Genomic DNA, 121,896 nt, shown 5'->3' with positions numbered 1-121,896 from the left:
CCTTCTAAACAGTACTGTGGCAAAGCACTTTGTGTAAACATGGCTTTCCCAAGAACGACTATGACCTCAGTTGCCGTCTGAAATTTGACATGAAACAGTCATGTTGGTTCCGCTTGTTTTTGATGATTTTCTAAAAAAAAGCGGGCCTCTTTTGTGTTTATTTTTATACTTGCTGCCATATAAAATACACCAAAAGGCTCAAATAACCTTTTATAGAGCGATTAGGAGCACAACTGTTTAACAGGCATTTTAATAACATGGCTAAGAAGGAAATACTCAACGTGCCTTTAAGGTTTTTTTTTTTTAGTATCTCAAAACTTCTGAGCACTCCAGACTTAGTAGTCCTAAAAACCAAAGACCCAGACAGGCAGGCACTAGGACCGCCCAAGAAACCTTGAAAAGGAGCATGGTCTGTGCTGTACTAGCTCACTATCAGAAGAAGTTTCCAACAAGTACAGAGCTCAGAGAGGATAAGGTTTGGGACAAATGGCAAAGAATGTCATCTTCTCTTAGACAACCTGTGGACACACTGTGGAATATATTTTAATAATTCTCCTGTGGAGCAACAAGGGACCCCTGTGCAGAGGTAGGGCACTTTTGGGCTACTCCAGAAAATCTAAGAAATCAAAAAAATATGAAAAAACTATAATTTAGCAAACTATAATAATGAAGATTTATTCGGTTTAATGCTTTTTCAGGTGCTTATAGGAGACTTTCTCATATTTTATTAGCACAATTTTACATTTCCTGCCCTTATGTTTGTTGTTAAATACAACCTGCTGGGCATTTTAATGACTTAACTGTACTACTGAGACTATCCTTGAGGCTTGAGTGCTGTAGATCAGCTCCACTATGGAAGCCTCCATCCCCTGCGAGACTGCTGAAGCGCATCGGCGGGCTCATCAGGTTACACTGTGACCACTACTAGCAGACCTGCAACTACTCTGCTGTGGAGGTAAAAAAAAAAAAATCCTGCAGAGTTCCCGGGGTTTGTGTGGTATGTTGGCGTGGAAACAAGAAGGTAGCTGCAGGGCAATTTCCTCAAATTATGCCACAGAGCTCAAATGAATTGCATTCTTGTCATAATAGCAGATGATTATACCGGAGAAGACTTGCTACTATTTGGGTGTCTTCTTCATGAGAGGAACTCATTTTGGATTTGGATTGCATTGAAAAGATCGTTTTTTAACTATGCAGATTAAATATGCCCCTAAAATCTGTATTTGTGTGACCCTAAAGCAGGGGTGCTCACACTTTTTTTTTAGCCTAAGCTACATTTAACAATGATCAAGTCCCAAAGCTCCACCTCCTACTATATACATAGAGAATATATATTTATAATATTCATTAATTTGCAAATTATTAGTATTTCACATTCACAGTTTAAGTTTGCAGGTCATCAAAATAGTTTATATCATTCATTAATTCATTTTCTACCGCTTTTCCTCACGAGGGTCGCGGGGGGTGCTGGAGCCTATCCCAGCTGTCTTCGGGCGAGAGGCGGGGTACACCCTGGACTGGTCGCCAGCCAATCACAGGGCACATATAGACAAACAACCATTCACACTCACATTCATACCTATGGACAATTTGGAGTCGCCAATTAACCTAGCATGTTTTTGGAATGTGGGAGGAAACCGGAGTACCCGGAGAAAACCCACGCATGCACGGGGAGAACATGCAAACTCCACACAGAGATGGCCGAGGTGGGGATTGAACCCTGGTCTCCTAGCTGTGAGGTCTGCGCGCTAACCACGAGACCGCCGTGCCGCCTTTATATCATTCAGTAATACACAATTCAATTTAATATGACAATTAAATTATCGGCATCAAACAATTTTTTCTACAACATAAACTTTTGTTATATTTATCCATAATGACAATAGTGTAATAGGTAATAAGTAATAATAAAGTATTTCTGTGTGTTGCTTGAGACATCTTTCTTATGGAGGTGCAACGTTTCTGACATGGGTGACATGTAGTGGTGTCATTTTAGGGGGCCTTCAGTCCTCCTAAAATGTTCTTAAGCCCCGTAAATAATTTGATACTTTTTACAGATTTAAAAAAATATATTGAATATATTGATTTATTGACAAATTATTTAATATAATAGGGCAAAAGCAGACTAATAAGCAAGGCTATAATGGTCCACATTCAAACATTCACAGAACATCATACAGTTCAGAACAGTGCTGAAATCGCATTCATTCACGCTATAAATCATTTCTATATCTTCAGCAGATCACAGTACATTAATCATCATTTGAGCTATTTTGCAAACCAGCTGTCGCTCCTTTTTCCAGAATGTTGAACCAAATGTGAACCAGCATCCCAAACTTCTTCAAGATACAGCAGCTTCTCTAGAGACTTCTGTTGCATATTAAGCAGGCCAAAAAGAGCATCAGATTAAAAAGCTGTCCAATGATTTTTGTGCTTGGCAGTATTGATGGCGCCATTTTGGTAATGGTAATGGTAATGGTTTGATTTCATTTGAACATGCATCAGATTACAATTGAATGCATCACATAATCAGTTCACAGTTCCACATGTCCAAAAGGAGTAGGAAGAAGCAAAGCTTATTAAATCCTACCCCTCCATCTGTACTTTTACAGTAACTCAGTAACTGTTACATTTGTTCACTTCCTGCTTTCCTAATATAGTTTACGTTTTTTCAATTTCAATTTTTTCATTTTTATTTTTATCCTTTGGCCATCTTCTTAATGGCATAGAATCCGGTCGTCTCCTTAATAATTAGAACATGTTGTGGACAGCTAAGAAGGCTGAATGATGCATTCTTACCATGACCAACAGACTAACAGTATTCAGATGAACAGCCATATTAATCATCTTTGATCAATACTTGTCACACTCATTTTTTGTATTATGCATCTTCTCGGCCACATATGGTGGAAAATGCCTTCAGAAAAATATGGAGAGGAAAATGATGCTAGGACGCTTATGATGTCTCTCCAAACATTTAGCAGGGAAGGGCATTAGTGATACAGACCTTTAGTCATCGACCATGCGAGGGGACCACTGTTTAGATGCTGGGATTATTGGTAATTTTTCAAGCACGCAGGGATGGTAGCTGGAGGCGGAAAGTCGCTAAAGATGTTTGGGGAAAAAAAAAAAAAAACTCTGGAACTTGATCCGGACCGTCTGCTCCTCGTGATTGTTCTTGTGTTGGCACTTGGACTTGGTCGTTATGGGTTTGGTGTCGTTTGAGGGCAACATTTCCACTGTGTGGTCAGGACAAATACTCTGTAGCTTATATAGGATTGAAAAACCTTGTCCTGGAACACTGACTGGTGACCTGTTCAGGGTGTACCAGTCAGCTGGGATAGGCTCCAGCTCACCTTTGACCCCAATGAGGGTAGTAATATACATTTTTGTTGGGTATATTTTAGGTTATCTTGGACTTCATTAGCATAATGTTTGTGTAGACCACTCAAAAAAACATGATGGAACATTAGAGTCTGGGCTGAGATGATGGTCCCCATTTTCCCTGGAAGGGTGTGTGCCAACTATCATGGAATTACACTCCTCAGCCTTCCTGGTTAAGGTGCATTCAAGGTTTCTGGAGATGAGATTCCTCTGGATTCAGGAGGAGATGTTTGGTTTTTGTCCAGATTGTGGAACTGCATGCACGGGGAGAACATACAAACTCTACACAGAGATGGCTGAGGGTGGGATTGAACTCGGGTCTCCTTGCTGCGAGGTCTGCACGCTAACCACTCAACCACTGTGCAGCCCAACTCTTAATTAATCATAATTTAAAACAGTTCAAGACATATTAGAACACAACAACAACAACACAAACTAGAATTTCGATCAAGGTTTCTCCAACTATTTTGGACCGGGAGGGGGTTGACACACCAGATGGGGGGTAAGTTACAGTATGTGGATTCAACGCAGTTTCAGAAACCTGCAACAAAATCCTCAACCAATCGTAATGGCCGTGTTTGTGGTGACGGAAGACATATTCACAGATGATATTCCAATTGCGACACCTTACATCCAAATTCCCAGGCAAGGCCAAATTCCCACGCCCCTGAGCCCACCACCTGGCCCTACAGCACGGCAGACAAGTGGTTAGCAGACCACACAGGAAAGCCGGGTTCAATTCCATGTTCTCCCCGTGCATGCGTGGGTTTTCTCCGGGTACTCCGGTTTCCTCCCACATTCCAAAAACATGCTAGGTTAATTGGCGACTCCAAATTGTCCATAGGTATGAATGTGAGTGTGAATGGTTGTTTGTCTATATGTGCCCTGTGATTGGCTGGCGAACAGTCCAGGGTGTACCTCGCCTCTTGCCCAAAGACAGCTGGGATAGGCTCCAGCACCCCTGTGACCCTGGTGAGGATAAGCGGTAGAAAATGAATGAATGAATGAATGTCCTGTGTCGTGTACTCGTTTAAATGAATTTAAACTGTAGGTTGGGATTTTTGATTAACTGGGAAACTTTAAGAACAGCTTGTAGATTAATCTAAGTTCCAATTTGGAGATTGGAACGCTGACGATGTTTTGATAATAGAATATATAGTTTGGATAATGATTGAGGGCCAGATATATATATATATATAAAACGTAAAAACTAATGACTTTGTTACACAGAATAAACCGGAATAAACCATAACACATTTCTTGAATACTTACGTACAAATTAAAGCTATAATTAGAGCAAGTTTCCGTTACGTGTGTGTATATATATATATATATATATATATATATATATATATATATATATATATATATATATATATATATATATATATATATATATATATATATATATATATATATATATATATATATATATATATATATATATATATATATATATATATATATATATATATATATATATATATATATATATTATGATATTTTTAATGCAATGTACTTATTGGCATGCTTGAACTTCTGCAAAAGTAGTCTCTGCAGTTGCAACTGAATGTTCTTATCAGTAATTTATTTGACGTCACATTTCATTTTTCTCAGTTTATTCATTGTATTCTCCTCTTGTGAGTCAAAAGAAGCAGTTTCAAGGAGTTTTATTTTTTTCTCCAATTCTAATTCCAATAATATTTCTTTCTTTTTCTGATATCATGAAAAGGAAATAATTTTACCACCACATAACTACTTTTGCTGTCTCCCAGAGAACATAAGCCAAGGTTTCTGGTTGGGCATTAAAGTCCAAGAACATTGTCTACTCTATCTGAGAGTATTTTAGAATCTGGATCTTTAAGTAATGATGTATTAAGTAAGTATTTAGTAGGTGTACTTATAGTTTGGTTAGTAAAAAAGAAAGAGACTGGGGTGTGGTCACTAATGGTGATAGAATGTATGTGAAGATTTGATATGTCTGTTAAGACTGAAGTACTTGTTAAGCAGTATTCAATATAAGAGTAATTGTGGTGAACTGGTGGGAAACACGTACGTATATTCCCTTGTGAGTAGGAGGATAAGAACGCCAAAGCATCAGAAAATCCTTCATCTATTTCTTCAGTATTGCTGTTGATTGACACTTACGGTGTCTCCCAGCCGGACTAGATCAGTCTATATCAGGATTAAATACTAAGTTGAGGTCTCCTCCCAAGATGAAGCTTGACTCCAAGAGAAGGACAAAAAATTTGAAAAAAGGAGGGGTAATCAACATGAGGGTTGTATATGATGGCAATGCAGATATTAACAGATATTCAGATATGTTTGTTATTATTTATCTACCTCATGTGTCTGCAATATTGTTGTGGAGTGTATACTTTTCCCTCCTGGTAATTAAAATGGCTACCAATCTCCGTTTGGAATTGTAACTTTCTAAATATGTATTTGGGAACTGTGGTGAGTGAAATGTATAGACAGCCAATTTGAAGATGCGAGTCTCTTGTAGTAAGACATTAGCCACGTATACATGGACCCAAATATTCCAATTGCATTCGGTTTATTTGCTCAAATGGAAAGAATGTAATCTTTGTATACACCTCATTCCGAAAGAAAAGTGCCAATCCGAATTTTCTTCTTCTGTTGTTTATTGGCGGTTGGCAAGCAGCTTTCGTGTGCATTACCGCCATCTGTGGAACAGAATGTGCGTGTGTGTATTGGGCGATATGGCCCTTAACATGCATCACAATATTTTTAGCAAGTATGATATGATATGACGATATAAAACGAAAGCTTCAAACCTTAAGCCATGTAATGAAATACACATTATATTTATTGGTAACAAAACTGGCTAACTTTTCTAATGGGATGTCAGCCTATGCACACATTGCTACTAAATCTTCAACAAACTGTAATGCTTGTGATGAAGGAAGATGTAGTCACCCATGCAATTCCATCTGCATATGGAAGATATTTTATGACACTCTTAAAAAAGAGGAGTGAAAGAACGGGAGAAAAAAACAATGTGACATGTCAGGCAGAAAATGGGGCTTAATTTGGGAATGGTGCAGACAGTATATACAGGTTGAATACACATATCTCAGGCATATTAATATGAAAAAGAAAAATGTTACCCGATTAACATAATAGATGATCAGTTACCATATTAGCATGATTATTACAGCCATTGTGTGGTTTTCCGATTGCGGTATTGCAGTCCTTTAACGTAAAACTAATAGCCCTAAGTTTGGGAAAAGCTGAAATGTATACTATTAAGAAGAAAGAAATCTACCGCCATATCTATCCAACATTTAATAGGTCCTGCCAGGTTTGGTTAAGTAAACAGCTTTTCTAAAATATGACTTCCTTAGCATCAGCATAAAACAAATGCTTGGATGTCAGACGTGTTCTATTGCCAAAACCGCTGCTATTGTTTAGCGACTATCAGAACCACTAAAAGCCAATATGCAACTTTAAGCTATTTTGACCTGGCAATCGTCAGAATCCTGCTGGGAGACATAGAAGGCAATAAAACTAAGATCTGTTCTACACTTGTTCTCTCGCACATTGACGCTTCTTAAACACATTCAGTGATTTATTTTTGTAGTTATGAACGCAACACTGGAGGATGTTTTTTCCATAAAGATAGAAACTGCATGATTTTTATGGCACATGTGATGCACCTAAAAATGGCCAATGTTGGAAAGAACGATGTAAAAGACCAAATAGCTTAGTCTGAAATTAAAACAGCCTTCTTGGTCTAAGCGTTGATATTTAATCCGGCGTCGAAGGTCACTGTGCCTTTAAATCAAGGAAGCCATCAACAATGGATTGGACCGAGTTTGATTCCCAAGAAGACAGGATGTAACAAACTTTAGCTCAAGTGATGGCCTTCTTTGTTGAGCATAAACGGTCATTTTGTCACGAAAAAAGATGATGTGTTTAGTGACCTCTACAATGAGTCGGTCGTTTTCAGTACACTCGTTATATTTCATGTATCCTGGTATAAAAACAATCTGTTTTTGGCTTATGAAACATTCTTTCTCGAGCTGGTTTTACTTATCCCTGACAGCATGAATTTTCATAGATTTTCATGTGTGTGTTGAGCAGGAAGTACAGAGCACAGACTGTAAATCACAGAGTTAAGACACCCGCAGTTGTGTGTATTGTATTACATGAAAAAAAATGGCTACCATGGTCGTCCAGATGTTGCCTTCAGATCTTCTGGATATCATGGCGTTGTTTGAATGGAAATGCTTGAATCCAGTTGTCAGTACTTTAGGTCAAGGTTAGGAAAGTTTTCGTCCATGTTTGTATGCATTAAAGGCCAAATGTGTTAACGCACCAATATTCCACCTGAGCCAAGTCACCCTGAAGAGGATTTGGAATCTTATCCTGGAGCCTATCCCACCCTATACACCCTGGACTGGTCGCCAGCCAATCACAGGGCACATACGTATAGACAAACAACCATTCACACTCAGATTCATACCTATGGACAATTTGGAGTCGCCAATTAACCTAGCATGTTTTTGGAATGTGGGAGGAAACCGGAGTACCCGGAGAAAACCCACGCATGCACGGGGAGAACATGCAAACTCCACACAGAGAAGGCCGAGGGTGGGATTGAACTCGGGTTTTCTAGCTGTAAGGTCTTCGCGCTAACCACCAGACCGCTGTGCAACTCAGCATTGTGATATTTGTGCAGCAAAAATGTCCTTAAAAGCTTTTCAGTCTTCAGTTGTGTACAGACTGAGAGTCTGAGATGACCGAGGGTGGAATCAAACTCGGGGTTCCTAGCTGTGAGGCCTGCATGCTAACCACTCGGTGGCATGCAGCCGTAATGGAAAATTGGAGTACCAATAAATTACCCATTAATTTTCAAATGGGAAAATTGTCACAGTAATAGTAGTTTTCATGTTGTTTTCACCTCTAAAACCAGTCTAAACAGGCATCCTAACCATTCTGCAACTTTGCATTCATATCAATTTATTGATGAAATAAGCAAAGCCCGAGAACACACGTGGGCAAGAAAACCCGACTGTCAGTCATACAGTATGTTCCAATTCTTTTGCTCACATGAAAAATGGGTGGGTTCAAACAAAAGGTGCTATCGACTCGCTTGTCAATTTGATCCAGATGTAAAAACCTGGGAATAAAAGCTGAAATGTTGCTCTCAAACCTCACATTCATCTTTTGATGTCCAATTTTTTTCAATTCCAACCCAAAAATAAGGAATTGGCTTTGTTGGAATACTTTTAGACAACACTGGAGCTTCCTTTTCAAATACAAGTATTTCAAAATAAAAGAAAGAAAGAATGAAAAACACAATGAAGAAATTAGAGTGCCTTATTCAAAGTGCTGTATGCTATTGAGATGTGGTGTCATGACCTTAAAAAGGTGCTTCTTGTTGGAAAACCCTCCAACAATTCTGCAAAGATGAGTGGGACAAAATTAGTTATCACAAACACTTGATTGCAGTTGTTGCTGCTAAGGGTGACCCAACCGGTTATTAGGTTTAAAGGGCAATCACTTTTTCCATACAGGTCTATGCGGGTTTGTTTGTTTTTCTCCATTAATAAATAAAAATATGGATGTATGATCTGAAACATTAACGTTTCATGAAAAAAATCCGACATCAGGAAAGGGGCAAAGGCTTTTTCACACCACTGTATTCATTTTTGACACACTGTCTGTTACCCACAGGACCCAAAAGCAAATAATCATAAGTTGAGTCGATTATGCAGTCTAAGTTAAAAATTATGCCGCCCTGACGTCAGCTTTTCATTATCGTGACAAAAACAAAAAACACAAGACCGCATATCACTCAAACTTTGCTGTGTCGGTTTAACAACTGTGATTTCCCACATAATCACTAATCTTAATGTTCCAAAACAAAGCTTCGCAAACATTTACAAATCTTAGCCTTGACCCGAGCTGCAGTTCAAGCAGCTTTGCTCAAGTTTCGATCTATTCTCTAAATATTCATGCATTGCGGCTTTGGCAGACATTTTTTTTCTGTTCTTTTTCTCTCTGTAATGATGGCAGCCTAATCCTGTTTTAACTGGACTGGAATAATATTTTGGCATTTAGCATGTAAAATCAGTGAGGCAAGGGCTTGAATCTTGGATGTTACGAACCTAAATGATAGGCATTTTATCCCAAATTTCCTCTGGTTTAAACAAAGTATAACAAAACCTGACATAAAAAAAAACAAACTGATCTCATGAGGTCTGACGGGATGAGGATAATATATATAAATAAGGATATTAACATTGTGATGGGAAATATCTACATATGTGCGGTATCACATACAGATCAAAATTAATTATTTTTTTTGTTCACACTGAAAAAAAAATGGAAAAAAATGCACAAAAATCACTGGTAGCTTGAAAAAATCGAATGGGGAAATCCAAGCGCCAATCATAAATAGCATTATAATGAAAACAACGCACAGGAAGTTGCACAAAAACAAAGAAACCCATGTTGATAAAAACATTATCTCTCTGGTGAAGGCAAAACATGTAAAGTTCCTGCGTGGCTCATAAAAAAACAGCCTCAGGAAGCAGTATACAATAATTACCATAGCAACAAAGTATTTCCCTGACTGCCTATAAATGTTATTCAAGTTGAGACCGTCTTTCATTACTAACATCCCACAGCACAGTTGATGTTAATTAAAGGATTCACCTCCATTATAAATGGCAGGAGAGGGTTGTGGCTATTGAGTATAACAACTATACAGTTCCTACCGGCGATATGATGACATGTTTTCAGAAAACATTTTTCAATGCATGGATTTGAAAGGGTCACCCGCAATGCGTCTGCGTGACTGAATACAAGCGGCGTTATTATTTTTCTGCAATCAAATCAGCATGCTGGCTGCTTGATTAGGTTCGGTAAAGCTACCTTCATTAGTGGAGGGTCAGCGGTTGTGTGTTAGATCTTCGTCCGTCACTAATGGAGCGTGACCATGGCCGCCATGCAAAGTCCACTCCGACAAGGAGGACCGACTGAGCACAAGTCCGCATTCATGCACGGCATATACAAGCCTGCTATTATACCTGCACAATCCATGATGATTCATCTTAGAAATTGTACCTTGAAAAGATAGTGTTTACTTTTTTGGTGCATGTTTAATTCCCTCATCCTAATCCTAATCGATATCTAATCGACTGCATAACAACCAAACAATCAAAGCATCAACACACAAAAGTTAACTTTTGTAACTTGACAAATTTTGGGATTAAAACACATAAAAAATATCTATGTACGCGGGCTTGTGTTATGTAAGTCACTTATGCATGAGCACTATTTTGTAATTTTTTTATTATTTCATGAAGTCATCTACTTACAATATAAGAATTTTGTTAATTTTCAGTCAACAGTACACAATGGTAACAATAACCGACTGAGAAAATTCATTCATTCATTTTCTACTGCTTATCCTCACGAGGGTCGCGGGGTGTGCTGGAGCCTATCCCAGCTGTCTTGGGGCGAGAGGCGGGGTACACCCTGAGGTCTGCGCGCTAAGCACTTGACTGCCATGCAGCCCACTGAGAAAATTAAATGTTAATGGTTTTATTTCATTTGAACATGCATCAGATTACAATTAAATGCATCATATAATCAGTTCACAGTTCCACATGTCCAAAAGGAGTAGGAAGAAGCAAAGCTTATTAAATCCTACCCCTCCATCTGGTACTTTTACAATCAGTAACTGTTACATTTGTTCACTTCCTGCTTTCCATAATACAGTTTACTTTTACAATCAGTAACTGTTTCATTTGTTCACTTCCTGCTTTCCATAATACAGTTTACTTTTACAATCAGTAACTGTTTCATTTGTTCACTTCCTGCTTTCCATAATACAGTTTAAGTTTTTTTATATAATAAAGGTGAAAAAGCCTTTAATATTAAGTGAAAGTGTGCCTTATAGTGCAGAAAACAAGCTAGTTGACCTTCTGCTATGGTCAGTATTTTTGCATTAGTAGCAGTAGTGGGAGCCATTGTTTGGAATAGTTTAGATAGCATCATGGTTACTTCTACGCAAATGTGGGGAAATAAATGAAACAGCATACTTAGTATCATATATACCATAGCACTTCAGGTAAGGCTAATAATGCAAGTAAGGCTGAGGCCTAATCCAAGGCTCCATTGGCCCAGAGCACCACTCTGGTGCACGGCCCAGTCTCGTGAATTTTTGTAGCCCACCGATTAGGCGCAAAATGCTGACTGGACTGTTTTATTTAACCACTAAAAAAAAAAAAAAGTTTTGCATCAGACGTTCGAAAATAACTCGAGACGTCTGTTTTCTATGAACGACCTTTTTCTGCCGTCATAAAACGCGCCAAATGTGAGAAGCGTCGCCGCAAGACGTTTCACTAAGATTTACATATTGAAAAACTATAAACTAACTCCAAACTATAATTCATTCAGGAAATAGTTTGAATAACACACAATGAAATATTTCTTTAAATTTGCTCAGTGACCTCTATCAGTTGAAAAGTCATATTTCACATCAATGCAAGTAATGCACATTGAACACAACACCAACATTTGAAGCAAAAACTGACACACAACCAAGGTTAGCTTCTTTAGCTTATCAAAGCCACAATAAAACCAACTTCATCCATGAAACAAGTTCAGAAATAAAAGTGTAATAGAAAGAAATAAACACTTGAACTTACAAAGCTGATATGAAGTCCATGAGGTCTTTACTATCCCTTCCTGGTTTAGCAAACAGGAAGTGATGCGTTTCAAGGTATTTTACAGGAATGATCCCACAATGCTGCATTCAGGACTACTGGTAAATCACAAATATCAAACTGGTAGCTTTTAAGATAAAGGGCCCCAGGAAACAAAACATGGCATACAACCACAATATACAATCTACAATCTTTAGGCCACACAGTTAGAAGACTCGGGTTTGATTCCCCCCCCCCCCCCCCCATCTCTGTGTATGCTCTCCCCGTTTCCTCCACAGTTTCCTCCAACATTCCAAAAACATGCTAGGTTAATTGGCGACTCCAAATTGTCCATAGGTATGAATGTGAGTGTGAATGGTTGTTTGTCTATATGTGCCCTGTGATTGGCTGGCTGTTGACCAGTCCAGGGTGTACCCCGCCTCTCGCCCGAAGACAGCTGGAATAGGCTCCAGCATACCCGTGACCCTCGTGAGGATAAGCAGTAGAAAATGAATGAATGAATTCTAAAAACGAGCGGCACGGCGGTCGAGTGGTTAGCGCGCAGACCTCACAGCTAGGAGACCAGGGTTCAATTCCACTCTCAGCCATCTCTGCGTGGAGTTTGCATGTCCTCCCTGGGTTTTATTCCGGGTACTCCGGTTTCCTCCCACATTCCAAAAACATGCTAGGTTAATTGGCGACTCCAAATTGTCCATAGGTATGAATGTGAGTGTGAATGGTTGTTTGTCTATATGTGCCCTGTGATTGGCTGGCTGGCGACCAGTCCAGGGTGTACCCCGCCTCTCGCCCGAAGATCTGTACAAAGTAACACCTTAAAAAGGCATAAGGTAGTCAAAAGTGATCATTTAATTTTACTAAACCTTAGCCAATCCTCATTGCTTATGTGGTTATCTCACCCCCTCCCTTGTCATTTTGCAACACTCTCACTGCACTGCAGATTAGTTATGAAGTCGGTATTATATTTTTAGGTGGCGTCAGTAACGAGGTGTCGAAAATGGTAACGCCGTTATGCTGACAGTAAGAGTAATTATTTAAATTACCCGTTACTGAAAAAAGTAATGGCGTTAGTAACATTATTCCCACCACTGCTGACAATGTACATTTACGATGTACAATGTACTAACAAAGCAAAAAAACTATTAAAAGTAGAATGCATCGTGAAGCCTACAGTTGGGAAGAAGGTGGCAAGAAAAGCTGGGTCCCACTTCCTGTGCCAGTGCACATACTCCACTGTCATTTAGAGTTGCGGCTTGTTTACTTTAAATGGAGGTATGGCTTACATTCCCGTCAGTGTTCCGTTTCTTGAGCCCCGCTTTTACATTCATAGAAGGAAAGCCACCATATGAACGTGACAAATGATTTCAGGCAACATGTTGTGGTCTGTCAGCAGCTATCATGTGAACCCACACAAAGTGTGACTCATATGAAAGCATTCCGCCTGAACCCATTCAAGCACAGCGTGCGTGATGACAGATGACACAACAAAATGAAAGACGGCGTCTATGTTGTGATGAATCATCATCAAATGACTTTGGCAAATTCGTCATGGCACTATAGCAGGCGAGGCGGTCATGGTGGCCATCTTTTTTTTTTAAGTTTTGGTATGTTCACAATGTGTGAGTCTGGTGAGAGTCAATAATAATGATAGCATTGGAGCGTGTTTACACTGAGGTTACGAGGCCACAAAAAAAGGCTGCTCATCTCTCAGCAGGGAGGAGGCGAGGCACGTGTGTGCTCGACGGAGGCCACATGGCAGGAGCCCCGAACGCAGCACGCTCCGGTCGCATCTTCTAGGTGCCACAAAAGAGGTGCTCCAGTTCCCGAGCAGAATCTGAAAAGGTAAAAAGACATCAAACAGGAAGTTATGGCTCTATTTTCTACCATCTATGATTTTTAAAGGTATACAGTAATCAATCCATCGCCCTTTTGCACTTTGAAATTCACAACTTTTCATTCATCTGGGGGTGCTGGAGCCTATCCCAGCTGTCTTCGGGTGAGAGGCGGGGTACACGCTCGACTGGTCGCCAGCCAATCACAGGGCACATATAGACAAACAACCATTCACACTCACATTCATACCTATGGACAATTTGGAGTCACCAATTAACCTAGCATGTTTTTGGAATGTGGGAGGAAACCGGAATACGTGGAGAAAACCCACGCATGCAAACTCCACACAGAGATGGCGGAGAGTGGGATTGAACCCTGGTCTCCGAGCTGTGAGGATCTGCGCGCTAACCACTAGTCCGCCGTGCAGCCCGAAATTAGACAATTTGGAGGATATTTGGGAGGAAACGGGAGTACACGGAGAAAACCCACGCATGCACGGGGAGAACATGCAAACTCCACACAGAGATGGAGGGTGGAATTGTATCGGCTCTCCTAGCTGTGAGGCCTGTGTGCAAATCACTCGTCCACCGTGCGAATTTAAAAAATTGTATTCATTCCGTTTCCTGAAAACTACACACGCTTTATAGTTTTATTTTAAAAACCATCTCTCACATGGATTAGTTCCAGTTCCAATAACATTGTTTCTCCTTTGTTAACAAAGCTAAACAGCAATCAAGTGTCATGGCTGCTTACTGAGTTAAGTTGCAGGAAAACACTGCCCTAAGTGTCATGGCAGAGAATTGCATAGTATGCGTTTAATCGCTCACTTTTGCATAACAGGGGACGAAAAAAAAAAATTAAAAATCCGCTATTGAATCACAACCTTTAAAATAAGCATCTAAAAAGAGTCCATTTTTGAAGACTTCACAGAGACACGTCATGTGCAAGTCACATGATGACAGGCTTTTGACTCCTTAATTGGAAGTGCCAACCATTCGAATACATGAGCTGTTCAGAAGAGACCGACCCCCCCCCCGGGGCATACGCCGCATAATAAACCTACCTGACAGTCACGGGTGTCGACACGCCTGCTGGGTTCGACGCTGCCTGTCAGGCCCAGCAAGGCGATGTGTGCTGAGAAGGGATGACAAGAAGAGATTATTATCACTATTATTACAAATGACACTTCACCGAGGGTCAATAGTGTCTGTCAACACAAGCCATGGTGTTATGGTGAATTAATGGGAAATTTATGCGCCGTGTTGAATATTCCAAGTTATAAAACATACCATAGTCACATTCAATTATGTTCAGATTCTAGTGTAGTGAAGTGGTGGGGAAATTTTTCCTATTATTCCTATTTTTCCTACTTGTGGAGAATTGTTGTTTTGCCTGCTCGTTAGTGGTAGATCACTGTTTTTCTTTTGTGCCTCTAAACAGTGTGAACATGCAGATATTTAATGGAGTCACCCAGACTTGTGTAAACATTGACTTGTTAAGACAACACATGACCTTTAAGCGTCATCTACAACAGCTCATGGGGGGAAATATTGGAACACTATCTGTGTACAGCCATGACTTTGATAGGATCTGAAATGTAACTGTGACCATCTCTGTGTTTAGTCTATTTTTTGTCCGAAACATTAAACAAAAATTTTTAAGATATAGATATAGATAGATAAAAGTTTTAAGATATTTTGATGTGACGATGTGTCATTGTTTCCACGTAAACAGAAAATGAGCTCAATATTGTTTAGTGTAAGTATGTCACAAACAAAACAACAATAGTGGGACATACTGCCACACAGTCAGGAGACCTGGGTTTGGTTCTCCACTGGGTTGAGCAAATTAAAAATTAAAAATTAAAAATTAAAAATTAAAAATTAAAAATTAAAAATTAAAAATTAAAAATTAAAAATTAAAAATTAAAAATTAAAAATTTATTCTTTTTCTACTGCTTTTCCTCATGAGGGTCACGGCGGTACTGGAGAAAATGAAAAATTAAAAACTTTAACTATATTAGGAAAGCAGGAAGTGAACAAATGTAACAGTTACTGATTGTAAAAGTATCAAATGGAGGGATAGGATTGAATAAGCTTTGCTTCTTCCTACTCCTTTTGGACATGTGGAACTGTGAACTGATTATGTGATGCATTCAATTGTAATCTGATGCATGTTCAAATGAAATTAAACCATTACCATTACATTCCAAAAACATGCTAGGTTAATTGGTGACTCCAAATTGTCCATAGGTATGAATGTGAGTGTGAATGGTTGTTTGTCTATATGTGCGCTGTGATTGGCTGGCGATCAGTCCAGAGTGTACCCTGCCTCTCGGGCGAAGTCAGCTGTGATAGGTTCCAACTTTCATGTGACGGTTTAGGCAGTAAAGCGCATGGATGGGTTAGGCTAAAGGTGTGTCGGTGTCACCCACAGGCGGTGTGCCCATGAGGTCGTCTATGCTGGTCCTGTTGCTTTTCTTCAGTGCCCAGGCTGCGGCTGCCGTCGGGGAGGACTTGGGCGCCGCCGCCACCGCACACCGGCAGGCTCCAGGTGACTCCATCCCAAAAGTGGACCCTAAACTCTTCAACAAGCGGCGCAGACTCTCTCCAAGGGTGCTCTTCAGCGTTCAGCCGCCTGACGCCGAGCCGACGGGGTCTCATGGCGAGAGAAGGAGCCGGCGGCGAGCCGGCCAGCCTCAGAACCGAGGTGTGTACTCTGTGTGCGAGAGCGTCAGTGTGTGGGTGGGCAACAAGACCAAGGCCACAGACATTTCCGGGAATGAGGTGACGGTGCTGCCGGACGTCAACATCAACAATGTCAACAAGAAGCAGTACTTCTTCGAGACCACGTGTCACAGTTCCCACGCGGGGAACTCGGGCTGCCTGGGCATTGACGCCCGACACTGGAACTCTCACTGCACCAACTCACACACTTTTGTCCGAGCATTGACTTCTTTTAAGAACCTGGTGGCTTGGAGGCTCATACGCATCAACGTGGCCTGCGTGTGCGTGCTCAGTCGCAAATCATGGCGACAGTGACGAGGCAAAACACACCACAAAGACGCTACATGCTAAAAACGTGTGGAACAACTTCAAGTTTTTTTTTTTACTTTCTGCACAAAGTAAATTATTAGTATTATGTCAAAGTATTGGGACTGCATGTACTGTGTATACGGCAGGCCTGGGTCAAACAGTCATTACGTGTTTTAAGACGCACAAAGTAACATTTGAAAAAGATGCACATGTGACTAAAATTTAATCCAAAGCCAAAAAAGATATTTTTTTTACATAAATTAAGGTAATATTAATGATGATGAACAAACAAAATGCAATTAATGTGATTAATATTAATGCTTGGTTCATTTTTTTTATCCCCTCTGGCATTTACTATTAATAATTGTACAAATGAGTATTAGGGCTACCGTGGGAAGAAAACCAGGGGTGGGCAAACTACATCCCGGGGGCCAAATACGGCCCACCAAGTGTTTGAATCCGGCCCGCCAGTTGCTTTTTAAGTATTTCAACTTTTGACATACAAACTGGCAACATGACTTGAAATTCGGATGTCTTATTTTGTAAAAAAATAAAATAAAATAAAAAAAACACAACAAAACTGTAAAATTAAATGACATACTTTGATGTGATCGGATGTTCAAAGTACTCCTGAAAAAAGGAACATGAGAACATACAGTTGATAGTATAAACCATAGAATTAGACAAACAATTCAAGGAAAATTATAAGCATAAAATAGTGTGTGTGTGTTATAAAAAATATTTGCCCACCCCTGGAAGAAAATAATAATACTACAAGAATCAGATCAACAATATTGCAAAAAATCAAGTCATTTTTTCCTTAGAATTTTAGCATTTTTTTAAATATTATTTTATCATTAAATAAAATTAAATTAATTAAAATTAATACATTAATTAATTAATTAAAATATATCATTAAATATCATAATATATCATTAAATATCATATCGATATCATTAAATATATCATAATTTATATTGCGTGGCTATTTTCTTCAGTGTGGCCCTAATACTCTTTTGTATTAGCAAAATAATGTCCTAAAATAAACCACAAAGTCAACAGAGTTATACTTGGACTTTTCCATTTTACAAAATACAAGGGACTTACTTACTCACACTCTATTGAATGTTTATGACTATTTCAAATGTTGCTGGATTCAAGCTGCTAGTGTAAAAAACCCTGTAAGAAGTTTCAGGATATTTTAATGATACAGACAAGTAAAGAATCGTTGAACAGAACATAGCTTTCCTCCAAAACGGCAGGTTTCAACTTGACAAGCTTTTGAGGCAGCTAAGTGGCGACAACAGCAATCCTCAACACAACAACACACTCATACTGTAAGTGTTTCTATAGTACTCTTTGGCCCAGGCCTGATATGAGGAAAACATTTCATTAAATGTTGATTATTTATTAAATACTTACATACATATTGTGTGTTTCTTGAATGTATGGAGTCTAGTTTAGTTCAATCATAAAATATATTTTGGACTAGATTTGGCGGGGAATGAATACAAAAAAAAATACATATGGGTTCAATTTACTGTAATTTTAACTTTCCACTCTTCATAGTATAAGTAACACTAGAATAACATTTCCCATAAATCAGCTTTGGCTGTAGTAGGTAAATAATAACTTTTTATATGTTGGCAGTGATTTACACTGGTTGCACAACATCTAGTAAAGAGGAGTGCTGAAGCAATTATCATCTTTATTAGTTTGTCAAATTCTCATATGTAACTAAATAGGATAATAAAGGAGAGTGAGTGAAATAAAAAAAGATATTATTGGCTTATATACGTTATGGCGCGCTATTAGTAATGTGAAGCCAAATGCTCACTGCTCAAGTTTTGTTTACCTGCCACCCTGCATCAAATTTAAAACACAACACTGACCTCTTGTGGAGAAATTACGTCATAACTCTCACTCTACAAGTGCTGATATAAGGCTGAAAAACTATAACTCACTAAATAAAAAGAAAGAATCGATTCAGCATGGTTTTTAAACATGTGGAAATCTATTATATGTCCCAAAGTTGGAAAAGCTATTAGTCAGTCTACAGTGAAGGGTTACTGTAATTGGCTAGGAAAAAAGAATACTTTTACTTTTACTTTTCATGTCATTTTTCATTTTTTTCAAAATAAAATGTTAGACAGGGATTGATCAATTACAATGCATGGAATGCAATTTTATATTTTACCAACCCCTAAAAAACAGCATATGATGCTAATAAATAAAGGCAAATAATAACAGGAAGCGGTATATTTACACAATGTGACCCTCTGCTCTTGCACAATATCGATGTCCTTCAGCATACACAACATATTGAGAAGTTTGGGATCACTTGCAAATGTCTTTGTTTTCCAAAGAAAAACCCATTTTCATGCATTTCACAAACATTTTTATCCATCTCACAATCAATTAAAATGAATCAAATGAAAAGAACGATCTACATTTTTGCATAGAGGCCTACTATCAACAACTGTCAGTCCTCTGCATCAATCTCCGGGTATGACTGCTAATCCAAATTCATCCTTTTATAAGGCTAATAGATTATTAGAAAAGCCACCTAAAAATCTTAGAGAGCAGCACAAACTGGGTCTAACAAGGACATAAAAAGAGACAAAAGACAAATATCTGAGAGTGTGTAGTTTAAGACAAAGACGCCTCACAGGTTGTACTAAATAGTAGCCGTCAAACACCAGTGTCAGTATCAACAGTGAAACGGCAACTTCAGGATGCTGGACTTCATAGCAGGACTCCCAAGAAAAAGCCATATCTCAGACTGGACAAAAAAATTCCAAGTGATCCCAAATTTTTGAACGGTAGTGTACATTGACGACATTCCGGCAGGTTACTGTTTGCTACCTACATGAGTTTATCATTGAACAAATGATGGCTAGTGGAATATCAGAACGAATGAACCGGAGATTACCCCCTACTGGGCCCACAGTGGCACCCCAGATGCCCCATATGCCATCTTGTATATGTATGAACTGGCATAGCATCATGCAGACATGCTGAAAATAGACATGTGGACATAAAACAAATTTCTCAGGAACGAATCGGCTCTAAAAGCACCACAGCGTGTGTTTAACCCTGTGGACACACACGCCGCCACACATCTTGACTAATGACATTGGCCTTTAACAGAAAAAAGAAAGACTAAGAAAAAACTAATCAGCTTCCAATTGGCTCCTAACGACACAAGTCGGCTCTCCCGGCGTTCTTTTCAAATACGGCTCTTAAAGCCGATTTATTGGTCACCGACACATCACTAGTGTTTGGCTTGAAGCTACGTGCTAATGTAGCTTATTTACCAAAAATGCCAACATCATGTAGGGTTGCACTTTTCAAGCCCAGTTAAGCCTCAAATTACAAAAAAAAAGTCCCTCAGCTGGTTTAACTTGTTGTTGCTGTGTTTTAAGTATACGCTAGAGCCCATATTTTCACAATAAACAATGTGGGAAAGAATTGAATGCAGACTAAAAGTTGCCTCATAAGGTTTTCTTCCCTTGATTGACACTGTCATTTACATTGTGCACCATTCTGACAAAGATGACTAATATTTTGACGCAAGACAACCACTTTTGGTTTCAGATGAATCCTTGACTATTGGTACAGTTGATTGGAAAGCTTATGGTGGTCTTGCCAATCCATTGGAAATCGCAGGAGTCAACATAATTAGTCAACATAACAGTCTGTCATCTTACAAAGAATGCTAAACTCATTACACAGCAACTTAATACTCAAAGGGTAAATATACAATACAAGTACCAATATGAGTTTAAAATGAAGTATTTTCAACATTTTATCATAATTAATTTCATCTGGGGCGGCACGGCGGTCTAGTGGTTAGTGCGCAGACCTCACAGCTAGGAGACCAGGGTTCAATTCCACCCTGGGCCATCACTGTGTGGAGTTTGCATGTTCTCCCCGTGCATGCGTGGGTTTTCTCCGGGTACTCCGGTTTCCTCCCACATTCCAAAAACATGCTAGGTTAATTGGTGACTCCAAATTGTCCATAGGTATGAATGTGAGTGTGAATGGTTGTTTGTCTATATGTGCCCTGTGATTGGCTGGACACCCCGCCTCTCGCCTGAAGACAGCTGGGATAGGCTCCAGCATCCCCCGCGACCCTTGTGAGGAAAAGCGGTAGAAAATGAATGAATGAATCTGAAACATTTAACTATGACAAACGTGCAAAAAATCCACATCTGTTTAACACCATTGTATGACAATATATATATGGTATACTTAAACAGAGAATAACTGAAATTATATATATCTCATTACACTAGGATCTAGCCAAAACTGAATAGTATTGATACTATTAATATTTAGACCCATCCACTCACCTCTACTGATAACCACAATAATAAAGATATTGCTGAATGTATACCTTTCTCACAGGACTGTCAGTGATTAAAGTCCATTAATAAATATAAATGAATATATGTTCATCTGTTGTTAGTGATGCTGTTTACGCCACCCTGGGACACACAAACACGCACTCACACACAAACACGCACACGCAAACAATGATGGGTGGGGCTTAGCTGCTGGGCTCTCACGCTCCGAGTCGTCGTCGTCGTCGTCGGGAGACAACGAGCGTGAACGCGCACATCTCATCTCACGGAGCTGACTGACTACACTGGCGATCAATCACGACTCGACTCGGCTGGGCTCGGTTGGGATCAGATCAGGTGGCATCATGAGTAAAGTGCACGGAGGGATGAAATGCGTGAAATATCTGCTGTTCGTCTTCAACTTCATCTTCTGGGTGAGTCCATTTCAACAGCTTGGGGGTGTGTGGTCAGTGACAGAAATGGCATCCTTTTTTATATTAAAAGTTGTCCATTGGGATTATATGATAATGATTTATTGTGTCAATGGAGCTAGTGTGGTGCACAAGAACACACTGTTATATTATTTTGTCAATTAAATCATAATTTAAGTGATCTATGTAGGCGTTATACGCCCTAAACGCATCTTTTATGCCATGCTATGGAATGATAGTGTAGTGCATGTTGCACTGCAAAATATAGACTTAATCTGTTTTTGGTTCATATGTTTTGGTCTGTTTTGGGTGTGCTAAGATAAGAAAAAAATGTTTGCTTCCTGTCTGGTATGTAAGTTACATGAAGGAACATCACATGGTTACATTTGCACAATTCCAACATGTAAAGGAGTAGGAAGAAGCAGAACTTATTTAATCAAACGCCTTCTCCATGTCTATTAATGCTAATTCATACACAGCAAGCCTTTGACACTTTATATTTTATATTTATTATTTATAAACTTAGAATAATGTTTTGTCATTTACACTTTGTCACTTCCTGTGCGAAAAGAAGGGATGGTGTTAAAATAAGTAGGAGTTAAAATAATGACACTATAAAGCGTGTATAGTTTTCAGGAAAGGGAATAAATAGCAGGGATGCATGGTGGTTGAGTGGTTAGCGCAAAGGCCTCACAGCTAGGAGGCCCGTGTTCAATTCCCTCCATCTCTGTGTGGAGTTTGCATGTTCTTCCCGTGCATGCGTGGGTTTTCTGCGGGTACTCCGGTTTCCTCCCACGTTCCACATTCCACATTCATGCCCTGTGATTGGCTGGCGACCCGTCCAGGGTTTACCCCGCCTCTCGCCCGAGTTCAGCTAGTATAGGCTCCATCACCCTCCATTAGCCAAGTGAGGACAAGCGGCATAGAAAACTGATGAATAGATGAATGTTAATAATTAGGGCTTACAAATCGATCAAAAATATTTAATCACGATTAACCACATGTTGTCCATAGTTAACTCGTAATTAATCACAGATAGAACGAAGTTTTTATTTACAATAAGTGTACCGTTGAAAGATAATTTTAAAGCTTTTAAATGGATCTCAATGTATGAAAAATGAACACAATGTACAAGTACACATTAGTAATGTAAACTGTGCATCATTCAAATAGAATTAGTTAATATAAATAAATAACCAAGTAATAATCTCAAATGTAATTGTGGGTATTTCAACTTTTATTACTTTTATAACACAGCAGTTCAAACACAGATGCTAATAGATCGCTAATAGATGAAAATAAAAACACTACCCAATTCCATTGTGAGCCGTTACTGGCTGTGAGCATGCTCACTCACTTCCACCTTTGCCACATTGACACAAGCCCCCTAAATAGCCGTCCTGGACTATGCCTGCCGGTAACTATCTAGTAACCCAAATTTTAGCTTGCTGTTCAAAGCAAAAAATCTGTGACAAGTCAACTCACAGCGATAGTAGATGCAAATAACTTTGGTTTTGTCAAGAGAGCTTTTCTCAAACTACGGTGTGCGCCAAGGGTCAAACAAGACGTGCACACAATCATTTCCCCTGCTTCCTTGGCAATGTTGGCATTGTGCTTTGTCAGATGCTCGTTGATATAAACGTGTGTACCTTTCTGCTTTCACGATGACGGCGGTGTGGTGTCGTTATTCCCATCATACCCTGGAAAGCACGTATTGGTGTTGTTGGCATCCACATCTAGGGCCCTATTAAATCAGTTTTATTTTTCTCAATATTTTTTTTTCCCACGTATTCAGATTTTTCCATTTACATTTTTTTTTTAAATTCCGTTTTACTCTTAATTTATCACCATAGATTGTGTGTTTTTTCTGTTAGAATGCAAAAATCCATACATTTATTGATGCAATACATCAGTGGGCAATTTTGCTTCAGCAACAGACGCAGCATCGCTAACTTTTCTAACTTTTTATTGCTACAAAAGACCAACAGCTGAGTAACAACACTTTAAAGCCCATGCAGAGGTAGACAGAACTGCTGGATGCTGACCACTGATGCTTCAAATGCATCTACTTGTGCAGCACATAACATTAAGAGGTTGCCTACAGCCATAACTTTTAATACCAGTGTTGACCACACAGTCGTCCACTATAGAAGTTTGTGCATTTTACCCTATCTTATATACTATTATATACTAATATTGACGTTGTTGTTATGCTGTCTGAGAGGGAATAAATATTAGAAAAAAAATCTCCAGTAAATAATGCACAAGCACAATAATACAAGGATATGGGATAAAGTCATCATTATAATCTTTGTGTCGGATGTCATTAAATTCAATAAATGGACTTTGCACACTGACAGTGATAGACTAGAGAGCATTCGAGTCCCATTTAAACACTTACATTCACGCCTGGCTGCTGTGTAAAATGGCTATTTGTGTGCAATAAAAAGGGACAGCGGCTCTTTGTTGCAAGGCGCCGTGGGACTGATAGCGCAGCTCTTGTGCTGGCTGTCCAAAAGGGGCGTGCATGTACTATGGACGCTGTTATTTTGGCAAGTGGGGAGCCAACGGGGGCAGGCAGCCAATGCCAGCCTGAGTTACGTCAGCCCCCCTCACACACACACACACCACTGCCACCATGCTGTGAGGCTGGCACAGCCTGTGGACCCAAGTGCATTATGGGAGCTGGAGCAGTGATGCTAAGGGATGACGGTTACATTGTGGTCACACTGAGAGGCCATCATTGATTACATTTTTCGGCCATTTTGGGGCAAAGCTCTTATAATCAATAGGATGTTACCCGCTTTGGCATAGCGATAAATAGAATTTTGAAAATAATCATCATAAACAGGATTCTTCTTCTGGCATATTACAGATTATTTGTTGAAAATTGGGACTGGTAGGAAGGTGAAAACAAAACATATCTTAATTTGTGCACTTCATAATAACAAAAAAATGAAATCAACAATTTGAGACAATATACTTAAAAATGAACTGGGTTCTTGCCCTTGTAAAGTACTATTATGTCTAAGGTTTGGAAGAGGGTAGGTGGAAAACTGATTAAACCTTTGGCCTTTTAAAATCAAACATACACCAAAATCAATGGGGTTCTGGCTAGTGCGGACTAATACAGTACAACAGTTCATAAAAGTTTCAAAATTGAGAATTGAAAATATACTTGGACTACATTGACATTTGACATCTGCTACCCACTAATACTTACAAAATACAAAATAAACAGCGTTCATGTTTGGTATAGAGCAATAATAATTAAGTTGAGCATGGATTGAGAATTATGATTAGCAGAGACGAGAGCAGTCCAGATTTGTCCTTCAATCTTCTTCCTGACATAATGCAACAATCCTTGACAGGCTGAGGAACATCAAGTACGAGTTGCAACCACTGCATCCATTATGGGGTGTAAAGTCCAATGAATAAGCTTATAGCAAACCTGGAGACCGAGCATTAACATTCATGGCATCGGTAGAAAGAAGAATGCACGCAGCGAGCATCACAAACAAACACAAGGTCACCGCCTACAGAATCTTAATAAGTACGACATGGTATGTTTTGAAATAAAGTATTTTCTTTGAAATTATATAACAACAAAATGCACAGTACTCACCATAATGCATGTGTTTGCTCCTCAGCTATCTGGCTTATTGGTACTGGCTGTTGGACTTTGGCTTCGCTTTGATTCCGAAACAGGGAAGCTGCTGACAGGCGATGATGCTCCTGATACCTTCTTCGTCGGTAGGTGACCTGTCCGTCTCCTCAGATGCCCTAAAACAACCCAAAATGTCATTCCAATATCCTAGCGCAGTGGTTCCCAAACTTATTTTGCAGCGACACCATTTTGGAGATGAAATTATTTTCAACAAAAATAGCTTATATAGCAGCAGTGGTGTTCAAGCTATAAATGATGACATTTTTTGACTAGTAATAGGCTGTATTCAACCATGAAACAGCATGATTCATTTTTTTTTTTTTAATATGTTTGAGAAAGCGTCAACCGCAATGTGGTAAATGACTATTAGGCTTGTAGAGTGAATATTTATGTCTTAAAAACATTGATTTGATTTTTCCTTCCTGTTAATAGAACACCACAAATGAGGCTGACAATAAACAGCTTTGTTTCTCCAAACGGAACACATGAAGCACCTCGTGCTGTTATTGTGTAAAAAGAGTAGGAATGAAACATAAAGCAAACAGGAAACAACATGAAAGACCTTCTCCGGCTCTGGTTTTTCATGTGGGTGCAGAAGATGATGAGAATCAAGGCTTTTTTCTAGTGTGCCACATGACCTAACATGGTGACTTCACGTCATTAGATCTCTGCTGGAACTGTCTGCTTCTTCCCTCCCCGCCCACCCATCCATCCACTGGAGGCACTTTAGCTGGAGAAAGTGTCAGGAGGCTTGTGATGAGCTGTTGAGAAAGTGATAGATGAAAGGACAGCTTTTTAGCGCGACAAACTCCTCATTTGCAATGAAAGTCAGACAAACTGCAGATTAAATAAAAATCTATTTAAATAGATTCAATTCAATTAAATTAAAACAAAATTCATTCATTTTCTACAAATCATATTTGGTCCTTTGTATTGAGTTGTGGACTCCTAAAGAGCAGCTACACATGGTAACCCACATAGAAAGCCTTCTAGAGCTTCTAGAATCTGCACCTATTCCAGATGTATTTCCTTGGATTTGTATTTCCTTGGATTTCCAAAATGGTCTATTTAAATTTATTCCACCCACACCACGGCATTGTGATTGGTAACACTCCCAAGCGTTCCCGAGGACTTCCGAACTACTACCGAACCCTAATTTGTATTTTTGTCAGTATAGGAGTTGATAATAAATGAATACACTTGGAGAGCTACCAAAAAAGTGGTTTGAAGCTATTAGTAGCTTATGAGCTACTAGCTGGAGACCCCTGACTTAAAGTGGATGAATGTCTGCGTTTACAAAGTGCTGACAATCTTGACACAACATCGGTTGTGAAAATTTGGTCATTATACGTTTTTTGCAGGACGTCATTGCAACAATTGTGATGAAAAAGGCTATTAGACATCGATGAGCTTCTAATTTGCATACACAAAGATAATACTCTCCCTGTATGCACATTTTTAATGCTATCCATACAACCACTTTCTTACACAAAATAGTGAGGACACTGATATATTCTTACTTACTGCTTGCTGTTCTGATTCTTCAAGGTGACCAAGTAACGTTGGAAAGGCATCGGGCTTCAGCAACAGTTTGGCGGTAGTTCAGCTTCAAATTGTCTTCGTTCAGTCCAGCTTCAACCATGTTCACAGAACAGTCCAGAACTGTTTTCTTTATTATATTAGATTTTTAGGAAAGTTAGCTGTCCTTGAACAATAATTTCCTGGAAGCCATTACTCCGTGCTAACATGGTGAAATCAGAACAGTGAAACAATGTAACAACCCCGGCACACCCATGTAAGGAAGTCCGGCTGAAACAGAGCATTTAGAGCCATTCCAAACTTTTTCAGGTCTCACTTCCAAATGTGCAAACCGAGGGCGTCACTAGGTTCTGAGGGCATCTGAGGTTCTGAATTAGCCCCCCGGAGATGCACAGGGTATGAATGAATGTAGTAGACATTCAAAAAAATAACGAACAAGAACCGGGATATAACTTTCCCATTTTTGGAATGATTTAGTAGAGATACTCAATTGTTTTAGGCCACCATTAAATTTACACAAGTACACACAATCTACACTGCAAAACCGCTGCTCAAGATCTGCAACCATTCTGTCCAGTGGACAGTAATCAATTATATAATGATCATTATTATATTAATAATTAGGCTATTATAATTACTATCATCATTATTATTCTTCTGATTACTACTACTAAGTAGTAGCAGTAGGCTAGTATTAGCCTTCTTATATATTATATTATATTATATTATATTATATTATATTATATTATATTATATTATATTATATTATATTATATTATATTATATTATATTATTCATTTTCTACCGCTTATCCTCACGAGGGTTGCAGGGGGTGCTGGAGCCTATCCCAGATGTCTTCGGGTGAGAGGCGGGGTACACCCTGGACTGGTCGCCAGCCAATCACAGGGCACACATAGACAAACAACCATTCACACTCACATTCATTATATTGACAAAATATGAAATTTGTCAGAGTTTTTTTTTTTAAATCAAAAAATATCTAATTATTTAGGGGGACTTAAGAACATTTTTGGGGGGGGGGCGGAAGACCCCCTAAAATAGGCCCTAATGATGCCACTGGTGCAAAACTCATTATCTGAAACTTTGGCATAATTTAACACGAGGATACAACATTCTAACAACATTTATAGGTCAGAAAAGTGAAGTAAATAGATCTATTCTACAAATACAAATTTGAGTAATAATATGAGGGTTTAATTCCAGGGCTGACTTTCATTTTTTGTGTCACATACAGTCAAAATACACACATATACATATACACACATATATATAAGTAACCAAACGGATAACAAAATATATTATGTTGTTAATATTATGTTTACCTCCAATACAATAGTTCCGGAGCTCACCCAACAGTAGGAAAACAACAGCTTGCTGCTCTCCCACATGGATTCATTAAAATATATGCAGCGTTTGCTCTTGAGGGCCGCAGATGAAGCCCTCGGCTCGGCCCTGAGGCCTCAGGGAGGCACAGCCACGCCTGGTGGTGTTGGCTTACACTGAAACAAGGTGACGACATCCCAACACACTAATCACCACCGCCTCTTTGTGGTTTAATCCTTTAAAATAGTGCACTGTGGGAGCTTTAGTACGCACACACGCTAGCTAAACATGCTAACATGCTAGCCACTGCTCGGAACAAAAGAGCAGCAACAGAAAGGGTTACGCTACTGCTCTCTTGTGGTGAAAAGCTGAACTGCAGTCATGTCAGTCAGTGAAGATATGCACACACTGATGAGTTATGACATGATAAAAATATTTTATTTAAAGTCTGTTTTTTTGTCTATTGCTGTGCAACATAGTAACATGCTTCCAAGGATGTTCTCATACAATTTTGGCGAGAATCAATGATAATAATAATGATTTTTAAAATATATATATATTATAATATACAAATTACATGTAATAATGTTTTTGTTGTTTTTTTCATCCACAGCTGTGTACATTCTATTGGGTACCGGAGGGTTAATGATGCTGGTCGGCTTCTTTGGTTGTTTCGGGGCCATTCGTGAATCTCAGTGTCTTCTTGCCTCGGTGAGTTAAATCCACACACTTAAATATCATTTTAATAAGTAACCATATTATTTTATGCAGAAACATATTATATTTTAATATAAGTACAATTAACTACTTTCTCATCCTGTGTTGCAGTTCTTTGCCTGCCTGCTGATCATTTTTGCTGCAGAGATTGCAGCTGGTGTGTTTGGATTCATAAACAAGGAACAGGTAAAAAATAAATAAAACACAAAAAACAGCATGTGCTGTTTAAATGTAGAAATGAGCGTGCATGTTCTTTGTGTTTACAGATAGTGGAGGAGGTACAAAAGTTCTACAGCAGTTCCATTGGAGACGTATCCAACCCCAACGCAACCGCCATTGCGCTCATGTATCACAAAACTGTGAGTCAACGCTGTAATCACATTTGAACGCATTGCATGGGTTTAATACATATTTAATTTTCATGCAGCTTAACTGTTGCGGCGGCTCAGTGTCAGCGGCTTCATCCGCCCTTTGTGAAGATGCTCCAGAGGAAACCAAGGTGAAGATGCATGCTTATGATGTCTTTCGTCCACATGAGTACACTCGACTAGAAGACGAGCACTTCATGTTTACATGCTTTTATCATTTGAAGGACTGTCTGAGCGCTATCACAGACTTCTTTAACGAGAAGCTGCATATCATCGGATACGTTGGGATTGGCATCGGTGGAGTAATGGTGAGAATATATTGAATGTTTAGCTGTCAAGTGATGTTTTAACATGTTCTCAATGTGCCAGATCCTAGGGATGATCTTCAGCATGGTGCTGTGTTGTGCCATCAGGAACAGCAGGGAAGTCATATAAGATGACCTCTGGTCCCCCTGTAAAGCCCCTCCTCTCAACTTTTCCACGTAACACATCTCATCTCTGCTTGTGGCACAGTTCTGTGACATTCCTTTGTCAAAATATGCAGCATTCAAGATTTGGGACTTCTATTCCTGCTGTAGATATGGACACTGCCTATTATGTCCTTTATAAGCCTGCGTGCCTCAATGTTTTGAGGACAAGCCTGCCTCTATAGAATGTACTGTATGTGCCTACATCTTGGTGCAGCTAACTGTCTTATTTAAATTCAATGTGTACATATTACTGCTACCACACCAGCTATAAAAGCACAATAGAGAGGATATTTGAAAGGTGTTACATCAATCAAGTATATAACAAAATCTGTCATCAATGCATATTATTTTGGCTGTCAACAAATGTGGATTGTAAAAAAAGTGTAAAATTAAGAGCAAACCTCTTGACATTTCAGCTCAGTCATTACCCCAAGGACCCATTTTGACATTTGACTGTAAAAATAGAACAAAAAACAGCAAGAGTTTCAAGTTTCAATAAATGCACTAATACCAAAACAGTACAGTACATTGCATTTTTATGTATATATTCATACACAATACAAAAAAAAAACCAGTGTAACAAGTCATATTTCACTCAAAAGGCATCACGCCGGGATGACTGAAATGTGTTAAGATGCATATGCAAATAGACTTGATTGACTATGTGGACATTACACATATTAATAAACATGTGCATGGATGCGTCTCTGAAGGGACGTAGGATTCACAGTGATGCGACGACAGCGTGGTCCCGTGTCGGCATTGATGGAAAGTAACAAAAAAGGCCCTTGCTATTTTTGCTTCAATGAAGCCTCTGTAACAGAAACACACAAAGATAGCTGCACACTACTGCATTCAGTCACTCAAAATATAGCAAGTCATATATTGAAACTGGAAAGCACTGGAAAAGAAACTGGACAGTCTCTTTTGATTGAGCGGCTTCCCAGCTCCTCCTACCCTCATGGAGGGAGGGCAAAAGAACATTTAGGACCAACCACAGAGGAGTAACACTACCACTCTGCGCCCGTGAACCCAGTAAGGCTACGACAAGCATCAAGTGCAAACGTGGGCCATGGCTGAGTGAGTTAAGTCAAAGTGTTTAAGTGCAACACAGTTATCGGCATACACCTGGAACCTTTCCGTCCTCGCTTTTTTGGGGGGATGTAAACTGATAGATCGTAGCTGCCAGTTGGCCCATCCTTGTTCTCAAAAGGTCCCTGCATGGCGGGCGTGCTCTCATGGCGACAGCATACTGAGAGGAGAGTTGTCCAGTATGTATTCGCCAACGCCAACAAAGTACATGACCTGTGCGATTCCAAACAGCGGTGCGATGACCAGGGCCCGGCAGCCGGCACCCTTCAGGAGGGCTGACGGTCCCTCCTTGCGTATTATTTGACTGTGGACACAAAGCACAATGACGTCATTTTGATGAAGGTTGAAAATCTGTATTTTAGGTTGTAGGTAAGTGCCTCACCTCACGCAGTCCACTACTCCGCTGTACGTCTCCTCAGTCGAGCCTTTGCTGAGAGACTGCAGTCTGGTCTTCACCACTGGAAACAACAAAAGACAGCATGTTGGAGGGAATAGTATAGGAGTGATTCAGCAGTTTATGGCAGACATAAGGACCTTGAGGACTCACCGTCACAGGGGTTGACCGCCACTGCAGCGGTAGAACCTGCAATGCAGCCTGAGAGGAAGGCCCAGTAGAAGGGAGAGGACTTGTCAGCACTCGGTTTGCCCAGCTTGTTCAGGTTAGCAAACAAGGGGAAGTAGACGACGGAAAAAGGAACATCCCTGAGAACAGAAGAGAATATGCTTTCAATTTGAAGACACAGTAGTTTGTTTGGGGGGGGGGGATAAGTAGGTACCTCATCAGTGTTGCCCCCAGGCCTTTGTAGAGGCCCTGGATGCCTTGCGTCTGGAGGAGTTCCTTGGCAATCTGCGTAGCAGATACGGCCCGGGTAGGCGCCACCAGAGTGCAGGAGTTGTAGGAACGGCTGAGCAGAGTGTTGGTGGCTACCAGCTTTGTGGGAGATGCAATGATGGGTTTTTGTTGCTGGGCAGCTATGGCAAGAAGAGAACATACACATATGTGAGTGACAACAGTTCATATTCAACATTGATGTTGTGCAATGGAAACATTGTCTTATGATTTAAACCGGGGGTTCCCAACCATGAACCTGAATAAACACACGCCTTTTGTTTGTTTTTGTTAATAACTTGAATTGTACGGTATCACACCAGTAAATGTATATCAATTTTGGAAGTTTTTTTTTGTTGCTTCCATGCTAATGCACCAAACTACTGTCCACTGTGCGGAGTGGCAAGTTTGTTGTTCCATCATTTTGTATTACAAACGGCTAGTTGTCTTGAACAATGCTGAGGCCAGCAACTCGAACAGTGGTTTGTACAGATACATATCACAGGTTCAATAAGAAAATAATTGAGAAGCCCTGCTAGGCACTAATCGATAGAGGTGTAATCATACATCAAATTAATAAAAAAAATTAAACCATTTTCATATTTAGCCTTCCAATGCTATGTGTCCCTACCAAGTCGGCCAGCATCTTGCAACTGTATCTTGAGCATCTCCATGGGTGTGGTGACAATGACTTGACACATGCCTGCACCACAACCAGCCAGCATCTCTTTGAACACAGTCAACCCCTGACTGGAAAGAAAAAAAACACACAAGTCAGCCTTTATAATACATATAACAACAACAGATCTTATGTACAACAGCTGATGCATGAAAAACACACCCGGTTTTTGCAAAATGTTGGCGGAAGAAGTCGTTAGCAGCCAACTTAATGGCCTTCTCGGGGGTCACCAAAGTCAAATTCACAGCTGCGCCTGAGGGAGGAAAAACAAAAATTAGAACCCAACTTGCCACCGTGACTTTCACACATGCACAAAACAAACATTCCCCACCATTATCATTACAACACTAGAATGTCAAGAGTCCTATATGAGGCTAATAAAACAAAATAGGTTGACATTGAGTTTCAGTCAAAGAAAGAGGAGGAGTTCAAGAAAGGAGGTTTCAGAGACAGACATGATGACAGAATAAAAAAAGACTAAGATGCAAACAGAACAGGAAGTAGCTTTAAGAGCACAGCCCCACATTGTGTGGCGACACAAAAAAAGATGCACAGACGCAGCAGACAACGTAAAAGATGTTAGTGACAGTAGCGGACAAACAGTTGACTGGTCAGTGTGCTCAGACTTTGGGCAAAATGGATCTCGTGAGTTTTCACCACTCGATTCATTTGCATGCTCAAACAAAGCCTACAAAGACACACTTCATAGTCTGGAAGGAACAGAGCAGAGAGAGAGAGAGGGGACACTTAGATGGCAAAAACAACATATGTTGCCTGTAGTTTTGAATAGAGCAATATAGTAAGAACCATTAATGATTTGCCTCCAGCGTGGCTGCGCCTTATCGGCTAGCCTTCAATATCATCCCAGGGGGACCCACGTCTGTAATATGAAAAACACAGATGCAAACAAACAGCATTCCTCACACAAGTAGAGACCCAACAACATAAAGGGCCTCAACGTTCCTCATTAAATCCAATAAAATAAACTCAAGACTGATAATTACTAAAACATATGTTAATGTCACAAAACTTTTAACTTTGGCCACATCTAAAACAGCCACAATAAAATTTTAATGCAGTACCCACCCTTAAAATACTCTGGATCCTCCAAAATCAAACAAAAATATGCCCCAAAAATGTGTGTTCGAACCATCCTGCTTTTATTTTCCATAGAAATGAAACTCGCTGCAAGAAGTCTGGCTGCATGACTTTTTAAAAAATAAAAATAAATTAATTTTGCCAAGCGCAAGCTAATGTAAATACACATTTTATGTAGAATTAATTCCAATATAAAACACTGTTTTATCGCTGTGTAAACACTTTACCGTTTCCGCTTCTTTGCACATCTATCATCTTCACATCACAAAGTAATTTTCCTTTATTTCAGTTCATGTATGTACAACAAGGTTTAATGATAACACCATTTTGTTTTGTAACGTTTGACTTTGGAGTTTCCACTGTATTTTCAATGTCACCCTTTAGCCACTCATTTAAAATATCCCTAAAAATAGTCCCTCTCTTACCATTTCTAGTCATGATTAAAGTCTAGTGATTGTTTGTGCAGAAATCTTACCTCTGTACATTCCAAAGTAGCCCTCTGATCGAACTGTTTTGACAAGGCAGTCCATCCTAAAAAAAATAAAAATAAATGAATAAATAAAATGCACAATAAATGTTGTAGAATGTTTAGTTACTTTAGGGGAAAACAGCTTGTCTTCCACTAATGTGTTTAAGCCAGACAACAGCATGTAAAATAAGTGCCATGGAATTTCAGGAATTCCCACCATTCACATCCAATCAATTGTGCCGGGATTAGATTAGACAATGCTGCATTTCAAAAAAGCGGTACAGTGAGGGTGCGACACCTCAGGAATGCGCATTGGGTAAGGCTTTCATCCTGTGTTCTGCATACTCACATGCTCTTGTAGACCTGCTGACCTTGCCTCTGGTTCTGTAACCTGGTCTTTGCCAAGTCAATGGGGAAGACGCATGTGACCCCAACGATGCCGGCAATGCCGCCATTTATGAGCTTGGCTGGGAGGCTGTGAGGAACAAAACATTACATTAAATCAACAGTTCTACACAGTGCAAATGATGAGATGAGAGACTTTACATACCTGATGTGCTGCTGAGACATGATGACTGTGAGCTTATTTGTTGAATGGAAGCTAGGAGTAGAGGCCTGAATAGATAAAAAGTCACGTTACTTGAGAATAGGTTACGCCTAACTGCCAGTACTGGTAAAGGTAAAGCTACCGACAGCTGAAGGCTTATATGCGTTTCTCTCCAGTGACGTCACTGTGTTACAACCGTGGGCGTGTCCTGTTTCGCATTCCGGAACACCATAAATGGCAGCGAGGCAACAAACGCTACTCGGTGTAGACGAGCGGCAACATAAAGAATATCTAGTTTACAAACCAGTTGAATACTAACATTAAAACCTTTTTTTGCGCTTTAAAACGCGCAACTTCAAGACACTTAATTACGAGTGCAGTAGCAATTGCTTTTAACACAATTCATGGTAAGGAAAATACACGAGTAAACTAGCTTTACCTAAAAAGATAAGATATGGATAAAAATAACAAACGCATGTCATGGAAAAGGAGTTTTTTAAGTAACAGTTAGCTAATGTTGCATCAGTGGGTGAGAGGCGTCGAGTCATCACAAACAGGACAAATGACGAAAATAACGGCAAAGTGCTACGTTTAAAAACAACAAAAGACACACGCTAAATAATACGAAACAAATCCCCTCACCTTATAGACTTGGCGAGTCGTTCTTCTTAAAATTCGTTGTCGTTAAGAAACGTCCTTCACTAAGCGTCGTCCGCTTGAGAAATTCTAGAAAGGAGTGGAAAATTCCATTGATTCTTAAGCGAGTAAGACTCGCCACAACGTCTGCCCCTTTCACCACCAACAGACCAATCAGCGTTTCGTTGGTTTGCATACTTGACATTGATTGGCTGCTTTAAACGCCCACTGTCATTGGACGATGGCCTGGCCTGAGAGAGAAGGGCGTAAATGAAAAAATCATTCAAAAAGAATCTCTATTGTAAACCCTATGCGTAAAGGTGGCAATTGCACTGATGGTATTTTAATAATGTGCTTGTTGGTATTATGTCAGACAAGTAAAGGTATTGTGAACTTACCTAAAATGGAGTGGTCTAACAGGAAAAAAAGCTAGGTGGTTTTGGTCTCAGGAGTTTCAACCTACTCAAATTACCTATTGTGTAAAGGCCATCTTGTGTAGTTAGGACACGACCCAACCTGCAGGTGCTATGGCTACATTTTAAACTGGTTCCATTTACAATTAAACCGGTTTATTAAAAAAAAACACAAAAAAAAAACACAAGGGGCCAAAAGCCAACTTTAGGTCACGGCCTGAAAATATCCACTTGAAATGTCCGCTTGTAATCCACTTTTTGTACTTTTTCTCAATGTATTCTGACTGTTGACTGGATTAGCACATCACAAATCAGGCCAAGAGAAATAAGCTGATGCCGGCAGATTCCATGACAGCCCAGCATATGTTGCTTTTTGAAAGCATTTCAGGCAGTGGTCAGGTGGTTTAGTCTGGTCAGCTGATCAAAAAATACAAGATGTACAGCACTGCTAACCCTCGGGTTACTTACAAAGTAGTTACATATGAAAGCTTCTGCAGTCCCTAGTGTATGGATGGTTCTGCATGCACTGCCTAAAAAAAGGCCACAGTTGGAGTCCAAGCAGAGAATCAATTTCTAATCTCTGCCAATGTAGTCCATGAGGTTGATTATTGTAATGACCACAAAAAACTAAAACAATAAATCTTAAAAGTTTTGCACAATCCTGTAAAAAAGCTTTTAAAAACACAGAGGCTATGTCCTATAAAAAGCCATTTTCATCATCAGTATTTCCTATCTACTCTTCCTAGCAGTTAGCTTTGATCCAAAACATAAGCCCCATCAGAAGTGAGCCGGGAACAACAACAAAAAAAGGACAACAAAGGGAATGCGGCTGACATCACATGATGGGAGCAATGTCACAGATTCACATGACAATATGCATCATGCATTCTCCCATTCTGAGCAACCCTGCTATTAATACACCCCAGCTGCCTTCTGACAAGCCCCGCAAGAATGATGGGTCCAACATAACACATTGCTATTAAATGACAGTAGTGGGAAGCAGTTGTAAATGAAAATGAGTTGCGGCCTTGAGATCACACCCATAATATGGCTCTTGTGTTCATGTGGTCAAGGTAAATCTAGTCTCTGAAGGTGACACTGTAGACTGTGTTTAAGTAGTAAAGAGAAAGGAAAACCGGATGTGATTAAGTCAAGCCGGGCTTAGTCTGAAAGATATTTACAGACTTTAATGGAGTGGCCAGTCTGAGTGAGCACAACCAGCCTCAGAGTCACATTCACAAACAGTACATAAAGGATGAAGAAGGTAAGTGAGTCACATGAGGGTCACACCCTTATAACAAACTAACACATGCACAGCAAAGCTGGCTGCTGGTGATTATAAACAAGACAAAGTCGACACAATCAATATTCAAAAAGGCAGCATGTAGCTGCCAGGGTAGGGGTACATGGGTCTGACCGGTTTGGAGCATTTAGCCATGCCCACACCAGCCCTGTGGGCACACTCGTCGTTGTCGGTGCGGCAAGCTCCGCAGTGGCAGCTGAGGGCCACCGGGTAGGTGAATGCACCGCTGGCAGAGATGGGACATCCGGGCAGCTGGATTGTGCGGTACTCCACTTTTTCGTAGGTGCAGCCTCTCTGGATGAGGAAGCGTGACCCAAATATATCCCGCATGTTGCTGTCCTGTTGACCATACACAAATAGCACTGAGTGATTATACTTCACAGTCACGCATTTGTTCCCGTATTGTATGTTTACACGTAAATATGGGAATATTTCCATTTGTTGAGTGTGTTCAATGACAATTACAATGTACTTCAGCATTGTGTGATATAATTCTATTCAAACACAGAATACACAGCATGGGTTTCACTTCAAAACTTGGGAGCAAGTATTTTTGCAGTAAATCGCTAAAAAAAAACCAAACAGTGCTGCCATAGAGAGAATCTTTTTGTCGATTTTTTATCTGTACAGGTTAAAATAGCTGAGTGGTCACGTCAGTTAGAGCAGTGGTTCTTATCTGGTTTGGCTGCGGTCCCACCATCACCACTCAATGACAAGCGGTGACCCAAACTGTGGGAATTTTTCTAGTAAATTGTCTTATATAATATTTAAAGGACATCTTAGCAACAATGAAGGCATTTAATTTATAATGTGTTGCAAGAATTATATTCTACCCTCTTCCTGCTCAGGAACAAAAACATTTTATCAACAATTTAAGAAATTATTTTAACAAAAAGTGGGTGTAAATGTTTTCAGTATGTGGTGTATCTGATGAGTTGAATGTCAGCATCCGGATTTGGACCTAGATGAGAGGTAAAACATCTTTTTAAAAAAATCAAGTTTGTGCTGTTGCTCCTCAGATGAACAAAAAGTACTACAAAAATGCAAATAACTTTCTGATTAATACTTCCATATTTTCAGCTGCCATCAGGTTGAGTTCCTATTATGCGTGAAGGGAGAAATCCGACCCGTTGGTCCTTAACCGTCTAAAAAGAGGTTGACCCCAGAATTTGTCCCTGCCATATATTATACTGGAAGTGCAACTAGAACGTGACCGAGTAGAGCAGGCCTCCACCAAGTCCACCAACTGTACAGTACCTACCCTGGAGTAGCAGAATCCCATGCAGATGGTGGTGTTGATGGCCACGCAGTAGTCACACTCTGGCTTCTCCACGTACAAAGTGAAATCGGTGGGCGTGCACATGGGCACTGCTGGGTTAAAGAGAAGGAGTAGAAGGAGTCCACAGGTAATCGTTGTAGTGTTCATTTTCAGCACTGGTTCCAAGTCAAGTCGAGACCTAGCGAAGAAAACAAAGTATAATTTTTAGATCAAATAATTATTTTTTTATGTTGCCATGTGCTCTCTTTGCCATCACCGTATTGAGAGAAGCGGGGTCTTGCAGTCGTAGTAAAGCTGTGACTGAGCATCCGTGCTGTACATAAATACTCCACAGACCATACATAATATATACACATGTCTATAATACACCTTGATGAGCTTTTATCTCCGATCTGTATGAAAATGAGACCACAAGAAATCAGACCATTAGACTGATGACATGAATTACTTATTCTTTACCCTCATGAGTTCATTCATGTTTGAATGTCCAGTCCACTGTGTCAAACAGCCATAAGCCCTGTTTCTGCTTGAAGGACTGCATATTTCGTAAAGAGCCTCTTAAAGATCAACCCAGGTTTCACTGTGTTTTCCAAAACTATCCTAATCTGTCTCTCATTTGTGTAACAATTAACTTGGAAGAAGTGTTTTCATGCACACTATGTAATAAGTAAGAGTAAATGTGACCGAAATCTAGCATTAGGACAACTGATTTGAACAAATACAGTATTTCTGTAAATGTAGTAATTAAAATCAGACTGATCCCGTAGTAGAAGAACCTATGCCGTGTTGTGACATCTCCTTGTAGCTTCAGCCCCTCTGTCTCCAAAACAATCATATGTTCTTCCCCAGGGAAGCGCAGCCCTGCAGGTACGGGCAGTTATGGGCTTTTCCAGAGAAAGGAGGAGTCTTCCTCGCGTGAGCTTCGATCCCATGGTCTACGTCGATGTCATAGGGTTGCCCTGGGGCGTGCCAGGCAAGCTCCAAGCTTGTAATCAGTTGGGGATGGGCTTTGAATTGTTTTATTATGGTGGATCACTGTCAATAAAATGTAGATTGGATCCACTACTATTACTACAATAAGCAAAGGTTGTACAACGAATGCTGTTAGGGGAAAAGAAGAGAAATTGGACGCTCCTCTTCTAGTCTAATGGCGTGACCAAAATAGAATAGTACTGGATGTCAAAGCACACTTACTGCAGTTTTTCAATAGTTCAAGTACTCAAGGAGTCTGTTATCATTATCTCTGCTAAAAAAAAAAAATGAACTGAAAGAACTGATTAAAGTTTAGAAGTGGTCTGGATTACTATATGGATCCAATCGTTTTTTTTAATGCATTTTTTTTTACATTGTAAAAGATAACCATTTGCCATTTGTGCATATAAGTCAATGGTCAGACCACAAGGAAAATACAGGACACGTTTCCAACAGGCTTTACAAAATATCAAAGACTGATCCAAAATATGAAGGAATATTGTTGTCAACTTGTAAAGCCCTTTGAGACTCTTGTGATTAAGGGTGATATAAATACACCTGACTTACATGATTATTTTGGTGTAAATCATAATATGATTCGCTGAAAGTATCTGCATATACAGCAGATCCACTGCAACCTTCTTCAGCGTCATTGCCCCGTCCTCTTCCCCTTCCATTCTGATCATCACCATCATCGGCTGAGGAGGAAGCAAAACAGAAGCTCGGAACGCTACAGCCTCACAATGTCCCTTTCACTTTCCCCCAATTTTCTCCGCACATCACAAACTTGACCCAGTGAAAACTGACCTCTCATGCATGGCCTTAGAAATAACTTAGAAATAGAGGCACCATTCTGTACATATTCCATATACATATATAGTAGTTGTAGTGGTGACAGTATCTCCTACAGCAGAGAGAACCGCTGAACTGAACCGTCTTTTTTTTGGTAATATTTTCTCCTGCTTCTTTTCTTACTGCTTGCTCTGTTGAGATATACAAAAAATCTTTAATGACATGCGTTTTCTAAGGCGTTTTTGTGAAGATGTATCTTAAACTATTACAAGGATAGGGTGCTGATGATAATTACACCTGTCTGTCATATCATCGTGTTTATTTTATCTTAACATCATTAACACGATCAAAGGGGGAATAGCGATGGAAATCTTATATTTTAGCATGAGGTCAATTGATATGAACAAATACAGTATTTCTACTAATGTGCTAATTCAAGCAGATTGATCCCCTAGCAGAAGAACCTATGCTGTGGTTTGAGCTCCTCTGTCTCCAAAACAAGTTTCTCCAAAGGCGTTTCCATGTGAACAGGTTCTGATAAACCTGGGATGTGTCCTCGCACCTGATAAAAGATAAAAGTCCTGATAGTGTATGTATAGTCCTGTCCTTCGAAGGGACATTTGTGGCAGACGCTTCAACTGTCCTCCACCCATCTGCAGTTTATTTCTTCTCTCTACCAGCGCTACCAGACATTTTCCACAACAGTAAACAAAACAGAATGCTAAACAGTCCACAAGGTGGTCTTAAAATATACCAGGGAACATTTACACTCACAAATCATAAACACAAAATCTTTCTTATAATCTCTTAAATCTCCCTTATCTGCCAGTTTGTTTAATGATTGGCGAGGATAGTCAAAGTCTCCTTGACAAAGATAATGTGTGATTGTTCGTACCCACAAGCGCATGTGCTTGTTTTAAAACTGTTACTTTACTGTCCAGTTAAGCCCAATCATAAACATAGGAGGGCATGTTTTTGTATAGTTCTGTGATGATAAACATGGACAAACATATGATTGTCAATATTAGTATACGCTGCACATGGCAACCCAGCCCGTCAGTCAACAAACATTAACAGGTGGTGGTTAAAGTTAAAAAAAAAACATGACCTGATCAGCTCATTAAAAGTCAATTGAATTAAATCACCCATAAAAACACCACCGTCAACAAATACTGCACACATGGCGCATGCAATTCATGTTGTAATGACACAAAGCTCATTTCCCCCTGTTACACTTGCAATTTTTACCACATTTTCTCCTGTTCGGGGAAAAATACAAAAAAATGCTCCACTAAACATAATTTGAGAGATGATTCAAGGTCTAACATGACTAAAGGAGTGATATTTAATCATGTGTGACATGTGATGGCCAGCAGTAGAAGCTAGCCCTGCCTTCTTAGATAACCACCCTGTTGTAAGCAAGCTAAAGCTGTTCATTGACCACTCCAGGAAATGTCTCAATGAGGCATTCTGTAAAGAGGCTGTATCAGGACAGTGCAGAGCAATAACGTATTTTTACAATGCGTTGAGATGACAGCTGACCACAGCACTCGGGTGTCCTTGATAGATTATTAACAAAGGGAAATGATCTTTATAGTCTTAGGAAGACTTCAGGTGGAGTAGGTTGGCTGCTGATTAGGCAGAGCGGAGTCTGTGTGAGGCACTGCTGGCCACCTTACCGTGACTGGAAACCAAATGGGAATACAAAATTTTGTTTTGATTTTGTTCTTAATGCAAGTGTGGTTGTCTTATAACACTTTTTCATGCACAGCTGGACTATTGTGAGATATTCCCCAAGTACAACCGCCTGCAGCTCCAAGTGTAACGCACACAGTACCTTCTCTGCTTGAACTCACCATGGTTGGTACAGGTGGTCCAGTGGCCACCTTCGCCGTGTGGGACTATGTGGTGTTTGCCGGGACAATCCTTGGAGCGGCAGCCATTGGCCTTTTCCAGGCCATCCGAGGTCGCAAGGAGACGAGCAGTGAAGAGTTCTTATTGGGCGGGCGGCAGATGACAGCGGTACCGGTGGCGATGTCGCTAACAGCCAGCTTCATGTCCGGCATCACCGTCATTGGCACACCTGCCGAGGCATACTTATATGGGGCGTCCTTCTGGTTGTTTGCCTTCTCCCACGCCATCATGTCCACTCTCACTGCTGAGATTTTTGTGCCCCTTTTTTACAGACTGCAGATCACCAGTGCCTATGAGGTAAAAGATGTCGGAACATTGTCACCTCAATTAAAAAAAACACTAAACTCATGTTACTGCTTGGTCACAATAATACAACAAAGCCGTTGCTGTCTGTAAATGTAGTATTAAGTAATGATAAATCATGTGGGTGGATGAACTGACCTAAATGCTTTTAAGATGCCAGACTATGATTTCCTTTCATTTCTAGTACCTGGAGTTACGTTTCAGCCGGCCCATTCGAATAATTGGGACTTCAGTGTACATCTCACAAACGGTCAGTAACTTAAAAATGACCTCTTCTGGGATTTTAGGATTTAGATTGGAAAAAAACATGACAAACAACATCTCTTTTTGTCCCTGCTGCTTTAATGGCAGATGGCATCCTCCATGAATGTGAATGGCGAGTTGGCTTTGTTTACATCCAATCAACTAATGGCACACTCTTTTATCAGACCCTGTATACCGGCTTGGTCATCTACGCTCCAGCTCTTGCACTAAATCAAAGTAAGTCAGTCAAGCAAAACATTTTATTTCAGAAAGTCTATTTCCAACAAAGGTAGAATATATTCAGATCATGACTAGGGATGGCATAAATTGGCATAAAAATGAGATATTGTATTTTTTTCTGCTGATAAGATTGATGCACGAGTGATGATGATTTCAGGATGTCCGTTGTGTGGCGTTTACACCAAGTTTTACTTGGTATTTTTATATATATAGTATAGTATAGTATAGTATATAGTATATATGTTATATATACTTTCTACTTTGTGTGGATAATGCAGCTCCACCTAAATCAGGGGTGTTCAAACATCTTCCACCCTGGGCAAAAAGTACTTTACCTTACTTTACTTACCTAAACACAAATATAAGGCATTCAGAAGACGCATTCAAAGATGCTGTGAATGATTTGTATTTTACACTTCTACTGATCACTACTGTAATTTCCGGTGAGACACATGAATTATCCCACAACAGGCACAATAATCCCCAATAAAAACATGAACTACTGTGATGACAATCATCTAATCTCAGCTCTGAACTGCATACCACTCAGCTCAGTCTTATATATCTCTTAAATGGCGTATTTGTTCTGATTATGTCTACTATATTGGGTGATGCAAGTGTAAGGGGTGACTGACTAGTAGAAGGGTGTTAGGTCATGTCTAATGGGATCTAATAATGTTAAAAAAAACACATTTAGAAGGTCATAAACAGGTTTGGAACTCATTAACTGCAATAAAAGAGAGATTACTTTACACCATTACTTTTTTATAGCTTGGGTTATGTCTTTAATGCAAGTGTAAAATCTTTATTATTGCTCATCAATAAAAACATTGAAATGTAGAAATGTCTACTCTGAGGCACTGCAGTACTCTCGTCAACGTGAAGGGGACCTTCTTTGTTTTGTTATTTTCTTAATGAGCAAGTATTAACATATGTATTAACATCAAAAAAACAACAAAGGAGTTAGTGCCTCACCAGCCATGAACGTCACTGCACGTCACTGGCTGCTGCCTTTATCTGTATTGGTTGATATCGGTATTGGTAATAACATCGTCTTGACATGACAAAGAAATGTTTACCGCAGGAAAAATCTGGAATGTAGAAAAGTGGTAGGCGACGCTTACAGGAGGTGTATGCACAAAAGCAAGGAGGGAGGGACAGGTGAAGCAACAAGGTGAATTTTACAGTAAAATGGGGAATGGAGGTGAGATAGGAAGGTGAGGAATGCTGGAAGGCTTGAAATAAGGCGAGGCAGCCACAGTAATGAGGATGGGAACTATTTCCCTGAGCCAAGCGACGAGAGATAAGTGGAGAAGTAGATACAATGAATATAGTACTTCGCAAAACTGTGGGAGGGTACTACCTGCACAATGTAGACACACAAGGAAGTAACAGGAAATCGCACAGAGAGTGATGACTAAATAGTTTCTTACTGACTTAATGACATAATCCCAAACTAAGGAAGCGTCCTGTGCCTTTCTTATGATTCAGTCACTGGACTTGACCTGTGGGGAGTGCTGGTGGCTACGGGGGCAGTGTGTATCATCTACTGCACTTTGGTTGGTAAAACACGATCACATATTTAATACCCTAGCAAAACAATGTACTGTATGTTTTATATGTAGGAACCTTATTTTATAATACTGTATGTGTTCAAATGGGTTTGGACTCAAACTACCTTTTTGCTCGTGTTGTCTGTAGGGCGGCCTGAAAGCAGTCATTTGGACCGACGTGCTCCAAATGGTGATCATGCTGACGGGTTTCGTGGCTGTAATAGCGAGAGGGGCTGTGCTGCAGGGGGGCCTGGCCAACATTTGGGAAGATGCCAGGCAGGGAGGCAGGCTACAGGCGTTCGAGTAAGCCCACAGCTTGTTGGGTTTTTGATGAAAGGAGGGAGGGGCATCATATAGTACAGTATATACACAGTTACGGTTATACACACTTGTGATATTTTAATTGGTATACAAATGGTGAGTTGATGGAAATATTTTGTTTATATTTATACTTAAATCTTAGCTCAATCACAACTAAATGCTTTTATTTATTTATTGTTTGATATCGGACTTACCGTAGCTTTGACCCCGATCCACTGAAGCGACATACTTTCTGGACCATCACAATTGGTGGAAGCATGATGTGGGCGTCAATCTACGCCATCAACCAGTCCCAGGTGCAGCGCTACATCTCCTGCAAAACACTGAGCCATGCTAAGATGTGAGGATTCCTGCAAGCACATCAAATGCAGCACGTTATCATCATTATGCAATAGCTTTATGATAGCTGACTTTCCACCCCTAAGGTCTTTATATGTAAACATGGTGGGCTTGTGGGTGACTGTGACTCTGGCTATGTTGTCCGGATTCGCCATGTACTCCATTTACAAGAACTGCGACCCGTTTACAAATGGTGATGTGAACACCACAGACCAGGTAACCCCAGTTGCAAATGTAACAACTCAATCAGTGACTCTGCAGTCACTTTTCACCAGTGAATTTAAAAATGATGAATGAACATGTTATTTACTGAATTGCCTTTGTGAAAACCAGTTACTTCCGTACCTTGTCATGGACATTTTGGCAGCCTATCCAGGAATCCCTGGTTTGTTTGTGGCTGCTGCATACAGCGGGACCCTGAGGTGAGTTATTAATGCATTTCCTTAGACAATGAATGCTCCCAACATGAGGTATACCTGCACAAACTAATACTGCACCACCACTAGTTAAAGTCTGATTGGCACAGTCAGAAAGGTAGTAATTTAACAATAACAATAATTATCGTTGTGGTGGTGCACAGCCTCTCACTAGATAATGTAACCAAACATTTTAAATACATATATATTTTTATGGGGGATGCACGGTGGACGAGTGGTTAGTGTGCAGACCTCACAGCTAGGAGACCAGGGTTCAAGTCCACACTCGGCCATCTCTCTGTGTGAAGTTTGCATGTTCTCCCCGTGCATGCATGGGTTTTCTCCCACATTCCAAAAACATGCTAGGTTAATTGGCGACTCCAAATTGTCCATAGGTATCAATGTGAGTGTGAATGGTTGTTTGTCTATATGTGCCCTGTGATTGGCTGGCGACCAGTCCAGGGTGTACCCCGCCTCTCGCTTGAAGAGGAAAAGCAGTAGAAAATGAATGAATGAACATATTTTTATGTTTTGCAGCACAGTGTCTTCTAGCATTAACGCCCTTGTTGCCGTCACTGTGGAAGACTTCATTCTTCCCGTTTGCAAAAACCTGACACAGAAGCAGAAGACATGGATGAACATGGGCCTAAGTAAGTCTGGATACCATAACGGTTGTTGATACCGAAAATACTGTATGTAACCTAATATTGTTTTTAAACACATATACAAAAGACTACACTATAAACCACACGTCCATACGTCATTCGTTGCATTACATAAATGCTTACTTACTATGCAACAGTGAGCTCTGAGATGCGTTATGTTCAAAGTTCCATTCGTAACCTATAGCAACAAAAGTATGTTACCTGTTACCTGTCATTAACTGACATGTTGTACAATGACACAATGTTATGTCATCTTTGGAGGCTATTCTGAGTAAACTAGCACAGGCTGGGACATGCAATTGTGCGAGGTATGTGTTGGACGACTGACAGGAAACATTCAGTTCTTTATGTTGATGTATACGTTATGTAAGATGGGTGTATCAACCGCATCATTCCTCATTAGGTTTAACCTATTTGAGTCAATATGTTTAATCCCTTTGACTGTCAAAATACTGCAGTACAAATACAACAATGCTTCACTGAAATCCACTGTTTTCTTGACAAGGTGTATTCTTTGGCGCTCTGTGTATCGGGATGGCTGGCGTTGCTTCATTGATGGGAAGTGTTCTGCAGGTAAACCCGACTAGCACGCCCCACACACTGACTCTAAGAGTGGAATAGTTAGAAACACACGTCCTGAATAGTTTTCTGTGCACAGGCCGCTTTCTCCATATTTGGCATGATCAGCGGACCTCTTCTTGGGCTGTATCTATTAGGCATGCTTTTCCGCACAGCTAACTCCATAGTGAGTATGAAGTGGAACGTGCGCTGACCTGCTATAACAACAAAGAGGCCACAAGCACAAACTATTTCACCGCTAACCTGTTGGCTCTGCAGGGAGGCATTTCAGGAGTGATCCTCAGCCTGGTCTTGACTCTGTGGGTGGGGATCGGAGGCCAGATTTACCCTCCAACAACTGCCAAGACAAACCCCCTGCCACTTAGCACTTTGGGCTGCAACAGCACAAACCAGTATAACACGACAACAGCAGTTCCCTGGACCAGTCCGGTTACCCTGCAACCTGAGTGAGTCATAAAAGATAATGCAAGGTTTTCTCAAGCTGAAAACTGGGTTGCAATATTTTATTATAAATATTATAAACAATATTTTACTTCATACTACTGAGCGTCTTGGTTTTGGATCATCACAATATGCTCACCTCACCATTTATACTCAATACAGTACAAATTATAAATTCCTGTGTGTGTTTACCAGAGTTAGGCCTCCTTTAGCAGACTCGTTCTACTCTCTGTCCTACCTCTACATCTCTCTGGTGGGCGTACTGACCACAGTCGTGAGCGGACTCTTGGTGAGCGCGATCACAGGTAAGGACTATCCATTTACCGCCACCATAAAACCCTATACAACATGAGAGAAAACAACAATAAGTCAAATTTGTTTTTAGGTGGCTGCAAGCAAAAGAAGCTGAATTCTAATCTCTTTGTGAGGAAAAGTGACTTGATTTGTTTCAGATGGAACAGAAAATCACAGGTAGGTTTTTTTTTTTTAAATAAAATGATTCAAAATAAAAAAGCAGGGGTATCTTACCTATCCACGGCTCTTTCAACCCACTACAGGCATCTGAGAAAACAGAGAAGGATTCAGTACAGTGGAAGCACACGGAAGCCAACAAGTCAGGATTTTCACACCATGACTGGGTGATGGAAGATGTTGTGAAAGCGACCAAACTTTAAGACAAGGGTGTCCAAAGTGTGGCCTACAGGAATAAAATGGGAATAAGAGCACAAACGTCACATGTAAAGAGAAACAGCTGAAATGTTGACACAGTTTTTGCCGATTGCTTACACATATTTAGCAAAATTTGGCTCGCTGTATCAAAACTCACACATAAGCAACATAAGACACAAAACTTCACAGCTCTGTCAAAATGAAACGCAACAAAACCCATTCTAGCAACAAAAGCATACACACATGTACCATTTTGAAACACAATGTAGAATTAGCAGCAACGGACTGATGGGTTATATACAAAACACTCAAAATATTTGTATTTATTTGTCCCAAACAGCTGAAAGTTACAGTATTTAGCAAAACCTCATTACAGTACAGTACTTTACAGAAGTATTTAGAGTGAGAGGATTTCAAAATTATGGCATGCCACCTTCTGTACAGAGGATGTGGCCCGCATTGCGGTTTACCAATCGCAATTGTCATCACAAGTACTGGATGTGTGAGTGTTTTTCCAATGATACAAAGGTATTTTGTCCTTCATTGTGTAATGGAGGAAACTGTGTGTAATGTTCTGCAACAACTGTGTTAAGAATTGCAAGCAAAGTGCAGAAGGTGTGTTAAGGTATTGTCACATTGCGTTTTAGCTATTGTTACAAGGCGTTTTGGTTTTGAAGCTTTGGTCTAAGCATCCACTTTTTGGGTGTAAGCAGCTGGCAAAAATTGTCATAAAACAAAGCATTTTCTTTAAATGTATATATTTTTTAGTCTTTTCCGCTAAATTTAAAACTAATAAAAATGACATAGTTGCCCCCACATATCCTTTTATTTTCACTTTGTGGCTCTTGGTGGAAAAAGTTTGGACGGACCTGCTCCAAGATAAAATCAGCACATGGCACCTATGAGATGTATTTAGCATAAATAGGAAAGGGGGCCCTACTGTGGGAGATTTGTTTAGCTTTGTTATGTTCATGCACATAAGACAGTTTGTAATCTATTAAAATCAAATGTAATGTTATTGACAAATATGGATTTCACTGGGGTCAAATTTTTGTGATGAATCTACTAACTCACTGCTAGACGTCCTCAAATCGTACCCACTGTTGGTATGACAACAAACGCACAATATTAACGACACTGGCACCATGTTTGTTTGATTACTGCTGCTGCTGACCATGTTTTATAGTCATGTTTAAAATTGTATTTTATGACTATATTGTTAAATGTTATTGCACAGTAAGTTGTATTTGTCACCTATTTTGTGTATTCTTTATTAGCAAATTGTTCAAATTCAAAATGTTCCTCTGAATAAATGTTTTGTATTCAAGATGTGTTGCACTGTAAACAGGTTCATATTTCATCCGAGTCACACCTGAGTTGCTCATCTCCTTGGCAACACACAATAGGCCAAGTGTGTAAAGCTTTGACTCGCCCACTGCCAATAAGACAGTAGAGCATGACAATAGAGGCCAGGTGCCCATTCCAGGAGGAAGTGGATATCTCCACTTCCTCCTTCCTTCTAACAGGAAGACTAAAGCCTGTCTGAGAACTTCATTTGTAATGACACGTTTATATCAAAATAAATCCAGATTACAGCAGTTTCTTGAGTCAAATACTTATGATAAATCCACTATCAAATATAAAATCAGTGATGAGTAGAGCACCTATTCAACTTTTATTGGCACGGTAGGAGGCCAGACGACAGTTGGCTACAGAACCACCTGTTACATAATCACAGCTGCAAACCTGTCTGTCAGAAGCAATACAACCACTCAAAGTAAAGCTCTGGCGCAGATGTTTAACTTGAATGATATATTGCCTCTAATTGCCTCTCTTTGCTGCCAACAGATTTGGAACTCCTCAAAAAGGAAAATGCCGATAGTAGATTCCAGTACTTAATTAACTTCTATGACACTGCTACAGAATTCACATTGAAAGCCAATACAGATGTTCAACTTTGTTGATAGATGTTGAATAGATGACTTACTCTGCCAGCAGATGCATTCTGAGCAGACAGCGACACACTGGTTATTATTTCTTATGATGGTTATCCAGTTTATCCAATCTGTGACAACAGAACTCCAACCACACTGCAAACGAAAGAATCCCATTATGACCAATTTCCATCCATCCATTCTCTATGCTGATTATTCTCATTAGGGTCGCGGGGGTATGCTGGAGCTTATCCCAGCTGTCCTTGGGCGATAGGCAGGGGTACACCTTGGAATGGTCGCCAGCCAATCACAGGGCACATATAGACAAACAACCATTCACACTCACATTCATACCTATGGACAATTTGGAGTTGCCGATTAACCTAGCATGTTTTTGGAATGTGGGAGGAAACCGGAGTACCCGGAGAAAACCCACGCATGCACAGGGAGAACATGCAAACTCCTCACAGAGATGGCCGAGCGGAAAACTGAACTCAGATCTTCCTGATCTCGCGACTGGTGACATGCTAACCACTCGGCTACTGACCAATTTCAGTTCTGACGTTTTTTTTAACAAACAATTCTGAAAATTGCAGGAATTCACCCAATACATTTCGTATTAAAGATTACAGACTCTAAAATAATATGAACATTGCTTTTACATTTTATTGTCAAAAATATGAAAGTGCATGTAAACATTAAACCATAACTATACCAACAAGCCCTGTAGTTAAAAATACTCTACACAACTACTGACACTAATATCACCTTGTGCAAAATTGATGACTACTATTGGAGTCATACACTGGCACTACTACAATCAGCACCAATACTACTAAACTATATATATTAATGCTACACTTCTACGACTACCCATACACTACATCTACTTTTCTTACTACTGTGACACTATCACATTAACGCATTAAAGTTGCAATATGAAATTGTGACATATTGCCGCTTTTTCTAATTAGGATGAGCAAAAGTGTTACTTATGCAAATATTTTTTCATTAGTCATTTTCTTCTTTTTGTTGCAGCCAACAACGGCGGTCCAACCAGCGTCTCGCATCCTCTTCATGGCTGCTAACTTCAGAGTGCTTCCTGGTGACTTCTGAGCAGTGGGGCTCTCAAGATGAAACAAAAAAATGTAGCAAAAATGTTTAAAAAAATTAAGACATTAACATTATTTTTTCAGTGTTTTCATAGTTTAACTAATTCTTAAAACTGCATTATGCTTACTTTTTTCTTTTTTTTACCTTTTTGAACAAGTTACATTTAGAGAGGCGACCAGGAAAACAGGCTTCTGAAGTGCTTGTCAAAGTCTGTCAAGATCACAAAGCCAAATTAATGCTTCTCCTGACCTACTGCTGTCATTGGCAAAGACACTGTGGAAATAATAATAAAAATACATAACCAAAGGCTGTTTGGATCAGAGCTGTCAGACTTCTGCTCCAGCTCGATGGCTTTCTTCTCCAAGTTTCTTAGCTTGCTGGCACTAGGGGGCGTCCTTATTCTGTAGGTCTGTGGAAATATACATCAGCATATTGTCATCAAGCATTTCAGAAATATACAAAATCTACCATCACTTACTTTGATCTTTGACATTCTGCTACCTCTGCTTGCTGCATGTCCTGGGGCAGTCAAGTCCTTGCAGCACATTTCCTAAAGCATACATTTAAAAGAAAAGAAATGCAATGTCAAGTCTTCAATACTGCTAAAAGGATCAACGTGACGACTATCAACAGGGTAAGTACTGGAAAAGCAATCAGTGTATGATCATTGCATATTACAGATCGACAAGGATTTCCACTTTGTTTTGTGGTGCTGTGCCATGATATGTTCCAATAAATCCAATGCTGCATTACCTAAACATCAAATATATCAAATGTTGCAAGAAAAGCTGAATCAAAAATTCATACACTTTCATCACTCAATGTCGTCATTTAAATCACTGCCTACCCAAACCGTATTCTTCAGTATTTCAGAGTTTCAATCATTTACTGGCCATCATCTTTGCAGAGAGCGAGTTGTACAGACCTTGGAGTAGTCAAACACATTTATGTTTGAAGAGCCGCTTCTTGGTGTGTCCGCACATCTCCCTTCATTTGTGTTGAAGGCACTGGACTGAAAAGATCCCAATGAAAGTTTCACAGATCTCAGAAAATATATAGACCGCACCATGGTGGTTGTTCATGGATTTGCTACATGATGTACCTTCCTGCTCTTTTCTTCTGACAGCCGAGAGAACTTGAGTGATGACAATTCTTTTCTCAGATCACTTAAATCCTTTTGAAAGTTACCCTGCCATCAAAAATGTAAGGGTATAAGAAGTATAACTTTAAATTGTAAAACAAAAGCAAAAATAATCCTTACCTTTTCTGTCATCAGCTGCTTCTTTAATTGAGCATTTTCAATCTTAAACTTGGAGACATCCATCTCCTATTTACAAGAATGTAACATAGCTTCAAATAGTAGACCTGTATGAAGTGTGTGTTAGGACTAGTGTGATCTTTGTGAAGTAACTATTTGCAGTCTTCATACCAGTGACTTCCTGCAAGCAACTGCCTCCATCTCTCTCTTTTTTGTCATGTCGAGCTCTGCATCCTTTTCTTCTACCATGCGATCATACTGGCTCTATGGAGGACAAAGTCAAGCATGTGTTCAAATGGGCAGTCATAGTATAGTTTAAAGGGTACACCTCTGGAAAACAAAATGTACTTTGTGTTTTTCCATCAGTGCGACCATATCTGCTGTCTTGTGTTGACACTTGAGTTCTGCGTCCTCTTTGCTCTTGATGGCCTCAGCTGTTGCTGATCTGAGATGTAGTATCTGTGTGTGTGTTAGGTGGGGCAGGGGGTATAGAAACCTATAAGACTGAAGGAATGATGGATTAGCTTATATCATATTACATTAATTAAAATAAAAACCTTGTTGTCAAGGTCTGCTGCAACTGATGATGTTGATTTTAAATCTTGAAGGAGCTTCTGATGCTTTTCCTGATGCTGTCTTTTGAGGTTCTGTGACTCCTTATGCAGATTGCTTACCTAGTAGGCAAAACGCGCATATGAATTAAACTAGACTTTACTTTCACTGCATGCCATAACAACAAGAGGAAAACAGCATACCTTATTTTCAAGTTGACTAGATTTCTCAATCTCTTTTGCCATTTGCTTCTTTAGCATTTTTATCTGAAATACACAAGTGTGCAGCAAGAAAAAATAATACTCTCCAGTGTTTTCCCATGGCTTATGGCTTTGGAGGAGCGGTGGGACCTTGAGGGTGTGTTATGGCACATGCACACACACACACCCAATGTAACGGACTACATACAGTAATGGGTTCTAATTTGTGGCACAGCACATAGTGGCACAGGGTGGCTGAATGTGGCACACCGCACACAGTGGTAACTTGGTCCAGTGCACCAATGTGCGGAGCCAATTTGGTAGACTGGACTGTGCTGAGATGGGCGTGACGGCGCACCAGGGGAGACGTCCACATTTTCAGCTTGACAAAACAGTGCACCTTTGGTGGTTATTTTGTTTGTTTATTCAAAGAACAAGTTGAGACATGTTCTATATGTAAGATATCCTTAAATTACTTCTGTTGTATGTACAGAATAAAATTAATGAGGGGTGGAGGGCGTCCCGCCAGTATGTGTTATGGTGGGGGTAATATTGACTTGCATGTATGATCAACTTATTTCTTACACCACCAACCTCTTTCTGGTATTCGCCTTGGGCTCTGCGGTTGGTTCCAATTTTCTTCTTTAGATTAGAGAGCTACAAACCAAACAATGTTATTAGTTCCATATAGTGAGAAAATTAACATTAAACTAACACTCTTGTATTTCTTTTCACCTTTGTTTCTGCAGCTTTAACTCGGCTTTCTGTTTTGGTAACTTTCTTCTGTATATGCTCATACTACACAAAGAAAATAGGATGGACACATTAGGATCAGCAATCATGGGGGGGACGTTTCTGATAACAAGTGGTTGGGCTTTAGCTGGAACGCTTACGTTGTCGTCCATGTTCTTCTGCAACATTATACATTTTTCTTCACATTGCCCTTTGATTAGGGCTGGAATAGCGAGTACTTCCTCTCTATTTAAAAAAATAAATCATACAGAGTGCCATCAGTACAGCTAGTATCAATGGATTAACTTTTTCGATTTCTGGCTTTTTATTGCCATGTCACATACTGTTAAGTCTGAATAATCCAACCTGACCTTAATTGTTGGTTTTCCCCTTCCAGTCTCTGAACATGCTTTGTGAGCTTCACGGCTTTCTCCTCGCTAACCTGCCAGTCAAAATGCTCTTTATTAATAGATGGACACAACAGTTTACATAAGTGTAAACTTAAACCTTGTGCAGCAATGCTCAGACCTTCAGGTTTGCCTCCATAGCTTTCACATCAGAAGAGCTGCCCTCAAGCTGCTGCTGAACAGCCTTCTTCTCGTTCTGAGTTTCATTCATGTTAGACAGCAGTTCTTCGTACTTGGCCCTAAAACGTGGCACATCACATATTAGTCATGAACAATACAACAGATACAGTACATATCGGGTACATGATGTTTTTTTTCAACTCACTGATACTGGACGATTTCTTCCTTGAGTTGCAGCAATACAATGTTACACTCTTCTGTTTTCTTAATTTCATTGAACAATTGTTCCTTTAGCTCATTTAACTGGCTCTGAGAAGAAAGAAAAAATAGAGCTACGTACAGCAATTCTTATACAGTCAAGGGGTTTTATTTCTTACAATTTCTATAAAATTTATGTCAAAACCTCCATTTCGCTGCACTTCTTCATTGAAGCTTCTTCTGCTTTTTCAGCAGCTTCACAAGCTTTCCTCAGTCGCTCGTTTTCTGCAAATGTACTCTCTGCTTCACTCTGGATTGAAGAAAGCTCAGTCATGGCAAGGTTGTAAAATATTTATCCTGAGAGGACTGATGTGTGTCACCATGCTGAGTTGGGCTGTTTTGGCTTTTGCTGAAAGTTCAATTTGGAGTTGGTTAACTGTAACCTCAAGAACATCGTTTCTTCCTCTCATGAGCTCCATAGATGTCATGCTTTTGTCCTAAAAATGCAAATAAAACATCTAGTAAAACTGGTGCTGGGAATGCAAAAACTGAAACAAGCGTACAAAAGTAAAATTCACCAATTCACTTTCAAGGATTCTGATCTGCTCCTCTTTTCTTGCACTTTGCTCTTTGGTCTCTACTGTCAAGTAAATAAATATTTTACTTCCACTCCTTTTTGTTTTCTAAATAAATCAAGCATTGAATTCATTATATCACATAATCAAACTCACTTGAAAGTAATTTACTCCTTTCCAGTTCCTTGTTGTTTGTCATGAGCTTTGCTTCACATTCCTTCAACCTTTAACATGAATTGGGTGAGGACCAAAATGACTATTGAGGAGAAACTCGACAGCGTTTTGACAATGTTGTGAATTTTAGAGTTTATACCTCTGCTCCTCAAAGGCTAATGCATTCTGCAGTTCCAGAACGGTTGCCTGAACTAGAGCAAGCTTCTCAGCTTGTTCGTTTTTAACCCTGCAGAGCTCCTGCAAGCTAAAATCTTTGCTGCTGACAACCTGTGCGTATTCCTCTTTGCTCTCTTTCAGCATGGCAGCGATGTCTTGCCGATTTGTCTTCGACAAAGGAAACATGTTGCAGTGAAAGCAGACATTACAGATTATTAAAAAAATCAATGTTGAACAGATCTGCAGAAAGGCCTGGAAAACTGAACAGACCAGTAATTGAACTCACCTCACTTTCTTTACAGCACTGCTCTGCAGACTGCAGTTTTTTCAAAAGGGACTCCTGCTCCATTTTTGAATTTTTGAGATCTTCACTCTGTTGATCTGCAAAAGTTTGGAATACAGTACTGATCCAAATTTTAAGACGAGTTGAAAAAAATATCAAAACATTATATTTTGCACTGCTGGATCTTAAGAGGGTTGCAAGTCAAGTCAAAATGCAAAAAGAATGAGTAACAACAACAAAAAAGGCCCCCAAAAATGGGAGAGAAAAAATATTAGAATAAGCATTTTATTGCAAAAAAAAAACTACTCAAGTGAAATAGGCTGTTCAACACATGATCAAAAGTGTAAGACCGCTGCCAAAGCCCAACTTTTGGCAAAAATGTGGATATAGTGGATACAAGTGGTATACCCAAAAAAATGTCACCAGGCTTGATCTACATGATCCGATTGGCTATCCATCAAGACACGGGACGATCCTTGGGCTAAATGAAGGTTGTTTTAGGTGCAGAGTGCAGTCAAACAACCATCAGACGGTGGAAGAGTTTTTCAGAACAAAAATGTCTTTAAAGGCCTCGTCTCCCTGAACGCCACAAAACTACATGTTTTGGAATTGAAATTTAACCTTGATGGTCCTGATGGCTTCCTACATTCCAACATGCATGACATGTCATACAACTTCATGTCAAAAAATCCAAACTATCCAACAGTGCAAAATGTAGACTCTTGCAATTTTTAAGTGGTCTTACAATTTTGATCAGAAAGGTAGGCTATATTTGATATGGCTTCAAAATCAACATTCATTTTGTGCTTAACTGTATCATATCTTACTTGTTGCCTCTTGAAGTAGTTTGTATTGATCTTGAGCATCATTTAGGCAATGCTTGACCTTTTCGAGTTCACCTTCTTTATCGTGAAGAGTCGTCTTCAATGTCAACACCTGAGAAGCAATCAGATAGTTGTAGGATATGGGCATCACAATACACTCATCTCATCTCACAATATTTGAACATTACTTTTAAGGAAAACAACAATGACATAATAAAGGACAGACTTCTTAATTTATCTGAGCAAGTCTGAAGCAGTCCGAAATAGACACTATTATCACATGTTTTGACAGAAGTCATACATAGCAGTCATGTTTTGAGCCGCATATGACATAACATTTGATCAAAATCAAGTTTGATCCAATGTAGAATTACTACAGTTTCTTCTTGGACATAACACTGCCACAGTTGCTGGACTATGGATGGAAAAAAGCACCTGCCTAGTGACACTGGAAATATAAACGTAGGTTTGACAGCAAGGGGTATAGTGTGCTTGAAGCACTTACTTTAGAGCTCCAATCTTGCCTGCACTTTCATTTTACTGTTTAGTCATTCAAAGAAGCGATGGCAGAGTTCATAGTTTAATTGGCTTCAGGTTGCCGTGTTCTTGCGAGACAACTTTTGAGGGACAATATGCAAATTTCTCAGCATATGAATGTGGTATCAATTAGGTATTGAAACTTTCTCACCTGTTCAGAGCAGCCATTTGAAAGAACGGCTCAGCAACTAGCAAATGTGACCTTTTGCCACTGATTTTTAATTCATATTGCCTCTGGGTTTATTATAATCTTGTGAAGTGACGGCCTGCAGCAATGTCAGAAAACGTGGTAATGCAAAAGAAGAATACATAAGAAACGCAAGTGAAAGTCTGTGAGAAAACAAATAAACGGTCAACCAAAATGTCAGCCTTTCCTCTCTCTTCCTCACGCCCCAGCACATGCAAGTGCTCTCCATTTATTGCTTCCGCATATGTGAGCGAACACAATTTAATTTGTATTTCAGTTACTCACTTCTTCTTCTTTCATGGCGTATTCTTGACGATATTCCTCTTTGAGCGCTTCAAATTGCAGCATGGCCTCTTTGACTGTAAATAGAAAAATGGGACACTTGTATGTCAATGTTTAAACTAAATTAAAGAAGTTTACACAAACCTGTCTGCAACTCCTTCTGATCAGCTTCAGCTTGACTGCGAAGGCAATCAAATGCTTCAATCAATTTCTAAAAAAGGATTATAACTGAAATCAGGGATTTTCAAACGTTCTAGGGCCATAGGGACCAGACAGAAGAGATGTTCTAAGGACCCTGTGATCATGTTCATGTTGATTAAAAAAATAATAATAAATCTGCCATTTCAATCGAAATACTTCAGACCTGTTTCAAAGAAATGAACTTTAACATATTAAATTATGTTCATCCAAATAACAAATTACAAAAGGTTAAAGAAAATTAACAGTAAAAAGACTCCAAACAGTCCAAATTAATCAATTTTAAAACCAGTTTCAAGTTTACTTAATTAGTTCAACTTTAACATAATGATGATATTAGTATTTCTTACAGCCTCTTATAAAAATATTGGCAGAAAAGTAAACACTGTAATGATTTTATTAAGCATTAGCTTCATTCGACACATGACACATTTTGGCCTTCCTAGATTGTTCTCAATAACTGTCCTCATATTCTCTAAGCTCAGCCGCTTTGGCATTTGCATCACTTGTTGAAGTGGATGGACTTAAGTATTTATCCACTGTGCAGCAAAAATTGCACACTTGCGTGATTTACCTGGTGCATCACAATAATGTTGACGTTTTAAATCCACTAACCCTAACGGAAAGGAGAAGTATGAGCTCAGAATGTTTGTTTTATTGACCTAGTGGTTTCTATTCATAATTATGCATGTTTTAATCATAAGCCATAACTGAATTAATTAATTGAAAAAATTGGGCTTGTGGGCCCCAGTTTGCGAGTCCCTGGATTAAATGACTGTAAAATTTTATTCATTGTACAATATGACATAAATATAAAACACAAGTACCTGAACATTGTTACTATTTTCCATTAGGAGGTGATGGGTTTCCTCTCTTTCACATTCAACTATGAAACACAAATTTGAATGTCAATTTCTGTAGCACATTAATGAGATTGTGAAATGTGCATGGGAAGCAGAGACACGTACGTATTTGCATTTTATCAGCTGACCGCTCAAACGTTTCCTTGAGTATATTACACAGGTTGCGGGTTGCCTTGTTTCTGCATTAAAACATTCAATTAGCAACATTTTAAACAGAACCCGGTGTATCCAAACAACAAAAACATACTTGTTCGTCAAATCCTCATTTTCGCTTATCTGCTCTTCAAGCTTGATGCTGAGACTTTCATTTTCAAACTGTAATGAACACACAAAGTCAACACTATGACTCCAAAAGTATTAGAGCGAAAAGACACACACCTGCAGCTCTTTAATTGCATTGCGCTGACTGTCAATCGTTCTTTTGTTCTCTTGAAGTTTCCTCTCGCTTTGCACAGCGTCACAGTCGACTTTGACTTTCCAGCATTTGATTTTCTCCACTTCGTCAAATATTTTGGAATAAAGCAGCCCGGGAATGCATTCTGTCTGTGAAACAATGACAGATGTAATTGAATTACCTTTTGTGATCCAAGATTGTTGACTGTTAAATATTTATTACCACCTCCTTTTCTGTTGGGGCCACTTTCATCTTGAGGGAATCTTTTCAGGAAAGAAAATAACTCAATATGTGGTGCATTAAACCTATTTACATGTGTGTTTCTTGACATCACCTTGTCTGGTTGGTTGAGTTGGTGCAACAACATTTTTATTGTTTTGGTCCTTGGCAAAATATTTACTGGGTCCCTAAAGAAAAGCAGTACAGTGGGAGCACATGCAAAGCTTCATGAGATATATGTATTTATGATTAATGGCCACTAATGGCTAGCGTTTTAGAACTACAGTATATGCTAACTTACCAGTTCAGCTCCATTATCGACAGTTGATTGGGGTTTAACAGCAGACACCTGGTTGTTATTCACCCTGGGTGGCACCAGAAGCTTGAAGTTGAAACGTCGGTCTGTTTCCATCTTTGAAAAAAGGCGACCTGAATGCACTTCTCAGGCAAAAACTAAAAAAAAAGACATGTCATTGTCATGAGCGTTCTTCGCAATGATGTAGACGACGCTTACCTGACAGAAAACAAAATGGCACCGATGACTCTGTTAATTAGCTAGCTTGCAGTTTGCTACCGTTCGTTTGCAGGCCTGCTAACGTTTGGTGAGCTTTCGCGCCCCTTTACAGAAAACAACAAAACACCAAGAAAATTTCAACGAAGACGTTCTAACTCATTCCTTACCAGTGATTAGCGTGACACGAACTCGGTTATACATGGCAACTACCGTCTTTACAAATACAATACTTACTGTATTAGCTTGCACGAGGACGTCAGTTAACTTTCCTCGTTAACGTATGGCGCACACCTGTGGCCATTCTGTCAACTGAACACACTTATACACACAATACAGCGTTCGTATTAGTATATTTAATAACTATCCAGTTATCAACACTGTGCAAATTGAGTGACTCGTGGTATAAATACGTTCACCAGTGTTGCCAGATACAAAAATCACCAGTTATACAAGTGAAATTATATATACCGCATTTGGAGTTGCTCGGGACCATCTGCTGCAGTAAGATGTTACCACAGAACAGTGTCGCTTATTATGCAGATTTACCTTTAAATAAAGTGGCACTTTGAAAAAATATGGCAGAACAGCACCCCCTTCTGGTTGTAAAGAGGCACGTGACACAATGCACAGCATCAACAGGAGTGCAGAATGTGTCCGCTTGTGTTTGCACAAAATAAATGACCAATGAGGATAAATGGAGGCAAGAAAAGCAAAATTCAACCAAAATTATCACGGCACCCACATGTTAATACGCCAAACCTTCTGTTCTTTGTGTGTGTTGTTCCTTCATTTTGGATTCAAGTCAATAAGAACTAGCCAGAACTTTCCAAGCAAGTATTGTTGAGGTGGCAGTTAGTGTAGGGAATCATTGCACTACAACAAACTTTGTTTTTTTATTTTTTTTATTTTTTATGTGAGACAAAAACTTGTGAAAAGAAATGCAGAGCCAACAAAGACTGTACATGTTCAATTGAAACAACATTATCTGTCAATATCACAAATACATGTGCATAAACAAAACATTTGTTTATATTCTTGAGAGCTCTATATGACTTTGGGAAGTGTTTCCTTGTACAGAGTAACTCAGTCAATATATTTTCCATTAGCAAGAACACATAAATGTTGCATTGAGGTCTCCACTCCCTCGTATAGAAATTTTGTGAAATAATACTTTCAGTAGTGACTAATTCGGCAGCTTGACAAATGGTGCCGCAGACAAAACAAGAAATAATTACAAATATTGTTACAGAGATTGTATACAGTCTTTAAGGAATAAAAGGTCCGCACTGCACACACTCTGTATGACTATGTTTAATCAGCAGATATACCAGGGCAAGAATACAATACAATTGCCTATATTGAGTATGTGAAAATAAAAATATGAAGCTATTATTCATTCAACATTGAGGATACATATTTAGCATTTAAGTGCATGTGAGGGTACAATATTAATGTTGAAATAACAGAAATAGCATCCTAAATGAGTCAGGGTTTGTTTTTTGTTTGCATTTTTTTCCAATTTAAAAGGGGCAAAAGACTTAAACGGTATCGGTGTTCCTGGCCTCTACCACCTTGGCAGCTTTGTCCCTGTAGGATCTTTGCTCTCCCACTTTGGCCATCCGCTCCTCCTCTTTTTTCTCTTTCCGCAGCAGCCGATAGTTGAGCCCCATCCCCATAAAGAGGAAAAAACTGGAGACGATAAGGAGGATCCCGCAGCCCTGGTACGTGTATTTGTAGTCATGATAGATGTCCTTAAACTTGCCTGCAAAGGTAAAAACATCGGGTTACATTTGAACATCAGTGTATTGTATAAACAATGTTGTTAGTTACCTAGCAAAGGGGGCCCCAGCAACACAGGTCCACACTCAATGATAGTGACCAGGCCAACGGCACTAGAGAAGCGTTGGGCTCCCACCAGGTCCATCAAAGTCTCGAACAATACCGAGCTCAGCCAGCCAAAAGCAAAGCCAAAGAAAATGGCATAAATCACAAAGCCTTTGTAGTCTACCGAAATGGGAGCCAATACGTGGCAGACACCGTTGTACAACACAGAAGCGGCAAAGAAGTACTGAATCCTGGGTCGAACCCACTTAGTGTTGGCCACAATGCCCATAGAGGGCCGGGCGACCATGTCAACAAACGCCAGCACCGACAGCAGGAACGCTGCTTTCTCTTTAGGGATCTCTTTACTCTTTGCGTAGTTACTAAGGAACACCAACGGCGCAAAAAGTCCGAAGAACATTATAATATTGCCTGAAATATAAAGCAGGAAGCCACGATGCTTAAACAACGACAGGTCAATGAAGCTGTTAATAATCTGCGTCATGCTCCTCCTCCCGACTGTCTTCTCTGCAGGTTTGGGCTTTGGTCCGATTGGCCTCATGAGGGACCCGGCAACACAACAGTTGAGCAAAAGGCCACCCAGGATGAGGAAGCTTCCTCTCCAGCCAAAACGGTCATAGAACCACGTGTTGAGAGGGGCCAGCGTGGAGAGGAAGACCGGACTACCAGCCATGGCGATGCCATTGGCGATGGGGCGCCTGTTGTAGAAGTATTTCCCAATCATGGTGAGGGCGGGGTTCAGATTAAAAGACAATCCCAAACCTAAAACACAAAGAAAGTGAGCAGCATATTGGAATAACACTAGATGGCAACAGTGTGCAAAATGACTTACCTCCCACAACACCAATACAGAAGTACAGGGCTTGGACAGAATTGCAGAAGGAGGCAGCAATGAGGCCCAGACCAGACAGACATCCCCCCAGCATCATAACAGGACGACTCCCATATTTGTTCACCAGGATACTGCTGATAGGTCCTGAGTGTCCAAAAAAAAACAAAAAAAAAAAATCACACACATTCACTTTTTTTTTTGTTTTTTTTTGTTCTGCAAGTGTACATTTGTCCACAAGAGGGCCACAGCAGCACATCTGTGCTGCACCAAACCCCAAAACAACTTCTGCAATCATTTTTGTCAGTGCTGCACTGCAGTAGATGTTCTTTCCAACCATTAATAACAGGATCTGTCAGAAAAACCACAAGAGCTGTAATGAAATAATCATTTATTTGCCTCTGAGATGCATAAAAATTGACAGAGATGTAATTTGTTTGTGGGGTCTCCTTAAATTGACTCTAAATGCGTTTGAAAGATGATTGGAAGTTCAGGCGTGGGTGTTTTGTTGTGTGTGTGTATGTGGTTGAAGGGTTGTGTGTGGCATGCCAATATTATACACTTTCTTGCAAGGCTCTAACCTTTTGTGATTAAAGGAGCAATTTTTAAAATTTTAAGCAATATGTCTGTGGTCGTACAGAAGCGTGAGGAAGACTTTACAACATGTAAACAAATAACAAAAAAACAGACGTCCACCTATGGTTTGCAATACCAGGCCTGAGTGTGTATGAGGGCCCACAAGGAAGACCGCCTCTATGCCAAATCTTTCCACTGCCCACCACGCCTAAATAGAAACTGACAGTTTTTGTTTAGAGGTTGTCCAAACTCATTTGCCAGCACAGTGCAAGACAAAGGGTCTTTAAATTGTAATGCAGCCCGACTCCGCACTATCAATGAGTTCTTTCCTCGTGGGCCTGTGGGGAGAGCTGCTCGGGATAAAAAGGTTGGAACCGAATTGGTGTAGAATATTATGAAGGTAATGGATCAAAAATGGAAGGAGTACAGAGGTGCGCAACAGTGGCTTGCTAATGAACTTGTCCCGTCGACATGCACAGAATGTTGAGTGCGGAAAACGTCACTGTCGCAGAGCAGGCAAACACACTTCGCCTCACTGAACTTTTTTGTGTTAGTTGCGAGTGTTAGTTGTGTGTGTTTACACGTGAATATTTGCATTCATTGACAACGTCAGTCGTCCTCTGTGAAATGTGTCGCAGTACGATAAGAAGCTTTGATGCATTGATGGTAAACATCCTGCTTGCTGATGTAATGAGGAAAGAGGGATTAAGTTGGACGTGTAGTTTCGCTTGCATTGGATATGTTAAATAAGCTATTGTTGACTCAAACACTAAACCTTCAATAACTTGCCTTTACATAATGTATGAAGCTATAGTATCCATACATAAAATGCACCATCCCCAACTTTACTTTTATTGTTTGCACATCTTCCAACTGCACTTCATATCAGTTTGACGCACTAAGGAAATATGTTCCAGAAACTTTCCTGACACTGCAAAAAGTGGACCGCATCATTTTTTTGCTGTTTATCTCATTTTGAAATAAAGGGAAGTGCAGCCATTTTCATTCCAGAGATGACAGCTGTGAGGAATGGCCGATGCTGTTCTCCCTGTGAGGAATATCATGCGTGTAAACAAACCTTATCATTACCTGCCTGTGTGACATCATTCTTCTCATCAGAGTGCACTCAACACTCTCGATGCCTCAAAAACACAACCAGAACCATGTCTTTAACATTAACATATTTGGAAAATTTGCATTAGATTAGCATATTTATAAAACATTACCAAATAGCGCGCAGACCTCACAGCTAGGAGACCAGGGTTCAATTCCACCCTCGGCTATCTCTGTGTGTGGAGTTTGCATGTTCTTCCCGGGTACTCCGGTTTCCTCCCACATTCCAAAAACATGCTAGGTTATTTGGCGACTCCAAATGTATGAATGTGAGTGTGAATGGTTGTTTGTCTATATGTGCCCTGTGATTGGCTGGTGACCAGTCCAGGGTGTACCCCGCCTCACGCCCGAAGACAGCTGGGATAGGCTCCAGCACCCCCCGCCGCGACCCTCGTGAGGAAAAGCGGTAGAAAATGAATGAATGAATTACCAAATTTCTTTGTTTTCCTCAAGCTGCTGTGCCTCACACTTTGAAAATCCCACTCTAATTCATACAACATAGCAACAGGGCGTAAAGACTACTTAAGGGATTAACATAATATGATTAAAGCATTATATTTGTAAAACATTAGGATTTGTAGTACTCACCTCCTCCATACGTGACCGCTAACATGATCGAGGAGATCCAGGAAACCTGGCTGCTGGTCACGTTGAAGATCGCCTCAATCTCTTTGAAGAAGACCGTGATGGACTTGGGGAACGCATAGGAGAATCCAATAGAAATGAAGGCACCAGCCACCACCATCCAGCCCCAGCCACCCTCAGGGGGTGTGTAGCCAACAGGACCTCCGACAGCTGCTGGCATTTTTCTCGAACAAACGTTGGCTTCTGTATGTGGTGCAAATAGGGGTACCTCTGTAGGAGAAAACAAAACATAACATTGTACATTTTTTTTACGAACACTGCCCCCACAACAAAATTAGCCCAAATTCATGTCAAATTGCACCTACAAAGTAACATGGCCTGCAATAAACATTGTGTCAATGGGTGTTAATAGGATTTTCTCACACTCAGGAGGGGTGCCACTGAGTGGGGTTTGAAATAAATAATAAATAACACTTGCAAAAAATAATAACCTGAAATAGATACTTGTAAAAAAAAATTCTACATCTTTTTAAAATTGTTGAGTATGTCTTGATGAGTTGGTCGCATATAGGCCACACAGTCAGGATATCGGGAAGACCTGGGTTCGATTCTGGGCATTCCTGGGCATCTCTGTGTGGAGTTTGCATGTTCTCCCCGTGCATGCGTGGGTTTTCTCCGGGTACTCCGGTTTCCTCCCACATTCCAAAAACATGCTAGGTTAATTGGCGACTCCAAATTGTCCATAGGTATGAATGTGAGTGTGAATGGTTGGTCTATATGTGCCCTGTGATTGGCTGGCGACCAGTCCAGGGTGTACCACGATTCTCGCCCGAAGACAGCTGGGATAGGCTCCAGCATACCCAGCGACCCTTGTGAGGATAAGCGGTAGAAAATGAATGAATGAAGAATATCAAATGGATCCAGATTCGATCTTCAATTGTTCTGTATGCAGAATGAAATTACTGTATGCACATTACATTACATTACATTACTCCTATATTGTATTAGTATTTCCACTTTTTTAACGCTCAAATTAATGATATCTATCCAATTAACAATTAGCCCTATAGTCCACAGGTATGTGGTCCACAACAGGTCTCTGATTGGCAGCAAGTCAAAAAGCATTTGCATTAATAAGAGTGGTTGTAAACAATGTCCTGATGTACTTGTACTAAGTCCATTTGAAGTATCATTAGTGGTCAGCATCCAGCAGCCTCATCTTCCTCTGCATGCAGTGGAAGCCCTACTCAGCTAATGGTGTGAAAGTCATATTGTCACACTTGTTTACAATGAACTCATCAGCGGTATTAATGCTAGTTGCCCCTTAATGCTATCACAACATTGGCTGTGTAATATACCTGTGAATACATAATTTCCAGATTTTGGAAAGCAGTCTCTCTTCAATTATCACCTGCTTCCATGCTCTGTCTGCTTAGTCATTCCGATGAATAAACACATAATTAGAGTTTGGAGTTTTTGCAAGGGATATGTACATACATGCATGTTTTAAATCACCATGACCAACCTTGCCACTATGACCTAAGTGCACTTCTGTGTGTCTTTAGTCGGAAAACAAATGTTTTTCTAAGCATTCTGCTAACTGGACAACAAGGCTTAAGACAGAGGATGCTATTTACGAGCTGCATGCGCTCCCACCTGCTGATCTCCCGCTGTCTCACTTTAGTGGTGATGAATAAGAGTCCATGTGCAGAGTCAAACAACTTGCTGTGTTGTTTACACTGGGGAGGCCACTCAGGGAGAGCATCGATCAAGACCATGAAGACGAGAAAGTCACACTGCTCCACAGCTCCCAGCCGAGTGGAACCATTTTGTACTTGATTTGCTTGATGAATTCTCTTATAAAAGACTGCTCTTATAAACTTATTGGATGGGCCGGTTCTGCGCAGTGTGGAGTAAATATTTAATGCGTTAAAGAACTTTTGTTATTGAGCTGGGATTTTGGCTGTTGCTACGCAGTTGTAAATGTGCCTCTTGGATTGAACTACAGGCGCAATGGAGGAGGAACTGTCATATATATTTTTTTGTTGTTTATGGCATTCATGCACACATTTAAGTATCAGTGGTGTACTTAAATAGTTATTACTCTTAAGACAGTTAAATGCATGCTATGTATGAGTGAATGAATCAATTTTTTATTGATGCGTGATAAAAAAAAAATTCAAGTTAAACTATATTAGGAAAGCAGGAAGTGAACAAATGCAACAGTTACTGATTGTAAAAGTACCAGATGGAGGGGTAGGATTTAATAAGCTTTGCTTCTTCCTACTCCTTTTGGACATGTGGAACTGTGAACTGATTATGTGATGCATTCAATTGTAATCTGATGCATGTTCAAATGAAATTAAACCATTATCATTACCATTTTTCCCCTGAGAAAAATCTACAAATATTATTTTTGTAGGGGTATTTGTTATTGTTCCTGTCCAGGTTGTAAAATGAAAAAAAAAAAACTTAAACTATAGTAGGAAAGCAGGAAGTGAACAAATGTAACAGTTACTGATTGTAAAAGTACCAGATGAAGGGGTAGGATTTAATAAGCTTTGCTTCTTCCTACTCCTTTTGGACATGTGGAACTGTGAACTGATTATGTGATGCATTCAATTGTAATCTGATGCATCTTCAAATGATATAAAACCATTACCATTACCAATACCATATTATTTTTATTACTTAATGTAATGAGCCACTATACATTATATTGCCATTGTTTTTATGTTATGTTATGGCATACTTTCTCAGGCATTAATGTACATAACACAAATGCTCTGATTATAACCAGGGTGTATATTTACCTAAATCACTAATTGAACAGACAATGTTATTTCCCAAACAAACAACTTGCAATATTTGTTTTACTTTACAAACTGTGTATGAGAAAGATGAAAGAAAAACATACATCGTTTTACCATAAAGTAATTGTAAGTATAATGCTCAACACAGGAGCAACAGAACCAATGTTGCAATAGCGGTCAGGTGCAAACTGTTTAGACAGCATTAATAACACTGATGAGTTCATTGTAAACAATAGTGTTATATATAAATATGTTTGCAAGCAAGTGTGACACCCTGAAATATATAAAGTGCATACAGAGGTAGATAAGACTGCTGCAACTATGGTGAATTTAGTCCTGTGTAACTCCATTAATTAATTTGTAGACCACACACTAATTAACTGAAGAGGTCTTAACACAGAAAATAAGCACAGTACATCCCAGAATGACTGTAACTGTTGTCATAGTAGCTGTGTTGCTGCAAAGCTGAGGCACATTTAATAAATGGCGCAAATGTTCCAGATTTCCCCCAATGCCTGTTGTATCTCCCCCTTTGAAATCCAAAGGTCGGCACCATTGCAAGAAAGGTCGCTTGCACATATTTGCTGTCTGGAAATAGTTGCCAACACTTGCGCCTCGCGGGCTCTCAAATAGGACAATATGCAGGGGAGATTTCCTACACTGGTGTTAAAAGGATGAAAAATTCAGCAGTTGACTCCAGATGATGAATGGACAAGATAGTAAATACCGACAAGGCTGCTGATAAAACGGCAAAAACCAGTGAGATAACGGGAAAACACAATATTTCATATAAAAAGAATTGATTGCAACGTTTCTAAAACAAATTAGTGAAAGCTGCAGAGTCAATAAATGGACAGGTAGCGATAACCCCAGCTGGAACTTTAAAGGGCTAAATAAAGCAATGAGCAGCTTCAAAGTGGCTCTTAAACACACATACCACTGGAAGATTGCTGGTGGGGTGGGGGGTGCGGGGGGGGGGGGGGGGGGGGGGGTCTGTGGGAGTGAGCATCACTGCCAAAAGTATACACTAATGTACTTGCAAATACCTTATGAGTGTATCTGACACTGCCAATTTAATTGAAGTTGAATCTGTGACTATATTCATGCCAGTCACAACATTGTAATTTATGTTGCATATTTGCTACAGACAGAAGGTATATTTAGTATTTTTTGGCAAACCTAGCATTTTGGAATGTCAGTACTCACATCCAAACTACTGCTACTTGTACCTCGGGGCCAATATAATTCCATTTATTTCCAATTTGCTTTTGTAGAATAAAAAAAATCCCACAAAAACATATGAAAAATCACTAAATGAACATTTAGTTTATGAATAGCATTAATAGCATTCATTCTTCCCCTGCTGCCAAGCTTTAGGCGACTTTAGACGACTAATTGTGGTGGTTGTATTATTCAAAATAGATGAGTATTCTGTGTTCAACATTTACAGAGAAAAATTATACATTTTTATAATATGCGTCACGACAAGCAATACGAATTTAGACTATGTGCACGACAAGATATTTTAAAAGTGATGTCTGGCTAGTGTTAAAAGTGTTAAGCATCTTACCTCAACTGGCAGGCACTCTCAAACCGGGCCAGATAAGCTCAGCGGGATAAGTCAACACAGATCATTGAACAAACTCTTTGAATATGTAGCGGAAGAAATACACTGCATATATTTCACAGATGCTCCAGAAAGTGAGCTGTCGGTTTACATCCAGTCGGACAGCAAAAGCCAGCGGCAGCTTTGCCCTCAAACGTCATCTGTTTCCGATGAAGTCAAGTTGGGGAGTTGACTCGATGCCCAGATGAAACCTGGACGCTGTGGTGCCAAAACGGTTTGGTGGGTCACCTCTTATTGGCCGGGGGGGGGGGGAGGAGGCTTAGTACCATGGCTTTACAATGCCTTTCCCCACCCCTTTGTCATATGCAGAGGCCAGATTCAGATTCTGTGCCTTGTTGCATGTGTGACCTAAGAGGATATGCAACCGTGTCTGCGGTCTAACAGATAAGACGCTTTCTGCCATACCGACTTCCACTATTGGCTGATTTATCAGTCACTGGATATTAGCGACACACAGGGATCCGGTTCACCTCAACAGCAGATATTGTTTATTATGTGGAAAACATATTTAACACTTCATAGGACCAATGCGGCTAAGCCCCTTTCTTCTAAATTCTTGGAGCATTTGGGCCTTGAGGAAAACTACACAACCCTCAACAACCATAAAACGTCTTTGTTAAAGAATTGTTGCACTACACAATGACCTGGATCACTTTTTAATGCAACAGTGAACTGGTACCAACCTCGCATCCCAGCTTGGTAAACCTAACACAGAGGTCCTTTAAAAGAAGCCAGGTTTGATCTTTAAATCTGAAAGGGTTTCTCAGATTATATAAGGTCTAGCATAGTCCCTCGGAGGAAATAACGACATGTTCTAGCATGAGGGATGATCAGTCCGGTAGCAAGAGCAAATCCATGACCTGCTCACTTTATCGGTGTAATTATTTTTAGTTTACCCTGGGAAGAGTCAGTAGGGAAGGAACAAAGACTTCCTTATCTGTCTCATCAAAATTTTAATCAACGTCCACAAAGATTATTATTTTTTTTTCCGCTCTGTGACATCAAAAATCTCTTGGTGAAAGGGTTTGATTTTTTTTTCAAAAAGGCTGTCATGCCGCACATCAGGGCTCTTCAACTACATTTTTCTGTAGGTAAGATTAGCAGGGAATGGGAAAAAATATAATTGATACTCTCATAATCCACATTTCATTCATTCATTTTCTACAGCTTATCCTCATTAAGGTCGCCGGTATGCTGGAGCCTGCAGCTGTCTTCAGGCGAGAGGCGGGGTACACAGTGGACTGGTCGCCAGCCAATCACAGGGCACATATAGACAAACAACCATTCACACTCACATTCATACCTATGGACAATTTGGAGTCGCCAATTAACCTAGCATGTTTTTGGAATGTGGGAGGAAACCGGAGTACCCGGAGAAAACCCAACATGCAAACGCCACACAGAGATGGCCTAGGGTGGAATTGAACTGGGGTCTCCTAGCTGTGAGGTCTGCGTGCTTCAAAAGGGTTAGGTTCAAAACCCTAAGGGTTCAAAATTATCTAAATTATTTGTACAAATTACTTTTTACGCTGTACATTGTTGTCATATTTGATGTCATCTATTTATTCTCCACATTGTTATTATTATTATATATATATTATCTATCCATCTATCCATCTTTCATATATATGAAAAATACTACTAATAATAAATAAAAACACAAATATTACAATAAAATAATATAGCAGTAACTTCCACATGTTATAATAAAATAACTAATTACATTAAATCATAAATATTGAAAAAAAATTATGAAAATTGGACACAATTACACATTTAATCCCTAAATATACCTCACACACTTAAAGGAAAACTGCTAATTTTTTAAAATTCTTTTATATTTTATTTTATTTATTTGTCATCCACAATTCTTATGTGAGACTTGAACACATCTTTTTCTTTTTCTGTTTGCACATTTAAAAGTGAGCCCTGAAAGAAGTTTGGGATGGCTCAAAAGGCATGGTAAAACTGCTTATTTCTACTTATTTCTTATATACACTTATTTTTGCTTCCAAACTGTTTTGACATGCATATTTAATACCTAAGATTTGTCTTAAAATAACCTTAAACTCAATTGTTAAAAGCGTGTATCATACTAGTTAGTAAACCACACAGTAGGCTTATGTCCTCTTAATTGTTTTCTGAGTGAACGATGCTGAGTTTCTCAGTGCCAGTGTTTTTTTTTTTCTGCAGGAAGACATTCCACTCTATTTGTGTGTTGCTAGACTTCCTATAAGGTAAACGCACCGCTGTCACGGCAGCCTCTTTAACAGAATAAATGTTTCCTTACTTTGAGGTAATTGAGTTTTGAAACAGTCTGCACGTGACCCCTTGCAAAGACCTGGCTGCCTCTCGGTCCATCAAGACGAGATTTTCATTTGCACGGGTGCACACCTTGGCATGGGCAAAAAAAAAAGGTAATTGCTGCCAACTTTTGCCCCACGAGCATCTCTTTCTGTTGGCCGTAGCGCAATCATCCTCAGTCACGTCATGCCTTTATTGCTTCCCCGCTTGCACGGCGGGTATTGTTTTCCTAACCAACTCTAGTTAAGATCATGTATTATGGCCGTTAAATGAAAAGCTGTATGCGGTATACACTTTAGGGGCTCACACACAGTAATGAACGCTCGCACGTTGACGGAGAATGCAGTGCACGATGCCGCACAGCTGATTAGACTCTATAGCAGCTGTGTTTAGCTGAGATAATCAATTTTAATCCCTCTTAAAATGCTGTATGGGCTTTTGAAAGCACTGATTTGCAACCACACCAAACCTGACGTTGCAAATGAGTCAAAGTGTGTCTTTGTGTCTCAGAGTGTCTTTGCACAAGAATCGTGTGAATGTGCAGAAGATGATTTGCGGAAAGACGTGGACAATTAACAGGATCATATTCAGGTATATTTTGGCATCGTTTAACACGAGAATACATTTAGTCAAAAATCTCTCTCCTGCTTACAGTTAGTCCAGAACTCTGTGGTACGGCTTTTAACAGGAACCAAAAAGGGGGAGAACCTCACCAAAATTCTCGCCTCCCTGCATTGGTTGCCTGTTCGCTGTAGGATTGATTTGAAGATTTTATTGTTTGTTTTTAAGGCGTTAAGGCCCAAATACATTCAAATTTACTCGCCAGTGAGGTCACTGAGGTCCGAGGGCCAGTTCCAGCTTGTGGTGCCCAAGACGAGACTTAAGACCAGGGAACACCGAGCCTTTTCTGTAGTCGGCCCCAAGCTATATGGAACTCTCTCTCCTCCCAATTAAAAAAGGCCCCCACTATTGATAGAACCCACTTTTATTATCTGGCTTTTAACTCGGCGTGAGTCGTAATGGTCCTGTGTCTTTTAGTTCTTTCTTTTTGTGTTAATTGGTTTTATTTTTTATACTTTTATTGCTTTGTTTCTTGTGTTTAATATTTGATCTTTTAATTCCTGATTAAATTCAATTTGTAATTTCATTCATTCATTCATTTTCTACCGCTTATCCTCACGAGGGTCGCGGGGGGTGCTGGAGCCCAGCTGTCTTCGGGCGAGAGGCGGGGTACACCCTGGACTGGTCGCCAGCCAATCACAGGGCACATATAGACAAACAACCATTCACACTCACATTCATACCTATGGACAATTTGGAGTCACCAATTTACCTAGCATGTTTTTGGAATGTAGGAGGAAACCGGAGTACCCGTAAAAAAACCCACGCATGCACGGGGAGAACACGCAAACTCCACACGGAAATGGCCGAGGGTCGGATTGAACTCAGGTCTCCTCGCTGTGAACTCTGCGCGCTGTGCAGCCCAATTTGTAATTTTATTTATTTTATTTTTACTTTTTATTTTACTATTCTGTGCAGCACTTTGGAAACTTTGTTTATAAAATGTGCTACATAAAAAAGTGGATTGGATTGGATACACTTAACTACATTTATAGGTCAGAAAAGTGGAAAAAGCACAATAGGTCAGCTGTTGTACTTACTACAGTTACAGTCAATGCAGGTTACTGTTACCACTGGCTGTATACTGCCAACTGAAAATGAACAAAATTCTTATATTGTATGTAGCACGACTGTTTTATGATGACTTTATGGAATAAGACAAAAATTTCTAGAAAAAAAGTGTTCATGCTACCCGGATTGATTTGTTGCATAAGTGACTGACGCAACACAAGCATGCACAGCACCATGTACGTGAAAACAAGTGAAACAAGTTTACCGAGTAACTTTAGACAAGAAACCTAATAAAGTAAACGCCACACGAGTCGTTCTCAATTGCACCGCATACGTGAATGAGGCTCAGCTGCTGTAGCCTGCAGAGTCGGTCTTGGGCAGGGCGGTTGCTGTATGTAAGCCTGAAGAGTAAACATTCATTCATTCATTTTCTACCGCTTTTCCTCACAAGGGTCGCGGGGGGGTGCTGGAGCCTATCCCAGCTGTCTTCGGGCGAGAGGCGAGGTACACCCTGAATGTGTCACCAGCCAATCACAGGGCACATATAGACAAACAACCATTCACACTCACATTCATACCTATGGACAATTCGCCAATTAACCTAGCATGTTTTTGGAATGTGGGAGGAAACCGGAGTACCCGGAGAAAACCCACGCATGCACGGGGAGAACATGCAAACTCCACACAGAGATGCCCGAGGGTGGAGTTGAACCCTGGTCTCTTAGCTGTGAGGTCTGCGCGCTAACCACTAGACCGCCGTGCCGCAAGAGTAAACATAATGAGGATTTTTTTTCATCATGAATATGGGTAATGATGAGATGTACTCATGTAATGCTCATCAAAAATGCATCATCCCCAATAAACACACTAAACGATGGTCACACTGTCACTGAATGTATCCTGTCCTTAAAGAAGAAGTTAGTGCATATGTAATAGTGTTTTTTTGTGTGTTTATGCTGCCATTTTATTGCGTGAAAACGTGGCTCCAACAAGCTTTTCCAGGTATCAATTGCATCTTATTTAGATCCACAATTACACAATGTAATATCCATGTGTGGGTCTTTGCCAGGGTGTCATGCATCAAGGTGTATGATATCACAAAGCAATTTGGGGGATGCTTTGTGAACGCTGCAGAACACATTTCAATGTTATCGCCGCAATTGTGAGACACACACACACAAAGCAACACAGAGACACACACCAGTGGGCGCTACAAAGAAAGCAGTGACAGGGTACGGAAACAACAAATCTTGGAAAGGTTCCTGATATACACATAAGTCACATGATATTTTTGTTTTGATCTTTTGTCTTATTCACAAGACACACACTAGCATGTACGTACACTACACTATCCATCTCATTTGGAGCACTTTAAGCACTCCTTTGTGCTGACAGATATCAGACTATACAATACTTCCTGTCATAAAGGCTAAAAGCTGTTCTGCCATCTTCTTTAAGTTGTTTTTCCTGCATGAAAATCCAAACTGTAATAAATAGATTTACTTACTGCATAGCAAAGCAATCTTAATTTGATGCACTTCAGATGAAACACAAAAAAATCTACTGACAGGGCATATGATCATAATAAGAAGAAAGAAGAATGACTAAACAGAGGTGGCTAACAAAAGAAAATGAAAAAAATAGGAAAAACTATAAATGACACTGTGCATAACTTGATGTGGCCCATTTTGGACAATTCTTGTATGATGAAAAGCATTTTAAGAGCAACAATAACCAACCTACAGAAGGGATTGTGATGTGGAAGTGTGAAAAGGTGTTTAACTGATCACCCTTCGAACTCTGCTTCCTGCTCCTTTGTGGTATGTTCAATGACTTTTTTTGTGTGTGTGAGCAATATTTCAGCAGGACGACAGCAACTTATTGTAAAGTGCAAACAAATACTCAATTAGAAATCCAAGTGTACAGTCGTTTGACCTTTCTGGACGAGGATACCTTGGGGCTTTGGGGTTAAAGTTCATCGTCTTACTTGTGGTGCTGAAAAACAGCAATACAGTAGGTGGTTACTCTCCGGGACTGGGAATGAATTTCGAAAATCTGTGAAATATTGAGACACTGATAAAAGTGGAGTGGAGATCAGGGAGATCAGGAGGACCTGGGTTCGATTCTCTGCTTGGGAATCTCTGTGTAGAGTTTGCATGTTCTCCTTGTGCATGCATGGGTTTTCTTCGGGTACTCCGGTTTCCTCCCACATTCCAAAAACATGCTAGGTTAATTGGCGACGTGGGTATGCTGGAGCCTATCCCAGCTGTCTTCGGGTACATTCTGGACGTGTCGCCAGCCAATCACAGGGCACATATAGACAAACAACCATTCACACTCACATTCATACCTATGGACAATTTGGAGTCGCCAATTAACCTAGCATGTTTTTGGAATGTGGGAGGAAACCGGAGTACCCGGAGAAAACCCACGCATGCACGGGGAGAACATGCAAACTCCACATAGAGATGTCCGAGAGTGGAATTGAACTCTTGTCTCCTAGCTGTGAGGCCTGTGTGCTACCCACTCGAACGCCGTGCAGCCCCAACAATTTTTTTTTCTTTAAAAATATTTTTTAGGACCAGAAGGTGCAGTTGCAAAAATAAATGCATAAGGCAATTAAAAGTCACAAAATTGGTAAATAATTTCAACAACACAGTATGTGGGTTTTCTCCCGGTACTCCGGGTACTAGTTCATTTGTCAGGACCGGGGTTAACAAGGAGAATATCATTTTACTTGCAGTGATACAAATACTTAAGTGTCAACTATTAAATCAAATATAATTGTTTTGCATGTTTGCTGATGATTTTTCTAGAAAAAAATGCTCTTCTCTTCTTCGTGATAGATCATTCATGATGATTGAACAATCGTTACATCATTTTATTATCGATGCTATTCTATAGTAATCCAAGTTACTCTCTGTAACTGGGTGGACATTACAGTCCGTGAACTCGATGGAGGATCTTGGGAAGTATTAAGACGGTACAGTTGTTCCACTGCTTTGTAGAGCAGCGCAAAGGGCTGACCTTGAGGGGAATGGGGAAAATTGGCACGGGTGTGGGGTGGGGGGGGCAGGAGAAGGAGGTGTCGGGGTACGGTAACAAGTAACAAGAGCCTGCTATATATCAGGGAGGCAATTTCGAGCGCTTTATCCGATGAGGGTCAATTCCTGCTGCAGTGCCGTAGATCAGAGTTTTCCGAGCGTGATCGTGCTGCCTTTGTGGGGAGAAGTCAGTGGACAAAAGTATTGGGTCAGTCAACGCGAGGGACTGTAAGGGTTCAACCAATTACTAATATATCCTTATCTTGGGTATGATATCAATGCAAAGCTTTGTCATGTCTTTAAACCTTGACGTCACCAAATGATCGTCATAAACAGTGGTTGGGAATAAATACGAATCACATTACATGTGTAACGTCACAACAGTGCATGATGTGTTTTTATGCAACACAAAAAAAGACTTCAAGTCTATTTTTGATAGCTTTACAGTCTCAAATTCAGCAGCATACTAGTAAGAGAAACAGAAACACCACAGCTTCTGGTGTCAAATAAATGTAGCTTTTTAACTAAATAAAAGCTTTAAAGACCCTGCGTTAATTAGCCGGTGCCCATAGCAACAAGATAATGAACGATTAATCTTTGAAGTGGAGTAATTAACCTTTATATGACCCAAAACAGCAGTTTTACAAGGACAACATAAGAAAAGAAATGACATGGCGCTCAATATCCTCAACTGAGGATATGAGCAAAGGAAAAAAATGAGCAAAGGAGTAATAGCGCTGGGGGATACGTAATGCTACAATGACGCATCAAACGTGAATGGAGTTTTTTAATCTACACCAGTAAAATGAATACGTGATAGTGCTTGATGTGAATTCGGGGTAAGAGTGTTACTAACGCTGTTATTATTTTCCAGTAACGGGTAATGTAATTAATGATTATTCCGAATGTTACAACGCTATCATGTAATTGGCAGTGAAATGTGGTGTGTTATTATGAATGGATGTTCACTACTACAGTTCACTACTATTACACAGGATGCTAAATAGCAAGTCAATGGGAGGTGCAGTTGCTCACTTGCAGGGAAATACTACCCCCTAGCGTTTTGGTAGAGAAATGCAAGTCACAAGGTCAGTCCTCAGCCCTGTTATGCCACTAAATCTGAATTCATTCATTCATTGATTGGTCACTGGCTCCAAAAACATGCTAGGTTAATTGGCGACTCCAAATTGTCCATAGGTATGAATGTGAGTGTGAATGGTTGTTTGTCTATATGTGCCTTGTGATTGGCTGGCGACCAGTCCAGGGTGTACCTCGCCGAAGACAGCTGGGATAGGCTCCAGCACCCCCGCGACCCTCGTGAGGATAAGCGGTAGAAAATGAATGAATGAATGAATGCAAAAACATGAGTCAAAGATCCTCTATGTGAAGAGGATCGCTGTGCTGTTGTTAAAGTTTTAGCGGCTGCACCCAGTTTGTTGTAGCATGGTTTGAATTATCCGCCCCTGATGCACTCTTACTCTTTTGAATGAACACATCATCTGTTTTTGTCAAACTCATTTTTCAAAATTGCTAATAATTTCACAGATGTCTTTTTATTTCTCAGTGCCAGACTTTTTTTTTTTTAATATATATTTGGAATCATTGTTCCTGTGCACCTCTGAGAGCATCCAGATGGCCGCACTGTTGAGTGATGGATTTTGAGAGACAAGAGCACTGTTGCTTTGTGGTGAGGACCTTTGGCTGGACGCCAAACCTCAGTGTGGGCAAAAGCACTGCAATTCTTCGTCATTCTCCTCCTGCATTGTTTAAGTAGATGCAGGCTTGCTGAATGGAAGAGGATGGAATTATGGAACGCTCATTGTTTATGTTGTTTATGCTGTAAATGAGTGACGACATCTTGTGGACAAAGTTTACTCTGCGCTATGTTGTCCACAAATACTAATGAATACCTCCAAGAGCTTATATATACAGTATGTATATATACATATATTTATTTCTATAAATTTCCGATTACAAAATCACCCCACATTTAGTTTTCTTGAGTAAAATTAAGGCTACTCCACCCATCTCTAAGTAGATTTTTATTTATTTAGTTTTATTTTGTTTATTTTGTTTTATATTTAGTTTTATTTTGTTTTTGGAAAGATGTATTTATTTTTTTTGTTAAAGGCACATTTTTGTGCTCTATAGCTGATGTAATGTGAATTGTTACTATTGCGGGGATCAATAAAGTTCTTATCTTAACCATGTGAGAATATGACATACATTGTTTTTGGTGCATAACTGTTTCCCAAGTATGTTAGTGTGTGTGTGTGAATGGATAAACAAGAGGCATTAACTTAAAGCGAGAGTTACATATCGATGTACCGATGTATCCCGATGTACCACAAACAAGGGCTCCACAATTTTTGGGAAATATTTTGTATCTAATGGTGGCGTCTTTGGGAATTGTAAACAAATATGGCTTTCCCCTACGAGCCATTTCAAACAAGTAAACAGAGGATTAGAGCTTGGAGGAGGGCATAGAGCTTATCTGGCTTTCAGCCACGCCCATATAAGGAAGTCCACCCCTCTGTGACATCACAAAGAGGCAGTTTTACCACGCCTTTTGAAATCCAACGTTTTGAGCCATCCCAAACTTCTTTCAGGGCTCAATTCCAAATGTGCAAACCTCATTATTTGAAACGTTGTCATTGTTTAACATGAGAATACAACATTCCAACTACATTTATAGGTGGAAAAGTGAAAGAAAAGTGGAAGAAGCATAATCGATCCCCTTTAAGTAGCATAACTACACTTTGCTGCAATATCAACAAATGCAATGTTTGTGCTATATGCTCTACATTTCAGGCTGAGTAGCCAATATTATCGGACATCACTAATTATTAGTAAACCTTTGCCATCTAAAATGTTGCTGAATAAGGTAGGTTAAATAACTTCACAACCACAATAATGAAAATAATAAATTTGTACCTCTCTGACAAAACTGAAACTTATTATCTTTGTAAAGGCAGGATTTCTGATCCACCTCTCATCAGTGCCCGCAGCTGTAGCTAATATAGTGTCAAATGTCAAAACAAGAGTAATTACTCCCCATTTGCAGCACTGAAAGGTCGGGACCCTTGTCAACTTTTAAAACAGATGTCAGATGCCGGTTGGCATGGTAAAATACTGGAGCTGGGAACCGCTTTTCTCTATGTCTTACCGATTAGGGCCGCTTTGACATTTGGATCAATGGGAAGCACAACAAATGCTCTTGGGTGTTGACGACTGCGTAATTGTGCACTGGTACCGCATTGCACCGCATTGTAAAATCCAACAAGATTCAGATTGTTAATTGAGTGATATAGTTCCTCAACTTGTTTTGTCTGACATTGACAATAAATGTTGCCATCTGATCCCACACACATACAAAATAGAACAGTTGTTTCTCACCACTTTGAGGTTCAAATTTTGCAGCATCACTCGTTCACGTTTTTTTTCACAAATATCCATACATCCCCATCTATTTTATATGCCGCTTATCCTCAATAGGGTCGCCAATTAACCAAACACGCATGTTTTTGGAATGTGGCAGGAAACCCGTGTACACACTCGCATAGATAACATACAAACTCCACTCAGAGATACCCAAGTGGAGAATCAAACCCAAGTCTTCCCAATCTCCTGACTGTGTGGCGTACATGCTAACCACTCGGTCAATGTGCAACTTTTATAAATATATAACAAATATATAAATGAAAAATATCATACTATTTTGTGGTTGAATACTGACATTTTTTTGTTTACAAATATGCATATTTAATCAAATGTTACATATGTTTTTCTTAAATTAAGCTTTGCCAAACATAAAAATGGCTAAATGAACAAAATTACATATATACTTATAATGAACAAATTACATGAATATATATATATATTTAAAAAACACATACAAAAACATTGATATTTTGTATTCTACATATGTAATATACATGTATATATATATATATAAGGCATTTAAAAAACACATACAAAAACACTGATATTTTGTATTCTACACTGGCCACTAGGTGTCAGTATTTTTACATTGATTACTTTATTCCCATTGCTACAATAGCGTATAAGAACTAGGGGTGCTGAAATCAATAGACCACCAATTGGTATCGGCCGATATACGTGAAAAAGCAATTTTTTTGTTAAACCACGCCCACTTTTCCATATGCCCCGCCCACCCCGAGTACAGTTACGGATACAGGTAATTGAGATGGGTGAACAGATACAAATGCAGATGCAGATAGTGGTGTACTCGCTCATCCTTAGACAATGGTTGATGCATCAAGTCATTCAGTTCTATGTCAAGATAAGATGGCTCCACTGTAATTATCAAATATAAGACGACTTCTCTTATGTGTTAATAAAAAGGCAAAAAAGGAATGGTGGAGTTAGCATATTTTCAAATAAACCTGTACAGCCATGCTATTCTCACACACCCAAACTTGTTATCAAAATGAAAGTAAACTCTTTTATTGCTTTTATGTTTTTTGGTCAACTTTTTTTTTTTTTTTTTACACTGACAACAAAGAATGTTAAAAAATTAGATGCGTCCGCTATTGTTTTCAAGTTCACCTCTTTTCTTTTGTGCCTCATTATGCAGACTGTGACAGCCACAAAATAAAAATAAAGGAGGATAAGTACCATAAATGATAGCTGGAGCTTGGCACATTACTGTGGAGAATATTTATGCACTGTGATTCAAGCATGTCCTGCTGATGCTCTACACTGTCTGCCGTCATAAATCCCATAGATATACGACCCTCGAATGCACCTTTGCATCTTATCTGCGCTCTGCTCATTTTCCGCATGAGGAAGTTGGGAAAATTGACTCGGAATTGCTCAATGCAAACTAGCTGTTCTTTCCACTCACGCGCTCGGACGAAGGGGCGTCACACAGGTACCTTTTTCAATCAAGCCTCCGTACCATAACACTAGGCCCCCCCGAGCGTCCACCCTGCAAATAAAACCCATCAACAGTCACGCTGTGCTTTGAGGAGGAATTTAAGATGCCACTTGTGCCCCTGCTGAGACGTATAAAAAATGCTCTTCATGCATGACTACGATAATAACGGATTATGCAGCCGAAGTGCCACCTTGGTGTCGTTTGAAAGCCAATTTGTTGTGGTCGGAGCTGGTGAGGATGACACTTATTTAAGCTTGTCCTTCTCTTGTACGAATGCTAATATGACACAACCGGTTTGCAAAGTTTGATATCATTCAAAAAAGCCCACTCCTGGTCTCACAATGGAGCCACTGGGAGCCAAGCAACGGCAAAGGGTATTTACCAAATGTAGTATTTACTATTGGTAAATATTACATTTGAAATGTAGGTCAGTGATTCTGGTAATGCTTAGGCCAGCAAAGAAGGACCTGCTGGCCCTGACTACACACCACGAGAGCCAAGCTTCCACAAAGGCATCTGCCTGTGGACAATCAAGATTTTTTTGGTCTTCCTCTACGCCTCCTAACAGGTCTAAACGCATCGTCATTCTACCAATATATTCACTATCTTTCCTCTGGATGTGTCCCACCATCTCAGTCTGGCCTCTCTGACTTGATCTTCAAGGGCTCTAACATGTAATGTCCCTCTGATGTACTCCTTCGTGATCCTATCCATCCTGGTCACTCCCAATGTGAACCTCAGCATCCGCATTGTTGCTACTTTGCATCTCTGAAATTAATTCATTCATTTTCCAACGCATGCACGGGGAGAACATGCAAACTCCACACAGAGATGGCCGAGGGTGGAATTGAACCCTGGTCTCCTCGCTGTGAGGTCTGTGTGCTAACCACTAGATCACCGTGCAGCCCCTGTATGTATATTCATCCAGTTTATAGGTTGAATATTATATTCATTCATTCATTTTCTACCGCTTTTCCTCACGAGGGTCACGGGGGGTACTGGAGCCTATCCCAGCTGTCTTCGGGCGAGAGGCGGGGTACACCCTGGACTGGTGGCCAGCCAATCACAGGGCACATATAGACAAACAACCATTCACACTCACATTCATACCGATGAACAATTTGGAGTCGCCAATTAACCTAGCATGTTTTTGGAATGTGGGAGGAAACCGGAGTTGAACCCTGGTCTCCTAGCAGTGAGGTCTGTGCACTAACCACTTGACCGCCATGCAGCCATCTCTGAATTTATTAGATATAAACAAAAATACAGAGGAGAAAAGATTCTCTTCTCTTCATGGTGTTTCGACTATTGTGGCAAGTGATATAGATGTTCGCTTTAGCATTTTTGCATTAGCATAGTCGCTAGATTAGATTTCTTTATCCTGCTGTTTGTTGATATAGAAAAGATTGAAGGTCAGCGTACAAATCTTATTCCTGAATGAAACAATCCCCTTTAAAGTGTTTCCAAGAGAAAAAAAAAACACTAATCCTTAATATCACAAATGTGTATAATCCCCTCTTTTCTCCTTTTTAAATTTGTTTTTTTACGTTGACCTTTTTCATTGCAAGTTGCATCAAATCCAATTCCAAGGCACGCCTCATCTAGCTGATCTCTGCAAGCTGTGAAAAGCTGCAGTCATCATCCAGCACTGGCACCGTAGAGCCGGGTCCTGACATTTAAATAAAAGATGATACAATCCAAAAGAAATGCTGCTCTCGCTACAAAAATCTGATAACACAGAATAGCTTTTACCCAATTTCATAAGGAGGTCCTCACTAGAAGGAGAATTATTTTTATCTCCAGTGCTACACTGCCAAGCAGTTAAATATTCATGGAAGCACTTTGGCCGTATTTACATACAATGTATTCTCTGTAGTCCCCGATCAAGGGCGGCCTTTAGCTTTTGCAGCGTTGATTGACAAAGTTCTCGTTTAACTGTTAACTGATACCGTGTACTTGTTAATACCGCAAGGAGGGTTCCCTTTTGCATTCAGACATATAGAATGTTGTCATGTAGCGCCATCATCAAGAAACAGAAAGCGATGAATATTTCATCCCCGCTGCGCTGTGTTCTGCGCTCTGCACCTTTCCCCGCATACAGATGTTCACCACTTTAAAACACTGTTTGGCCGCACGGTGTTTCTTGTTTAGGGTGTTCAGGTGGTGTCATCAAGCACTTTGTCTCAGAAGTGCTTCTGTTTATTATCGACCCACGGTAGTGAAATGAATAGGGGCGCTTGGCCTTGGATATTTTAAGGAAGCGTGCTTTGTCCGATACTACTGAGCAGAAAACAACTTCATATTTCAGAGTTAACACAAGCAAGTGTGGAAATGTGATTACTCTGAAAAAACACTTGCCACATTTTCTGCAGGAGCATGATTTTCTTTAATACATTTTCTAAAGAGGTCGATCCAACATAAGGACCTTCTCTTTAAAAAATGTGCACTCGCAAAGTTGACATTTTTGGATTTGTGATGCCAGGCAACTTCAGGTAACAAAAAAAAAAAAATGCATATTGAAGGTTTTGCATTTTTCTAAGTTCAGTATTGAAAACAGTTTACTTCATAAACTTCACAGGAAAAGTTTTTAGTTTTAAGAGTCTGGAAAGTTTCCTAAAGATACACCTCTGGAAGTCTTTTTCTTCACATGAACAAGTCGTGAAAAAGTGGTGTTGGTAGATCCCAAAGCAGACTCTGACGATGAATATAGTTAACAAAAAGCATACAGTGGTAAAACAGGCGCATGACAGGTGGACTACTTTGCAGCATAAAGAGTTTTCACTCTTCTGGGAAGATTTTCTACAACATGTTTAATTGTGTATGTACTTCTGTCCATCGAGGAGGCCAGAGGTGACTGATTTTGGACCTGAGACTTTCACTGCTGGCTTATCATCTTCATCTCCAGTCACGTTCATGTCCAAAAAAGGTCTTACTAGACACCAAGTCCAAAAAAATGCCTTACTATACACCAAGTCCAAAAAAATGCCTTACTATACATCATGTCCAAAAAGTGCCTTACTATACATCATGTCCAAAAAAATGCCTTACTATACATCATGTCCAAAAAATGCCTTACTATACATCATGTCCAAAAAATGCCTTAGAAAACATCATGTCCAAAAAAATGCCTTACTATACATCATGTCCAAAAAATGCCTTATTATATATCATGTCCAAAAAATGCCTTACTATACATCATGTCCAAAAAATGCCTTACTATATATCATGTCCAAAAAAAATGCCTTACTATACACCATGTCCAAAAAATGCCTTATTTTACACCATGTCCAAAAAAATGCCTTACTATATATCATGTCCAAAAAAATGCCTTACTATACGCCATGTCCAAAAAAATGCCCTACTATATATCATGTCCAAAAAAATGCCTTACTATATATCATGTCCAAAAAAATGTCTTACTATACATCATGTCCAAAAAATGCCTTACTATACATCATGTCCAAAAAATGCCTTACTATACATCATGTCCAAAAAATGCCTTACTCTACATCATGTCCAAAAAATGCCTTACTATACACCATGTCCAAAAAATGCCTTACTATATATCATGTCCAAAAAATGCCTTACTATACATAATGTCCAAAAAATGCCTTATTATACATCATGTCCAAAAAATGCCTTACTATACATAATGTCCAAAAAATGCCTTACTATACATAATGGCCAAAAAATGCCTTATTATACATCATGTCCAAAAAACGCCTTACTATACATCATGTCCAAAAAAATGCCTTACTATACATCATGTCCAAATAACGAAAAAAAAGCCTTACTATACCCTTACTATACATACCTTGCCCCAATAAGAATTAAAGGTCCCCTATTCTGCAAAAGTGCCTTTTTATTGACGGTCTAACAGTAACATGTGTACATATAGAGTACCTAAAATGAGACATCATGTTATCATTCCCTTCACTTGTCCCACACAATGTACACTTTGTGAGTCTACTCCACTGTCCTTTTTATTTACAACGTGTCATATATCTACAACATTTTTATGATGCATACCTGTCTTTGTTTTGGGGGAATTTAAAAAATGATAAATCTGGTCTTTTGGACCATCTATTAGAACAATTAATGGCTGAGCAGTGTCCCGTGGACATGTTTACAATGTTTTTGGATTCTGTTCAACATCATGTTGGCCAAACTTGCACAAGGCATACTTTGGAAGTGGATGCAGAGTAGACAGCCCTGTTCAATTCTAGTGTCCTCGCTTGTAATAACACTGTTAAAGTGTAGTTCAATGTTCTGCATGATTTTCAGTTTATTTGGGGCTGTTAATGCATACAAATGCATATAATGTCATTTATGTCTTTGTTCGCTGCACAGGGATTGAGTGGTTAGCGCTCATGCCACAAAGCTAGAAGACCCGGGGTTCGATTCCCTGCTCATGCATCTCTGTGTGGAGTTTGCATGTTCTTCCCATGCATGCGTGGGTTTTCTTCAGGTACTCCGGTTTCCTCCGACATTCCAAAAACATGCTAGGCTAATTGGCGACTCCAAATTGTCCATAGGTATGAATGTGAGTGTGAATGGTTGTTTGTCTATATGTGCCCTGTGATTGGCTGGCGACCAGTCCAGGGTGTACCCCGCCTCTCGCCCGAAGACAGCTGGGATAGGCTCCAGCATGCCCGGAACCCTCGTGAGAATAAGCGGTGCAGAAAACAGATGGATCTTTTTGTTCGTAAATATCATGAAAAATACCACATTTCACACATATTTGCAATTGTGATTAATCATCAATTAATTTGAAAACTGTGATTAATTTGATTAATTTGTTTCATTATTTCACAGCCTTAGTAAAATAGCTGCAAAATAATGTGCAAAATAGCGGTTATTGGAGACACAGTATCTATTGGAGACAGGCATGGACAAACAATTCATCAGCTTTAAAGCAACAGACACACAAAACGGTGTGTTTCCTAATGGGGCTTAAATGAACTTTTAAACTGTGTAAATTCCAGCATCAAGGCTAATTTTTGGACAACACACTCACAATACGACCTCTATAATACAACATCTGACACTTTTAATATTATTTAAGATCTAGCTAACAAACTCTGATGGAAGTAGTGTAATTAAGAGGTGTGTTGCAAGACTTTTACTTATACAGTGTAACTGTGTTGACCCACCCAGTTTGTACCAAAGCAGTAGAGGAGATAAGCATGTTCTCCTCTCTGACATGGTGTTCCCTGGAGGCCCCTGAGGCCTGATGAGCAATGGCAGCAGCTCCTATGGAGCCACATGGCCCCTTGCAGTGAAACTTCCACTAATCTAACACTCTAGAGGGAGAAGCTGTGCGGAATGACAGACTTATTTAAGAGGTGAGATTTGTTGTTGCTACACCCCACACACTCCATGCTATTCGCGGATCGTCCCATGAATTTTGCATGGCTTCCTAGCTGGCCATCAGCGGCTCTTTAATAAAATCACTGCATAATGGTTAGGTAAATTACGGCCTAATTGTGGTGGCAGCAATTAATTATTCATCAGCCTGCTTTCCTGATAAAGCTTTCGACGATGAAGTGTATAACATTAGCATTCAGTGAGGAAGACATGAAGGATTGCATGTACATCTCATGCAAATTAAATTTAATAACAGCCTCCTTCTTGTAGCTGGAGCTTTGTTTACTGAACTCAACAACATGGCAGCTTTATTAAAAAAAAAATGATGATGGATATGTTGTGCATGCTAACACACTTAAGACAGGAGGAAAACTAGATTTACTTCCGAGGAATCCGACATCACTGCAGCGGGGTTCATATATGTAAGACATTATTTGGGAACTGACACTCGGATTGACTATGATTGACGACATAACAGAAAAAAAAAATACTGTACTCTGTTTTATTGTCTGTTATAGACTGAATTAAGAAAACATAACTTGTTTAATATGAGTTTTTTTCTGTATGAAAGGCACAGGTGGGATTAGTTTAGGCTGTGGTGGTTTTAGTTTACCCCCAGAGCTCATTACATTTAACCTTTCAGTATGTTGCATTGAAGCCTATATTTGCCTTTTTTCTGTGACATAATAAGAAACATTCCACAACTTATGAGGAATTTCACATCATCTACTGAGAATCCGCCGGCTTAATTAAAAGGTCACGCACTGCTTGGTGCTTTGGTGTTTGTGCTGATGCAATGCACGCATTTTGTCTTGCAACTGCAATTGATGCTGACATAAATAAACTTGTTTGCTTGTGTTTGTGTATGTGTGTATGTGTGTGTGTGTGTGTGATTGAAGTACAGTAAACAAGTGTGCATCAAGAAAAGGCTTTGTGTGATCAGGATGGGTACACAGAGTAGTAGTTAATTGACTGCACCAACAAATTGGCGCACACAGCTTGTTGAATGTTAACACTGTTTACTATGGAGGCCATATAGATTGGCTTTGTGTGTGTCTATGGACGTTAAGCAAGCTAACATTATCTGCATAATGCAATTGAAAGTGAATGCTTGGAACTTTTTGCTTGTAACCTTGCAGTGACATAAAAAAACAGTACTGCTAACTTCCATACATTTTTTATGTTGCTTATTTTCACTAGATTTGAAGGTATGCTGGAGCCTATCCCGAGAACTGGACTGGTCGCCAGCCAATCACAGGGCACATATAGACAAACAACCATTCACACTCACATTCATACCTATGGACAATTTGGAGTCGCTAATTAACCTAGCATGATTTCGGAATGTGGGAGGAAATCTGAGTTCCTGGAGAAAACCCACGCATGCACGGGGAGAACATGCAAACTCTACACTGGGATGCCCAAGCGGAGAGTCGAACCCAGGTTTTCCCGATATCCTGACTGTGTGGCTTACATGCTAACCACTTGTCCACTGTGTAGCATACTCATTCATTCATTTTCTACCGCTTATAATCACGAGGGTCGGGGGGGGTGCTGGAGCCTATCCCAGATGTCTTTGGGTGAGAGACTGGTCGCCATCCAATCACAGGGCACATATAGACAAACAACCATTCACACTCACATTCATACCTATGGACAATATGGAGTCGCTAATTAACCTAGCATGTTTTTGGAATGTGGGAGAAAACCCACACATGCACGGGGATAACATGCAAACTCCATACAGAGATGCCTGAGCAGGGAATTTAACCCGGGTCTCCTAGCTGTGTGGCATGAGCGCTAACCACTCGACTACCATGCAGCGAACAAAAACATAAATGACATTATATGCATTTGTATGCATTAACAGCGGAGAGTCGAACCCAGGTCTTCCCGATCTCCTGACTGTGTGGCTTACATGCTAACCACTTGGCCACTGTGTAGCATACAGCTAACTTATGTGAATAAAATTATAAAACCAAAAGAAATTTGAACAGACCTTCCTGTTAGTTATCTTTGACCAAGGGGGGGTAAACTGGACATGGGGAATCCAGAGATTTTTTTTTTGACGGGTCGATTCACAAACACTTATTTAGTTATTTATTGCTGTGCCTTGCCTTGGTAACTATGGTAACTAAATCTCCCAGGCCAGCTGCAGACACAACGCAACAAAGAGTGCACGCTGGCACAGTCAGAGCCAACCCTAGCTACACGCGGAACGAGTGCCGTGCGTAGGCACGATAATGGGACGCCGGGACGGGGCCCATTCTGTGCAAGGGTTATATATCCACAAAGGATGTGACACATAACAGCAGAATTCACCCATTGGGCAATCAATCTCTGTTGGTGGAATTGTACATGGTGCTCCATTTCAAGACTCAAGATTCAATTTCGGTGTCAATTTTTCCAAATAAACTTTTGGCATCAATTATGTCGCCGTTGTTGCAAAATGTTACCAAATACATGTACATGTAAATCTAAAGTAGTAAAGTAGACTTCTCTACTTACTTGATACCCATGTAACCTATAAATGTAATGGTAATGGTTTTATTTCATTTGAACATGCATCAGATTACAGTTGAATGCATCACATAATCAGTTCACAGTTCCACATGTCCAAAAGGAGTAGGAAGAAGCAAAGCTTATTAAATCCTACCCCTCCATCTGGTACTTTTACAATCAGTAACTGTTACATTTGTTCACTTCCTGCTTTCCAAAAGTATTTTTTTTTTTAATTTTTTGTCCAGTACCGAAGTACAAGGTGATATGACCATCCAATGACATAATGGTTACCATAGTAACTGTCAATATAATGATATATATATAGCACATCATGACTGGTTCAAGACTCTTCATCCTTGTATTTAGCAAACATCAACTGCTTGTATTGTTTCTTGAATTGGCTCATCGCTGTGCATTGTTTGCATAGTTTCCATAGTTTGATTCCACATACTATGGAATGGATTGAGTAATGTATGGAAATGGATGACTGGCTAGATGATGGCAGAGATAGATGGATGCACCTTTTGAATGAAACACACCAGTTGATGATCACTGTTGTAAATGGTACACTAAATGACTGAATCAAAATGGTGCCGTGTATTTATTTTTAACAGCATATTACATAAACAACACCACATTTCCACATGTGTCAAAATATCTGCACTCTACTGATGTTGGTTTGCGGCTGATCTAATACTGATTAAAATTACAGTTCGTTAATATGCATACTACATGTGTAGTGTCCAGAAAACATGATTTTGATGCATTGTCAGTTATTACCAAACTGGGCGTCCCGCCATACTAAATTTCATCTGCAGCTTTATCAATATGATCCTGTCTGTTTTTAACAGTCTCGAGCACAGGCGCGTGTGAAGAGGCCTGTGTGAGTGAGATACTGCATGGTCCGACTAAACACTGCCGCCTGCTTCTGGTGAGATTAAAAGGCACTCTGGCCCGTGATAGCATCTGATGCAATTTATTGGATGTCCGGGGTTGTCAGTTCACACTCTGTGAACGTCCAAAGTTACAGAGAACACCTCGGGATCTGTCGGCTGGCCCCGGGGCTTAAAAAGCAACACACATTATTGGGCTTGGGCATTTGCTTATCTGCAGAAATTCACAGGCATGTAAATAACAGCTATACAGGCTTTAGTGAACTGTGGGCAATCATGCACAGCGGCTACAGAGGTCTGTATTTCAATTATACGCTGTAAGCCTGGCACCTTTCCATGCTACAATCTACATTTTCCAACACAGTCAACATTCTCCGAGTCTTCTATTTAGCAGCAGGAGTGTCCACAGACACAGATTTGGTGAGGAAATGAGTCGTTAAAATCAGAAAAATGACAGTGTTAACTACATTAGGCAGGGCAACTTATCAAGTAATCTCCTGATAGGGCGTCCGAGCGGCGTGATGGATTGTACGCTGCTTCTTTGCACCAGGAAAGTATTCCTGCAATTATGTGTTGCCAGGAAATAATACATATTCCTAGGTGTTCTGTGTTCCCAAAGTTATCCTCATTTGCATGTATTCGCTTTAGGAACAAAGCGTATCCTCGAATATATCGAATAGATCGAATATATACATAACATGAGATGTGGTTTTTTTTTTACTGCTAACAAAGCCTGAGGCAAATTTTATCTATTGAATGACTGGGGTCATGTATTGGCTTACATATCCATTGTTGACATCACTTTACATTCATTCATTCATTTTCTACCGCTTATCCTCACAAGGGTTGTGGGCGTGCTGGAGCCTATCTCGGCTGTCTTCAGGCGAGAGGCGGGGTACACCCTGGACTGGTTGCCAGCCAATCACAGGGCACACACAGACAAACAACCATTCACACTCACATTTATACCTTTGGAGTCAATTAACCTAGCATGTTTTTGGAATGTGGGAGGAAACCGGAGTACCTGGAGAAAACGCACACATGCATGTGGAGAACATGCAAACTCCACACAGAGACGTCTGAGGGTGGAATTGAACTCGGGTCTCCTAGCTGTGTGGCCTATCCACTCGGCCTAGCAATGACTAGTTTAATAAACTTTTTTTTTTGCAGAATTTTCGGCACCCCTCCCATCCATCCATCAGATTTCTATGCTGCTTTCTATGATAGCAGCATAGAAATCTGTTTTCTATCATCACAAGGGTCGCGGGGTATGATGGAGCCTATCCCAGCTAACTGCACCCCCCCCATATTTCTGCAAATTTGAGCCTGAGAAGAAACAACAAAATATGGGCCTTTACACCATATTTAGCTTTTTTTTGATGGCCCACAATAAATTGGGTCAAAGAGCAAAAGTGTACCATTGTATATCAGCGTACCCAAGCCAGAAGATGAACTTATTTTGACGGAGGAAAGCATTGACCCTCTTCACCCTTGTTTTTTTTTTGTTTGTTGCATTTTTTATAGTGTTTAGACAGAAATGGTCTACATTGAGAGCTGGTGTAGCATCGTGGGAGGAAACCGGAGTACCCGGAGATAACCCACGCATACACAGGCAGAACATGCAAACTCCACATAGAGATGACCGAGGGTGGAATTGAACTCGGGTCTCTTAGCTGTGAGGTCTGTGCGCTAACCACTTGACCACCGTGCAACCCCATTTTGCTAAAATGGCGACACAATTGACGCCAAATCATAAAGACTGATCACTTAACAAAACATAAGCATGTAAAACACAAAAGAGAATAAAAAATAGGAAACACTATCATGTTTTGTAAGAATACTAATGCAGCAGAAAATGAGTCTACAGCGCTCCTGGTGGTGAGATGTAAAACTGCAGCAAAAAAGTGCATTTGAGGTGATTGCATTGTTGTGGCTAATGCCACATTTTTATTCAGATTAAACTTATTCTTTGTTGCACAGTGTGTTTGATGTTAAATGGAAGGTTTTAAAATTGTGTGCAGGAGACAAATCAAAGTGTGCTCCCTGTGTATTTGTCTTTCTCTGAGATTGGATCTTTCTTTTGAAGAGAAATGAAATTTCAGCTACAGTAGAAGCAGACAGAGTTAAAGATTGGACCCGAGTGTGTGTGTGTGTGTGTGTGTGTGTGTGTGTGAAGTGTAAAAAAAAGAAAAATGTGTGTGTGTGTGTGATAGAGATGACTGTAAATGTGAGTGCGGTGGTACTTAAACACCACGTTAGGTGTGTTAATTTAATGTGACCAGTGGTTCCTTAGGTTGCATTCACCATCCTGCTAAGTGAATTAGCATGGTTGATTGTGGATGTAATTGCTCATTAACATGACCCAGCGGTCCTGCGGTGCCGTGGGCGCACTGCCGCACCTCTCGCTGAGGATTTAAAAGTCAGAAAAACATTGTGAGTAACGCCTCCTTGTCTCATGATGTAACACATGAGGAATATCAGGTCCATACCTCTCACACAGAGAAAATATTATTTAATTTTGCAGCTCACGAGGTTAAGGGTATCATTTTTCTTTGGAAGATGTGGCTGGCAAATCGATTTTTCTTCATGCACACGCCATTTCCCCTTGCCGTGCCCCGCAGACGACAGCAACATAATGAGAGACACACAAACAACCCTCATAGGCCTTGACCCCTGTGAACTCCTATACAGAAAACTAAGCCAAAAGCTTGCATTGAAGGAAAGGGAGTGCTTTTCTTTTTCTTAAATCAAAATCCAATACACTTCCCTGGCAGGTTCTCCACCATCTTCCCTCTTTTCTTCTCTCTGCACTCCGCTGTGGCAACACTGATTCCTTGGACTTCTAGTAAGGTTATTTACCTTTAGGACTGGCGAGCTGATTCAAAGGTCCCTGAAGGCAACACGGGAGAAACAGGTGGATGAGGAAAGAAAGAAAAGAACAACAACACATTCTTAAAAAGTACACCCTGAAGAAAAAGACTTGCTGTGAGCAACAGACAACATGTGTTCCATTACTATGTTTTTGATAGCAAGGACAATATCATACATGACTGGCGTGATGTGGATCTTGTACCAGGGAATGCCATTTTTAATGCAGCAAGGAGCTTGGTACCAGGAGGCATAGACGTGCTTCTCCTTTCTAAATAAAAATGACACCCAAACTCTCAGGTAGGGATGAGCGAGTGTACCACTATTTGTATCTGCATCTGTATCTGTATCGGTATTTGTGTCTGTATCTGTATCGGTATTTGTATCTGTATCTGTATCTGTATCAGTATTTGTATATGTATCTGTATCGGTATTTGTGTCTGTATCTGTATCAGTATTTGTATCTCTATCTGTATCTGTATCTGTATCTGTATCTGTATCTGTATCTGTACTGTATCGGTATCGGCATCAGTATTTGTATCTGTATGTGTATCTGGATTTGAATCTGTACTGGATCTGTACTGCATCTGTATCTGCATCTGCATCTGGATCTGGATCTGGATCTGGATCTGGATCTGGATCTGTACTGCATCTGTATCTGTATCTGCATCTGCATCTGCATCTGCATCTGCATCTGCATCTGTATCTGTATCTGTATCTGTATCTGTACTGTATCAGTATCGGTATCGGTATTTGTATTGTATCTGTATTTGTATCTGTATGTGGATCTGGATCTGGATCTGTACTGCATCTGTATCTGTATCTGCATCTGCATCTGCATCTGCATCTGCATCTGCATCTGGATCTGGATCTGGATTGGATCTGTACTGCATCTGTATCTGCATCTGCATCTGGATCTGCATCTGCATCTGTATCTGTGTCTGTATCTGTACTGTATCAGTATCGGTATCAGTATCTGTATGTGTATCTGGATCTGGATCTGTATGTGGATCTAGATCTGTACTGCATCTGTATCTGTATCTGTATCTGCATCTGCATCTGCATCTGCATCTGCATCTGCATCTGCATCTGGATCTGGATCTGGATCTGCATCTGCATCTGCAGCTGTATCTGTACTGTATCAGTATCGGTATTTGTATCTGGATCTGTATGTGGATCTGGATCTGGATCTGGATCTGTACTGCATCTGTATCTGCATCTGCATCTGCATCTGCATCTGCATCTGGATCTGGATCTGGATCTGGATCTGGATCTGCATCTGTACTGCATCTGTATCGGTATTTGTATCTGGATCTGTACTAGATCTGGACTGCATCTGTATCTGTATCTGTATCTGTATCTGTATCTGTATCTGTATCTGTATCTGTATCTGCATCTGCATCTGTATCTGTATCTGTATCTGTATCTGTATCTGTATCTGTATCTGTATCTGTATCTGTATCTGTATCTGCATCTGCATCTGCATATGCATCAAGAAGACAAACTCGGCCACTCCATCACCTTCTCCTTCAGCTTCTTCAGCAAGATACTTGTCATCTTTGAGGTGTGTTTGTGCTCCTTATCATGTTGGGAAATATCATGTTGCCATTCGGGCCAGTTTCCCAAGTGAGGGGATCATGGTCTGTGTCACAATATCACATTACATGTTGGAATTCATATTCCCGTCAATAAACCACAGCTCCACCAGCACTCGTGGAGCCCCAAGACTATAGGCAATAAAAAAATCTTGCTATTCACCTGTGTTGCCATCTCTTCAGTCAATAATGTGTATTGGTTCATTTGAACTCTATACTGGTATACAGGCTGTACACTGACTACTCCATAGTACTATATCCAAGTTTACTTTCTATAGTATTGTCCCTTGGTAAGATATACTGTGAAGAAAATGCTTGCTGTAATGTGAAGGGTGTCGGTACACTTGATTAAGATGTTTATCATGTGATAGCGAGTCAAAATGAAAGCTCACTGTGATCCATACATCTGCAACAAAAGACAATTCCGTTTAACCTTCACGTTCATTTTCACACATGTGCAAAACGCAAACTTGACTATTTTCAGGTGCGGCAAAGCCTCCTGTGGCGCGTCTCGGGGAGCAACAATGGGGAGTTTCACATTAAATAAAAAATGAGCAAAGCATGCCAAGATTCATTATTCATCTCACACCGGCAACTCCCCGGCATCCCAAAGGGAGCGCTGTGAAATTTGAATTGGCGTGATGCTATGTGTTGAGTTTTAATGTCAACGTTGCAGCTCGCGAGCATCCCTCCCAGATGGCAACAGGGAGCTTCAAACACCAACGTAACTCCAAAATCAATCTTGCATTAAAAAGCGCTACCTTAAGGAAAAGTTAACTAGCTGGACAGCGGTGAAGCCAATGTTTGACGAGGGGTCCATTTATTTTGGACTTGGACTCCTGCTGTTGCCTTACTTTCCAAACAGTCAAGCTGATGTAAAAAAATTAAAGCCTTGGCAAAAACAAACAAGAAAGTAAGTATCTGAGTGGAGTGAGACAACCCAACAAGGCAAACCCAAGCAGGTTCTTCTGGGGGCTCAGTTAGCCTCAGGTGTGGAGCGTTAATGGCTGGCAGTGAGGACTCGGCCTGCGAGCCAGAGTGCCTGGGAAAAAAAAAAAAAGCTGCCAGAGCTTGAGGATAACACTGTCAGGTGCTCTTGTTCCAGTTTGACACCTCGCATAGACAAGCTCTCCTCCAGCGGCAACAACACGACAAGACGCCAAAGCCCAGCAGAGTGAGAAGAAACTTTGAAATCATCTGTTGGCTCTCTTTTGTGTGGCCTCAGGAGGGAGGAGATGTCTCTTGTATTTGATTGGCGACGCACAAATCAAGAAAATGTGATTATTTGCAAACAGTTAAGGTAGCGTTCCAGCATCTAATGATGAGAACGGTGATGCCTTCGGGGTTCTTCAAAGCCATAATAACTGCGCTAAACTATGAGGTCATGAATAATGCATCAGTTTAGAGGAAATCATTGCTGTTCCTAAGTCAATTACCGCAAACAATAACAGCAGATAAAAGAGCTCGCGTAGGGAAAGAAGTGCCAGAATTAAAAAGTAAAAGAGATATACAGTACGATAGTCACTGTGCACTTCAAGTCTTTACTCTTAGAAAATTCATTCATTCATTCATTTTCTACCGCCTATCCCAGCTGTCTTCGGGCGAGACTGGTCGCCAGCCAATCACAGGGCACATATAGACAAACAACCATTCACACTCACATTCATACCTATGGACAATTTGGAGTTGCCAATTAACCTAGCATGTTTTTGGAATGTGGGAGGAAACTGGCCGAGATGGCCGAGGGTGGGATTGAACTCGAGTCTCTTAGCTGTGACGTCTGTGCGCTAACCACTAGCCCTTACTCTAAAATATTAAGTTATATTACGTTTGAATGGATGAACAAATAAATTCATATCACCACTCTATCTATACCTATTGTACATTCATTCATCCATCCATCTATTTTCTACTGCTTATCCTCACGAGGGTCGCGGAGGGTGCTGGAGCCTATCCCAGCTGTCTTCAGGTGAGAGGCGGGGTACACCCTGGACTGGTGGCCAGCCAATCACAGGGCACATATAGACAAACAACCATTCACACTCACATTCATACCTATGGACAATTTGGCGTCACCAATTAACCTAGCAGGGCTGCACGGCTGTTGAGTGGTTAGCACGCAGACCTCACAGCTAGGAAACCAGGGTTCAATTCCACCCTCGGCCCATCTCTGTGTGGAGTTTGCATGTTCTCCCCGTGCATGCGTGGGTTTTCTCCGGGTACTCCGGTTTCCTCCCACATTCTAAAAACATGCTAGGTTAATTAGCGACTCCAAATTGTCCATAGGTATGAATGTGAGTGTGAATGGTTGTTTGTCTATATGTGCCCTGTGATTGGCTGGCAACCCCGCTTCCCGCCTGAAGACAGCTGGGATAGGCTCCAGCACCCCCGCGACCCTTTTGCGGAAAAGCGGTAGAAAATTAATGAATGAATGAATTAACCGAGCATATTTTTGGAATGTGGAAGGAAACCGGAGAAAATGACTGAGGAATCGAACCCGGGTCGCCTAGCTGTGTGGCCTGCACACTAACCACTCGGTCCCCGTGCCGCCGAGCATAAACCAGTAACTCAAAAACTCAACCAGTTTGGACAGGAAGTGAGACTGAACTAACTCATCGCTGAACTGGCAAGGCCAGGAGAGGCAAGCAGGGAGAAGACGAGCTCTGGCAGGAAAACAAATGGCTGCTAAATGGAAAGAAGCCGACATGAGCCCATGGAGTTAATGAGGTAAGAGGGCAGAGCAAATCTGAAAATAGAAATTATTAAACCATGAAGTTTAACATTCATACCTATGAACAATTTGGAGTCGCCAATTAACCTAGCATGTTTTTGGAATGTGGGAGGAAACCAGAGTACCCAGAGAAAACCCACGCAAGCACGGGGAGAACATGCAAACTCTACACAGAGATGGCCAAGGGTGGACTTGAACTCGGGTCTCCTAGCTGTGAGGCCTGCGCGCTAACCACTCGTCCACCGTGCAGCCCATGATATTTTATTCATTAATTCATTCATTTTCTACCGCGTATCCTCACTTTTGGAATGTGGGAGGAACATGCCAACTCCACACAGAGATGGCCGAGGGTGGAATCGAACTCGGGTCTCCTAACTGTGAGGCCTGCGCAATAACCACTTTTGTAAAAAAAAGTTGTTTAAAAAGTACTTGTTTATTTTGTGAATCTGCACATAAAAGCATGAATCACTTCACAAATGCTTGGGAGGAAGACACAAACTGTTTGGCAACTTAAAAAAAAGTACATGAAAAGCTGATTGGATGAAGGTTGTGTGGGTCTCGTGACCATCATGGGCCAGAGAGTCATGAAGAATTGTGTCATTCTGATAAAACTGCAAAAAACATAATGTGACAGAGTTAATTTCCTACATCTTGGCACCTTGAATTAAGCTAATTATGTCCATTTGAAGTAACAGAACAACTGTTATTACAATCATTACGGTCCCCTCATACAGTATTTAGGGAACCCAGCATTATCGCTGTGTACTGTGTTGATTTGGACCCCAGATGCAGAGGTGTGAGGAACTATTTTAATGAGAGTCACAGACACAAAAGCCAATGGTTCAACTTAACTGAAAAAAATGTAGTCATAACAAAGGGGAAGGAGAGAGCCAGGCGAGCTGGAAGGGGAACAACTGGGCAGACGATTGGAAGATACAACAACTATTAAACATCCAAATAGTAGAAGCAGTCCAAGAAGCAGCATCGCCGGAGCAAAGAAGCAGTCGGTTTCAAGTAGCCAGACAGCCAATCAGCAGCAGGGATGTCCAGTTATCGTTAAAATATAAAAAAAACACAAATAGAAGGAGAACGCAAGGGCGGAAAAATTGCAGAAGAGGGGCAAACTTGGAATATGAGACCTATTCCTCATTTAGGAAAATATTATTGAAATACAAATGTATATGGCTGCACGGCGGTCAAGTGGTTAGCACGCAGACCTCACAGCTAGGAGACCAGGGTTCTCTCCGTGCATGCGTGGGTTTTCTCCGGGTACTCCGGTTTCCTCCCACATTCCAAAAACATGCTAGGTTAATTGGCGACTCCAAATTGTCCATAGGTATGAATGTGAGTGTGAATGGTTGTTTGTCTATATGTGCCCTGTGATTGGCTAGCGACCAGTCCAGGGTGAACCCCGCCTCTCGCCCGAAGACAGCTGGGATAGGCTCCAGCACCCCTTCGACCTTTGTGAGGAAAAAGTGGTAGAAAATGAATGAATGAACAAATGTCTACTGACAGTAAATAGAAACCTTGGGAACCATATATTTCTACATAATTTTTATTGTGAAGCCATAAACTGGATTGTGCTTATGATTTATGATATTGTCATACAGAAACAAAAATCTAATGTTTCAAGAATAATTGCAAAACAAAAAAACGGAACAAAAGAAAAGTGAAAAAAATCAATACCAGTTTGACACATAGTGGGGCGACTGATCCGGGTGTTGTTTTTGCCGGGTGTACACCTGGCAAGGCGAAACCGCAACCGGCGATCCTAGTCAGGAGTTGTCACTCTCTCTCGCCGTGGACGAGGTCTATCTTCAACAGAGTCGTGTTGCAGCGTTCATGCAGGTTTGTGATTGTGGGTTGGGAACAGCCCATAATTTTCCCTATATACAAATGACTGTTGTTTGCAGATGACAACACTGTAACTACAAATCTCTTAAAATACAGTTCACTTGAAAAGAGCACTATACCAATGTCGTATAGAGTGTGGTTGTCTGGCATTAGGGCATTTCCTGGTTACACGCACACACACACACACACACGTCCATAAATTAATTAAAAACTTTATTTTAGTTTGTAAACACTCAACTCACTTGAGAAGCAGTAGAGTATGCACAGTGCATGAATACTTGTTGCACTCTGCAAGGATGCAATGTGCCTTGTCTCGTACGTCGCAGATGTATACAGAGTGTGCCTCATTTGCAGTGGGTGGATAACATTAATTATTAACTTTTGGCACTTCTGTATGTCTCCTAAGCATAAACACTTCCTCACGAAGTGAAAATGAACACTGAAAAAAAAAAAACACAGACACCCACCAATATTGTATTTTTGTTCTTAACCTTTTGGCTTTCACAAGCATCATTATGGATAAAGATGGTATCCTATTTAATTTGGATCAGCTTCTATGAAAGCGACAGTACTAAGTACTATAATCATGTTAATGGTTTAATTTTGGAATATCAATAAATATTAGATTGGAACACATCAGATACTGTTTTATAGTTCACAATTCCACATACTCAAATGAATTACATACATTTGTTTACTTTTGTACCATTTAGCAATTTACACAAGAAAATGATCCAGTTGGGTTGCACGGCAATCAAATCTCACCCTCGGCCATCTCTGTGTGGAGTTTGCATGTTCTCCCCGTGCATGCATGTTTTTTTTCCGGTTTCCTCCCACATTCCAAAAACATGCTAGGTTAATTGACGACACCAAATTGTCCATAGGTATGAATGTGAGTGTGAATGGTTGTTTGTCTATCCAAGCGTACAGTCGTTTGACCTTTCCGGACGAGGACACCTCGGGGCTGTAGGGTTAAATTTCATAGTTTTACTTGTGGTGGTGCAAAACAGCAATACAGTAGGGGGTTACTCTCCAGGACTAGGAATATAATAATATGGCGAAACTCGATGAAATATTGAGACACTCATAAAAGTGGAATGGAGATCCGGGAAGACCTGCGCTCGATTCTCTGCTTGGGAATCTCTGTGTGGAGTTTGCATGTTCTCCCCGTGCATGCGTGGGTTTTCTCCGGGTACTCCGGTTTCCTCCCACATTCCAAAAACATGCTAGGTTAATTGGCGACTCCAAATTGTCCATAGGTATGAATGTGAGTGTGAATGGTTGTTTGTCTATATGTGCCCTGTGATTGGCTGGCGACCAGTCCAGGGTGTACCCCACCTCTCGCCAGAAGACAGCTGGGATAGGCTCCAGCACCCCCACAACCCTCGTTAGTGGAAGAAAATGAATGAATGAATGAATGAATGAATGAATGAATGAATGAATGAATGAATGAATGAATGAATGAATGAAAATGAACCAGTTGTTTGGTGCACAACATCAAGTTCACACTTGACCAATTGAATCATACCAGGAGGACAGATGCGCCCAAATTCATTTTAAATGAACTTAACTTGATGGGTATGAACACACCCTTAGTTTTTTATATTTATGTTTGCATTTTCATCGGTTAGAAAGAGTAAAACTGAACAGTAATCATACTTGCTCTGAATTTCACACATTCCGCCTGAAGGGTGAACCACAGCACGGCATGACTCTCGGACTCTCACAGTCAAACTGCATTCCTGAGTGCTTCTAATGGAGGTTGATCGAAATTGACTCCACATACTTTTAAAACTGCAGTAATGGTACCACATACTGTATGCAATTACATACTGAGCTCTGACAACCATTATGAAAACAAGATCAAGTAAACCCCTGAATGCCTGAAGGATGGACAACAAGAGGAAGTGTTGAGAGGGAAGTCGGTAATATGAAGAAGATCTGTGGACATGAATGGATGATGATGACATAAAAGATTGTAATCAGAGATTTTGAAAAAGGAAATAGTAAAGATCTTTAAAGGCCAGCGGGCAGGAATGAGAAGCTGAGAGAACAATGATGTGACAGACATGGTAATATTAGATGTGTGAATGAAAACGATATTGGCGGCATGGGGCGACCAAAGTGACAGAACAGGATGAGCCAGATGAGACAGGAATTCCCAGTGGGAGGGAAACGAGGGGAAGATTGTCCCCATCAAGAGTGGATCAATTGCTTTTGACAATCTAGCCTACTAAGTGGGAAGTGTTTACCAAACGTGACTGAGGCAGAGGATCCAGTGTATGAAGTCCTTCATTATGAAATTCCGTCGCTATTGCCGTGTTTGTGGACTGTTTATTTCCCATTTTATTTATTTGCATATGCCGCTCAATTTGATTTATTTCAGCTTATTTGAAGAGAAATCCAATGTTCACTCTTCTATATAATACACTAACTGACATAAGTGAGCATATTATGACAGTATACATATCTTCCCAAGGGAAAATACTATAGCAAAACATATTTACTATACTTTGGAGCAGTTATTGTACATATTGATTCAAAGTATACACTATAGATGCTTTTCATGAATGACCAATGAATGGCTTAAAACGGCAGTAATTGAAATGGAAATAAAAATGTCTAATTTGACACTAAAATAAACCATCAGGAGATCATGAAACCAAACGCCTCCCTCACTCACGGTGCAATCAAAAATCAAGTAACACATACAATGTACCACACATATAATATACGCTCTGTTGACGATAGCAATACTATTTTATGCTAGTTTAATTCAATAAAATTCAAACACTATTTATCTCCAAGGGGCAATTTAAAAGACACAAAGAGCAGCATTCAGAATAAAAAAAACAAGAACCAGATATTTTAGTGTCTGAACATTTTGAAAACATTTTCTTAGTACAAGTACATTGTCCGATTTTTTTTTTGCTTATCCTCTTAAGCAACCTGTATTAAAGTGCCATAGCAACTATGAACCTCCTCGTACATCACTTTGACAAGCTTTTTTGCAATCGGTCCTTGAAAACACCAAAACGCTCAGATAATAACAACAGAGCGCTCTTGCCATTTTGAGGATCTTTGACAAGCTCTTTTGCAATGAGTCCTTAAAAACAGCAAAGCATTCCTGTTATGTAGATGATATTATATCCATTCATTCATTTTGTACCGCTGCTGGAGCCTATCCCAGCTGTCTTCAGGCGAGAGACTGGTCGCCAGCCAATCACAGGGCACATATAGACAAACAACCATTCACACTCACATTCATACCTATGGACAATTTGGAGTCGCCAATTAACCTAGCATGTTTTTGGAATGTGGGAGGAAACCGGAGTACACGGAGAAAACCCACGCATGCACAGGGAGAACATGCAAACTCCACACAGAGATGGCCGAGTGTGGACTTGAACTCGGGTCTCCTAGCTGTGAGGCCTGCGCGCTAACCACTAGCCCACCGTGCAGCCCATGATATTTTATTCATTCATTCATTCATTCACTTTCTACCGCTTATCCTCACGAGGGTCGCGGGGGGTGCTGGAGCCTATCCCAGCTGTCTTCGGGCGAGAGGCGGCTATATTTTAAAACAGTATAAAACAGTATATTATATTAAAACAGTATGTTTTTAAATGGATACCTCTCAAACAGTGGATTAGCATCTTTGTAAAAGCAGACATTTGACGCAGGTACAGTCTACCTAATTTTGTGACCCGTGATGGGAAGAGGAACCAGGCAAGCGCTACCTCATCATTGTTATCATGATTCCCGGGAGCTTTTCCACTGTCGTCCACTGCTGCTGATTGTGTCCCGTGTGAATCCCATTAAAAACATTCTTCTCTGTTGGATATTCATCTGTGTAAAAATACAACTGTGCATGGGATGAATCCACAGACGTGCTGTTGTTCCCCAAATGCATTCCAGCCCGGGGTACTGGAATGCATTGGATTTGGATTTTGATTTAATGGATGGATGGATAACACGGCAGCCAAGGGGCTCACGTGCACATGGGAATATGTCCAATTTAAATGAGCCTTCGTTCCTGTGCAGAACATCCCGTCTGGAAACGAAACGGCCAGACTGTTTTGCTGCAGAGCTTTGAAACCTGGGTGTCATGTACGACATGATGAGGCTACATTGGCCACTGTCGGATTCTTGGTGTCTCCGGACCTCAACTGGGGGAGAGGGGGAATATGCCCGGAGCCGTGTTTGACACCTCACTGAATCACATTAACAGAGCAGGGTGCAGTAAAAAAAAAAAGTGCACTTAGACAGCATGAAATATAAAAGGGAGGTCTTCCAGCCAGCTGTGCTATCTTAATGCACGGCTCATGCATGTGCAAGTGGACTAATGGGCACCGGAAATGTTTGCATAAATCAACATTTGATTCAAGTGACTGTATCAAAACAAACATTTGACTTGACCACAAAGACGTCAAGACAGAATCCCAGCATTCACTCCATCTAACTCACTAATGAGGCTTTCCCCTAATGCCTGTTCAACTCACTCAGTGCCTTTCCTCCATTGGGAGGTGCTGTTGATGAGCAGAGCCTCCTGGCGTGCTCCCTTGGTGCATGGCTGCATAAACATGGCTTCCTGCTGCTTGGCCTTGGCTTTATCAAATCAGTCAGACATGGCCCGGCCTGAGGCGTGCTGCCCCGATTCTCGGTAACCCCAGGCAAGGTTGACACTCCAGGTAAGACCCCATCCACCATCAAAATCCCTGAGATTATCTGATGTTATCTTTATTCTTGAAATGTTTTTGAAATGTAAAAAACTCGAAAGTCAACCAGCGTCATAGAAGTTCATTCATTCTTTCATTTTCTAACGCTTTTCCTCACGAGGATAAGCAGTAGATTTCCGCATTTTGTGTCCTGTTGTGTTGTCATCAACAAGTACAGTAAACCTCGGATATATCGGACTCGGATATATCGGAAATTCGCTCACAACGGACAGATAAAAAAGAACCAATTTTTCTGTAATGCATTTCCAATAAAAATTCATTGCATATATCGGATTTTTTATAACGGGTTTCGCCTATTTCGGACAAAATCTCCAGTCCCGTTCCAATGCATTTCCATTAAATTTCCCTCGCATATATATCGGATGGCCGCATCGTGGCGCTCCGATTCGCCGAATCGTGACAGGCCGCTATACGACGTCATTTGCAGCGTTTGCAGCGTTGCCTGCGCGTCCAGGTACATTGGAAACATAGTCAAGGAAGTGCCTTTTTATAACGGATAAAATCCGATTTACGCATATACCGGATATAAATCCGATATATGCGTAAAACGGACATTTTTCGGTATACGCATATAACGGATTTCGCTTATATCGGACAAAACCAGTGGGAACAATTGAATCCGATATATCCGAGGTTTACTGTATTTAATTTTTTTGATGCTATGAAACATTTAAGTTTAACAAACGTGTAAAAAAATAAGAAATCAGGAAGGGGGCAAACACTTTTTCACACCACTGTATATGATGTGTAGGGTCTTCGGAAAGAAACCGTTAATAAACATTCATAAGAATAATTCCCAGATGAGAAATAATGTCTGCAAACTCCAAGCAGATGAACTTTCATTCTTATAATTCCGCCCATAAAAAAACAACATAAAGGTCACAGACAAAAAAGTGTCACCCTCACTGGGGTAATCGTTTGAAATCCCTACAAAAGTGCCAAGGTTTGGTCGTAAAAGTTGAGCGTCAAGACTTTGTTCCTGTGCCCCAGAGCACATCAGCCAGCCATGGAGTCAGTTATGTTGCATCAGTAATCTCTCCGCCTCTCTTTGTGCCCCATTGGCCTTGCTTCTATTGAGGCATCAAAGCGGCAAGATGCTCCTCTCCCTCTCTTTTTTTTCTCTCTCCCGGCCGGGCACAGGCAGCGCCTTCAAAGCAGACACACAAAAAAAAAAGTGGGCAGGCAGCAACACTGGCTGACGCTTTTCCAAAAAGGAAGCACTATCTTTGGCATCTAGCAGTGTACCTCATTAACAAGTTGTCTTTCAAACCGTGTATTATTGGAGAAATGAACCAACTTCCTTTTTAAAGTTTTTTTATTTTTTTTGCAATTATAAAAAAAATGACCTACACATCACTGAATTGGGTGACTTGGCTAAAGATACTGTACTCACTGATATAAGCAAAACTACTTTCTGTTATCTGAAAATTATTTTTAAAAAGTGTTCGTGAAGTGGCTCACGTCAATGTCTCACCATTCCTGGCTCCGACATCCACCCACCCACACACTCCTCAGAACAGACGACACATGTCTTGCCCTGTTTCATCGTAATCTCCTACGTGGAAGCATTTTCTTTAAGAAAATGTTAACGCTTGTTGCACAAAATCTTTGAAATTGCACCAAGGAGAGCACACACTGAGGCAATGTTTACTTGCCTAAACGCGCAACAAAGTGCGTGATTGTCATGTAATGCGCCTGGCAAAGTGCGCATCACACGAATGACCGCATAAAAGATCGGTTTTGATAGCCTATACATTCATTCATTCATTCATTTTCTACCGCTTTTCCTCACAAGGGTCGCAGGGGGTGCTGGAGCCTATCCCAGCTGTCTTCGGGTGAGAGGCGGGGTACACCCTGGACTGGTTGCCAGCCAATCACAGGGCACATATAGACAAACAACCATTCACACTCACATTCATACCTATAGACAATTTAGAGTCACATATTAAACCTGTATACATGTATGGTTATGGGGAGTTATGGGTAAAATGAGAAATAAACATGCAAACTCCACATAGCTGAGAATCGAATTAAAGTTCAGACAAAGTTTACTCCACTGTTTTGAAAATGCTGACTCCAGTTGCCACGAATGCCATGTTTAATGTAAACACACACACACACGTGTTGTCACATTGTTCATTCACATTGTTCAAGTGGAACATCTTAACATCTTTTAAATAAAACAAAATCCCCTCATTATTAAATCCAATGCATTATTATCAGTGCAATGGAATTATTACCTTTTAAAATATATTTAATCAATGTATGTTGTTTGGAATGTGTCACGGTTCGGCATGCGGGTGTTGCAATGCGACCCCAGAATGCAGAGATGAAGCGAATGGTGCAGGAAAAAGCTTAGCTTTATTTTTCTTTGAAATTCGGCGAATGCAGCACTGGCACACGACTCGTAGCAAAGGACAAACAATGCACCAACAAAAACTAGACGCGCCTGGCTGAACTAAATACAAGAAACAAATTGGAAACAGGTGCGCGTAGAAGAGAGTGTAAAAGTGACGAAACACAGGACAGACGAACACAGGAAAAACTACAAAATAAGAGCATGAAAACCGGAACTAAGGCAAACAACGTGAAAAACAAAACTGTCACACCGGAGGCGATGCAGATTGTGACAGAATGGCAACTTTCCAAACACAGTTGGAATACATAGGAGTATGAAGTGGACCTGGACTGTGATAATAATGCTATAATATGCTACAATATAATAATTTTACACTAAAAACTCGCTGTTATTCAGACCTGTTGCATAAATGAGTCACCTCATTTAGGAAATGTCTAAAAAAATTAAATACACTTCCCAAAGAAGGGCCAATTTGGATTTTGAGTTCAATATGTTTCTTATCAGACTTTATAAGTTTACTTTACATAATTATAACGCATCCTTGTACTGAAACATATTTAGTTTTATATTCATGTTCAAATAACAGTTGGTTATTGACAGTGTAAGCCAACAACTCTTCAGTGCCTTCCTTTGTGTGTGGATGCAAACCAAACATATTCATATTAAAGTGAATCAATTTTGTTTGGATTTTCATTGAGACATTCTGCTGTATTGGTACCCCAGGAAGAACATCAAGCTGCAAGCCTGGATGTTCTTCTAGGGCCGGCAGCAGCAGCAGAAAGTGTAATTAATCTCACTGAGAAATATTTCATCACGTCTGCTCTGTGACAGCAGACAGCAGAGATTCCCGTGGCAAATTGTGTGCTGCCAGCTACAGTATGTGGGCTCAGTCTCACAGGCGTGTTTAGTCCGGCCCTGCTTTATCCCACTCTTCAATCTCGCCTTTTGTTTTTCCCTTCATGAAAATAAATGAAACAGTGCAGTCATCTGCAGAGGCGAGCAGAGCCCCCTCGACCAGAGGAGGCCTTCGGGCTCGGTCGGGCTTTCCGCAGCATGTTGTCATGGCGGTTGATAGAGGGAGGAAGATGGGGGTGGGGTTTTTTTTCGCTGCGGCCCTGTGCTGCTATGGAATGACAATTGACGGGGGCAAGGGAGGGGACCGCTAAAGCGGAACACCGGTCAGGGCGATGTCGTTCTGATGTGTTGTGTAAAAGACAGTTAATGGAAACATAGGATAGCGATGCGACTGAAGGACAAACATGTTTAGTGAACAAACAAGCGGTGGCATTTTTATATAAAGAAAAATAGTACCAGATAGTTGGCTATGAACCAGGAAATATGGAATATGCTCTCTGATGTGCTTTTTGTTATTAATTTGATTAGCACTGACAATACAAATCATGATGGTATGTTATTTTAGAAAGTTGAAACTATATACGACAAGTTCATTTATTTGTAATGGTAATGGTTTGATTTCATTTGAACATGCATCAGATTACCATTGAATGCATCACATAATCAGTTCACAGTTCCACATGTCCAAAAGGAGTAGGAAGAAGCAAAGCTTATTAAATCCTACCCCTCCGTCTGGTACTTTTACAATCAGTAACCATTACATTTGTTCACTTCCTGCTATCCTAATATGGTTTTTAGGTTTTTTAAAATTTATTTTTTATTTAATAATGTACCTCGTACCGAAGTACGAGGTGATATGACCATCCAATGACATAATGGGTACCATAGTAAGTGTCAATATAGTGATATATATAGCACATCATGACTGGTTCAAGACTCTTCATATAACTTTTAGAATGATGAGGAGTGTGCGAGGAAGACATTCAAGTATCCAACACAGTAGAAACAGAACCAATAGCGTAATAGCCGTTCAATGAAATCTGTTCAACCAGCTTTTATAATGCTGATGACTAAATTCTAAACAATGGCGACAGGCTGCACGGTGAATGAGTGGTTAGCATGCAGGCCACACAGCTCGGAGTTCGATTCCACCCTTGGGCATCTCTGTGTGGAGTTTGCATGTTCTCCAGGGAGACCAGGGTTCAATTCCATCCTCGGCCATCTCTGTGTGGAGTTTGCATGTTCTCCCCGTGCATGCGTGGGTTTTCTCCGGGTACCCCGGTTTCCTCCCACATTCCAAAAACATGCTAGGTTAATTAGCGACTCCAAATTGTCCATAGGTATGAATGTGAGTGTGAATGGTTGTTTGTCTATATGTGCCCTGTGATTGGCTGGCCACCAGTCCAGGGTGTACCCCACCTCTCGCCCGAAGACAGCTGGGATAGGCTCCCACACCCCTGCGACCCTCATGAGGAAAAGCAGTAGAAAATGAATGAATGAATGAATGATTTTGGAGTATTTTGAATAGAACTAGTTACCAGTAGTCAACAGTGATTCACAACTACGCAGCGTAGTACTCATTTTCATGTTATAAAGTCATTACTACAAAGAGGCAGTGTGAAACCTCTGAACATCTCCCTCATGTGTTTTAAGAGTCACACAGCTTCACTCATCCATCACCGGAGCAAAGGCTGCCGACGTCTCACTCTGTCTGGAAAAACAAAGTCATCAAATAAGAATTCCAGCCTGTCCACCTGTAAATCTCCCCCCCCCCATCTCTGGATTACATTTAAGTCCTTCCAAATCTTGGTTCGGTGATACATCAGAGGATGTGCAGGCGGCGGGAAAGTTGCGCAACTCATTAAGAGCTCACTCGTCTCCCCGGGGTTGATCCCTCATCCCTCTAAACTTGCAGCCTTTGAGCAAATAAAGCCACATAAGAAGGTTGAACTATACAACACCCGCAAAACTCTGTAGAACTTTTGATCTAAGAGCTCCAATTCAACTAGAGGGCAGTCCAGATGAACTGTGTCATTAAGCGTCATCACGCTGTCTGCACTGTTATTCCCATCTTGTACACAGTACTGATACTAGAAAAATACTATGTTGGTACTGAGTAGTGTAGTGGTTCACTCAGCTAACGATTTTCTAGGGTCTCTAATTAAAGCTATTGCTGTGGCTGTAGGTAACTTCCTGCGTGGTTAGCATCCAGCAGCTTTATCGACTTCTGCATCTGTGTTAAAATGTTGCCATAGTCATTCAATCATTCATTTTCTACCGATTATCCTCATGAGGGTTGCAGGGGTGCTGGAGCCTATCCCAGCTGTCTTAGGGTGAGACCCTGGACTCCAGCCAATCACAGGGCACATATAGACAAACAACCATTCACACTCACATTCATACCTATGGACAATTTGGAGTCGCCAATTAACCTAGCATGTTTTTGGAATGTGGGAGGAAACCGGAGTACCGGAGAAAACCCACGCATGCACGGGGAGAACATGCAAACTCCACACAGAGCTGGCCGAGGATGGAATTGAACCCTGGTCTCCTAGCTCTGAGGTCTGCACGCTAATCACTCGACCGCCGTGCTGCCCTACATCAAAATCATTAAAAAAAATCATTTTAAAAAATCATTACAAAAATCATTTTAAAAAATCATTAAATTTTTTTTTAAAAAATCATTAAAAATCATTGAAAAAATACAAAAAATACAAAAATTAAAAAATTAAATAATTGAAATTTCTTACTAATAGAAAGAAATGTCTGCTTTCCTAAAACCTTTTTTTTAACTGAACATATTAATTTTGAATTGCACAATATTCATAGTATTCCACTAGAGAGTTTGCTTAGTATATTTATAGCTGCAACCTGCTAAGAGTAAATCAGAGATGCTGTGTTTTGGTTCTTTTTCCTTTAGTTATCAAAATATGTTTGCCTTTTCCAGTTTCAAAAAAGGTGCGACAGGAGCATCACCCCCATCATCCAGTTTAATAAGTCATGAACTCTTGAGGATTATTCATAGTGCCGTGGTGTTAATGGAGGAGGAGGAGGAGGAGGCAATGGAGCGGACGGTGGAGGCCGGGGCACTGAGGGATGCTCCGCACGTTGATCCTGCCAGGGTGAATAAAGTGCACCTGATCACAGTTCGGCCCGGCCGTGTGTGTAATCAGTCAGAGGTGCAGCCTGTCTGTCAAATGGCTGACAGCCGCCCGCACCGCTAAACGCGCGCAGATCAGCGGCCGTCATGTGACAGCCTCTAAACGAAGACTTTAAATTAGTTCCATGGGTGGCCGAGCATTTCCCATGAGTTCCATTTCTATCGCCACCTCTCATTTCCCTGTGCGGACTCCCATCGCCGACCTACCTGCATGATCACATTCCATTAACGGCTCCTCTTCACACAGTATTCCGACCTGTCTGTCACATCTGATGTCTCCTGCCCCACCATGGGGGCAGTTTAAGGAAACCCAAAATGTTGATTTTTATGTTGAATTGAAGCTAAATAACTTTATTGAGCACAAACCATCCATCCATCCATTTTCTGTAGCCTATCCCAGCTGTCTTTGGGCGAGAGGCGGGGTACACCCTAGACTGGTCGCCAGCCAATCACAGGGCACATATAGACAAACAACCATTCACACTCACATTCATACCTATGGACAATTTGGCGTCACCAATTAACCTAGCAGGGCTGCACGGCTGTTGAGTGGTTAGCACGCAGACCTCACAGCTAGGAAACCAGGGTTCAATTCCACCCTCGGCCCATCTCTGTGTGGAGTTTGCATGTTCTCCCCGTGCATGCGTGGGTTTTCTCCGGGTACTCCGGTTTCCTCCCACATTCTAAAAACATGCTAGGTTAATTAGCGACTCCAAATTGTCCATAGGTATGAATGTGAGTGTGAATGGTTGTTTGTCTATATGTGCCCTGTGATTGGCTGGCAACCCCGCTTCCCGCCTGAAGACAGCTGGGATAGGCTCCAGCACCCCCGCGACCCTTTTGCGGAAAAGCGGTAGAAAATTAATGAATGAATGAATTAACCGAGCATATTTTTGGAATGTGGAAGGAAACCGGAGAAAATGACTGAGGAATCGAACCCGGGTCGCCTAGCTGTGTGGCCTGCACACTAACCACTCGGTCCCCGTGCCGCCGAGCATAAACCAGTAACTCAAAAACTCAACCAGTTTGGACAGGAAGTGAGACTGAACTAACTCATCGCTGAACTGGCAAGGCCAGGAGAGGCAAGCAGGGAGAAGACGAGCTCTGGCAGGAAAACAAATGGCTGCTAAATGGAAAGAAGCCGACATGAGCCCATGGAGTTAATGAGGTAAGAGGGCAGAGCAAATCTGAAAATAGAAATTATTAAACCATGAAGTTTAAATAATGGGCTTTATGGAATCAGCATCACACTAGGGAACTGTCCTGTAAACATTGTCCTGCTTAATCTAATCTAATCTAATCTAATCTTCAAATTCTGTGATTTTTTACCGAAAATACTTTATTCAATAGACAAATATTAATATTGGATTTATGTCATCATTATTTGTTGTTTTTATTTTGATAATTAAGGATTCCGTCTGTCAAATAAACCAAATAGTGCTCACTATTTGAAAGGCAGGTCCCTGCAACCCTAATGAGGATTAAGCGGCATAGAAAATGAATGAACTAATAAAAGGCAGGTGCAAACTGCCTCAGCATTATGCATAAATGGTTGTGATCAATGTGGTGACAAGGAGGCTGTTACAATGGTACATGATGGAAAGAGATAATCTTCTATATTTGGATTGTCAGAAATACAAATTTAAAGAATTTCAGACATATCGACGATCCAGCAATGCCATTTTTGAGATAATGGAATGGCTGATTTGAAGTCAGTCACATTCCCAAGGGAATATCCTTGCAACACTGCATTTTCTTGCATCTGGACCAGGCGGCCCTGTTGAATTGGGTATCTCATGCAGCTAGCAAAGTAATGTGTAAATTCATAACGCTATATAAGTACATTTTCCACATATTCATATGAATATCATAATCCATTACAGTGTAAAACTAACAGTTTTACACTAACAGTTGTTAGTGTAAAATGCATATACTGCGCATGTTTGACAGGAGCCAATTAAGTTAAGTAAAAAAACCTTACAACAAGCTTGTCAACCCATTTTAAATTGCAGGATGTCATTACTCAATATTAACGGTTTCATCTTACAAATAACATGAAACTTAACAAAAGGTACTTGGGAAATATACATGTACTAATACGAGTCTAAAATAACAAAATGCAGCTATTTTAACATATACCCACATTACATTACTGCCAAAACCGCAGTTCATTGGATGACAAGAAAGATAGATTTTAGATGCTTCTGTCCACCAGACGGAGCCAGAGTAGCCCGAAGCACACAGTCAAGAGAGAAGCTGACGTCATTGCAGCACCCCAATAACATTGCAGATGCAATGCCTTGTGGGAAACCTTAAAACCTCATTTTTCATTTATGCCCATGTGCTCTCTTTAACTGTCAATGGTGACAGCTGGTACCACACGCAAAATCTTCATCCTCGTCAATCACCCGCAACATGGCCACTAATGGCATGTGCACTTCCTAAGTTGATCAGGCCCAGTATGTTTAGTTATTGCCAATCTCGCATACTTGTGATTTGGTTGCACAATGGCACAATTAAAGGGAAATATTCAATGTTTACATTTTAGTTCCCAGTACTTGGCAAAATATGAAATTTGTATGGACAGTTCCATTTGGATTCCAGAGGGTTGTTTCGAGGGATGAGCCAGATACTCAATAGAAAACAAGTACATTTCGTCATTATCAGGATTCGTGTTTAAAGAAAATGCTCATGATGTATTCACTCGGCGATTGGCCTGTCACACACAGCGTCCGCCTCTCCCAAGACAGACTCTGCAAGCGGCAGTCACAGAGGAGCTGAGCGGCATCTCATTCGGCAAGTTGAAAATGGCTGCGTTGGTCACATTGCCTCCACTTTATTAGGTTTTCTTCAGCTCGCCTCTACTTTAGTTTGTATCAAAAGTTACTTGGTTAAATTGTCTCGCAACGTATGCAGACTTGTTTTGGTCTTTCACTTGTATAACACTTTTCCACCTCCACGGCACTCAAAGCACTTGACTGCTGCATTGATTGGCCACAACATTAGGTACACCTCCGCTGTGACTAAGGTCAAATATCGCACGTGCACACCGCACGTTTCACAAGAGAGATGTATACGGCTCGTCACTGCCTGTGTTTTTTTTTATTCCTTGTCTGCTGTTGTCTAATTTGGCTGGTGAGTCACATGGAAAACTTTGCTTCAAGTACTGAACGGTGTGTCAACAAGGTTGACGGATGGTTTCCCTGTTTGCGATCATTAACACACATGCAATCACCAACTTCACACAGATAATAAAAAAATATATATAATAATCATAATTATATAATGATAATAATAATAATAACAACAATAATAATTAATTTTATTATTATAATTATTATATATAGATTTTAATGATCTGTGTGAAGTTGGTGATTGCAAGTTGGTGAATTATTATTATGATTATGATTATGATTATGATTATTATTATCATCATCATCAACTTGCAATCACCAACTTCACACAGATCATTACAATATATATATATATAATAATTATAATAATAATAAAATAATAATTAATAATAATACTCATAATAATTATTATTATCAACAACAAAAACAACCACAATAATAATATAAATTATTATTATTAACAATAATAATAATTATTATTATTATTATTTTTGATTTTTCACTGGATAAAATAATGTACAGATTTAAGCACCACACATTTCCGGTTTAACCACACCCACTTCCTGTTTATGCCCTGTCCACTCAGAGCACAGTTCCGGATACAGATGCTTTAAATGGGTGACTGCCTGCCATATTGACCCATAAAGGAAATAAATCCCTATGAACCAAACTAAAACTTTGCAGATATATATACCCATCCATTAAGTTTTAATGACCCAATATACTCCTGCACCAGTATTTTTGTTGCTTTCCATTCAGCACGGTGTTTATGTACAAATGTGTTCCATTGACTCCAGACAAAGAAGAACCAAGAAACCAATACAACTATCTAGCAAGTATAACTACATTTTGCATTTGTTGCCGATAGAAATAATAAGGAATCAAAATTACAGTATTTATTTGCACAAACTGACATAGACAGGACAACTGAGTAGAGCCAGAAATTGGACATATCAACATAAACAATGTTAAGGGATAGTTCATATTGGACTTGACTTGACTTTAACGTGAACAGGACTGCAACACAAAGAGAATGATGATGCTACTGAATACCAACATCCCAGATCCTCCTCCTCTCTGAGTTTTATTGCCAACACTCCCTTTATTGTTTTTGTTTCCCTTTCAGCAGCATGATTGTTGGCCTTCTCTTAATGGTCTTTTAAAAAGAGAGTAACTTATCATCAACGACTGCAAAGTGAGTAGAACACACACAAGATAGATGACATTGTGTGATCCTGTTGGTGATTCAGGAGAACTCCAAGAAGAGCATCTTTATATGACAGATCAGCCAGCCGATCGTCGCTGTGGTCGCCGCATCGCCATTAATCCTGTTCAGATTTCTTTAAAATGTAACCCCATGTGATCTCCATAATCTAGGATTACAGCGGGTAGAAAAGCAAAAAGAGGCAATCAATCTTCTTTAAAGGATTTAATCCCTTATGAAATAGACTAGATTATTTCCTTGGGTTAGGCTTTATGACCGAGATTTAATTCCCTCGGAGTTTCGGTGCCAGCTCTTTGTGTTTGTCTCGCTCCCTCTTGCTCCCCACCGGGGGATTCTTGATTTATAGATATCATTTGACCTGTTAAGGCAACAGTCTGCCAAAAGTCCAAGATTAAGTGCCAATGTCTGGGCTGACAGCGGTTCTTGCTGCTAATTTTACATGATCTATGGGGCTAATACCTGTTCTCCATCCATGCCTGTGTCTCTTGTCGAGGAGGGGGTTGCCGAAAAAGTGCCTGTACGTCAAACCATCCAGCAATTACCGTAGCGAGTTTTGGCCCTTGGCTCCAAGACCTAGAAAGCGGATTTCTGTGTCGGTACTACAGATGCCCTCCAAAAAAAACCTTTCTGGATTAATATATGAAGTTGTCTTTCAGCATTGCAAAGGTTATAATACCGACACATGCTTCAAAATGTCCCCATATACCGTCATGTGGACTGATCTGAAATGTTATATTAAGAGTCAATCTGAGAATAATTATTGCATAAATTGAGGAAGCAACTGATATGTCTTCTATAAGATATCATTCAAAACCATTAGTGGTAGAGTTTTGGCATTGAGTGGTGGACTATAATTAGCAATAATTAGTAATATGAGCTGCACGGAGGTCGAGTGGTTAGTGACCAGACCTCACAGCTAGGAGACCTGAGTTCAATCCCACCCTCGGCCATCTCTGTGTGGTGTTTGCATGTTCTCCCCGTGCATGCGTGGGTTTTCTCCGGGTACTCCGGTTTCCTCCCACATTCCAAAAACATGCTAGGTTAATTGGCGACTCCAAATTGTCCATAGGTATGAATGTGAGTGTGAATGGTTGTTTGTCTATATGTGCCCTGTGATTGGCTGGCGACCAGTCCAGGGTGTACCCCGCCCCTTGCCCAAAGACAGCCGGGATAGGCTCCAGCACTTCCTGGATAAGCGGTAGAAAATGAATGAATGATTAATACAGATTTGTTGACTTATGACTGGCTTCATATGAACCAGTTGGTTGATTATTTAAAAATTAATAAAATTACATTATTGTTATTAAAATCAACATTTTTCCTGGGTAGAAATGCTTAACTGGTCAAGCCAATCAAAAGCAAGAAATACATAAGTCTCTCGATCCATCTCCTATGCCACTTCACCTCACTAGGGTTGCAGTTATGCTGGAGCCTATCCCAGCTGGTGGCCAGCCAATCACAGGGCACATATAGACAAACAACCATTCACACTCACATTCATACCTATGGACAATTTGGAGTCCTAGCATGTTTTTGGAATGTAAGAGGAAACCGGAGTACCCGGAGAAAACCCACGCATGCACGGGGAGAACATGCAAACTCCACAAAGAGCTGGCCGAGAGTGGAATTGAACTCGGATCTCCTCTGTGTTGCCTGCGTGCTAACCACAAACCACTCATCCGCCGTGCAGCCTCTGTATTAATCCACGTCTGAAAATATTTACAGATGAAGGAACACCATCTGTTTCAATTCATCTTCTCCAATGTTTAAAACACACAAATTACCAGCGGATTACAACACAACACAGGCGATTGCCAATTATAATTCAGAGTATGAGTTTGATTAAAAAGTAATGCAATCATAAAAAAAAAAAAACACAACAAGGAATCACCGTCGCCAATGCTTGTTGGTATTCCACGAGGCAGTGAACACGGAGATGAACATAGTCACACATTATTTCATGACAGCGGCATGTTACACACAAAAGCAGCAAAGCTTGACTTTCTTTCTGCAAAACCCAGCAGGCGTATCTTTAAAGAACATGTTGGAGGAAAAGCTGTCAAGCGGAGAGAACACCACAAGCGCCTTGTGATTCTGCTGTGTCCAATTTATAAAGATAACTACACAAGTGCCTGACACGCTTTCCATTTTGTCATCACATATAGGAAGACATATATATTGTACATTATATTGTATACGTATAATATACTGACATATTGAGTATAAATGGGTCGTTTTCCAAAGAAGTATAGTGAAATCTGCTACATAGAAAGTTGAATGTTCACTTTCATCTTAAATTTTCATCCATCCATCCTTTTTTCCTCATCCGACAACATACAACATACAAATTAATTAAGATGACAAAACCAAATTCAGTTTTTAATACATATTTAGTAGTAACAACAATCCGTTATGGATAACGCATTTTTGCCGAATACGAGTATTGCCATTATCCATATTCATTCATTCATTCATTCATTTTCTATCACTTATCCTCACGAGGGTCGCAAGGGTGCTGGAGCCTATCCCAGCTGTCTTCAGGCGAGAGGCGGGGTACACCCTGGATTGGTCGCCAGCCAATCACAGGTCACATATAGACAAACAACCATTCACACTCACATTCATACCTATGGATAATTTGGAGTCGTTAATTAACCTAGCATGTTTTTGGAATGTGGGAGGAAACCAGAGTTTCCGGGGAAAACCTAGAGAAGATGTAAACTCCACACAGAGATGGCCAAGGGTGGGACTGAACTCAGATTTCCTAGCTGTGAGGTCTGCGCGCTAACCACTCGACCGCCTTGCATCTGGATTTATGGTTAAAAGAAATGCTCATTATGTATTCGCTCTTCATGCTCTGTGATTGGCTCGTCACACTTAGCGACCGCCTGTCCCAGCTTGCCACTATTTTGGTTTGTATCTAAAGTCACTTGGTAAACTGTGTGCATAGCTGACATGAGCGTTGCAAAACATTACTCTCCTCTCAATATGTATGCACCTTGCAATCTTAAACTTGTCCACGGTGTACCCTGCCTCTCGCCCGAAGTCAGCTGGGATAGGCTCCAGCATACCCCTGCGACACTTGTGAGGATAAGCGGTATAAAATGAATGAATGAATGGCTATGGCAACATTTTAACACACGTGCAGAAGTCGATAAAGCTGCTGGATGCTAACCACTCAGGAAGTTACCTACAGCCACAGCAATAGCATTAATTAGAGACCCTAGAAAATCGACTTTTATAGACCACCTCGGACAACCCCTCACCCTCTCATTCACACTGTGCGACTGCAAGGAAGTTAGCTGAGTGAACCACTACACTACCCAGTACCAACTTAGTATTTTTCTAGTATCGCCCCCACGACCCTTGTGAGGGTAAGCGGTAGAAAATGAATGAATGAATGAATGACTATGGCAACATTTTAACACACATGCAGAAATTGATAAAGCTGCTGGATGCTAACCACTCGGGAAGTTACCTACAGCCACAGCAGTAGCATTAATTAGTTTATAGACCACCTTGGCATGCCCAGCCGGGAAAAGGCCCCAGGGCAGACCTAGGACATGCTGGAGGGACTATGTCTCACAGCTGGCCTGGGAACGCCTTGGTGTCCTCCCGGTGGAGCTGGAGGAGGTGGCCGGGGACCGGGAAGTCTGGGCTTCCCTTCTAAGACTGCTGCCCCCGCGACCCGGACCCGGATAAGCGGAGGAAAATGGATGGATGGATGGATAGACCACCTTGGACGACCGAAGACACGACCCCTCACCCTCTCATTCACACAGTGTGACTGCATGGAAGTTAGTGGTGCCGAGTGAACCACTACACTACCAACTTAGTATTTTTCTAGTATTGCCCCCACGACCCTTGTGAGGGTAAGCGGTAGAAAACGAATGAATGAAAAGTTCCTCTCTCTCTGCAAGGGATGCCGTTTGTCACTGATTCTGTTCATTATTTTCATGGATAGAATAACTCACTACAGCTAGGTTGTTGAGGGATTCCGGTTTGATGGCTGCAGGATTGGGTTTATGCTCTTTGCAGATGATGTGGTCCTGCTGGCTTCGTCGAGCTGTGACCTTCAACTCCCACTGGAACGCTTCACAGGCAAGTGTGAGGCGGCTGGGATGAGGATCGTCACCTCCAAGGTCCATGGTTCTCGCTTAGAACAGGGTTGAGTGACAATGTGACGGACAGACGGATGGACAGAGATTTGTCTCCGTTTGGTGTTCATGCAAGGTTTATGGACGCATATTACTGTTAGAACATATTCAACATCAACATCAGTCAGTTAAACCAAAAAATGTCATTTTTAGAAGTAAAATTTTGGTGATGTGTATTAAATGTTCTCTATTGTGAAGCTCTTTAAGATATGTTCAAATTGGAAGTCAAACTTAGATCCTTTCATCCTGATGGGCTACACTGAATGTCAGTATGACTTGAGCATGGCGATGCGAAAGAAGATGAAGAGCCCGGCTAAATATCTCTGTGATGGAGGCAGATTTCCCCTCACCAAATCCAGATTGAGCCTCGCTAGCCGGGGAGGCCTTTGATATGTGAAAAGGGCTAATCCCTGCGGTTCTGGCTGCTGCCATGTCTTCATCCTCCCAACCATGTGCCCTTTCATTAACCTTTGACTCATACTGGCACCGTGTTGGGAGAGGCTGATAATAAAGTGGCTTGTTTGATCCCACTGCAGTGCGTTTCTCTCAGACCTCTTTTTGCTGCATTAACTTTCTGTAACCCTCACTGGATGTGTAATGTATGCATTTATGTATGTGTGTGCCAATGTATATAGCACTTGTTTGGTGCATATAAAATATACATTACCATCCATCTCCAGCTTGAATGAATCCCTGAGACAGCGGGAGAAGTTTGCTTAAGCATTCGCAGACATTAGTAATATTCTGATGTGAATACCAATGTGGAATGAAGGTATGAATTCAGGTGGGACTCATATATGGACGCGTGAATACAAGAAATGTGCAAGCTATGAACGAGTCTTTCAGAATCTTTTACTTTTGAAGTTTTTACTGCATCAGGAAGTTCACTTTCTCCCCGTGCTCCCTCTAGAAATTAAAAATGAAACCACTTAACATGCCACTAATTATGCAAATGTTACTCAAAATGCATTTGTATTGCATTAGCCCCGTAGAAAAAGTATTTCCCCTTCTTATAAAGTCATTGCAAATGCAGATTATAACATAAGTGCAGGTGTGGATTCAGATGTGAAAGCATGTGGATTCAAATATGGATACCTATTTTGATGTGGTGTGGATTTAAGATTGCATTTAGGTGATGTTGAAATGAAAGCAGTTATTGTTTCCTGTTTCCTCTTGTAGCTCCACCCTCTCAAAGTGTTTTTAACTTTATTTTCGCTCCTTTCTTTCTTTTCCAATACACATTTGTTGTATAATAAAATATAACCCATTTTCATGGAGCACTCTTTGTGGCACGCTTCTCCACACAAACCTTGTTTATTCATTGGAGAAGCCATTTAGGCTGCTATATTCACACTGCAGGCTGGAATGCCCAGTTCTGATTTTTTGTCATCTTTTATATGCTTGTTATATGCTTGTCCCCCCCCCCCAAAAAAAATAGCAACTTATCAGTGTGAAGGCAAAACGACCGGATGCACAAAAGCCTGTCGTTACACACTTTCTGTCATGTGTTTACCGAAGTAAACATTCCCTCCATTAGTGTTCTTATCAACACGTTTGGGGGAAATTCAAGGATTTTGTGCAATGGGAGTCGACCATTTGATTAAAATAAAAAAAAAAAAGTAAGAGTTTTTTACTTTGGCTGTCAAATGATTAAAAATTTTAATTTAATTTAATTTAATTTAATTTAACATTTGCACAATGTGTGAAATATGCCCTTTTTTTACTATATTTTATGAAGAACAAGTTAAATTACATAAATGGAAGCTCCAAATTTTAAGACGATCATGTAGATCATTAAGACAGCTACTTCCGTAAAATCAGTTTCTTTAATGGTAGTAGAATATGTGAAACCATGAACCATGAATTCAAACTGAGACGTGGAAATGGATGACGACTGTTGGCTAAACAGGTTGTTATTTTTTGCAAGACAGTGGGGGTGTTGTCTGCAGCTGCAATAGTAACTAATGAAGTAACTTGCCATCTAACTTAGTTGTTGTGAATACAGATGTGTTTTATAATGTGGATGCATGCATTGTGTAATGGTAACTATTCATGGTATTATTTCATTTGAACATGCATCAGATTACAATTGAATGCATCATATAATCAGTTCACAGTTCCACAAGTCGAAAAGGAGTAGGAAGAAGCAAAGCTTATTAAATCCTACCCCTCCGTCTGGTACTTTTACAATCAGTAACTGTTACATTTGTTCACTTCCTGCTTTCCATAATATAATTTAAGACTTAGATTGAGAGCTAGTTGCAGATGTGGATTCAGATCCGAATTCAGACATGGATACAGATGTGAATGGGAATGTGGATTGAGATATAGACGCACGCTGATAAAATTAAATCCTTTATGGATTGAGACATGGATTGAAATTTTGATGCAGTTTGCCTCAGTGAAATTTCATTTTGAAATGCAACAACTAGAAGCACTTGTAATATTGTGATGGTAGGATAAGGTGTTTGCATAATCCACAACCTCATTTCAAAGACTTTTATTTCCTGGCCACTAAGAGGATAACATTTTTTGTTGCCATTGTGGACCTGTTGTGATAGAAAGCGCCAAAGCACTAAAAGTCTTTCCAGGCCATGTGAGACAAAGTGGGAGCAGTGAGAAGAAGAAGAGTTGCATCATTAAGTTCTTTTAATTGTTTTTATGCTCCTCAGAGAACACGCTTCTACAGCCGACGTGAATAATCAGCTGTTTGCTTCTGAACGGGAACAGAGTAGACATTGAGCACTCGGCCCTGAAATGACCATTTTGTTGTTTAATTATCGTTGATGCCTCACAGTGAAGCATCCTGGCCAGAAGCCTGTGTAGCCGACAACTTAATTAGAGCTGCACCTACTCTCCACCTCTCTGGGACTGATCCATGCTTGGAATATTTACTCGCCAATGCAGCGTGCCATTTAAATTAGGGCTATTCATATCATCTGGACTTTCATTGAGTGCTACTCATCTTTACATGAATTGTTGCGCCATAATGCCTCCATCTTGAAACACTGTGAGCGGTTTACGCTTCTTAAAGAGGAGGCCCCCACAAAATGTTTACATGTTTATGAAGTTTGAGCGGTGCAGGGTGGTACCTCAGTTTGGCACCTCGGCCTTCAGTGGGGACTCACCGACATATTCATTCATTCATTCATTTTCTACCACTTATCCTCACAAGGGTCATGGTACACCCTGGACTGGTCACCAGCCAATCACAGGGCACATATAGACAAACAACCATTCACACTCACATTCATACCTATGGACAATTTGGAGTCGCTAATTAACCTAGCATGTTTTTGGAATGTGGGAGGAAACCGGAGTACCCGGATAAAAACCCACGCATGCACGGGGAGAACATGCAAACATAGAGATGCCCGAGGGGGGAATCGAACTCGGCCTTTAAACTTGAAGCACAGCCAAGCATAACAAGCAAACAACTCCAAACCTCTACATTACAACCTTATCTGTATCAGTTAATAATCACTATTTATATACTATAATAACATGTTAATGCAATAAGGTGACATACTCTTATGGATGCTCCTTAGAAGTTGTAAACCAGTATATGGTGTGGCAAAGAAACCCTTTTAAGCTAGGTAGCTAGCTTCTGCGTTGCCTCACGTCTCCTTACGATGTCAATCATTGTTTTTCTCAGTGAACAGAAACATACTAATGTCACTTTGGGGCCTGTGAGGCGAATCTGAAAGATGACAGCTCCATTGTGTTTAAACGCCATAGGTACGTAAGTGTAGTGTTTCAATGACATAGGCAAGCAATCCTGATTCTGAAGGCCCTGGCCAGATTAGCTTGACATGACAACACATAGGAACTGAAATCTGATAGG

The 121,896-nt window shown here is 40.4% G+C and overlaps 7 protein-coding genes and 1 long non-coding RNA gene across 19 annotated transcripts; 3 read left to right on the top strand and 5 right to left on the bottom strand.

The window, feature by feature from the left end:
* The first annotated feature begins 442 nt into the window (after positions 1 to 442).
* Positions 443 to 17,752, top strand: ngfb (nerve growth factor b (beta polypeptide)). The gene is made up of 3 exons (XM_058054586.1): positions 443 to 586; positions 13,798 to 13,928; positions 16,356 to 17,752. Exon 3 carries the CDS (start codon positions 16,367 to 16,369, stop codon positions 16,958 to 16,960), a length of 594 nt encoding a protein of 197 aa, XP_057910569.1. The 5' UTR covers positions 443 to 586; positions 13,798 to 13,928; positions 16,356 to 16,366; the 3' UTR covers positions 16,961 to 17,752.
* A 3,751-nt stretch (positions 17,753 to 21,503) lies between these two features.
* Positions 21,504 to 31,658, top strand: tspan2a (tetraspanin 2a). 2 transcript variants are annotated; one of them, XM_058054584.1, is made up of 8 exons: positions 21,510 to 21,734; positions 25,382 to 25,484; positions 28,895 to 28,992; positions 29,110 to 29,184; positions 29,265 to 29,357; positions 29,426 to 29,497; positions 29,591 to 29,674; positions 29,736 to 31,616. In XM_058054584.1, the coding sequence occupies exons 1-8, from the start codon at positions 21,666 to 21,668 to the stop codon at positions 29,799 to 29,801; spliced, it is 660 nt and encodes a 219-aa protein (XP_057910567.1). In that variant the 5' UTR covers positions 21,510 to 21,665; the 3' UTR covers positions 29,802 to 31,616. The 2 variants fall into 2 exon arrangements, with proteins under 2 accessions (XP_057910566.1, XP_057910567.1); XM_058054583.1 differs by having other exon boundaries at positions 21,504 to 21,734; positions 29,426 to 29,674; positions 29,736 to 31,658.
* LOC131105984 (uncharacterized) lies at positions 23,437 to 26,055 on the bottom strand. Its single transcript, XR_009120038.1, has 3 exons — positions 25,961 to 26,055; positions 25,357 to 25,514; positions 23,437 to 25,182 (listed from the first exon to the last, which is right to left on the bottom strand). It is a non-coding gene; the product is annotated as an uncharacterized LOC131105984 (long non-coding RNA).
* On the bottom strand, positions 30,320 to 35,340 carry slc25a55a (solute carrier family 25 member 55a). The gene is made up of 10 exons (XM_058054582.1): positions 35,193 to 35,340; positions 34,554 to 34,618; positions 34,353 to 34,478; positions 34,010 to 34,065; positions 32,599 to 32,689; positions 32,389 to 32,507; positions 31,705 to 31,900; positions 31,476 to 31,630; positions 31,311 to 31,386; positions 30,320 to 31,232 (listed from the first exon to the last, which is right to left on the bottom strand). The coding sequence occupies exons 2-10, from the start codon at positions 34,571 to 34,573 to the stop codon at positions 31,073 to 31,075; spliced, it is 999 nt and encodes a 332-aa protein (XP_057910565.1). The 5' UTR covers positions 34,574 to 34,618; positions 35,193 to 35,340; the 3' UTR covers positions 30,320 to 31,072.
* A 150-nt stretch (positions 35,341 to 35,490) lies between these two features.
* tshba (thyroid stimulating hormone subunit beta a) lies at positions 35,491 to 45,399 on the bottom strand. 2 transcript variants are annotated; one of them, XM_058054588.1, is made up of 6 exons: positions 44,714 to 45,399; positions 41,802 to 42,149; positions 39,721 to 39,851; positions 38,438 to 38,573; positions 38,164 to 38,359; positions 35,491 to 37,241 (listed from the first exon to the last, which is right to left on the bottom strand). In XM_058054588.1, exons 4-6 carry the CDS (start codon positions 38,518 to 38,520, stop codon positions 36,969 to 36,971), a joined length of 552 nt encoding a protein of 183 aa, XP_057910571.1. In that variant the 5' UTR covers positions 38,521 to 38,573; positions 39,721 to 39,851; positions 41,802 to 42,149; positions 44,714 to 45,399; the 3' UTR covers positions 35,491 to 36,968. The 2 variants fall into 2 exon arrangements, with proteins under 2 accessions (XP_057910571.1, XP_057910570.1); XM_058054587.1 differs by lacking the exon at positions 39,721 to 39,851 and having other exon boundaries at positions 44,714 to 44,869.
* Positions 41,360 to 48,900, top strand: slc5a8l (solute carrier family 5 member 8, like). Its single transcript, XM_058054580.1, has 15 exons — positions 41,360 to 42,156; positions 42,347 to 42,412; positions 42,591 to 42,642; positions 44,137 to 44,204; positions 44,347 to 44,501; positions 44,719 to 44,859; positions 44,945 to 45,074; positions 45,192 to 45,280; positions 45,812 to 45,924; positions 46,445 to 46,512; positions 46,598 to 46,684; positions 46,777 to 46,964; positions 47,155 to 47,264; positions 47,345 to 47,430; positions 47,517 to 48,900. The coding sequence occupies exons 1-15, from the start codon at positions 41,803 to 41,805 to the stop codon at positions 47,631 to 47,633; spliced, it is 1,824 nt and encodes a 607-aa protein (XP_057910563.1). The 5' UTR covers positions 41,360 to 41,802; the 3' UTR covers positions 47,634 to 48,900.
* A 1,158-nt stretch (positions 48,901 to 50,058) lies between these two features.
* sycp1 (synaptonemal complex protein 1) lies at positions 50,059 to 59,968 on the bottom strand. Of its 10 annotated transcripts, none has more exons than XM_058054578.1 (36): positions 59,583 to 59,800; positions 59,349 to 59,452; positions 59,136 to 59,287; positions 58,950 to 59,022; positions 58,841 to 58,878; positions 58,600 to 58,764; positions 58,469 to 58,536; positions 58,327 to 58,400; positions 58,186 to 58,244; positions 57,305 to 57,371; positions 57,164 to 57,237; positions 56,158 to 56,266; positions 55,334 to 55,428; positions 55,031 to 55,215; positions 54,874 to 54,941; positions 54,721 to 54,782; positions 54,523 to 54,639; positions 54,348 to 54,452; positions 54,150 to 54,253; positions 53,946 to 54,063; positions 53,789 to 53,859; positions 53,579 to 53,663; positions 53,421 to 53,483; positions 53,280 to 53,342; positions 52,689 to 52,751; positions 52,491 to 52,607; positions 52,282 to 52,392; positions 52,105 to 52,197; positions 51,937 to 52,002; positions 51,778 to 51,864; positions 51,671 to 51,687; positions 51,601 to 51,640; positions 51,154 to 51,225; positions 50,978 to 51,084; positions 50,803 to 50,886; positions 50,061 to 50,687 (listed from the first exon to the last, which is right to left on the bottom strand). In XM_058054578.1, the coding sequence occupies exons 3-36, from the start codon at positions 59,244 to 59,246 to the stop codon at positions 50,555 to 50,557; spliced, it is 2,964 nt and encodes a 987-aa protein (XP_057910561.1). In that variant the 5' UTR covers positions 59,247 to 59,287; positions 59,349 to 59,452; positions 59,583 to 59,800; the 3' UTR covers positions 50,061 to 50,554. The 10 variants fall into 10 exon arrangements, with proteins under 10 accessions (XP_057910558.1, XP_057910561.1, XP_057910556.1 ...); XM_058054571.1 differs by adding an exon at positions 59,817 to 59,878 and having other exon boundaries at positions 50,062 to 50,687; positions 51,601 to 51,687; positions 59,583 to 59,666; XM_058054575.1 differs by having other exon boundaries at positions 50,059 to 50,687; positions 51,601 to 51,687; positions 54,721 to 54,779; positions 59,583 to 59,801.
* Positions 59,969 to 60,747: 779 nt separating this feature from the next.
* On the bottom strand, positions 60,748 to 68,756 carry slc16a1a (solute carrier family 16 member 1a). The gene is made up of 5 exons (XM_058054581.1): positions 68,677 to 68,756; positions 64,297 to 64,563; positions 62,023 to 62,166; positions 61,179 to 61,952; positions 60,748 to 61,110 (listed from the first exon to the last, which is right to left on the bottom strand). Exons 2-5 carry the CDS (start codon positions 64,511 to 64,513, stop codon positions 60,887 to 60,889), a joined length of 1,359 nt encoding a protein of 452 aa, XP_057910564.1. The 5' UTR covers positions 64,514 to 64,563; positions 68,677 to 68,756; the 3' UTR covers positions 60,748 to 60,886.
* Between the last annotated feature and the right edge of the window lie 53,140 nt (positions 68,757 to 121,896).

The sequence above is a fragment of the Doryrhamphus excisus genome, chromosome 18, assembly GCF_030265055.1.
Source record: "Doryrhamphus excisus isolate RoL2022-K1 chromosome 18, RoL_Dexc_1.0, whole genome shotgun sequence".
Taxonomy (NCBI): Eukaryota; Metazoa; Chordata; class Actinopteri; order Syngnathiformes; family Syngnathidae; genus Doryrhamphus; species Doryrhamphus excisus.
The sequence above is the reverse complement of the archived record's forward strand: the minus strand, read 5'-3'. Positions and strand labels throughout refer to the sequence as shown.

What these genes read in the sequence shown, in the direction of transcription:
- ngfb (XM_058054586.1), top strand. Translation starts at nt 16,367, where the DNA reads ATGAGGTCGTCTATGCTGGTCCTGTTGCTTTTCTTCAGTGCCCAGGCT.
- tspan2a (XM_058054583.1), top strand. Translation starts at nt 21,666, where the DNA reads ATGAGTAAAGTGCACGGAGGGATGAAATGCGTGAAATATCTGCTGTTC. An exon ending in TCCTGATACCTTCTTCGTCG is followed by an intron (nt 25,485 to 28,894) that starts GTAGGTGACCTG and finishes TTTCATCCACAG; the next exon opens with CTGTGTACATTCTATTGGGT. An exon ending in CGCTCATGTATCACAAAACT is followed by an intron (nt 29,358 to 29,425) that starts GTGAGTCAACGC and finishes ATTTTCATGCAG; the next exon opens with CTTAACTGTTGCGGCGGCTC.
- slc25a55a (XM_058054582.1), bottom strand. Translation starts at nt 34,573, where the DNA reads ATGTCTCAGCAGCACATCAG. An exon ending in ATGTCTCAGCAGCACATCAG is followed by an intron (nt 34,479 to 34,553) that starts GTATGTAAAGTC and finishes TGTTCCTCACAG; the next exon opens with CCTCCCAGCCAAGCTCATAA. An exon ending in CAGCAGGTCTACAAGAGCAT is followed by an intron (nt 34,066 to 34,352) that starts GTGAGTATGCAG and finishes TATTTTTTTTAG; the next exon opens with GATGGACTGCCTTGTCAAAA.
- tshba (XM_058054588.1), bottom strand. Translation starts at nt 38,520, where the DNA reads ATGGTCTGTGGAGTATTTATGTACAGCACGGATGCTCAGTCACAGCTT. An exon ending in ACCCCGCTTCTCTCAATACG is followed by an intron (nt 38,360 to 38,437) that starts GTGATGGCAAAG and finishes TTTCTTCGCTAG; the next exon opens with GTCTCGACTTGACTTGGAAC. An exon ending in TGGGATTCTGCTACTCCAGG is followed by an intron (nt 37,242 to 38,163) that starts GTAGGTACTGTA and finishes TATGGTCAACAG; the next exon opens with GACAGCAACATGCGGGATAT.
- slc5a8l (XM_058054580.1), top strand. Translation starts at nt 41,803, where the DNA reads ATGGTTGGTACAGGTGGTCCAGTGGCCACCTTCGCCGTGTGGGACTAT. An exon ending in CAGTGTACATCTCACAAACG is followed by an intron (nt 42,413 to 42,590) that starts GTCAGTAACTTA and finishes CTCTTTTATCAG; the next exon opens with ACCCTGTATACCGGCTTGGT. An exon ending in CTTGGTGAGCGCGATCACAG is followed by an intron (nt 47,265 to 47,344) that starts GTAAGGACTATC and finishes ATTTGTTTTTAG; the next exon opens with GTGGCTGCAAGCAAAAGAAG.
- sycp1 (XM_058054573.1), bottom strand. Translation starts at nt 59,246, where the DNA reads ATGGAAACAGACCGACGTTTCAACTTCAAGCTTCTGGTGCCACCCAGG. An exon ending in AAAATAGTAACAATGTTCAG is followed by an intron (nt 57,372 to 58,185) that starts GTACTTGTGTTT and finishes ATCCTTTTTTAG; the next exon opens with AAATTGATTGAAGCATTTGA. An exon ending in CAGAAGAAAAGAGCAGGAAG is followed by an intron (nt 51,688 to 51,777) that starts GTACATCATGTA and finishes GGATCTTTTCAG; the next exon opens with TCCAGTGCCTTCAACACAAA.
- slc16a1a (XM_058054581.1), bottom strand. Translation starts at nt 64,513, where the DNA reads ATGCCAGCAGCTGTCGGAGGTCCTGTTGGCTACACACCCCCTGAGGGT. An exon ending in CTGTATTGGTGTTGTGGGAG is followed by an intron (nt 61,953 to 62,022) that starts GTAAGTCATTTT and finishes TTTGTGTTTTAG; the next exon opens with GTTTGGGATTGTCTTTTAAT. An exon ending in GCTGGGGCCCCCTTTGCTAG is followed by an intron (nt 61,111 to 61,178) that starts GTAACTAACAAC and finishes TTACCTTTGCAG; the next exon opens with GCAAGTTTAAGGACATCTAT.